This window comes from Mobula hypostoma, chromosome 16 (assembly GCF_963921235.1).
Source record: "Mobula hypostoma chromosome 16, sMobHyp1.1, whole genome shotgun sequence".
In the NCBI taxonomy this organism is placed as follows: domain Eukaryota; kingdom Metazoa; phylum Chordata; class Chondrichthyes; order Myliobatiformes; family Myliobatidae; genus Mobula; species Mobula hypostoma.
In genome coordinates this window covers 71,790,780-71,919,285 of record NC_086112.1, presented here as the reverse complement: position 1 = coordinate 71,919,285, position 128,506 = coordinate 71,790,780, and the positions used below count along the sequence as shown (strand labels likewise).

Sequence of the window (128,506 nt, the reverse complement as noted above, 5' to 3'; positions counted from 1 at the left end):
TAAGAAAGGCCTGGATAACAATTGTTCAGGACTCAGTACAATCGTTCAGGGAATAAAACATCACACAGCAGCATCATCGACAATAAGATTTATTATGTAGATTAGTTTCAACCTCTCCTTATAGCACATGCTGTCTAATCCAGGCAATGCTATAGTCATTTTCTGCATCCTCTTTAAAACCTACATTGGCTTCCTATAATGGGGTAAACAGAACTGAATGCCTAACCAGAGTTTTCTAAAGCTGTAGTCTGACTTCCCTACTCTTGAACTCAAGGGCAAGCTTCTCATACACCTTATTTACCAACCTGTCAACCCATGCGGACAATTCCTGGGAGCTATGGAATTTACCCCAAGGTCCTCCGTACATCAAAACTGTTGAGGGTCTTTCCATTAACAATGTACTCCCCCTTTATATTTGATCTCTGAAAGTGCAACACTTCCAATCTGGACAGATTAAACTCCATCTGCCTGTTCTCCACCCTCATCAGCAACTGTTCTATATCCCACTATATCCTTTGGTAATCTTCCACACAGTCTTCAACAGCACCAATCTTTGTATCATCTATGAGCTTGCTAAACCACCTATCCATATTTCATCAAGGTCATTTATATCTATCACAAACAGCAGAGGTCCTAGTAAGCTTCTCTGCAGAATACTAGCAGGAACTGACCACCAGTCAAAGTAATTACTATCAACTGCCTTCTATGGACATGCCAATTCTGAACCTAAACAAGTAACTTACCGTGGATCCCCTGCATCTTAATCTTCTGAAAGAGGGACCTTAACAAATGCTTGTTAAAATCCATGTGGACAACATGCACAGTTAAGTCTTCATTAAAGTTTTAAAAAAACCTACTAAGTAATATAGATACTGTTAAGCACATGACAGAATTTGCCCTTGTTCCATGTAATCTGTCGGTACTCTTCATTGTCTCAGTAAGGCAGACAGCGTAATCAAAGACCCAACAATCTCAGACATTCTCTCTTCTCCCCCCACCTCCTTCAATTAGGCAGGAAATGAAAAAACCTGAAAGCACATACCTCCAGGCTCGAAGGTCATAAGAGCATAAGACATAGGAGCAGAGTTAGGCCATATGGCCCATCGAGTCTGCTTCACCATTCAATCACGGCTGATCCTTTTTCCTATCTCCTCCTCAACCCCCATTTCCGGCATTCTCCCTGTAACCTTTGATGCCATGTCCAATCAAGAACCTAGCAGTCTCTGCCTTTAATACACACCTGGCCTCCACAGCTGCATGTGGCAACAACTTCCACAAGTTCACCACTCTTTGGCTAAGAAATTTCTCCGCATCTCTGTTTTGAAAGGGCACCCCTCTATCGTGAGGCTGTACCCTCTTGTTCTAGACTCTCCCACCATGGAAAACATCCTTTCCACATCTACTCTGTCTAGGCCTTTCAACATTTGAAGGATTTCAATGAGGTCCGCCCGTCACCTTTCTGAACTCCAGCAAGTGCAGACCCAGAGCCATCAAATGTTCCCTGTATGATAAACCTTTCATTCCTGGAATCATCCTTGTGAACCTCCTCTGGACTCTCTACAATGCCAACACATCTTTTATTAGATAAGGGACCCAAAACTGTTCACAATATTCGAGGTGAAGCCTCACCAATGCCTTATAAAGCCTCAGCATCACATCCTTGCTCTTGTATTTGAGACCTCTTGAAATGAATGCTAACATGGCATTTGCCTTCCTCACCATCCTTTTGGCCGGCCGGTGGCACAATGGAATCAGTGCCGGACTCCGGAGCGAAGGCTCCCGAGTTCGAATCCAAGTCGGGCCACCCCCTGAGCACGCTTTCCATCCGTGCTGGGTTGAGTGTCGAGCTAGCCACTCGGCCTTGTAAACAAAAAAAGGGTCAAGTCAGGAACGTTCATATCGTGACTGGTTAATCTGAAAGGAAACCAATCCTGACACCACGCGCCAGACAAGAATGGCTGACTGTCTGGTGCAACACGCAAAAAAACACTAATATAATTTTTTTAAAAACACCCTTTCAACCTGCAAGTTAACCTTTAGGGTTTTCTGTACAAGGACTCCCAAGTCCCTCTGCATTTCAGATTCCCGGATTTTCTCCCCATTTAGAAAATAGTCTGCACATTTATGTCTGCTACCAAGGTGAATGACAATGCATTTTCCACTTTGTACTTCATTTGCCACTTTCTTGCCCATTCTCCTAATCTGACCAATTCCTTCTGCAACCTCCCTGTATCTTCAGCACTATCTGCCCCTCCACCAATCTTTGTATCATCTGCAAACTTGGCAACAAAGCCATCTATTCCATCATCTAATCATTGATGTACAGCATAAAAAGAAGCGGTCCCAACACCGACCCCTGTGTAACACTACTAGTCACTGTCAGCCAACCAGAAAAGGATCATTTTATTCCCACTCACTGCCTCTTACCAATCAGCCAATGCTCTAACCATGTCAGTAACTTTCCTGTAATTCGAGGGGTGATTGACAAGTTTGTGGCCTAGGGTAGAAGGAGTCAATTTTAGAAAACCTAGCACATTTATTTTTCAACATAGTCCCCTCCCACATTTACACACTTAGTCCAGCGGTTGTGGAGCATACGGATCTTGGACCTCCAGAAAGTGTCCACAGCAGGGATGATTGATAAGTTTGTGGCCTAGGTAGAAGGAGATGAGTTATACAGTTCTCGTTACATGCACATGCAGTTCAACTCTTTGAGTGATTATGCAGAAAGTTTGAAGTTAATAACTCATCAGTTAATAACTCACCAGGGGTGATTGGTAAGTTTGTGGCCTAGGTAGAAGGAGATGAGTTATACAGTTCTCGTTACATGCACATGCAGTTCATCTCTTTGAGTGATTATGCAGAAAGTTTGAAGTTAATAACTCATCTCCTAAAGATCAATTCTAATGCCACCACACTCTTTCAGAAACCCTAAAGTGCCCTTATGGACAATAGACAATAGGTGCAGGAGTAGGCCATTCGGCCCTTCAAGCCAGCACCACCATTCACTGTGATCATGGCTGATCATCCACAATAAATATCCAGTTCCTGCCTTATCCCCATAATCTTTGATTCCGCTATCTTTAAGAACTCTATCCACCTCTTTCTTGAAAGCATCCAGAGACTTGGCCTCCACTGCCTTCTGGTGCAGAGCATTTCCCATATCCTCCACTCTCTGGGTGAAGAAGTTTTTCCTCAACTTTAGACCTTAGGTCTTTCAGCTTTTTGAGCACCTTCTGTCTTGTAATAGTAACTGCACCCACTTCTCTTCCTTCACACACTACAACATCAGGCACACTGATAGTGTCTTCCACAGTGAAGACTGACGCAAAATACTCATTTAGTTCAGCAGCCGTCTCCATGTCCCCCGTTATTATTTCTCCTGCCTCATTTTCCAGTGGTCCTATATCCACTCTCATTTCTCTTTTATTTTTAACATGCTTAAAAAAACTTCTACTATCCACTTTGATATTATTTGCTAGCTTGCTTTCATATTTCATCTTTTCCGTTCTAGTGAGTGTCTATCTCACAATAAAACATATTCTTGATTTCATGATTTACCTCATTATAATCATGCACCTTGACGTTTCCCTGAACTGCACTTCCCCTGTACTCTGTAGCTGCAATGTTTTATTCTTCATCCTTATTGTTTTACATTGTCCTGCTCATCAAGGATGGTGGTGGTGTGGATAGTGTAGAAAGCTGTTATAGTTTACATTGAGACGTTGACAGGTTGCAGAGTTGGGCCGAGAAGAGGCAGATGGAGTTCAAAAGTATGAAGTGATACTGTACATATTGAAAAGTCGAGCTTGATGGCAGATTATAAACTATTGGAGAGTCGAGCTTGACAGTGGAATATAAATGATTGTAAAGTCGAGCTTGACAGTGGAGTATAAATGATTGTAAAGCTGAGCTTCATGGTGGAGTATAAACTGTTGTAAAGTTGAGCTTGATGGCAGATTGTAAACTATTGGAGAGTCGAGCTTGACAGTGGAGTATAAATGATTGTAAAGTCGAGCTTGATGGCAGATTATAAACTATTGGAGAGTCGAGCTTGACAGTGGAGTATAAATGATTGTAAAGCTGAGCTTCATGGTGGAGTATAAACTGTTGTAAAGTTGAGCTTGATGGCAGATTGTAAACTATTGAAAAGACATTTCGCATTCATACCTAGACGATGTATAGGCAAGAGCCATTTGTTTAGAAGGGCATTTAGTTGCAGGTTTAATTAGCTCAATGCAACATCATGAGCATGCTCCTGTGCTGCCTTGTCCCATGTTCTATGGTAACTCATGAAGAAAAGGTTGGCAGCATGGCCAAATAAAATTTAGTGCAGAGACAGGATTCATTTTACTTCCTAACTGATAGACTTCAGACAGTCAGGATCACAACCGACCCTCCCTCGCAATTATCAGACAGTCAGGATCACAACCACACCACCCTCCCCATTATCAGTCAGTCAGGATCATAACCGTCCCTCCCTCCCCATTATCAGACAGTCAGGATCACAACCGCCCCTCATTCACAATTATCAGACAATCAGGATCACAACCGTTATTCCCGCCCCAGTATCAGACAGTCAGGATCACAAATGTCCCTCCCTCCCTATTATCAGACTGTCAGGATGTACGGCTGTCCCTCCCTCCCAATTATCAGTCAGTCAGCATCACAACCACTCCTCCCTCCCCATTATGAAACAGTCAGGATTTGCAACAATCCCTTCCTCCCCGTCATCAGACAGACAGTATCACAACAGTCCATCCCTCCCCATTATCAGACTGTCAGGATCACAACCGTTCTCCTTCCCCATGATCAGACAGTCAGGTTCACAACTGTCCCTCCCTCCCTATTATCAGACAGTCAGGGTCATATCCGTACCTCCCTCCCCATCATCAGTCAGTCACGATCACAACTGTCCCTTCCTCCTCACTATCAGACAGTCAGGATCACAACCACACCTCCCTCCCAATTATCAGACAGTCAGTATCACAACCATCCCTCCATTCCCATTAGCAGACAGTCAGGATCACAACCGTCACTCCCACCCCAGTATCAGACAGTCAGGATCAAAATCGTGCCTCCCTCCCCATTATCAGACAGTCAGGATCACAACCGTCCCTCACTCACAATTATCAGACAGTCAGCATCACAACCATCATTCCTGCCCCAGTATCAGACAGTCAGGATCACAACCATCCCTCCTTCCCTATTATCAGACTGTCAGGATGTACAACCGTCCCTCCATCCCCATTATCAGACCGTCAGGAATACAACCGACCCTTCCTCCCCATTATCAGACAGTCAGGATCACAACCACACCTCCCTCCGCATTATCAGACAGTCAGTATCACACCAGTCCTCCTTCCCCATTATCAGACAGTCAGAATGTACAACCGTCCTTCCCTCCCCATTATCAGAGAGTCAGGATGTGCAACCGTCCCTCCTTCCCAATTATCAGCCAGCCAGGATCACAACTGTCCCTCCCTCCCAATTATCGGACAGTCAGGATCACAACCGTCCCTCCCTCCACATTATCAGACTATCTAGATCACAACAGTCACTCCCTCCCCATTATCAAACTGTCAGGATCACAACCACACCTCCCTCCCCATTATCAGACAGTCAGTATCACAATCATCCCTCCATCCCCAACATCAGACAGTCACGATCACAACTGTCACTCCTAACCCAGTATCAGACAGTCAGGAACAAAATTGTCCCTCCCTCCCCATTATCAGACAGTCAGGGTCACATCTGTCCCTCCCTCCCCATCATCAGTCAGTCACAATCACAACTGTCCCTTCTTCCCCATTATCAGGCAGTCAGGATCACAACCACACCACCCTCCCCATTATCAGACAGTCAGGCACAAAATCGTGCCTCCCTCCCCATTATCAGACAGTCAGGATCACAACCATCATTCCCGCCCCAGTATCAGATAATCGGATCACAACCGTCCCTCCATCCCCATTATCAGACCGTCAGGATTATAACCGACCCTTCCTCCCCATTATCAGACAGTCAGGATCGCAACCACACCTCCCTCCACATTATCAGACTGTCAATATCACACCAGCCCTCCTTCCCCATTATCAGACAGTCAAAATGTACAACCGTCCTTCCCTCCCCATTATCAGAGCAGCAGGATGTGCAACCGTCCCTCCCTCCCAATTATCGGCCAGTCAGGATCATAACGGTCCATCCTTCCACATTATCAGACTGTCAGGATCACAGCCGTGCCTCCATCCCCATTATCGGAGAGTCACGATCACAACCGTTCATCCCTCCCTATTATAAGTCAGTCAGAATCACAACCGTCCCTCTCTCCCCATTATCAGTCTGTGACGATCACAACTGTCCCTTCTTCCCCGTTATCATACAGTCAGGATCACAACCGTCCCTCCCACCCCAGTATTAGACAGTCAGGATCAAAAACATGCCTCCCTCCCCATTATCAGACAGACAGAATGTATAACTATCCCTCCCTCCCCATTATCAGACAGTCACGATCACAACGGCCCCCACTCCCCATTATCGGACAGTTAGGATCACAACCCTTCCTCCCTCCCGATTATCAGACTGTCAGGGTCACAAACGTCCATCCCTCCCCATTACCAATCAGTCACAATCACAACTGTCCCTTCCTCCCCATTATCAGACAGTCAGGATCACAACCATATCTCCCTTCCGTTATTAGACTGTCAGGATGTACAACCGTCCCAGTCTCCCAATTAACAGACAGTCAGAAAGTACAACCATGGCTCACTCCTTTTAATCAGTCAGGATCACAACCATCCCTCTCTCCCCATTATCAGACATTCAGGATCACAACTGTCACACCTTCCCCATTATCGGACAGTCACGATCACAACTATCCCTTCCTCCCCGTTATCGGACAGTCAGGATCACAGCCGTTCCTCCTTCCCCATTATCAGACTGTCAGGATCACAACCGTCCCTCCATCCCCATTATCGGAGAGTCACGATCACAACTGTTCATCCCTCCCTATTATAAGTCAGTCAGAATCACAACCGTCCCTGTCTCCCCATTATCAGTCTGTGACTATCACAACTGTCCCTTCTTCCCCATTATCATACAGTCAGGGTCACAACGACACCTCCCTCCCCACTATCAGACAGTCAGTATTACAACAGTCCCTCCCTCCCCATTTTCAGACAGTCAGGATCACAACCGTCACTCCCACCCCAGTATCAGACAGTCATGATCACAACCGTCCCTTCCTCCCTATTAGCAGACAGTCAGGACGTGCAACCGTGACTCCCTCCCAATTGTCAGCCAGTCAGGATCACGACCATCCCTCCCTCCCCATTATCAGACAGTCAGGATCACAACCGACCCTCCTTCCCCATTATCAGTCAGTCAGGCTGTGCAGTCGTGCCTCCCTCCACATTATCAGACAGTCATGATCACAACCGTCCCTAGCTCCCCATTATGCGACAGTCCGGATGTACAACGGTACCTCCAACCCCATTATCACACAGTCACGATCACAACCGTCTCTCCCTCCCCAGTATCAGATTGTCAGGCTCACAACCGTCCCTCCCTCCACATTATCAGACAATCATGATCGCAACCGTCCCTAGCTCCCCATCATCAGACTGTCAGGAAGTACAACCATCCCTCCTTCCCCATTATCAGCCAGTCAAGCTGTGCAATCGTGCCTCCCTCCACATTATCAGTCAGCCAGGGTCACAACAGTCACTCCTTCCACATTATCAGACAGTCAGGATCACAACCATCCCTCCCTCACCATTGTCAGACAGTCACGATCACAACAGTCATTCCCTCCCTATTATCAGACTCTGAGGAACACAACCGTCCCTCCCTCCCCATTATTGGACAGTCAAGATCACAACCGGCCCTCCCTCCCCATTATCGGACAGCCAGGATCACATCCGTCCCTCCCTCCCCATTATCAGACAGGCTGGATCACAACCGTCCCTCCCTCCCTATTATCTGACTGTCAGGATGTACAACCGTCCCTCCTTCCCCAATATCAGACAGTCAGGATCACAACCGTCCCTCCCTCTGCATTATCAGACAGCCATGATCACAACCATCCCTCCCTCTTCAATATCAGACAGTCAGGATCACAACCAGCTCTCATTCCCCATTATCAGACACTCAGGATGTGCAACCGTACCTCCCTCCCAATTGTTAGCCAGTCAGGATCACGACCGTCCCTCCCTAGGCTGGATCACAACCGTCCCTCCCTCCCTATTATCTGACTGTCAGGATGTACAACCGTCCCTCCTTCCCCAATATCAGACAGTCAGGATCACAACCGTCCCTCCCTCTGCATTATCAGACAGCCATGATCACAACCATCCCTCCCTCTTCAATATCAGACAGTCAGGATCACAACCAGCTCTCATTCCCCATTATCAGACACTCAGGATGTGCAACCGTACCTCCCTCCCAATTGTTAGCCAGTCAGGATCACGACCGTCCCTCCCTCCCCATTATCAGACTGTCAGGATCACAACTGTCCCTCCTTCCCCATTATCAGTCAGTCAGGCTGTGCAATCGTGCCTCCCTCCACATTATCAGACAGTCATGATCACAAACATCCCTAGCTCCCCATTATGGGACAGTCAGGATGTACAACGGTACCTCCAACCCCATTATCACACAGTCACGATCACAACCGTCTCTCCCTCCCCATTATCAGACTGTCAGGATCACAACTGTCCCTCCTTCCCCATTATCAGTCAGTCAAGCTGTGCAATTGTGCCTTCCTCCACATTATCAGCCAGTCAGGATCACAACAGTCACTCCCTCCACATTATCAGACAGTCAAGATCACATCCATTACTCCCTTACCATTGTCAGACAGTCAGGATCACAACAGGCCCTCCCTCTCCATTATCAGACAGTCAGGATTACAATCATCCCTCCCTCCACATTATCAGACAGTCAGGATCACAGCCATCCCTCCCTCCCCATTATAAGACAGTCACGATCACAACCATCCCTACCTCCCCATTATCAGACAGTTAGGAAGTACAACCGTCCCTCCCTTCCCATTATCAGACAGTCAGAATCACAACTCCGTCCCTCCCTATTATCAGACAGTCAGGATCACAATCGTCCCTCCCACCGCATTATCAGACAGTCATGATCATAACCATCCCTCCTTCCACATTAGCAGACAGTCAGGGTCACAGTCGGGATCACAAATGTCCCTCCTTCCCCATTATCTTACTGTCAAGATGTATAACCGTCCCTCCCTCTCCATTATCAGTCAGTCAGGATGTATAGCCCTCTCTCACCATTATCAGATAATCAGGGTCACAGTCAGGATCACAAATGTTCTTCCCTCCGGATTATCATTCAGTCAGGTTGTACAACCATAACTCACGCCCCATTATCAGACAGTCAGGACTTACAGCTGTTCCTTCCTCCCCATTATCAGGCAGTCAGCATCACAACCATCCCTCTGTCTGATAAAGTTTAAGGGAAAGGGGGATTCTCAAGATTCCTGTAAACAATGTATTCAGTACTATGTGACTGCAGTGTGTTTGAATAATGTCCCACAGCTACCTTCTTTGGAGCAAGATAATTAAAGTTTGCCCAGATCCACATCAGATGTCTCTGGGCTTTCACACCTTTTGATTTTGACAAAAAGCAGTACCTGATGGAAATTAGACAGACTATTCCTTTCTTAATTAAAGCATAAATTTGATGGATGTTCTTATCTTTGCAATTAAGTTGTGGCTCCAGCAAACCAGTTGGATAGTCTTTTCTTTAATTAAGGTGGCTGGAGTATCTAACAAATTGATTGTACTTTTGTATCAATAGTCCATTGACTTGGCCGGAATAGTTATCAAACTGATTGTTCTCTGTATCAATAGTCCATTGACTTGACCGGAATAGTTATCAAACTGATTGCTCTCTGTATCAATAGTCCATTGACATGACCGGAATGCTTATCAAACTGATTGTTCTCTGTATCAATAGTCCATTGAATTGATCGGAATGGTTATCAAACTGATTGTTCTTTTGTATTGGTGGCCTTATAACTTCTGACAATTCTGACATCGGGCAGTGAACTTTTAGAACCGCCGGGGAGATGAGAAAGGTTCTTTCCCTGTTGTCGGGTCCAAGCTCACTCGCCGGCTGAGCTCGAAGAAATAAAGGGGTGGAAAGATAAGTAACGATCTTTTTGTGCTGTTGTTACTTGATCTAGCAAAGTTACGTTTACATTTGGTGCCATGACTCAGATCCCAAAATAGGGAATGTCTCTCTGGGCTGAATGACAGGGAGCTTGAATCGAACACAATTTGAGTGGCAGGCGCCCTGAGGTACTCTGGCTACTCCTTGTGTCCGATCGAGCATTTTTGCCCCTCGCCCATTGGGACTGGTACCTTGACGGGATAGGGCAACCCATTTGGACACAGAATTTAAGGTAAGCAGTTGTCTCTTTTACATTGTTGCAAGTGACAGATATGGCCGGTTGAAATTTGATGATTCGGAAAAGGGGTTGCGTATGTCTCATGACATGGCCGGTTGAAATTTGTAATTAATACGAGACTGGCAGCCCAGTTAAATTCTCACCTTAGCAGCAGAAATATGGCCAGTCGAAATTTAATGAGACAAGTTCAGGATAAAGGAGGAAAGGCCTCCAGAGTACGTGAGAGTTGTTTTTTTTTTCGCGAGTATTGACGGAAAATAGGCTAGTAGTTTTTGTGAGAATTAAAGGCTGCGGGTGACATTGGATATTCTGTATTGTTCCTAAGGAAAGAATCGGGACTGGGGACCCCGGTCAGGAGAGGCAGACACCGCTACCTGACGGATTTGACCTTATCAGCTGCTTCCTGATAATATGGCCGGTTGAAATTGATTAAGGGGGAGGCAGGCTGGCTAAATTTCTCATCCAGTGGCTTGTGCCTAGGCCCTTGTGTTGTGTATTTTGTGTCTATAAGCTGTTTGTCTCGTTGGTTTGTCTGTGTTTCGTGTATTTGTGATTTTGTCTATTTGCTTTACTCTGTACAGCACTTTGGTCAACGAGGTTGTTTTCAAATGTGCTATATACTTGACTTGATAATTAAGAACAACTGATAAGGGCAATAATGGGACAAGGCCCTTAAGACAGCTATGTGTGAACGAATACCAGATAAAAAAAGGACATCCGGATGATAAGTACAGCGCAAACAAAGAAACAGTGTGGCCACCGGGGAAACAAGCAGTAAATTTAATTTGGGAAAAGAATTGCGGTAAAAAGTGGAAATTATTGATTACAGAATGGAAAGGTAGTCTATGCTAAATGCATGTGATAAAGGGATAGAGGTATGTACGGCAGAAGGGACTCCCAAGCGTTGGGAGACACTGCAGGCGGAGTGGAGTGCTAATGGGTAGAAGGGAGAAAAAAGAGAGAACGAGAAACAAAGAAAACAGGCAAAAGCAGATGTGGACAGACAGGAAGGTTTAAAATCAGCAGTGCCGCGTGCGAAGATCTAAGGCCAATACGGGATCCCAAACCCATATCTGGCATACCGACCCAGTTTAAAGACAGTGACCGCGATGAGGATTGGGCACCCACCTTATCCCCCACCTTACCAGAGGCCGAGTGCACCCAGTGCTTCCGAAACCCAATCCTCCCAGTATTCAGAGACGGTGGCCGCTCGGGTATAACAGCAGCGGCAGGGAAGGGAAGGCTCCCTATACCCTGAGATCCAGAAAGGGAATACCAGGGATTATTCCGAGACAAGGGAGGGAAGAATCCAATAAAACCCCAGAGCTAAGGGCTCCACAGAGACAATTACCTACCCGAATGCTGCCCAGTCCACAAGCAGCCGAGGAGGGGCAGCCTCAGTAATTCTTGTATGCACCCTGGAAGCCTCAAGAGATGGTAACAATCATGAATCAGGCCCCCGATAGAAAAGAAAAACCAGCACAGTTTGCCTGGTATGTCCGCATTACTATACAAATCAAATGCGACCCTGCAAGATTTATTTGGTCTCTGCTGCATGACTCTCTCATCTGATGAGGGGCGGGAATGGAAGGCAGAATTAAGATAGTAAACCTATCAGGAGTTACCGGCGGGAATCCATAATGAGAATGAACAGACAGACGGATTATTCAAACCTTGGCGAGGACTCTCCAACAACCTGTAAATATCACTAAAGTACTTGAATGCAAACCTAAGCCTGGGAAATCGGGACCAGGTTATTGGGAGCGATTTATGGCCTGCTACGGCACTTTTGCAGGAGACCAAGCCTTTAATAATGGGTATCCGTTCCCCCAGTTTAATGCCCTACTGCTCAAGTGTTTACCAATTAAATTAGCCAACGGGATTAAAACTAATAACATGGATTGGCCTGACAATGACCGAAATCGAATGCGACGAGCTTTGACATACCAGGTGTCCCCCGCTTTTCAAACGTTCGCCTTACAAAACCTCACTGTTACGAAATACCTACCCTGTTTTCGCAAACAGAAGGTGTTTTCACTGTTACAAAAAAATCAGCGCGTGCCCCGAGCAGCCGCTCTCCCCGGGATTCAGAACGGCATTCTCACCGGCATTTGGGATGCACTCAGTGGGTCCTTTGAGCATCCGATTGAAGAGAACTTTTCTAGTACTGGTAACCTATTGGAATAGTTGGTGGAGTGATAGTCTTTCCTAGCAGAGTCTTGAGCTCAAAGCTAACATCTATAGGAAGAACAACAGGAATTCTGCAGATGCTGGAAATTCAAGCAACACACATCAAAGTTGCTGGTGAATGCAGCAGGCCATCTCTAGGAAGAGGTGCAGTCGACGTTTCAGGCCGAGACCCTTCGTCAGGACTAACTGAAAGAAGAGTTAGTAACAGATTTGAAAGTTGGAGGGGGAGGGGGAGATCCAAAATGATAGGAGAAGACAGGAGGGGGAGGGATGAAGCCAAGAGCTGGACAGATGATTGGCAAAAGGGATACGAGAGGATCATGGGACAGGAGGTCCGGGAAGAAAGACAAGGGGGGGGGGGAACCCAGAGGATGGGCAAGAGGTATATTCAGAGGGACAGAGGGAGAAAAAGGAGAGAGAGAGAAAGAATGTGTGTTAAAAATAAGTAACAGATGGGGTACGAGGGGGAGGTGGGGCCTTAGCGGAAGTTAGAGAAGTCGATGTTCATGCCATCAGGTTGGAGGCTACCCAGACGGAATATAAGGTGTTGTTCCTCCAACCTGAGTGTGGCTTCATCTTTACAGTAGAGGAGGCCGTGGATAGACATGTCAGAATGGGAATGGGAATGGGATGTGGAATTAAAATGTGTGGCCACTGGGAGACCCTGCTTTCTCTGGCGGACAGAGCGTAGATGTTCAGCAAAGCGGTGTCCCAGTCTGCGTCGGGTCTCGCCAATATATAAAAGGCCACATCGGGAGCACTGGATGCAGTATATCACCCCAGTCGACTCACAGGTGAAGTGTTGCCTCACCTGGAAGGACTGTTTGGAGCCCTGAATGGTGGTAAGGGAGGAAGTGTAAGGGCATGTGTAGCACTTGTTCTGCTTACACGGATAACTGCCAGGAGGGAGATCAGTGGGGAGGGATGGGGGGGACGAATGGACAGGGGAGTTGCGTAGGGAGCGATCCCTGCGGAATGCAGAGAGAGGCGGGGAGGGAAAGATGTGCTTAGTGGTGGGATCCCGCCACTGAGCACATCTTTCCCTCCCCGCCTCTCTCTGCATTCCGCAGGGATCGCTCCCTACGCGACTCCCTTGTCCATTCGTCCCCACTCCCCACTGATCTCCCTCCTGGCAGTTATCCGTGTAAGCAGAACAAGTGCTACACATGCCCTTACACTTCCTCCCTTACCACCATTCAGGGCTCCAAACAGTCCTTCCAGGTGAGGCATCACTTCACCTGTGAGTCGACTGGGCTGATATACTGCGTCCGGTGCTCCCGATGTGGCCTTTTATATATTGGCGAGACCCGACGCAGACTGGGACACCGCTTTGCTGAACATCTACGCTCTGTCCGCCAGAGAAAGCAGGATCTCCCAGTGGCCACACATTTTAATTCCACATCCCATTCCCATTCTGACATGTCTATCCACGGCCTCCTCTACTGCAAAGATGAAGCCACACTCAGGTTGGAGGAACAACACCTTGTATTTCGTCTGGGTAGCCTCCAACCTGATGGCATGAACATCGACTTCTCTAATTTCTGCTAAGGCCCCCCCTCCCCCTCGTACCCCATCTGTTACTTATTTTTATGCACACATTCTTTCCCTCACTCTCCTTTTTCTCCCTCTGTCCCTCTGAATATACTCCTTGCCCATCCTCTGGGTTCCCCCCCCCACTTGTCTTTCTTCCCGGACCTCCTGTCCCATGATCCTCTCGTATCCCTTTTGCCTATCACCTGTCCAGCTCTTGGCTCCATCCCTCCCCCTCCTGTCTTCTCCTGTCATTTTGGATCTCCCCCTCCCCCTCCCCCTCCCACTTTCAAATCTGTTACTAGCTCTTCCTTCAGTTAGTCCTGACGAAAGGTCTCGGCCTGAAACGTCGACTGCACCTCTTCCTAGAGATGCTGCCTGGCCTGCTGCGTTCACCAGCAACTTTTATCTATAGGAAGAAGCTAGGTTACAAATCTTTGCTTAGCAAGAGGTGGGTGTGATGGATATTCACATCCTAGGCCTGGAGGCCTCATTTATTTGTCAAGCTCGGCTTTCTATCCACAGCAGCTGTTACTTGTAAAATCGAAAGTGTAAGTTAAGCTTCCAACTATATGTTTTGTTTAGCTTCTGATTGTAAACCGGAGCCAATCTTCAGTTATTAAATTGTAAATGACAAGTGGTAATTAGTTTGAAATTAAAACAAAGCACTGTCTATGGAGTAGCTTTACTAACAACTTCTGTATGTAGCAGATGGATTTGTCTATGTAAGGTAGGATGTTGGTCACTGCATCTGGTTTATTGCTACTCAAGAGGTGTAGTATAAAACAATGGGTTATTTAATTTGGCTTGTTTCAAACAGACACTGCTGGCTTAGTTGTTTAATTCCAAGTAACTTGCAGGCCAGATGGAAACAAACACTTAGTGTATCAGTAAAAGGAAAGGAAAGGTACGTCGCATCTGGAGTTTCTCCGGTTAGCAAACGATTTCCCTTCACGCCTCTCTAACGTACGAATCGTGTACGAGGCAAGTTACAGCAGTGGTTTGCCATTGTCTTCTGCCAGGTGAGTTTCCAATGAGATCACCAGCTCGTAACCCAGCATGGATGGAAAATGTGCAAGGGAGCTGGCTGGATTCGAACTCGGGACCTTTTGTCCCAAAGTCTGGCACTGATGCCACTATACCACCAGCCGGGTCTAGCATATCAGTAATTGATCTATTAATACGTTGGAGTTTTCTGTACTCAGAGAAATTAGCTTTACAGCTTTCATTGCGGGCAGCTGGGAACTGTGTCTACAAAAATTATTTCGACCTTTTCTGTAAAAAGCTTACTAAGGAAATATCATATACATATGAAGTCATGCAAGAGGCAACAAAACTGTATAAATGTCGACCGCAGTTGAGACTTATCAAGAAGCATGGGGTGAACGAGAATCCATTTCTCTGGCTTTGATTTCTGTGATGGATGATTAGTTCCTCTGCATTGTTGTACCTGTGTTTTGGAAACCACAAATAGTTTGTAATTTGGATATGTTTGAGATAGAAATCCTCTGTGAATTTTAAATGTGTTTTAAGAAGGTTGTTTGAATTTATGTATCACTGTAAATAAATGAACTGTGTTTTAAACTACTTTGTTAGCTGGAAGTATTTTGTGCTTGGTAAGGATGGGGGACTCACAACTCAAATATTGGCAACTAAACTCACCATGGAAAATAAACAGTGAAGTGAACTGTCTTTGGAGATGAAGTAGTTATAGCATAAGCTCCCTTTAGTGAGGGTACTTGTGGCTATTAATATCGGATAGGGCTTCAGGTCCTTGAGTTTAAAACTTTGCGATCAGCAAACCCAATATCATTACATGGGTTAGGAAAATTGTGACAAGGATATTTTCTTAGGAATGCAGTTTCTCCTTAATGCAGACCTGTTGTATTACTCAGTACCCCACCATAAATCGCCTTGCCCTATCTGACTTCCCAAAATGCATCACCGCACACCTGTCAGGATTAAATTTTAACTGAGAAGGGTTAAACATTCCATCTGATAAACTTTCACCAACCTTTCTGACTGTCCACAACAATACTAACTTCAGTTCAATCCATAAACTTAATACGAAATACACCATAAATGAAACTTTAAAATATATAAAATGAAAACAGAAATTGCTGGAAACAAAGTAGGCAGGCTGCATCTGGGAGAAGAAAAACACACGTATTGTTTCAGGTCAAAGGTCTTTCATCAGGGCTTACTTTAAGCAGTTCCTACAACCTAGAATTTTTTAGCGATACGGCAAAGTAACAGGCCCTTCCAGCCCAGCAAGCCTGAGGTAACAGGCCCTTCCAGCCCAGCAAGCCCTCGGTAACAGGCCCTTCCAGCTCAGCAAGCCTGAGGTAACAGGCCCTTCCAGCTCGGCCAGCCCTAAGTAACAGACCCTTCCAGCCCGGCCAGCCCTCACTGCCCAATGTGACCAGTTAACCTACTCACCCACACGTCTTTGAAATGTGGGAGGAAATCTGAGCACCTGGAGAAAAGCCACGGGGACAAACTCCTTACCGACAGCGGTGGCATTGCAGCTGGGCCACTGGCGCTCTAATGGAATTACAGACATCCCACATCTCCCGGAAGTTCCGGGAGTCTCCTGCATATTGATAGCAGCCCCCTGATGCCCGCAAATTATATACAATATCCCAGAAATCGATTTTTTGAGAGCGAGTGAGAGAGAGAGAGAGCACGAGAAAGAGAGAGAGAGAGAGAGAGAAAGAGAGAGAGAGCACCATGGCAGAGTGTTCCAAAAAAAGAAAATATAAAATGTACTTCACCCCAGATTACACTAAAGTCTACCCCTGCCTAACAGGGGTCAAAAATAATGACAGTGTTGCTCGCTGCACTGTTTGCAACAGTGACTTTTCCATTGCCCATGGTGGGTTAAAACTGTAAAAGACATGCTGAGGTGAGTTTAACAGGTGTCATTCGTTCATTAGCATAGCTAACATTGTTTAAACTAGCTGGCTATCTGCTAAGGAGCTACTCTATTGCAGACATCACACCTTTCCCGGAAGTTCCAGGAGTCTCCCGCAAATTGATTATGCTACCACCCTGAAATGAGTTCTTGCAGGGTGGGATGTCTAGAATTATGCTACTAAGCAGCCCAGTACATCCAAGACTGGATGAGAGTATATTTGCATCCAAGCTGTTAAAGTAATGGAAATCCAGCTGTAAATTAAACTGTGGAACTGGACATCAGAAAACAATTAAGCAATTTTAATTATTTTATTATAACTATTAAAAAAAGGGGGACCTATATGCTTGTAGACAGGTTTGCTGGAGGTATTAGGGAGCATTTAAACTAATTTTTGCATTAAACTAATTAATCCAGTATTATGTATTGCATTGAACTGCTGCTGCTAAGTTAGCAAATTTCACAACAGATGCTGGTGATAATAAACCTGATTCTAATTCTGGATGGAAACTGAAGTGGGGATGGGGCAGTTGGTGTACAAGCAACCTGCAATCCCATGGTGTTACAGGAAAGATACTGGCATGGATAGAGAAATGGCTGACAGACAGGAGGCAGCCAGTGGGAATAAATGGGGCTTTTTAAGTTGGCTGCCAGTGACTAGTGATGTTCCTCAGGGGTCAGTATTGGGACCGCCACTTTTCACATTTTTGTCAATGACTTGGATAATGGAATTGATGGCTTTGAGACAAAGTTTGTGGATGATACAAAGATAGGTGGAGAGATTGGTAGTGCTGAGGAAGAAGAATGGGCAAAAAAGTGGGAGATGGAATACAGTGTTGGGAAATGTATGATAATGTATTTTGGTAAAAGGAACAATAGTGCAGACTATTATTGAAATGGAGAGAAGGTTCAAACATCAGAGGTGCAGAGGGACTTAGGAGTCCTCATGCAAGACTTCCAGAAGGTTAATTTACAGGTTGAGTCTGTGGTAAAGAAGGCAAATGCAGTGCGGCATTTATTTCAAGGGGAATAGAATATAAAAGCAAGAAGATAATGCTGAGGCTTTGTAAGACACTAGTCAGGCTACACTGAGAGTGTTGTCAACAGTTTTGGGCCCCCTATCTCAGAAAGCATGTGTTATCATTGGAGAGAGTCCAGAGGAGGTTCACAAGGATGATTCTGGGAAGGAAGACGAGCACTTGGCGGCTTTGGGCCTGTACTCGCTGGAATTTAGAAGAATGCTGGAACATCTCATGGAAACCTACCAAATGTTGAAAGGACTAGATAAGGTGGATGTGGAGAGGATGTTTCCTATAGTGGGGGTATCCAGAACTAGGGGACACAGCCTCAAAATTGAGGGGCGTTCTTTTAGAACAGGGGTAAGGAGGATTTTTTTTAGCCAGAGAGGAGTGAATCTGTGGAATGCTCTGCCGTAGACTGCGGTGGAGGCCAAGTCTATGGATATATTTAAGGTAGAATTTGATAGTTTCTTGATTGGTCAGGGCATCAAAGGTTATGGCAAGAGGGCAGGCGTACAGGATCAAGTGGGATCTGGGATCAGCCATGATGGAATGGAGTAAAGGGAATGAGAGGGGCATTTCAGGGGACACGAGCAGTGATGACGGCAGAACAGCAACACCTGGAGTTTTTGGCGGCAATTCGGAGGGCGCAGGGTAGATACATCCCGAAGGTGAAGTCGTATTCTGAAGAGTGGATGATGTAATTGCGGCTGACAAGGGAAGTCAAAGACAGCATAAAAGGAAAAAGAGGATTGAAAAAAAGAAACACGTAAACTTAGTCAGCTCCATCATAGCTTCCATCCATAGTGTTCAGGACATCTTCAAGGAGCGGTGCCTCAGGAAGCCATCAGGAGATAATAGATGAAATAAGAAGGTAAGCTACCCAATAATATAAAAGGGGATTTTTTTCAGAAATATAAAGAGTAAAAAAGAGGTAAAGGTGGATATTGGACAACTGGAAAATGACACTAGTGAGGTGGTAATGGGGGACAAACTTAAGAAGAATTTTGCATTGGTCTTCACAGTGAAAGGCACTAGCAGTATGTCTGAACTTCGAGAGTCTCAGGGAGCAGAAATGAGTGTAGTTGCTATTACTAAGGAGAAGATGGTTGGGAAGCTGAAAGGTCTGAAGGTAGAAGTCACCTGGACGAGATGGACTACGCTCCAGGGTTCTGAAAGGGGTAGCTGAGGGGATTGTGGAGGCATTAGTAATGATTGTTCAAGAATCACTAGATCCTGGACTGGATCCAGGGGACCGGAAAATTGTAAATATTACTCCACTCCTTAAGAAGGCAGGGAGATAGAAAAACGAAATTAAAGGCTGACTTCAGTCAGGTAGATGTTGGAGTCCATTTTGGAGTACCTGGAGACACATGATAAAGTAGGCCAAAGTCAATAGTGTTTCCTTAACGGGAAGTCTTGCCTGACAAATCTATTGGAATTCTTTAAGGAAATAACAAACAAGATACACAAAGGAGAGTCAGTGGATGTTGTATACTTGGATTTTCAGAAGGCCTTTGACAAGGTGCTTAACAAGATGCCCATGGTATTACAGGGAAGATTCTAGCATGAATAGAAGAAAGACTGACTGGTAGGAGGCAAAGAGTGGGAATGAAGGGGGCCTTTTCAGGATGGCTGCCAGGGCACTTACACAGCGGTTGGTGTTGGCACTGCTACTTACATGTTATATTTCAATTATTTCAATTATTTGGATGACAGAATTGATGGCTTTGTGGCCAAGTCTGCAGATGATATGAAGATAGCTGGAGGAGCAGGTAATGCTGAGGAAGCAGAGGGTCTGCAGAAGGACTTATAACTTAGACAGGTTGGGAGAATGGACAAAGAAGTGGCTGTTGGAATATAGTGTAGAGAAGTGTGTGGTCCTGAACTTTGGTGGAAGGAATAAAGGGGAGAAAATTCAGAAATCGAGGTGCAAAGGATTTGGGAGTCCTTATGCAGGATTCCCTAAGTGTTAACTTGTAGGTTGAGTCTGTGGTGAGGAAGGTAAATGCAATGTTACCATTCATTTTGCGAGGACTAGAATATAAAAGCAAAGATGTAATGCTAAGGCTTTATAAGGCACTGGTTGGACAACACTTGAGGTATTGTGAGCAGTTTTGGGCTCCTTATCTAAGAATAGATGTGCTGGCATTGGAGAAGGTCCAGAGAAGGTTCACAAGAATTCTGGGAATGATAGGGTTAACGTTTAAAGAAAGTTTGATGGCTCTGGGCCTGTACTTGCTGGAGTTTCGAAGAATGAGGGGGTATCTCATCAAAACCTATGAAATATTGAAAAGGCCTAGATAGAATGGATCCAGAAAGGATGTTTACTATAATGGGGAAGTCTAGGACCAGAGAGCACAGCATCAGAATAGAGCGAAGTCCCTTTAGCAGGGGTCCCCAACCTTTTTTGCACCGCGGTCCGGTTTAATATTGACAATATTCTTGTGGACTGGCCGACCGGGGGGGGGGGGGGAGTGTTCAAGTAGGATTAAACTCACCTCAACATGTCTTTTACAGTTAGGGTTGTCAACTTTCTCACTCCCAAATAAGGGACTAAAGTAGCAGTCACATCCCGGGACACTTTACCCCAGGAAAGACTACCATGACCATGAAGCCTTGCGCGGGCAGCTGTGTGCGCATGTGCATACGTGCCGATTTTTTTGCCTACAAATCCATGAAATGCCTTCATCTTCCCGACTATACTGTACATACATTATTTATGCTTTATATAGGCTGTGTATTTATCATATCATTCCTGCTTTTACTAAATGTTAGTGTTATTTATTTTTGGTTTTATGTGTTATTTAGTATGAGTTGTTAGGTTATTTTTTGGGTCTGGGAACACTCAAAATGTTTCCCACATAAATTAATGGTAATTGCTTCTTCACTTCATGCCATTTCGGCATGAAAGGTTTCATAGGAACGCTCTACCTTAGCGGGGGAAATACAGGATAAGGGCAGTCCCGTATGGGTCAAACCAATTTAGCCCAATATACAGGATGTCCCGGCAAATACGGGACAGTTGGCAACCCTATGTTCAAGTTCAACAGTGAGTGACAGGGAATGAGGAAAGGTGCAGCTGACTCATATCGTTTTCTCACGGCCCAGTAGCACATTCTTTGCGGCCCGGTGGTTGGGGACCGCTGCTTTAGAACAAAGATGAGGAGGAATTTCCTTCGCCTGATGGTAGTGAATCTGTGAAGTTCATTGCTACAGACTACAGTGGAGGCTCAGTCATTGAGTATATTTGAAGCAGAGGTCGATGGGTTCTTGATTAGTCAAGGCATCAAAGGTTGGTGAAGAAAGCAAAAGAATGGAATTGATGGGAGATAGTAAATGAGCCAAGATGGAATCATGGAGCAGCCTTGATGGGCTGAATGGCCTAGTTCTGTTCCTTTGTCTTATTGTATTAATTATATGTGCAGCTAGTATGAGTTATCTCTTGGTCAGGTTACAATGGTCCTGAGGTGTTACTACAGATTGGCTTACGAACGATTACATATTGGCACAGAATCTTTCTGGAAGAATGAATTATTATGGGCAATTTTTTTTGTTAATAAGGATCTTGTGAAATTGAAAAGTTCCAAGTCTTAGTAGTCCCTGCAATTCAATCACGATTTTTAAATACTGCTGGATAAAGGAGCAAAGTAACATCTTTAGTGGAGGATCTATCCTTTAAAACAAATTTCGTTTTTGAAACTTCGCAGTATTTTCCATCAATGCAAAAAGCTCGGTCATGTTTTCTCAATAAGCCCCTGGAGTGTACACTGCGTACAGTTCTTTCTGTATTTGGCGGTGAGTGAGCGCGGGAGAACGCGCACGCCGGACGGCGCCGTGCCCGGGCCTTTGCCGAGGGATGGCGGGAGAACGCGCACGCCGGACGGCGCCGTGCCCGGGCCTTTGCCGAGGGATGGCGGGAGAACGCGCACGCCGGACGGCGCCGTGCAAACAGGTTCCCGGATAGACCGCATCCTACCCTGCGCGCAGAGCGCATGATCAGTGGTTTTTGAAAAAGAATAGAGGATAGGCTGTGAGCACAGAACCGCGCTCCACCATCGCCGTGGGCGAAAGAGGAGACGGCGGTCACCCAGGCCTCTTGCTGATTTGTGACGCAGGTTTCTGCAGAGTTCATCCCTTTCACCTACGAGGCCATGACTCGGGAGTATAAAGCCGGGGAGTTGATTTTCGCCAAGATGAAGGGTTATCCTCATTGGCCTGCTCGGGTGAGCGATGTTGGCCTGCTTGTCTTTGCCGTTCAGAATCGGTCTGATTTACTGTGGAGATTATTATTTCGATTCGGTACAGACGCACATTATATGTTCAAAAGGGTATTGGTGCCAGTTTCAGAGAGGAGGCTAACTAGACCAGTTGGCTGCTCCTGGAAGCCCAAGTGCTCTAGATTTTAAACGTAATCCTTTTGCTTTTCGCGTTTGTTTAAACAATGCAATCTATGTTTATACCGAGAAAACTCCAGCTGAATTAAGAATTAACCTCCTACCATCCCTCTCTTTAATATTATTGTACAGTTTGGTTTTACACGTTACGGATGTAACTTAAAGAAAAACAAGCTCTCGTCTACTATCGAAACGCGCGCAACATAGTAACAAAAACGTGCTTGGTATTTCTTCTGAATTACCAGCGTGGCGCTAAGGTTTTTTACTACCACACAACTTTATCTGTTAGCTGGATCACTAAATGTAGCGGACTGTTCTTGATAACTGGAAGTCATTGTTTTTTAATTTTTTTTGTTTGCAAGTTTAATTACCGCGGTTTCCAGTTGTTCGGTTCCAGACATCACAACACTCTATGCCCTTTTCCTTTGGCAGAATGTTTAAAATGCACTTTTTCCCTTTGGAATACCATCAGATCTGTTGCTTCGTGTAAACTGTCCAGAGAGAATATTTCAGTTAAGGTTTAAATATAATGGGGTAACCTAGTTTTCAAGCAAAAGGCAGATCTGAGAATTGGGCACACTCCCTTAAGAGTAGAATATTGCTTTTCTGACATTAATCTTTAACTATGTGCTATGTCTAATATGCTTAATTGTCCCAATGCAATGTGCACCAGATCTGTTTAATCGCTGCTAGAAGGGAGGTTTGATATGACTGTTACTGCACTACACATCGACCTTTGAAATTCTGCGTTTGCTTTCAGTTGTTTCGCCAGAATGTTGCCCAGAAGATGTCGTTCCCGCAATATATTGTCGCTATATACTACTGCATCCAAATAATTTGAAAATTGTCATTGGGATGGTAGAGTTGTGATTTAGTGTTTGAAGTTCATTTCTTGAGTTAAGTTCTTAAGCCTCATGATGGGTTAATGGAATCGATTTCATTGAGTGCAGAATATAATTCCAAATAAATATTGCACCTCTCACAACACGCTGGAGGAACTCAGCAGGTCGGGCAGCATCCGTGGAAACAATCAGTCAACGTTTCGGGCCTGAACTCTTCATCCCGAAACGTTGACTGATCATTTCCACCGGTGCTGCCCAACCTGCTGAGTTCCTCCAGCGTGTTGTGAGTGTTGCTTTGACCCCAGCACCTGCAGAGTATTTTGTGTTAAATATTGCACCTATTCCCTCTTTTTCTCTGTTAATGTTCCCATCCAAGTCTTGATCCAGTTGTCAACTTTCAGTTTTAACGCTAAATTAGAAACATATTTTTGGTCATCCACGAAAATAGATCTCTATTTTCGAGGCTTATGTTAAAATGTCTTTCACAAGGGTGACCCTTGCAAGGCACCAGGCCCTGTTGGTAGGACTCTGAAAACCAGTGCCAACTAACTGCTGAGTGTGTTTAAAGACACCTTTGATCTCTCACTGACACAGTTGGAAGTTCCCACCTGCTTCAAAAGGGCAACAATCATACCAGTGCCCAAGAAGAGCAGAGTGAACTTCCTCAGCAACTGTCGCCAGTAGCACTCACATCTCCTGTGATGAAGTGCTTTGAAAGGTTGGTTATGGCTAGAATCAACTCCAGTCTAAGCAAGGACCTGGACCCACTGCAATCTGCCTGTTGCCACAATAGGCCCACAGCAGATGCAATCTCACTGGCTCTCCACTTGGCCTTGGATCACCTGGACAATAACAAAACCTGTATCAGGCTGCTGTTTATTGATTACAGTTTGGCATTCAACGCAATCATACCCTCAGTTCTAATCAATAAGCTCCAAAACCTGGGCCTCTGTACCTCCCTCTGCAACTGGATCCTTAACTTCCTCATCAGGAGAGCACAGTCTGCAGATCGGAAATTGCATCTCCTCACTGACAGGCAAAACTGGCATGCCTCAAGGATGTGTGCGTAGCTCATTGCTGTATTCTCTGTGCACTCTAGAGTGTAGCTAGGCACAGCTCAAATGCCATCTGTAAATCTACCAATGACACAACTATTGTTGGCAGAATTTCAAATGATGATGAGAAGGTATACAGGAGCAAGGTACATCAGCTGGTTGAGTGGTTTTGTGCATGAAACAATAATGAGTGCATTGAACCATCAGAAAAGTAAACTATCACTACCTCTGCCACCCAGGTGGACAGTTAGTGGCTGTCTGGCATTACATTATTCCAACTCTGAATTTGTGTGCTCGTGGTTATCAGTCTTTGTTTTACACTTGTTCTTCACAGATACACTAATGCACCCGTTCAGCGTGTTAGATTTTCATCAGCAAAGATCTTAGCAAAACTCCTCAATGAATTTCTCTACTGCTTCGTGATAACCAGAAGCTTTATCACTACAAGTCTTCAAAAATTTTAAACTTTTTAACTACTTTAATTTCTGCAACTGGCCTGCTGAATATTCACAATTACCTTCAATTTTTAGTTTGTGAAAACTTTGCTTATTTCTTAAGCAACATACTGTTAAGTGGCCTAACCTGTTGATGAATTCACTCTTTCAATACATGATTGAGATCTTCATCGTTTTGCTTTGTTTTTCTATTTTACATTAACATGTGAGGTCACTTCTCAGAACTGTCTAGTGTGCAGAGACCTGTGCATCGCCTGGCTGAGTAGTTTTGCAGTAACAATCTAGCCCTCAACATCAGTAAGACCAAGGAATTGATTGTGGACTTCAGGAAGGGGAAGTTGAGAAACACACACCAGTCCTCATTGAGGGATCAGCAGTGGAAATGGTGAATAGTTTTAAGTTCCTAGGTGTCAGCATCTTTGAAGATCTGTCCTGGGCCCAGCATATTGATGCAATTACAAAGACGACGTTACAATGGTTATATTTCATGAGGAGTTTGAGGAGATCTGGTTTGTAACCAAAGTCGCAAATTTCTAGATGTACCATGGCGAACATTCTAACTGGTTGCATCACTGTCTGGAATGGAGGGGGGGCCACTGCATGGGATCAGAAAAAGCTGCAGAAAATTGTAAATTCAGCCTCATCAACATCCAGGACATCTTCAAAGGCAATGCCTCAAAAAGATGGCATCCATCACCCAGGATGTATTGCTCAAGGAGTTAAAGGAACCTGAAAAGACGCTCAGCATTTCAGGAACACTTCTTCCCCTCTGTCATTAGATTTCTGAATGGACAATAAACCCATGAACACTACTTTAGTATTTTTTTCACTCTTTTGGCACTACTTATTTACAATAAGTACATTAAAAAATTAAGTTTTCAGTATGTATTGGCACAAAACAAGAAATTTCATGACATGCCAGTTCTGCATATGCATATTCTGATTCTGAAGTAAGTATAGACCTATCTCACTATTGTTCCATAGACAATCATGTTACATTAGTTAAAACCCTTGGATACTCTCCAAAATTATCATGTGTCCAATCTACTGTACAAGAGTGCTGATTTCATAACACCATCCTTCAAAAGTGGTCAGGCGTTGGAAGGTCTAGACTTTTTAAAGAAGGCTGATTTTTTTTCTTATTTGTTCTGAGTTGATAATTTTGCTTCCATTTAAACAACTTGGTCACCACTTTAAAAATAATTGCAAAATTACTATAATTATTGATGTTTTGCAGCTACAAATATGGTAATGAAAGGATATTTTGTTTGTTTCATCAGATCGATGATTTTGCTGATGGGGCAGTGAAATCTTCAACAAATAAATATCCCATTTTTTTCTTTGGAACTCACGAGACGTAAGTAGTAATTTTTGCTGCTCATTGTGAATGATTTTTGTGAACTTGATTAGCAGTCTAGAGTAGACGTATACATTTTATAGGGAAGGAAATAGTAGTCTGAATCTTGCATTGATTGACGATTCTGAAGTGATTTGTACCTTTCCTTCCCGGTAACGTCTGCATCTCTATCAGCCAGTATACCCAGTCTGCAGGCTAAGAGGAAAGCAAAAGTAAGATGAGTTCTTTATTTTAATTAAGATACAAATGCCTTCACTCAATTGAATAATCCAGCTGAGAGTTGAGTCCCCATCTGCCCTCTTGTTTGGCCTTTGCTGCTGAGCCACAGTTGATTCCAAAATGTCTTCTTTTATGTAATACTAACAATGAGTATGCTTACTGATATGTGGAAGTGTATAACTTTCCTTCCCGTTTATTAGTTGCATAGTTTAACTAAAAAACCTAATACTTTGGTAGTGTTTTGTTAATTATTCCCCTGATGCATGTAGCAAGTAGTGTAATTCTAACCAATAAAGTGTACAATCTAAAGCCAAATGCATTTATTATTTAAAAAAAAACTTTTCAGTGCTTATTTGGGGCCACGGGACATTTATCCATATGAAGAAAACAAGGAGAAGTATGGGAAACCTAACAAAAGAAAGGGTTTCAATGAAGGACTGTGGGAAGTTGAGAATAACCCAACCGTCAAATTTCTGGGACAACAGGTGAGTTCAACTCGGGTACAAAAGAAGCATCAAATGTATCTTGCTTTATTGAAGGAAATTAATTTTCTGTGAAGATGTTGAGGTTGTTTGCTTCTATACTTCAATTCTGAGCATGATGGGCTGTTGACATTTACAGTTGATTTAATTATATTAGCGAATTCATTTAAGTATATTGGAATTAGGTTGTCAGCTGTGGTTCAGTTTTTAGATTAGATTATGAGGACACTCAGTCCTCGTTTATTGTCATTTAGAAATGCATGCATGCATTAAGAAATGATACAACGTTCCTCCAGAGTGATATCACAAAAAAAAACAAGACAAACCAAAGACTAACACTGACAAGACCACGTAATTATAACATATAGTTACAGCAGTGCAAAGCACTTCCAAATTTTAGTCTGTAGGTTATGGGTTGCTTCTTCAGATATTCAGCGACTAAGATTTAAGTTGATGTTCCAAGAAGTGCTAAGGAAGAGCTAACTGTGGGAAATCTGTCTTGGAGAAGAGGAGAAATTGAGGTCCCATTTGCTTACTTGGGTAGCAGTTCGATGGGAGTGTTTTGCAGAATAAATGTACCAATGGCATGCAAATGATATGTAAATGAAAAAAAAATACTGTGAGTTGATATTATTTGCCCCTTGGGTAACATCTCAAAAATAAATTGCAAAACTTTTTGTGAGAGCTTGTTTGTAATTGGCAAGTATATTTTTATAAATTACAAAAGTAATTTTGTAAAGTACTTCATTGATTTGAAAGATTCACAAAGCACATAAATAGGCCTTTCAGCCACTGAATTTGCACCAACCATAAAGCACCCACCTGCAATAATCTCAATTTATTCTCCCCATACCCCTTTCTCTCCGTTTCTAACACTTGTCTGTATGTCAGGTGGAGTTAACCCTGACATGTGAGTGGAAAATCTAGAGCAGGGGTTCTTGGCCTTTTTAATGCCATGGACCCCTTTGTCAGTCCGGTAAAGCCTAAGGAGCCTTCTCAGAATAATATATTTTAATGTATAAACTAAAATACATAAGATTACAGAAGAAACCAATTCTATTGAAGTACAGTTATAATATTTTTTTAAAAAAATCAAATGTATGATTTAGTAATGTGTGTGGTTCTTTATTAACACTAAGTAACAAGACTATTACATTTAAAATGTAGATGTATCAGTGAGAAGGCTGTTGCTTAGCTTCAGTAAGAATGTTAAACTGTGGGGTGGTCTTTGACAGAGCAACATATATCATGATGGATATCCACTCGATCTCAGTTTTGTCTTGGTTTTAATGGTTGAAAATTTGAAGCATTGAAAATCCTGACACACAAAGTTAAGCTGTTGCAAATGGAATTATAGCTTACATTGCTCACTTTACAAGGCGAGGATAGGCTTTTCTGAAGGAACACTGGAATTCTTCAAGGGTTTTTGAGCTAAACTCATTGTGATAAGTTCTTTTGTCTTAAGATCAATGGCTAGATCAATATATTCGATACTTTTTATATCAGAAAGAAAAGGATTGCAGAACTGTAGTTCAACTTTAATGCCATCAAGATGAAAATAACTTTTGCAAGAGTTCTGAAGTATTTCCAGTGTTTGCAAATGTCTCTCTTCTAAGAAATTCTTTCCTTCTTTATCAGTCTTTTTATTAATTTTAAAAAAGTACATATATACAAACGAGGAGGATGATCTCAAATGTCTATATCGATAACAAAGGTAAAATAAACATCAAGATCATACATAGTATTAATCTAGTAGTGTATAATAAAAATAAGATAATCAATTCTCCTCTTATCATTTCATAAAAAAAAGATAAACTTTATAATTTTTATATGTAAATTTAAAAAACCACTATTCTCTATAAACAAAAACTTAAGAAAAAGGAGAAGAAAAAAAGGGGACTGGGCACCCATACTGAGAGTAAAAGCAAGAAAAAAGAGAAACTTTCTGATCAAATCCAAAGTTTTGAGAAAGTAACTGGAAGAGCAATAAATCAAACCCTATGAAAATATTGAATAAAAGGTCGCCAGGTTTCTTCAAATTTAAAGGATGTATCAAATGTCTAACTTATTTTCTCTAAATTTAGATAGGGCATAATGGAGGAAAGCCAGTAAAAAACAGTAGGTGGATTAGAGTCCTTCCATTTAAGCAAAATGCTCTCATAGCCAATAAAGTTGTAAAAGCTATCATCCGTTGAGTGGAAACAGGAACATATCCTGCTTCCAGTTGAATGATCTCAGAAATTGCTGTAAATAAATTCGGTTGTGGGTCCAAATTCAAGATTTTGATGAAGTTTTAAAGACATCTTTCCAAAAATTATCTATCTTGATACAAGACCAAAACATGTGAGTTAAAGTAGCTACCTCAATATTACATCTGTCACAAATAGCATTAATATTGGGAAAAATACGGGCTGATTTATCCTTTGACATATGTGCGCGATGTACTACCTTGAACTGTATCAAGGAATGACGGGCACAAATAGATGAGGTATTTACCAAATGAAAAATTTTATCCCATTGATTATCTGAAAGTGACTCTCGAAATTCTAATTCCCACACACCTTTAATTTTATCGTTAGATACCTTTCGCAAATTCAATAACCATTTATAAATTATAGCTATCAGTCCTTTTTGAAATGGTTTAATCTGAAAAAGAGTATCTATCATATTGGGTGGATAAGCAGAGGGAAAATTTGGAAGTAAACTACGTAAAAAAAGTAAATATCTAAGAAAAGTGCGCATTAGGTAAGTCATATTTGTCCACTAACTGAATGAAAGACATTAAACAATCCCCCATAAACAAATCTAAAAAAGTTATTATTCCTTTGGTTTTCCAAATTAAAAAGGTCTGATTGGAAATTGATGGTTTTAAAAAAAAATTAAGATGGATTTTACTAGAAAGAACAAAGTTATTAAACTCAAAAAATCTACGAAACTGAAACCAAATTCTTAATGTATGTTTAATAATGAGTTTGAGGTCTCGACTACCAATCTTAGAAAGCAAAAAAGGAAGAGGAGCTCCCAGTAAAGAGGCCAAAGAATACCCCTTCACCGAGTTTTTCTCCAAATCCACCGATAAAGGACAGTCATGTATGTCTGAATAATGAATCTAAAACGAAATATATCGAATGTTAATTGCCCAGTAATACATTCTAAAATTTGGCAAAGCCATGCCACCATGCTTTTTTAATTTCTGCAATAGAGATTTACTCAATCTAGGATTTTTATTATTCCAAATACAAGATAAAATTTTGGAGTCCATTCTATCAAAAAACAGTTTAGGAACAAAGGAAGGGATTGCTTGTTATACATATAAGAACTTCAGTAGCACTATCATTTTAATAGCATTAATTCAACCAATTAATGATAATGTCATAGGAGACCATTTAGAAAGTATTTGTTGTGTATAATCAATTAATGGAAAAAGTTATATTTATACAGGTCCTTAAAATTTTTGGTATTTTTAATACCAAGATAAGTAAAGTTATTTTTAGCAATGCTAAAAGGGATGTGATCATATTGATCCAAGTAGTTATTAATAGGAAATAAATCACTTTTGTGCAAATTTAATTTATATCCAGAAAAAGTACTAAATTCAGAAAATATAGATAACAGAAGGAACAGATTTCTTAGGATCTGAAATAAAAACTAACAAGTCATCTGCATACAATGAAACCTTATGCACTTCATCTCCTCTCTTAATACCTTGAACATTGTTGGAGTCCCGAAGGGCAATAGCAAGAGGTTCTAAATCCAGGTTGAATAACAGCGGACTAAGAGGATAACCCTGCTGGGGACCTCTGTGTAGCCTAAAATAAGATTTTTGATTGTTGGTTATAACTGCTGCCATAGGAGCTTGATAGGTCAGCTTAATCCAGGAAATAAAACCTGGACCAAAATTAAACCTAAAACCTTGAATAAATAAGACCACTCTACCCTATCAAAGGCTTTTAAAGGCTATTAAAATATGAATATCTATTCTTAATAAATCCAGTTTGATCCTTAGAAATAACCTTAGGTAAAATATTTTCGAGCCTGTTAGCCAAAATCTTAGAAAGAGTTTTTGAATCCAGATTTAATAAGGAAATTGGTCTGTAAGAGGCACATTCAGATAAATCCTTTTCTTTTTTGGGAATTAATGAAATTGATGCCTCGTAGAAAGTTTTCGGAAGGGTTCCAGAGGATATAGAATCAGTGAAAATTTGGCATAAATGAGGTGTAAGTATTTCGGTAAAAGTCTTAAAAAAAAATTCTACTGTAAATTCATCTGGTCCCAGAGCTTTACTTGATTGAAAAGAGGATATAGCCCTTGCTATTTCCTCTCGTTTAATAGGCGTATCTAGTGTATTCATACCTTGAATAGAAATTTTGGTTATATTCAATCTTTGCAAGAATCTATTCATAAAAGTAGTATTGTCTGGAAAATCAGATTTATAAAGTTTAGAGTAAAATTCTAGAAATACCTTATTAATTTCCTGACAATCTAAAGTTTCAGTTCTATCAGTTCTTCGTATTACCAGAATCTGCCTTCTACCCATAGTTGCTTTAAGTTGACCGGCCAACAATTTACCTGACTTATCCCCATGTATATAAAATTGACTTTTAGACTTCAAAAGTTGCTGCTCAATGGGAAAAGTCAAAAGCAGATCATGCTGTGTTTGAAGTTCCACCCTTGCCTTGTATAGATGTTCACTAGGTGTTACTGAATAAACTTTATCTATTTCTTTAATTCTGTTAGTAATCACTAACAGTTCCGCTTTAGTTTTCCTTCTTAAAACTACTGAATATGAGATTATCTGTCCCCTAAGAAAAGATTTAATCGCATCCCAAATAACCAAATTTGACATAACCTCAGTTGTACTTAATTCAAAAAATAGAGAAATTTGCTCTTTAATAAAACTTACAAATGCTGAATCATGTAGCAGTGTAGCATTAACTCTCCGCTGAGATGCATTCCGTATATTATCAGGGAACTTCAGTATTAGTTTCGTGGGCGCATGATCCAACAACGCAATAGCGTCATACGCACAGTCAGCAACAAAAGGCACCAATCGCGTATCCAACAAAAAAGAATCAATTCTTGAATATTTATGATACATGTTGGGGGGGAAAAAAAAGAAAAATCCTTATCTTTAGGATGGAGAAATCTCCAAATGTCGACCAAACTGTATTCTGGTAAAAAAGAATTATTAGGAAGGCACAGATTGGTTGATGACCTATGATCAACTTATATTCATTTAAATTTGGCAACGCAGAAAATAACCTCTTAAAAAATTGAAAGCTATCCACATGAGGTGCATACACACACACCTAAGCCATCTTTTGACTACGTAACAAACCATTAACAATTAAGTATCTTCCAATTGAATCAGTGACAGTATTAAAATATACAAAAGGAATTTTAAAATTAATAAAAATAGATACCCCTCTAATTTTAGTTACTGATGAAGAGTGAAACTGAGAGCCCTTCCAAAATTAAAAAAAAAGTTTTCATCCTCCTTATGGATATGGGTCTCTTGCACAAAAATAATATCAGCTTGGAGTGTTTTTAATTTCTTAAAGATCTTTCTACGCTTAATAGGTTGGTTCAAGCCATTCAGGTTCCACGAGATCATATTAATTTTATTAACATCCATAATAAGGCTTTAATGTATTTATAAAATAAGTTAGTGCGCCGGCGTAAATCACACCTGCAGGGAAGAACAAATTATGGATTCGATCAGAGAGGAAAAAAAACATGATTGACAGGAAAACCTCTCAGGACTGCCCAGTCAAAAAAGCCTAAACTAATAGCCCCCCCGCCCAAAAACCATCCAATAGGCGGACAGCATGCTAAACTATAATCCCTTAACCCCTGACTCCAATAGGCAGACTGTTCTCAAAAAGATATGCGCTAACACCACTGACTAAAGACACAACAACACATGAAGAAATAAACAAATTCCAAATACTTTGGTATTATGTCTAACAAAGGTTAAAACACAGTTAACAGTGGGCGTCTTAAATTCATTTAATAAAAATTGATCATATATTCAAAAAAGATAGATCCCACCAAATAATATGTTATGACTGGTGTTAAACTCTTACAAATCCTAAAGGAAAAAATAAAACAACCAAAACGATGTCTGGGCAGACATAAAACGCAGATTTAACTTTCAATGATCCAGCTACAAATGACTCCCAGCGGAGGATTATGTTTAAATTGCTTGCAAGACAGGCTTAAACTCCTTTACAAATTTCTAAGCCTCTTCTGGGGAGTCAAATGGTTTTGGGCGAGCATTAGGCAGGGAAATTCTCAAACGAACTGGATAACACAAAGAGGGACGACAGTTCTTCTTACAAAGTTCAGCCATCACTTCCCGATATTTAATTCTTTCTGCATAAACCTCTGGGGCAAAATCTTCAACTATGCGAATCTCTACTCCATTATAAATGAGCTCCCCCCGCTTCCTAACATCTCGAAGAATTGCTTCTTTAGTAGTAAAGTAATGCAAACATAAAATCACAGGGCGAGGTTTCATCTCAACAGAAGGCTTCGGGCAGAGGATTCGGTGAGCTCTATCTATCATCGGAGGAGCTTCAAGTATCTCACTAAAAAGCGAGTATAGCATATTCATAAAAAGCTGTAGTGGCTCACTGGTTTCCATGTTTTCGGGCAAACCCAGTATGCGTAAATTCATCCTATGACTTCTGCTTTCCAGATCAGTCATTTTCTTCTTAATTCTTAATAATTCTGAAGAAACCTCAACAATTTTCTTTTCCATAGTAGATATCTTTAATTCTTGTTCATTAACCACTTGATTCACTGTCTCCTGTTCTCTTCCGATTCTACTAGTGTCCTTTTTAAGCGTCTGATATTGAAATTCCAGATTCCTCAAAGATTCCTGGACAGCAGAGACAGTTTTTTCAAGCTTTTCATTAGCATTGGTCAGTTTATCAATCTTGGTGTCCACCATTCCGATCTTGGTATTAATATCTTGCATCAAAGAAAACATTCTTTCTGAAGTAGAGACTTCCTCTGACTCCTTTGTTTGTTCAGCTTTGGAAACAATTTTGCCACCTCTTAATTCGATTCCAGTTCGGGTTCCAGCAATCATAATTAAATCGCAAATCCTTCACTAAAAGTAATAAATCTTCAAAGTTTAAACAAAACTAGCAGTGGAAAGTAAGTTGTAAAAGGAAGGAGTAGCGCCACCATGCGTCTTACTTCATGGGCTGCCGAAAGGAGGTTCCCTCTTCTAAGAAATTGACAGAGAATTTTGTGTCTCACCTAAGTTCATGGACCCCCTGGAGTGCTACATAATTGCAAATGTTTCTTTACTTGGTTGGCACATCAAAACCAATTTTCTATTTGTGAAAATAATATCAGACTTCAAATCTGTATTTCTTCAATATATTTAATTCAGTAACATTTTGTGAGCCAAAAGTTGGTTTCATTTTAGATGATTGAGTCTCTCCCCCCCTCCCCCCCAGCCAAAATGCTTGGAGCCAGAAGTATTTCGGATTTTGTTTTTGGGTTTGGGATTTTTGCTTCTATATAATGAGATAGCATGGGGATGGGACTCAAGTCTAAACAAAATCTATTTAAATTACATATACATCTTGTAGATATATCCTGAAAGTATTTTATAATATTTTAATAATATTGTGCATGAAACAGTAATGAGTGCATTGAACCATCAGAAAGGTAAACTATGCCACCCAGGTGGACATTCAGTGCCTGTCTGGCATTACATTATTCTGACTCTGTATTTGTGTGCTCGCGGTTATCAGGTCTTTGTTTTACGCTTGTTCTTCACAGATACGCTAATGCATCCATTCAGTGTGTTAGATTTTCATCAGCAAAGATCTTAGCAAACTCCTCAATGAATTTCTCTACTGCTTCGTGATAACCAGAAGCTTTATCACCACGTCTTTAAAATTTTACACTTTTTAACTATTTTAATTTCTGCAACTGGCCTGCTGAATATTCACAATTGCTTTCAATTTTCAGTTTGTGGCACATTTACTTATTTCTTGAGCAAAATACTGTTAAGCAGCCTATGTTCACCCTGTTGATGAATTCACTCTTTCAATACTTGATTGAGATGTTCATTGTTTTGCTTTGTGCAGTGTTTTTCTATGTTTCATTGACATCTGTTCATTACATGTGAGATCACTTCAGAGCTGTCGTGCAGAGACCTGTATGCCTGGGAACCTTCCCGGGGCCATATGGAATTTTCCATTTGAGATAACATGTCAACAGTTTTTTAAAAAAAAAGACGGATTTTGGAATTTAGGATGAGGTCTGCTGAACCTATACTCTATAAAGGTTTACCCTGCTGTCCGAAGGTAGAGCGTTCCTGTGAAACGGTTCCTAAGCTGAAATGTCATAAAGCAAAGAAGTAATTACCATTTATTTATATGGGAAAATTTTGTGAGCGTTCACAGACCCAAAAATAACCTACCAAATCATGCCAAATAACACATAAAACCTAAAATAACAGTAACATATAGTAAAAGCAGGAATGATATGATAAATACACAGCCTATATAAAGTAGAAATACTTTTCCATAATCATTGCCGGCACTGTTCTCCGAAGCGAAAATCTCACGCAAGCGCTCTCGGCAAAAAATCTCACGCAAGCGCTGTTGGCAAAAACACTCTCTCCAGTAACCTTTCAGCTATGAAGCTGCCAAATCATACCAAATAACACCTAAAAATACACAGCCGATATAAAGTAGAAATAATAGTGTGTAGGCTGAGTTGTCGCAGTTTGGGGTGGTGCAGTGGCCCCCACCCTCCGGGCCGCCGACCGATACCGATTCGCGAAGCATGCAGGGGTACAGCGGTAGCCGGGAGGCATCTGGCACATCTTTAAGAAGGAAGCCGAAATAAACATGCCCGGCGCATAATTGTCAGCCCAGATCAGAGGCGATTGCTGAAAACACCTTCTGTTAGCAAAAACAGGGAACTAATGTAGGTCTTTCGTAACAGTAAGGTTTCGTAAAGGGAACATTCGAAAAGCGGGGGACACCTGTAATATATTTTCCCTTGTTCCCTATCCCTTCTCTCTCTTGGATAATTTGATATTGTCCCTTATAAGATGCCCAACAGCTCTTCCAGTGCTCAAAAATGCAAACACGAGGAAATCTGCAGAAGCTGAAAATTCAAGCAACACACACAAAAAATGCTGGTGAACGAAGCAGGCTAGGCAACATCTATAGGAAGAGGTACAGTCGACGTTTGAGACCGAGACCCTTCGTCCTGATGAAGAGTCTGGGCCCGAAACGTTGACTGTACCTCTTCCTATAGATGCTGCCTGGCCTGCTGAGTTCACCAGCATCTTCCACTGCTTTGTACTTTATATAATTCCTGTTCTTTAAGGAATTAGCAGGGTTGGTGTTAGCTGGCTAAATATAACCTTTCTACTACTTTATGTAATAGTGAGATTTAAAGCCTTGGCTTACTCTTTGTGGTTCAGTAGCTACTGAATTGAAAGGAGAACACATTTTCTGCAAACCATCTGACAGCAGATGGTGATTGAAGCAAGGCCTACAACAAACTAACTGTGTACAATTTTGGGATAATTCTAGAGTTCTAATAAGCGAGTTCGGAAGTTGTCAACTGATAAAGAGGGTGAAGAGGGAAAAGAAACAAGTGGTTCAAACCTGGGAAAAGAGGAGTGTGATATTGGTAGCTTGCCGGAGTTTGACAAGCAAAGTGATGAGGTATGTACTATTTTTCAGGTTATCATGTATGATGGATGCTCTTTAAGAATTTGAAATAGAAGACATGAATGTGCATTGTTACTGATAAATTTATCATTAGCAGCCCCTCGTATTCCAGCTGGGTAGTCTGTAACACGAACATGTGAACACAATTCTCCAAATTCTGATAAACTTCTCCCTCTTTGTCTCTTTTCTCACTGCTCCAGTTCTTCCTAGACTTATCCTAGTCTGCATCACTCGCCACCCCCACATCAATCCATCAGTTCTATCTGTCTTACCACACAATTCTCCCACTTAAGAATAGAGGTGAAGTGGCAGAACAAAGGATTCAGGGAAGGATTTCCAAAAGGGAAGTAAAATAATGGACTGTACGGACAAGGAGTTTGAAGGATCGTAACTGATAGAATATTCAGTCCATCATGTCAAACACTATCAATTGACCAATTGGACATTCTCTCACACACACACACACACACACACACACACACACACACACACCCACCCCTCCTTCCTCCTGCTTTTTATCATGGCCCTGCAAGTTTTGTTTTCATTCAGTTTTGAATGGTTTCTGCCACCCATTCAGATTAGTATGTTTGTTAGTTACTGGTTACAAATCTCTTTAGCAACTGGAAGCACTTTCTCCTTCTATTAAAATTACTGAATTTAGTGTTTTTCAGTCTGGAATACGATCTCCAATTACTCAAATCTTTTGCTCTTTACTTCCTGTACCAATGAAGTAAATGTTTGCATCTTCTTCAAAGTCTTGCCCTTTAAAGTCTAGTGTACAAAAATGGATGCTGCTTTAACATTTTCTGAGCATAACTTGTTTTTGTTCTCCATATATAAAATTGAACCTTTTTTTATAAATCAGCACTTTCTACATGTATTGTCAAGTTAAGATTTTTTAAATTATATTTTAAATAAACAGCTTTAAAATTTTTGTATCCTCTTGAATCAAAGTGATTCATTTTTCACTCCCTTATCTGCTTAATTTTATCTTCCTTGTGCATATTGTCTTAACCAGTTTGTCTCAGTTTATATTTGTGATTTTTCTATCCTATTAAACTTCAAATAGCTAAGTGCATACGTAAATCAAAAATAGTGTGGTTTTTATTCTGATCCATTGGGAATGAAAATTGCTATCTACTTTGATCTTTTAACTAATGCTGCCTTTGTCCCATTAGTCAAGTGTGTTACATGGTACTTTATCAAAATACTTTTTGTCCATCAACTCCATCAACTTCAATCCACAGGTAATAAGACCATAAGATATAGGAGCAGAATTAGGCCATTTGGCCCATTGAGTCTGCTCTGCCATCTCATCATGGTTGATCCATTTTTCTTCTCTGCCCCAATCTCCTGCCTTCTCCCCATCACCCATCATGCCCTGACTAACCAAGAATCTATCAACCTCTGTCTTAAATATACATACAGACTTGACCTCCACAGCTGCCTGTGGCAAAGAATTCCACAGATTCACCACTCCCTGGCTAAATAAAGTCCTCCTTATCTATTCTGAGGCTGCGTCCTCTGGACTTAGACTCTTGCACCATAGGAAGCATCTTCTCCACATCCACTCTATCACGGCCTTTCACCACCCCCCCCCCTCCACCCGTTCTTCTGCATTCTGGTAAATACAGGACAGACCCAGAGACATCAAACGCTTTTCATATGACAAGCCATTTGATCCTGGAATCATTTTTGTGAACCTCCTTTGAACCCCCTCCAGTTTCAACACATCCTTTCTAAGATAAGGGGCCCAAAACTGCTCACAATGCTCAAAGTGAAGCCTCACTAGTGCTTCATAAAGTCTTGACTTTATATCCTTGCTTTTATATTCGAGTCCTTGTGAAATGAATGCTAAAATCACATTTGCCTTCCTCACCACACTCAACCTACAAATTAACCTTTAAGGAATCCTGCACAAGGACTCCCAACCCTCTGTCCCAGTTTTTTTTTGTATTTTGTCTCCATTTAGAAAGTAGTGAACCCTTTTTTTTCTTCTCCAAAGTGCATGACCATACACTTCTGACGCTGTATTCCATCTGCCACTTCTTTGCCCATTCTTCCTATCTGTCCTTCTCTACTTCCTCAAAACTACCTGCCCATCCAGGAGGCATGGGATCCAAGGAGACCTTGCTTTGTGGATCCAGGATTGGCTTGCCCATAGAAGGCAGAGGGTGGTTGTAAATGGTTTGTATTCTGCATGGAGATAGTGACCGGTGGTGTTCCAGAGGGATCTGTTCTGGGACCCCTCCTCTTTGTGATTTTTATAAATGATCTGAATGAGGAAGTAGAAGGGTAGATTAGTAAATTTGCTGATGACACAAAAGTTGGGAGTGTTGTGGAAAGTCTGGAGGGTTGTCAGAGGGTAGGCAAATTGGACTGAATCCAATCAGTCCTCTGATGTGCTTCATGACCCGTCTCCCAAAGCTGTTCCTCACAGTGGATGAAAGTGCTATTGGATGAGGGCCATTGAGGTAGTTTATTAGCTTACCATCCAGCTTGCATTTGACCTTGCATGGATTCCATGATCTTGTTGCTATTGGATTAAAGATTTGTTTTATTTGTCACATGTACATCAAAACACACAGTGAAATTCGTTGTTTGTGTCTGAGGCTGTGCTGGGGCAGCCTGCAAATGTCATGGTGATTCTGGCACCAACTTACCCTAATCTGTATGTTTTATGGAATATGGGAGGAAATTGGAGTACCTCAGAAATCCACGCAGTCACAGGGAGAATGTAAACCTTGTAGGGGGCAGCAGAATTGAACCTGCTGTAATATTACACTAACTGCTGAGCTACCAGGCCACTCTTACTGGTTACCCTGAGAAGCCAAAACTTCTGCTGCTTAAGATTCTCATTGCCACTGGTAGCATGCCATGTCTTCGTTTTACTAGAGTTAAACATGTAATCTGCCTGTTAACATTGTCATAGCAAAAAATATTCTGTCAATTTGACTTTTAACAAGTTTAGTCCTCTAGGATATTTGATTTGTATCAGTTCTATCGTAAATGTGCTTCATTAATATAAATACATCATAACTCCTTCTGTGGGGAAAAATGCACTTTAATGCAAGTGTTCCTTTAATGGATTATCTTGTGACTTTTGATGCATTTATTGTTTAATAGGAAACTTCAAAGAAAGCTGCAGTGGTGCACGTCCCAAAGAAGAGGGGAAGGAAGAGAAAGGTATACATTATTTTGTTGAGATCATTTAGTTTAAGAATTTGTTAGTGCTTGTTTGGTCCTGCGGGTCTGCAGATACTCAAACTGAAACAAACTACAAAATGCTGGAAACAGCTCAGAAGATTTGTGGAAAAAGAAGTGGAATCGATGTGTTGAGCTGAAGACCATTCATCAGGACTGGGAAATTTAAATTGTAGAAAGCATGGGAGGAATATCTTTGACAGAGCAAGGCCACGATTGCTGTGGTGATGAGCAAGTTGGAAAGAGAAAACAAGGGGATGTGTAAAAGCTGTGAAATACAGATGAGAACTATAGAAAATTCCTAGGTCATCAGGAACTGTCAGTGGAAAGAGAAGCACTTTTAATGTTATAGAAGAGGGGCAGTTCTAATGTTAACAAAAAGGAAATGACCTGAAGTTGGTGATTTTGCTATTGAGACAAGAAGGCTACAACGCACCCATACAGAAAATGAGGTGGTGTTCCGCAAGCTGACGTTCGCACTTGTAACATTGCAAGAGGCCACAGATGAATAGATCAGCAGGGGAGTAGGCTGGTGCCCCCCCCCCACACCCTGGTGCCCCTCCTCCTTTTCCCCATCTCCCTCCTTGGTGCCCCCCCCCCTTTCCTGTCTCCCTCCCTGGCCCCACTCCTCCTCAAGCAAACTTAAAGCACACAGTATTGGAGGTATGGTATTAATGTGGATAGAGAATTGGTTGGCAGATAGGAAGCAAAGAGTGGGAATAAACGGGACTTTTTCAGAATGGCAGGCAATGACTACTGGGGTACCGCAAGGCTCAGTGCTGGGACCCCAGTTGTTTACAATATATATTAATGACTTGGATGAGGGAATTAAATGCAGCATCTCCAAGTTTGCGGATGACACGAAGCTGTGCGGCTGTGTTAGCTGTGAGGAGGATGCTAAGAGGATGCAGGGTGACTTGGATAGGTTGGGTGAGTGGGCAAATTCATGGCAGATGCAATTTAATGTGGATAAATGTGAGGTTATCCACTTTGGTGGCAAAAACAGAAAGACAGATTATTATCTGAATGGTGGCCAATTGGGAAAAGAGGAGGTGCAACGAGACCTGGGTGTCATTATACACCAGTCATTGAAAGTGGGCATGCAGGTACAGCAGGCGGTGAAAAAGGCGAATGGTATGCTGGCATTCATAGCAAGAGGATTCGAATTCAGAAGCAGGGAGGTACTACTGCAGTTGTACAAGGCCTTGGTGAGACCACACCTGGAGTATTGTGTGCAGTTTTGGTCCCCTAATCTGAGGAAAGACATCCTTGCCATAGAAGGAGTACAAAGAAGGTTCACCAGATTGACTCCTGGGATGGCAGGACTTTCATATGAAGAAAGACTGGATGAACTGGGCTTGTACTCGTTGGAATTTAGAAGATTGAGGGGGGATCTGATTGAAACGTATAAAATCCTAAAGGGATTGGACAGGCTAGATGCAGGAAGATTGTTCCCGATGTTGGGGAAGTCCAGAACAAGGGGTCACAGTTTGAGGATAAAGGGGAAGCCTTTTAGGACCGAGATGAGGAAAAGCTTCTTCACACAGAGAGTGGTGAATCTGTGGAATTCTCTGCCACAGCAAACCGTTGAGGCCAGTTCATTGGCTATATTTAAGAGGGATGGCCCTTGTGGCTAAAGGGATCAGGGGGTATGGAGAGAAGGCAGGTACAGAGTTCTGAGTTGGATGATCAGCCATGATCATACTGAATGGCAGTGCAGGCTCGAAGGGCCAAATGGCCTACTCCTGCACCTATGTTCTATGTTTCTATGTCATGATTCCAGTCTTTGTATGTTTGTTTGACTTTTTTCATCTGAAATTTATAATTCTTTTTAAATAATAGATTGAACAAGTAGAAGTTGGTTCAGAATCTGAGCCTGAAAAACATAGTGCTAAGAGAAAGAAACAAGGTATGTAATCTTCAAACCATCAGAAGAACATGTTTGAACAGATCTATAACTGACTAAATGTCTCAGAAATACAAACGTATATCAGACTTCCCATTCAAAGCAATGAAGAATCTTTGGTATTTGCAGCCAGTTTAATGCTACCCTTTGCATTTGCTCCCACATCTCCCTCTCTTGATTTCATGCTCCACCTTTCAGATACCATCATTTACAGCCCTTCGTTGCTTCCCCCCCATCACCTCCCACCTTCTGTCACCATCTCTACTCTCACTTCCTTCATATCCCTGTCACCCTGCTTCACCTGGATCCACCTATTGCTTGCTAGCTTTTGTTCCATTTCTTCCCTCCACCTTTTCAAAAGTTTCTTTCCCTCTTGCCACCTTTCAGATGAAGTCTCATCTTTTATTCATTTCCCTCCAAAGATGCCTCCATGAGTTTCTCTAGCTTCGGGGTTCCCAACCTTAATGGTATTGGTCCATGACATAAGCAAGTTTGGGAACCCCTGTTCTAACTTGTGTCCTGACGAAGGGTCTCGGCCTGAAACGTCGACTGCGCCTCTTCCTATAGATGCTGCTTGGCCTGCTGCGTTCACCAGCAACTTTGATGTATGTTTCTAACTTGTGTGTTGCTTTGTATGATCTTTATTTGGTGCAGAGAGTTCTGAGTTGTAAAATGCTTACCAGAATAAATTATTCGGCATTTAATTCTAAGATGTGTTAGCTTGGATCTGGAAATATACAAATTCTTGTTTTCATCATTACTAGTCAACTCTCTAGGGGCTAAATCACCATGCTATGGGAGTCATGGGAAATTTCAACATGCAGGTTGATGGAGAAAATCAGGTTGGAAATGGATCTCGAGAGCGAGTTTGTTAAATGCCTACTAGATGGCTTTTTCAGAGCTGTTTGTCATTGTGCCTACTAAGAAATCAGCTATACTGGATTGGGTGTTATGTAATGAACTGGAGGTGATTTAGGGAGCTTAAGGTAAAAGAACCCTTGGGAGGCAGTGACCACAATATGATTGAGTTCAACTTGAAATTTGACAGGGTGAAAGTAAAGTCTAGCGTAGCAGTATTTCAGTGGAGTAAGAGAAGTTGGTATGAGAGAGGAGTCGGCCAAAGGAGATGCTGGCAGGGATGACAGCAGAGCAGCAATGATCTGGGAAAAATGAAGGTGCAGGATATAAAATAAGATATAAAATGAAGAAATACTCAAATGGCAAAATAATATAACTGTGGCTGACAAGGGAAGTCAAAGCTAATGTAAAAACAAAAAAGGGGGCATACAACAAAGCAAAAAATTAGCGGGAAGACAGAGGATTGGGAAACTTAAAACACTACAGAGAGCACCTAAAAGAATCATTGGGAGAGAAAAGCTGAAATATGAAAGCAAGCTAGTAGACAATATCAAAGTGGATAGTAAAAGCTTTTTTCAAGTATGTAAAAAATACGAGAGATAAGAGTGGATATAGAACCGCTAGAAAATAAGGCCGGAGAAATAGTAATGGGGGACAAGGAGATGAGAGATGAACTAAATGAGTATTTTGCATCAGTCTTCACTGTGGAATACACTATCAGTGTGCCAGGTGTTGAAGGGTGTGAGGGATGAGAAGTGAGTGCAGTTATTACAAGGGAGAAGGTGCTCAAAAAGCTGAAAGACCCAAGGGTACGTAAGTCACCCGGACCAGGTGAACTGCATCCTAGGCTTCTGAAAGAGGTAGCATTAGAGATTGTGGTGGCATTAGAAATGATCTTTTAAAAATCACTGTGCCCTAGCATGGTGTCACAGCACTGGAAAATTGCAAATGTCACACTACTCTTTAAGAAAGGAGGAAGGCAGCAGAAAGGAAATCATAGACCTGAGTGGTTGGGAAGATGTAGGAGTCAATTGTTAAGGATGAGGTAACTGAGTGACCCAGGACAAGATAGTACAAAGTCAGCATGGTTTCCTTAAGGGAAAATCTTGCTTGCTCAAACCTGTTGGAATTCTTTGAGGAGATTACAAGTAGGATAGATAAAGGGGATGCAGTTGATGTTGTATATTTGGACTTTCAGAAGGCCTTTGACAAAGTGCCACACATGAGGCTACTTACTAAGTTAAGAGCCCATGGTACTACAAGAAAGCTACTAAAATGGTTGGTGCGTTGGCTGATAGGTAGGATGCAGTGAGTGGGAATAGAAGGATCCTTTACTGGTTGGCTGCCAGTGACTAATGGTGTTCTGCAGAGGTCGGTGTTGGGACCACTTCTTTTTATGCTGTATATAAATAATTTAGGTGATGGAATAGGTGGCTTTGTTGTCAAGTTTTCAGTCGATACGAAGATTGGTGGAGGGGCAGGTAGTGTTGAGGAAATAGGTAGGATGTAGAAGGACAGATTAGGAGAGTGGTCAAGAAAGTGGCAAATGAATACAATGCTAGAATATGTACGGTCATGCACTTTGGTAGTAGAAATAAATGTGCAGACTATTTTCTGAATGGGGAGAAAATCCAAATATCTGAGATGCAAAGGGACTTGGGAGTCCTTGTGCAGAACACCCTGAAGATTAACTTGCAGGTTGAGTCAGTGGTGAGGAAGGCAAATGCAATGTTAGCATTTCAGGCGGTCTAGAATACAAGAGCAGGAATGTGATGCTGAGGCCTCACCTTGAGTATTGTGAACAGTTTTGGGGTCCTCATCAAAGAAAAGATATGTTGGCATTGGAGAGGGTTCTGAGGATGATTCCAGGAATGAAAAGATTATCATACAAGGAATGTTTGATGGCTCTGGGTCTGTATTCTCTAGAATTTAGAAGGATAAGTGGGGGTCTCATTGAAACCTTTCGAATGTTGAAAGGCCTAGACAGAGTAGGTGTGGAAAGGATGTTTTCCATGATGGGAGAGTCTAGGAGAAGAAGGCACAGCTTCAGGATAGAGGGGTTCCATTTAAAACCAAGATGTGGAGAAATTTCTTTAGCCAAAGGGTGGTGAATTTGTGGAATTTATTACCACAGGCAGCTGTGGAGGCCGGGTTGTTGGGTGTATTTAGGCAGAGCTTGATAGATTCTTGATTGGACATGGCATCAAAGGTTATGGGGAGAAGGCAGGGATGTGGGACTAAGGAGGGGATAAAAGGATCAGCCGTGATTGAATGGTGGGGCAGAGTTGATGGGCCAAATGGCCTAATTCTGCTGCTATATCTTATGGTCTTCTGGTTATTACTGTAAGAAAATACTCATGATGATTTTCTTCTGCCAAGGTATAGTTATTTGTTTAGAGCAGGGGTTGCACAGACCCCTTGCTTAACGGTTGGTCCATGGCCTAAAGAAGGTTGGGAACCCCTGATTTAGAGATCATCAGGCCCAAAGAGCTGCTCTGCCCAGCAACTCACCTATTTTCCCTAGCTTAATCACAGGACAGTTTACAATGACTGATTAACCTACAACCTGGGAGGAAACCAGAGCACCTGGAGGAAACCCACTAGTTCATGGGGAGGACATACAAACTCCTTATAGACGGTGTCAGAATTGATCTCTGCCCTGAACTTTAACAGACTTTTGTTTAACTGGTTTGTCAGTGCAGTTTGCATTTGTATCAGGTGTCCAATAGCCTTCGGGACGTCAGAAATGTTGTTCGCTGTAATTCATTAATCTCTTATCATTTTGGTCTATAATACATGCAGAGGAAGTAAAGAGCTTTTGAATTTCTTGTACAAAGCATAGAGTATGTTTAATTGGTTCTTTGCTCCCAGCATCAGTTAAATCTGAAATGCAACATCATTTTCCTTCATAACGTACCCGGTGATGACATGATTAGGTGACAATATTGTTTCTCGTTAAAAATATATTTATTATCTAAGTATGTACTGTGTACTATATAAACTTTGATTAGTCTTACAGGCAACCACAAAACAAAGAAGCACAATAGATCTCTTCATAAAAAGGCTGTCAAACACCCAAAGTGGGGTTGGGGGGGCGGGGGGGGGGAAGAGAGAACAAATCGTGCAAACAAAAATAAAACTCAGAACTGAAGTTCATGAAAGTGAATCCACAGCCACCAAGCCAATTCATCGCTGCAGCCGGCCCAGGAGACCATTAATTGCAGGTCAGAGCCTCGGTTCAGTGCAGAAATGACTAAACCGCACGGAGCAGTGAGCTGAACACTGGCCTCTGGCCCCAACACCTTGACCTTTTGAATCTGGCCCAGCGCTTAAATCAGCCAAACATCAGCTTGTTTCTTGCTCCTGGACCTGGGCCCTGCTGCTTTGTTTCGGCCTCAAGTCCACTCCAGCAATGGTCAAACATGGGTCCATTCCTCACTCTTGGTTTTCAGGCCCTGTCTCCTGGATGCAGCCTAAACCTGACCTTTTCAATCTGTGCTGCTGCAACCTTACTGCACCTTTGCGACTCCAGTTCACTTCACAAAAATGTCAGGTCGTACAGGCGGTTCAAAAGCACAACTCTGAAAGGGAAGTGTCAGGCTATTGATTGTAGTGATGGTTGTCCAGAAAGATGGGGATCAATAGAGTAATTAATAGAATTGTTTGCTGCCAGTAAGGCATTGCTGTGTCTCACCAGCGTCATACTGTCTGATCACTCTACCTAAATTATTCTGCTTATTCTTTTCTGAGTCCAAGTAACAAATCTTTTCAGTATCCTGAGTGTCAGAACTTTTGAGCTGTGACTTTAAAATGTGTAGGGATATCTGAATTTTTATTAGGATATGATTATTGAATACATTGACTGTATTCATTGTCAGTGAATATTTTTTCAATAACCAAGTTTATCAGTCCCCTTGTTCCTACTTTCTACAAATCCTGCTCCGATGTCTTGTGGTCTTATCAAGTTATTTGAAGTATATTTAAAGCAGAGGTTGATAGGTTCTTCATTAGTCAGTGTGTCTAAGTTTACGGGGAGAAGGCATGAGAATGGGGTTGAGAGGGATCATGCATCAGCCATGAAATGGTGAAGCAGACTCGATGGACTGAGTGGCCGGATTCTGCGCTTATAATCATGTGGTCTTATTAAATATGTTTACTTTCATATTTGCCTCCATGTGAAGTACATGTTATTACTCGGTTGAATTCCGTCTGTTCCATTCTAATCCTCATTTTGTCAAATTATCTTGTAAATTATTTTGAGAATTTGTATGATGTAACTTGACGTTCTTTGTTTCACCTGCAGCTGTTATCAGTAGGCATGACTCTTGCTCCATTTTCAGAAAAATCCAAATTGAACAACCATAGCCCAGGCAACATTCTATCTCCTCCAATCTAATTTCCATCAGTGGTGTATCCATTGTAAAATACTTCAGTGATACCCATTCCTTACTTGCTCCATACCAGCCTTTTAAGAGCAAGTATGCTAAATCTTCTTGAAATCCAAGTAAATAACATCCTTTATTTGTTGTAACCTGTAAAGTTTCTTTGTCCTTTCAAAAGAAGTTTTGATTGGGAAAAATGTACCTTTCTGAAACTATTTCTATACACTCAGTGGCCACTTTATTAGGTACACCTCTACACCAGCTCATTAATGCAAACCATAGAAACTATAGCACAGAAACAGGCCTTTTGGCTCTTCTTGGCTATGCTGAACCATTTTCTGCCTAGTCCCACTGACCTGCACATGGACCATATCCCTCCATACACCTCCCATCCATGTATCTGTCCAATTTATTCTTAAATGTTAAAAAAGAACCCGCATTTACCACCTCGTCTGGCAGCTCATTCCATACTCCCACCACACTCTGTGTGAAGAAACCCCCCCCATGTTCCCTTTAAACTTTTCCCCCCTCACCCTAAACCCATGTCCTCTGTTTTTTTTTTCTCCCCTTGCCTCAGTGGAAAAAGCCTGCTTGCATTCACTCTATCTATACCCATCATAATTTTATATACCTCTATCAAATCTCCCCTCATTCTTCTACGCTCCACGGAATAAAGTCCCAACCTATTCAACCTTTCTCTGTAACTGAGTTTCTCAAGTCCCGGCAACATCCTTGTAAACCTTCTCTGCACTCTTTCAACCTTATTTATATCCTTCCTGTAATTTGGTGACCCAAAACTGAACACAATACTCCAGATTCGGCCTCACCAATGCCTTATACAACCTCATCATAACATTCCAGCTCTTATACTCAATACTTCGATTAATAAAGGCCAATGTACCAAAAGCTCTCTTTACAACCCTACCTACCTGTGACGCCACTTTTAGGGAATTTTGTATCTGTATTCCCAGATCCCTCTGTTCCACTGATCAGTTAATCATATGGCAGCAACTCAATGCGTAAAAGCATGCAGACATGGTTAAGAGGTTCAGATGTTCAAACGTCAAACCAAAATTCAGAATGGGAAAGAAATATGATCAAAGGACTTTGACCACGGAATGATTGTTGGTGCCAGCCTTGTGGTTTGAGTATCTTCGAAATTGCTGATGATCTGGGATTTTCATGCACACATTCTCTAGAGATTACAGAGAATGGTGAGGAAAACAAAGAAAAACATCCACTCAATGGCAGTTCTGTGGTCAAAAAATGCCTTGTTGAGAGAGGTCAGTGGGGAATGGCCAGACTGGTTCAAGCTGACAGGAAAGCAACAGAAACTCAAATAATCTCTCATTACAACATTGGTATGTAGAAGAGCATCCCTGAATGCACAACCCGTGGAACCTCGAAGAGGATGGGTTTTAGCAGCAGAGGACAGCAAATATACATTTGGTGGTCATTATTAGGTACAGGAGTTTCTTAATAAAGTGGCCACTGAGTGTATTTTAGTTTACTTTTTATTTGGTTCTCCACAACTTAATTTTTAATCAAGAGATCTATGAATTTGCCCTTTGGACATGGGATTCATTAGTCTTGTTTTCTGTGTGACGTGTTTCCCACCTTTTGAATAGGAGCAATATCTGTCTTTCATCCTTGCCAAGTCACCCCTTCATTCCTGGTCTTTGCTAATAATGCTCTGTGCTAGGGTTTCTGCGTGACAGTCACAGGGCTGATGGCTTGTTCTCAATGGATTGCTGTTCAAAAGACCAAGGAGGGACCAGAGTGAGCTCTTTAAACAGTAAAGTCAAACCACTCTTAAAGGATGAATGAGACTTGGATCCTGCACTTTAATTTGTAGACGTTGGTGTCTTAAAGTTGAAAATATTAATTACAAGATCAACATTAATCTTAATGAATCCGATATTGTGTTATTGCATCAATTGGAAAAATCTGCTGTCTGCGTGATTGTTTCAATTTGCTCTTAGACCAAAGTCATACTTAATATTTTAACTTTTAAACAATGATTGAGTGAACTCGGCCCTTTTTCCTGGGAGCGATGGAGGATGAGAGGTGACCTGATAGTGGTGTATAAGATGATGAGAGGCATTGATCGTGTGGATAGTCAGAGGCTTTTTCCCAGGGCTGAAATGGTTGCCACAAGATGACACAGGTTTAAGGTGCTGGGGAGTAAGTACAGAGGAGATGTCAGGCGTAAGTTTTTTACGCAGAGAGTGCTGAGTGTGTGGAATGGGCTGCCAGCAACGGTGGTGGAGGGGGATACGATAGGGTCTTTTAAGATTTTGGATAGGTACATGGAGCTTTGAAAAATAAAGGGCTATGGGTAAGTCTAGTAATTTCTAAGGTAGGGACATGTTCGACACAACTTCGTGGGCCGAAGGGCCTGTATTGTGATGGAGGTTTTCTATGTTTCTGATGTTAAATTATAGAACTAAAAAGCACTTTGTGCTGTTATCTCCACTCTGCAGCCCCAGAAGAGCATGGTATGTAATTTTCGGGTGTAGTTAAATATGCTGAAGTGATTTATGTGTTGGAAGAATATTTTGCTATTGTGTTTTTGAGTGTTGCATCTCTAAAGTTTGTGTGCACATTGTGCCTTGTGTTTTCAGCAGTTGAAGTGAAGACTCCGAAGCCCAGAGGAAGACGGCCCAAAGTAATGGTGATAACGCCACGTTCAGGCGATGAAAGGTTAGTGATGTTAATCTGCAAATTATTTGCCATTTAAGGCCTTCTAAGTTAATAAATGTAACCTTTTAATGTTCTAATCATCCAGTATGACCCTAATCTAAGTAATATTACTGTATTGCTGAAAATGGGAACATTCTCTACTTTTATTTTTAGGAAGTTTAACTGATTTTAAAAATGATATGTTTATATAGCCTCTCATGACCTTGGGCCATGCCAGCACAGTTTGCAAAGGTAATAAATCATAAGTACAATCACTGACATAATGCAAGAAAAAGACAACCAATTCACATGCAATCTCAGAATAACAGTGTAATCGTTTTTAAAGTGATACCGGTCGAGAGAAGGTCAAATAATGTGGAGAACATTGAACTTGACAACACAGTGCAGACTTCTTGGCTCATGATGTACCGATCTTTTAACATGTTCTAAGCACAATATGACTCTTTCCCGTACATTGCCCTCCCTTTTTCTATCATCCATGTGTTTGTCTAAGTCTCTCTTGGGTGTCCCTGATGTTACTGCCTCTACCACCATATTCTGTGCATCCATCACAATGTTTAAAGAGATGAGTCCTGGCTTGCTCAACCTATCCTCATAGGACATGCACTAATCCAGGCAGCATCCTGGTAAATTTCCGCTACACCCTTTAATACTTCCATATCCTATAATGAGGTGACAAGAACTAACTGGTGTTTTATAGAGCTATATTTCCTTGTGGCTTAATCCCCTGATAAATGAAGGTCAGCGTGAGCCTTCTTAGCATGGATTTGGACCCCAAGATCCTGTTTCTCCATACTGATAATGAAGCAGGTTTTCAAAGCTTGCAGAGAGATTCAGGCCAGTTAGAAGAGTGGGCTGAAAGATGGCAGATGGAGTTTAATGCTGATAAGTGTGAGGTGCTACATTTTGGTAGGACTAATCAAAATAGGACATACATGGTAAATGGTAGGGCATTGAAGAATGCAGTAGAACAGAGGGATCTAGGAATAATGGTGCATAGTTCCCTGAAGGTGGAATCTCATGTGGATAGGGTGGTGAAGAAAGCTTTTTGTATGCTGGCCTTTATAAATCAGAGCATTGAGTATAGGAGTTGGGATGTAATGTTAAAATTGTACAAGGCATTGGTAAGGCCAAATTTGGAGTATTGTGTACAGTTCTGGTCACCAAATTATAGGAAAGATGTCAACAAAATTGAGAGAGTACAGAGGAGATTTACTAGAATGTTACCTGGGTCTCAGCACCTGAGTTACAGAGAATGGTTGAACAAGTTGAGTCTTTATTCTTTGGAGTGTAGAAGGTTGAGGGGGGACTTGATAGAGGTATTTAAAATTATGAGGGGGATAGATAGAGTTGACGTGGATAGGCTTTTTCCATTGCAAGTAGGGAAGATTCAAACAAGACATGAGTTGAGAGTTAGGGAGCAAAAGTTTAGGGGTAACACGAGGGGTAACTTCTTTACTGAGAGTGTTGGCTGTGTGAAATGAGCTTCCAGTAGAAGTGGTAGAGGCATGTTCGATATTGTCATTTAAAGAAAAATTGGATAGGTATATGGACAGGAAAGGAATGGAGGGTTATGGGCCGAGTGCAGGTCGGTGGGACTAGGTGAAAGTAAGCGTTCAGCACAGACTAGGAGGGCCGAGATGGCCTGTTTCCGTGCTGTAATTGTTATATGGTTATATGATAAGAATCCTGCCATTAATCCTGCCTTCAAATTTGACCTTCCAAAGTGAATCACTTCACATTTTTCTGGGTTGAATGTCATCTGTTGTTTCTCAGCCCAGTTCTATATCCTGCTTATGTCCCATTGGAATCCTCAACAATCTTCTACATTGTCCACAACAGCCCCAACCTTCATATCACTTGCAAACTTAATACCCCATCCCTTTTGCTTCTTCACCCAAGTCATTTATAAAGATCACAAAGAACAGGGCTTCCAGAACAGGTCCCTGCAGAACACCACTAGTCACAGAACACCAAGCAGAATACGCACCATCAACAACCACCCTCTGCATTCTTTGGGCGAGCCAATTCTGAATCCAGACAGCTAAGATTTCCTGGATCCCATGTCTCCTGACTCTCTGAATGAGCCTACCATGGGGAGATCCACCACACGGACTGCTCTACCTTCATTAATGTGTTTTGTCAGATCAGAGAATTCGGTCAGTTTTGTAAGGCATGACCTGCCACTTTCAAAGCTACGCTGTGGTCAGATGATGCTTCTCCAAATACTTGTGAATCCTGTCTCTAAGGATTCTCTCCAATAAGTTGCCCACCACTGAAGTAAGAATTACTGGTCTATAATTCCCAGGGTTATTCATATTAGCTTTCTGGAACAAAGGAACAAAACGTGTCACCCTCCAGTCATCTGGTACTATTTCTGTGGCCAGCAATACAGAGATCATCATTTAAAGGCAATCTCTTTCTTCACTTCTCAAAGTAACCTGGGTTATATTGATTCCCACAAGGGGCGGCTTATCTATCCTAATGTTTTACAAAAGTTCCGGCACATCCTCATTCTTATCAACATGTTCTAGCTTATCGCCTGTTTTATGCTGTCCTCAGGATCGTCAAGATCCCTCTTACTGGTGAACACTGAAGGCAGGTATTCATTAAGGATCTCCCCTTTCTCCTCCGACTCCAGGTACATCTTCCTTTTCTGTCCCTGATCGGTCCTTACTTCATTCTAGTCATCCTTCTGTTCTTCACATATGTGTAAAATGCCTTGGGGTTTTCCTTAATCCTACTTGCCAAGGCCTTCTCATGTCCCCTTCTAGCTCTCTTAAGTCCCTTGTTAAGTTCCTGCCTGGCTACCTTATTACTCTCCAGAGCCCCATCGGATCCTTGCTTTCCAAACCTCAAGTAAGCTTCTTTCTTGCTGTTTGACAATCTCTTGTCATCCATAGTTCCTTCACCTTGCCTCAATAAGACAAACTATGCAGGTACTCCCTACACAACATCTAGCCTAACATAAGAAATAGGAACAGGAGTCTGCCAGCTGACCTGTCGAGCCTGCTTCACCATTAATAAGATCATAGCTGATCTGGCCATGGACTCATCTCCACCTACCTGCCTTTTCCCCATAACCCTTCATTCTCTCTGAATGCATTTAACTATTTAACTGTGCCTTAAATATATTTAACACACAAATTCACTACTCTGGGAAAAGTAGTTTCTCTCCGTTTCCATGCTAAATGTAGTCCCCCATACATGAGTTTCTGAGGGAGAATGATGGGCAGATTCTTTCTAATATTGGTGGAATAAGATAAAAAGTCACTTAGTTGTGGCTGTACCAGGTTGACCAATATCTTTGCGGGAAGGTTTGCTGCTTCTGCTCAAGATGTTAAAACTAGAGCTGCATGGGGTTGGACTAGCCTCCATGTGACAGGACAGCAAGTGGAGTGACAGTGGAGAAAGTAGATGTTAAGACTACAAAGATGAAAAGCACAAGGTTGAGCATAAGACATTGGAGCGGAATTAGGCCATTCAGCCCATTGAGTCTGCTCCACCATTCTATCATGCTGATCCTGGATCCCACTTAAATGGTAGAACTAATGTTTGAGTTGCATCTATTTCAATGCAATGTGTATTGTAGGTATGGCAGATGAACTTAGAGCATGGGATTATGATATATTTATTAGTGAGACTTGGTTACTGGAGGGGCAGGACTGACAACTCAATGTTCCAGGGTTCAGTTTTAGATGTGATAGCAGAGGATATATTAAAGGAGGAGGGATGGCATTACCCAACAGAGAAAATATCATGGCACTGCTCGGAGAGGAGACTGGAGGGTTCATCTACTCCAGTAATGTTAATGGGACTATATTGTACACCTCTCAATAGTTGGTGGGATTTAGAAGGCCAAATTTGTGGGGAGATAGCAGCAAACTTCAGGAATCGGATGTTCAGCTTTCCGTATCTTGACTGGGACACCCATACTGTTAAAGGATTGGATGGGATAGAGTTTGTCAGATGTATTCAGGGAGGTTTCCTTGATCAATAATGTAGAGGTACCAGTTAGAGTGCAATACTGGATCTTCTTTTAATGAATGAGACTGGACAGGTGACAGAAGGAGGAGGAGTGAATACTTCGGATATAGTGATCATAATGAAGTTAGATTAGATTAGATTGGGTTATGAGAACACTCAGTCCTCTTTTATTGTCATTTAGAAATGCATACATGCATTAAATGAGACAATGTTTCTCCGGCGTGATATCACAGAAAACAAGACAGACCAAAGGCTAACACTGACAAAACCACATAATTGTAACATATAGGTACAGCAGTGCAAAGCAATACCATAATTTGATGAAGAACAGTCCATAGGCACAGTAAAAAAAAAAGTCTCAATGTCCCCGAGTCGATCGACTCCTGAATCCCCAATAGTGGTGGCAAAAGGGAGAAACTCCCTGCCATAAACCTCCAGGCACCATCAACTTGCCGATACCTTGGAAGCAGCCAACCACAGCTGACCCTGAGTCCATCCGTCCAAAAACTCCGAGCTTCCGAGCAGCTTCTCCGATACAGCCTCCCAAGCGCCATCCTCTGCCGAGCGCCTTCGACCTCTCCCTGGCCGCTGAAACAGGCAAAGCCGAGGATTTCGAGGCCTTCAGCTCCAGAGATTCCGGTTACCACACAGTAGCAGCGGTAGCAAAGACATTTCAGAAGTTTTCCAGATGTTCCGCTATGCACTCGTGTCTGTCTCCACCAAATCAGAATTGTGCACAGTCCCCTACTTGACAGATAATAGATATTCATCACCGGAGAGGCTGCACGCGCTGCCGTCGTGCTGCCATCTTCCCAAAATTAATGGAATTATGCAGAAAGATATGACTGGTCCACAAGTTAAAAGTGGATCAACCATGATGAAGTGACAGAGCAGACTTGTTGGACCAAATGACCTAATTCGCTCCTATATCTTATGGTCTTGTGTGTTTACATTTTAAAAACTGAAGACAGGTATCTGTTTATGTCGAGAAGCTAAACAAAGAATATTAATTGGAAGTTTATCTTATTCAAAAACAACTCTTATTAGGAATGGTTAAAGAACATCATGAAGAATATTTTTTAGAGGGTACCTGAAGCTATCTATATTGGATAGGAGTTAAGGTCTTCATCTGAGTTTAGAACCTCGCTATCAGGAAACCAAAGCCATCACAGGGCCATGGGGCAATCGCAGCAGTGCAGGGGCAATGGTACAAATGGAGGACTTGGTTTGTGAACCCTTTGCAATTGCTTGGTATACTGATTAAATATTCATAAAATGTGACCTGATCTTCACCTAAGTCACAATAACAGACTAACACAATCTACCTTAACTATTAACACACAAACAATTGTACTTTTCATGTCTTTATTGAACACATTGTTTAATCATTCACAGTCCAGGCTGGAAAAAGTATGTGAACCTTTGTATTTAATAACTGGTAGAACCTCCTTTAGTAGCAATAACCTCCACCAAATGTTTCCTGTAGCTGCTGATCAGACTTGCACAGCAGTGAGGAGGAATTTTAGACCATTCCTTCATACAAAACCGTTTCAGTTCATCAATATTTCTGGAATCCCTTGCATGAACAGCCCTCTTCAGAATCTGCCACAGTATCTCAATTGGATTAAGGTTTAGACTCTGACTTGGCCTTTCCAAAACAAGAATTTTCTTTTTAAACCATTCTGTTGTTGATTTACTCTTGTGTTTTGGATTATTGTCTTGTTGTATCATCCAACTTCTATGAAGTTTCAGGTGACAGATCACTATCCTGACTTTCTCCTGTGAAATGCCTTGAAACAATTTTGAATTCATTGTTCCCTCAACGGGTACAAGCTGTCCAGGCCTTGAGGCAGCAAAACAGCACCAAATCATGATGATCCTCCCATAATGTTTCACAGTTGAGGTGAGATTTTGGTGCTGGTGTGCAGTGCCCTTTTCCGCAAACAGCGGTGTGCACTTTTGCCAGAAAGTTCAACTTTTGTCTTATCTGTCCACAAAACTTTGTCCCACAAGCATTGTGGAACATCCAGGTGGTCTTTTGCAAACTTGAGATGTGTAGCAATGTTGCTGCTGCTGTTTTTTTTTGAGAACAGTGGTTTCCGCCGTGGTGTCCTTCCATGAACACCATTCTTGTTCCATGTTTTTCTTATAGTGGACACATGAACAGAGACCTTAGCAAGTTCTAGAGATTTCTGCAGGTCTTTAACTGTTACCCTTGGATTCTTTCTTGCCTCTTTCAGCATTGCGCATTGTGTTCTTGGTGTGATCTTTGCAGGACGCCCATTCCTAGGGAGGGTAGCAACAGTACTGAGTTTCCTCCATTTGTAGACACTTTCTCTTACTGTGGACTGATGAATACTGAGGTCTTTTGTAGCCTTTTCCAGCTTTGTGCATCTCTACAGTTCTTCTAAGGTCCTCAAAGTTGTTTTGATTGGCGTATAGAAACATAGAAAATAGGTGCAGGAGTAGGCCATTCGGCCCTTCAAGCCTGCATCGCCATTTATTATGATCATGGCTGATCATCCAACTCAGAACCAGCCTTCTCTCCATACCCCCTGATCCCTGTAGCCACAAGGGCCATATCTAACTCCCTCTTAAATATAGCCAATGAACTGGCCTTAACTGTTTCCTGTGGCAGAGAATTCCACAGATTCACCACTCTCTATGTGAAGAAGTTTTTCCTCATCTCGGTCCTAAAAGGCTTCCCCTTTATCCTCAAACTGTGACCCCTCGTTCTGGACTTCCCCAACATCGGGAACAATCTTCCTGCATCTAGCCTGTCCAATCCCTTTAGGATTTTATACGTTTCAATCAGATCCCCCCTCAATCTTCTAAATTCCAACGAGTACAAGCCCAGTTCATCCAGTCTTTCTTCATATGAAAGTCCTGCCATCCCAGGAGTCAATCTGGTGAACCTTCTTTGTACTCCTTCTATGGCAAGGATGTCTTTCCTCAGATTAGGGGACCAAAACTGCACACAATACTCCAGGTGTGGTCTCACCAAGGCCTTGTACAACTGCAGTAGTACCTCCCTGCTCCTGTACTCGAATCCTCTCGCTATAAATGCCAGCATACCATTCGCCTTTTTCACCGCCTGCTGTACCTGCATGCCCACTTTCAATGACTGGTGTATAATGACACCCAGGTCTCATTGCACCTCACCTTTTCCTAATCGGCCACCATTCAGATAATAATCTGTTTTCCTATTTTTGCCACCAAAGTGGATAACCTCACATTTATCCACATTAAATTGCATCTGCCATGAATTTGCCCACTCACCCAACCTATCCAAGTCACCCTGCATCCTCTTAGCATCCTCCTCACAGCTAACACTGCCGCCCAGCTTCGTGTGATCCGCAAACTTGGAGATGCTGCATTTAATTCCCTCATCCAAGTCATTAATATATATTGTAAACAACTGGGGTCCCAGCACTGAGCCTTGCGGTACCCCACTAGTCACTGCCTGCCATTCTGAAAAGGTCCCGTTTATTCCCACTCTTTGCTTCCTGTCTGCTAACCAATTCTCTATCCACATCAATACCTTGCCCCCGATACCGTGTGCTTTAAGTTTGCACACTAATCTCCTGTGTTGGACCTTGTCAAAAGCCTTTTGAAAATCCAAATATACCACATCCACTGGTTCTCCCCTATCCACTCTACTAGTTACATCCTCAAAAAATTCTATGAGATTCGTCAGACATGATTTTCCTTTCACAAATCCATGCTGACTTTGTCCGATCATTTCACCACTTTCCAAATGTGCTGTTATCACATCTTTGATAACTGACTCCAGCAGTTTCCCCACCACCGATGTTAGGCTAACCGGTCTATAATTCCCCGGCTTCTCTCTCCCTCCTTTTTTTAAAGAGTGGGGTTACATTAGCCACCCTCCAATCCTCAGACACTAGTCCAGAATCTAACGAGTTTTGAAAAATTATCACTAATGCATCCACTATTTCTTGGGCTACTTCCTTAAGCACTCTAGGATGCAGACCATCTGGCCCTGGGGATTTATCTGCCTTCAATCCCTTCAATTTACCTACACCACTTCCCTACTAACATGTATTTCGCTCAGTTCCTCCATCTCACTGGACCCTCTGTCCCCTACTATTTCTGGAAGATTATTTATGTCCTCCTTAGTGAAGACAGAACCAAAGTAATTATTCAATTGGTATTTCCACTATTTCATCCTCCGTCGGATCCACGCCTGCAATCGCCGTTTCTTTGACTTTGTCATGTTAGGCAAAGATCGCAAGATCTTACATCTATGGACTGCAGAGCCTGCCGGCCCCGACGCTAGCAGGCATGAACTTTCGGTTGCGGCCCTTGCCGTTGGTCTCGGCGGCTCCAACACCTCAGGACATATTCAAAACCCGGACTCCAGCAACGACCATGGAGACATTCAAAGCGATCGCGCAACCACCAACTGCAACTCCAGCCTTGAACTCCAGGCCGGGTCTTTATGTGCTGCTGTTGTGACTCCCGTCTCCCCTTCCCCCACCACCACTTCGCAGCCCCGTCTTCCTCAGATCCCACCGTCAGCTCCTGGGCCCTCAGAGGCTCCATCTTCCTCTCACCCCAACCCTCCCCCCTCCACTGACACCCCCAGCCTCCCCCCTCCCCCCTCTGATCCCAGCTCTCATCCGTGCCGGGTCTTTACCATCCCCTCCGACCTTCAACTGTCGGAGGCAGAACGCTCTGTTCTCAGTAAGGGCCTCACGTTTGTCCCCCTTCGCCCACACCTCAGCGAGTTCCGTGTTCGCCATGATGCGGAACTTTTCTTCCGCCGTCTCCATCTCCGAGCCTACTTCTTCGGCAAGGACTCTTCCACCCCCACCGATGACCCCTTCTCCCGTCTTCATCCCTCCTCTTCTTCATGGACACCCCGCTCTGGTCTTCTGCCTGCTCTGGATCTCTTTATTGCCAACTGCCGACGGGACATCAACCGTCTCGACTTCACCGCACCTTGTCCCCATTCCAACCTCACTCCTTCGGAACGCTCTGCTCTCCGCTCCCTCCGCACTAATCCTAACATTATTATTAAACCCGCTGATAAGGGGGGTGCTGTTGTAGTCTGGCGCACTGACCTCTACCTTGCCGAGGCACAGCGACAACTCGCGGATACCTCCTCTTATTTACCCCTCGATCGTGACCCCACTAAGGAGCACCAGGCCATTGTCTCCCACACTATCAACGACTTTATCCGCTCAGGGGATCTCCCATCCACTGCTACCAACCTTATAGTTCCCACACCCCGCACTTCCCGTTTCTACCTCCTACCCAAGATCCACAAACCTGCCTGTCCTGGCCGACCTATTGTCTCAGCTTGCTCCTGCCCCACCGAACTCGTTTCTGCATACCTGGACACTGTTTTATCACCCCTTGTTCAATCCCTTCCGACCTATGTTCGTGACACTTCTCACGCTCTTAAACTTTTCGATGATTTTAAGTTCCCTGGCCCCCACCGCTTTATTTTCACCTTGGATGTCCAGTCCCTATATACTTCCATCCCCCATCAGGAAGGTCTCAAAGCTCTACGCTTCTTTTTGGATTCCAGACCTAATCAGTTCCCCTCTACCACCACTCTGCTCCGTCTAGCAGAATTCGTCCTTACTCTTAATAATTTCTCCTTTTGCTCCTCCCATTTCCTCCAAACTAAAGGTGTAGCTATGGGCACCCGTATGGGTCCTAGCTATGCCTGCCTTTTTGTTGGGTTTGTGGAACAATCTATGTTCCGTGCCTATTCTGGTATCTGTCCCCCACTTTTCCTTCGCTACATCGACGACTGCATTGGCGCTGCTTCCTGCACGCATGCAGAACTCGTTAACTTTATTAACTTTGCCTCCAACTTTCACCCTGCCCTCAAGTTTACCTGGTCCATTTCTGACACCTCCCTCCCCTTTCTAGATATTTCTGTCTCTGTCTCTGGAGACAGCTTATCCACTGATGTCTACTATAAGCCTACTGACTCTCACAACTATCTGGACTATTCCTCTTCTCACCCTGTCTCTTGCAAAAACGCCATCCCCTTCTCGCAATTCCTCCGTCTCCGCCGCATCTGCTCTCAGGATGAGGCTTTTCATTCTAGGACGAGGGAGATGTCTTCATTTTTTAAAGAAAGGGGCTTCCCTTCCTCCACTATCAACTCTGCTCTTAAACGCATCTCCCCCATTTCACGTACATCTGCTCTCACTCCATCCTCCCACCACCCCACTAGGAATAGGGTTCCCCTGGTCCTCACCTACCACCCCACCAGCCTCCGGGTCCAACATATTATTCTCCGTAACTTCCGCCACCTCCAACGGGATCCCACCACTAAGCATATCTTTCCCTCCCCGCCTCTCTCTGCATTCCGCAGGGATCGCTCCCTACACAACTCCCTTGTCCATTCGTCCCCCCCATCCCTCCCCACTGATCTCCCTCCTGGCACTTATCCGTGTAAGCGGAACAAGTGCTACACATGCCCTTACACTTCCTCCCTTACCACCATTCAGGGCCCCAAACAGTCCTTCCAGGTGAGGCATCACTTCACCTGTGAGTCGACTGGGGTGATATACTGCGTCCGGTGCTCCCGATGTGGCCTTTTATATATTGGTGAGACCCGACGCAGACTGGGAGACTGCTTTGCTGAACATCTACGCTCTGTCCGCCAGAGAAAGCAGGATCTCCCAGTGGCCACACATTTTAATTCCACATCCCATTCCCATTCTGACATGTCTATCCACGGCCTCCTCTACTGTAAAGATGAAGCCACACTCAGGTTGGAGGAACAACACCTTATATTCCGTCTGGGTAGCCTCCAACCTGATGGCATGAACATTGACTTCTCTAACTTCCGCTAGGCCCCACCTCCCCCTCGTACCCCATCTGTTACTCTTTTTAATGCACACATTCTTTCTCTCACTCTCCTTTTTCTCCCTCTGTCCCTCTGAATATACCTCTTGCCCATCCTCTGGGTCACCCCCCCCCCCCCCGTCTTTCTTCCCGGACCTCCTGTCCCATGATCCTCTCGTATCCCCTTCTGCCTATCACCTGTCCAGCTCTTGGCTCCATCCCTCCCCCTCCTGTCTTCTCCTATCATTTTGCATCTCCCCCTCCCCCTCCAGCTTTCAAATCCCTTACTCACTCTTCCTTCAGTTAGTCCTGACGAAGGGTCTCGGCCTGAAACGTCGACTGCGCCTCTTCCTATAGATGCTGCCTGGCCTGCTGCGTTCACCAGCAACTTTGATGTATGTTGATTCAATTGGTCTGCCATGTCCTTGCTCCCCATAATCAACTCACCTGTTTCTGTCTGTAGGGAACCTACATTTGTCTTTACCAGTCTTTTCCTTTTTACATATCTATAAAAGCTTTTACAGTCAGTTTTTATGTTCCCTGCCAGTTTTCTCTCATAATCTTTTTTCCCTTTCCTAATTAAGCCCTTTGCCCTCCTCTGCTGAACTCTGAATTTCTCCCAGCCCTCAGGTGAGCCACTTTTTCTGGCTAATTTGTATGCTTCTTCTTTGGAATTGATACTATCCCTAATTTCTCTTGTCAGCCACGCGTGCACTACCTTCCTTGATTTATTCTTTTGCCAAACTGGGATGAACAATTGTTGTAGTTCATCCATGCAATCCTTAAATGCTTGCCATTGCGTATCCACCGTCAATCCTTTAAGTGTCATTTGCCAGTCTATCTTAGCTAATTCACGTCTCGTACCTTCAAAGTTACCCCTCTTTAAGTTCAGAACCTTTGTTTCTGAATTAACTATGTCACTCTCCACCTTAATGAAGAATTCCACCATATTATGGTCACTCTTACCCAAGGGGCCTCTCACGACAAGATTGCTAAATAACCCTTCCTCATTGCTCAAAACCCAGTCTAGAATAGCCTGTTATGATACACATAAACAGATCTTTCTTGAGAAGAGCAGGCTCTGTCAGTAACTTTGTGTGTTTTTTTAAGGCGGGTAGTGTACCTCTACAACCCACACCACCAATCTCATCTCATTGATTGGAGCACCTGACTCCAACTATCTGTTGTAGAAGGCATTACTCTAGAGATTCACATACTTTTTGAACCTAAACTGTAATTGTTTAAGTGGTGTACTCAGTAATGATGGGTATTAATTGAATTTATTTAAATCTTACTTTCATCCCACAGTGTGTGGGAGTAAAAATCTTTGCGTTATGACTCTGTCACAATATACAGATATGCAAATTTATTAAATCCAATGGCTTGTAGAAAGAAGCTGTCCCGTAGCCTGTTGGTGCTGGCTTTAATGCTGTGGTACCGTTTGCCAGACAGAAGCAGCTGAAGCAGTTTATGATTGGGATGACTGGTGTCCCCGATGATCTTCCAGGCCTTCTTTACGTCTGTGTGTCATTGGTTTAGGCAGATTATGTTTGTCTACTATTGTGACTTGGATAAAGACCAGACCACATTTTATGAGTAATTAATGTAGAAAACTAGGTAATTGCAAAGGGTTCACAAACTGTTTCTTGCAACTGTATGAACAGAGGCAAAAGAGCTGGGAGAGATTTTAAATGAATATTTTGCATCTGTATTTACTCAGGAGATAGACGCAGTCATGGACCATATCTGGATTATCGAAGAGAACGCTTCCTGTCAGTTGTGTAAATTATCAGCCAGTGAGTCTGGCGTCAGTTGTGTAAGTTACTGGAAGGTGTTGTAAGGGCAAGGGTATCTAAGTGCAACCCTCTCACTGGGGCTGGTACATCAACATGACTCGTTAGCTGGCTCTGCTAACAGCAACACTTCTCAGCAGTGAGAAGGCCATCTTTCATAAGCAATACACGACTTAGGGTGGTTCAACCAACAGGAGCATCGGGATGTTCCGATTAAATGAACTGGATTTGAGTGAATGCTGTGTAAATGCTGGCCATACAGAGTTATTGGTAGCCCAGAAATGACAGATTGTATATCAGCGTAAAATTATAAAGTATATTTACCAACTTTCAACTTTATCAAACAGTTAACAGAGAAAGGGCCCATTACAGTTAAACTAGTCTAAATGTGCAGAAATACACTGGAGGTAATTTCTGTAGCAGCTGGGAGTAGCTTTATTCAAGGTGCTGAATTCTCCTCACCAACCAGAGGTAGAACTTCCCTCCTTGGGATCCTCCACCTCGTGAAGCACTCCTTGCAGATAGTATCCTCCAGATGTCTTCCCTGGTGCTCTTCTCTCTGCACATCCCACCAAAAGACCCCAAACTGGGCTACTGACCTTCAGAAAACTCTTCCTATCCAGCTGTCAAGAATGTTCCATGCTATCCCACTCTTGATTGGCTGACACAACATTCCTAAGTTGGACAACATGGTCAAAACACTCTTACTAGCAGGACACACAGCTTTTACAGGAAACTGCTAAAATAAAATACCTCACAGCATAGCAGTAGAAATCTTAACCAGAGCGTTACAAAAGTCACAGCCCGAGCAGAGATAATCGACTGCTTTGTGCGTAGCAAGTTATGTCCAACCAATGTGAAGAGATTTTCAAGGAGGATATGAAAGGGAAAGTAGCGTGCTTTGCATGAACTTTAGCAAAACTTTTTAACGAAGTCCGACATGGGAGGCTGGTTCAGAAGTTTCAGTTGCTTGGCATTCAGGATGAAGTAGTCAATTGGATTGAACATTGACAGCAGGAGAAGGCAGAGAGTGGTAGTAGATGCTTGTTTCTGAATGGAAGCCTATGATGAGTGGTGTGCTGCTGGGATCGGTGCTGGGTCCTTGGTGTACAGTGCCTATAAGAAGTATTCACCCTTCTTGGAGGTTTCAGTGTTTTATTATTTTACAACTGAATCACAGTGGATTTAATTTGGCTTTTTTTTTGACTGATCAACAGAAAAGACTCTTTTGTTTCAAGGTGAAAACAGATCTCTACAAAGTGATCTAAATGAATTACAAATATAAAACACAAAATATTTGATTGCATAAATATTCACCTCTTTAATATGGCACTGGTGCAGCCAATTGGTTTTAGAAGTCACATAATTAGTTAATTGGAGATCACCTGTGTGCAATCAAGGTGTTTCAATTGATTGTAGTAAAAATACTGCTGTATCTGGGAGGTCCAACTGCTGGTAAGTCAGTATCCTGGCAAAAACTACACCATGAAGACAAAAGAACACCTCCAAGCAACTCCACAAAAAGGTTATTGAAAAGCTCAAGTTAAGAAATGGATACAAGAAAATTTGCAAGTCACTGAATATAAGTCAGTCATCAAGAAATGAAAAGAATATGGCACAGCTATAAATCTGGCTAGAGCAGGCCATCCTCGAAAACTGAGTGACCGTGCAAGAAGTTGGCTAATGAGGGAGGCCACCAAGAGACCTATGACAACTTTGGAGGAGTTATAAGCTTCAGTGGCTGAGATGGGAGAGACTGCGCATACAACTATTGCCTGGGTGCTTCACCAGTTGCAGCTTTATGGGAGAGTGACAAAGAGAAAGCCACTGTTGGAAAAAACTCGCATGAAATCTTGGCTGGAGTTTGCCAGAAGGCATGTGGGAGACTCAAGTCAAATGGAAGAAGGTTTTATGGTCTGATGAAACCAAAATTGAGCTTTTTGGCCATCAGACTAAATGCTATGTTTGGCTTAAGCCAAACACGACACATCATCAAAAACACGCCATCTGGAAGGCTTGTGAAGCTAGAGGGTAAAATGAATGCAGCAAAATACAGGGAAATCCTGGAGGAAAACCTGATGCAGTCTGCAAGGGACCTGCAACTTGGGAGATCTGTTTTCCAGCAAGACAATGACCCAAGCTTAAAGCCAAAGATGCACAGGAATAGCTTAAAAAACAACAAAGTTACTGTCCGGAAGCAGCTAAAACAAGAGTCCAGACTTCAATCCAATTGAGAATTTGTGGCTGGACTTGAAAAGTGCTGTTCTCTCACGATCCCTGTGCAATCTGACAGAGTTTGAGCAGTTTTATGTAAAGAAGAAAGGGGGAAAATTGCAGTGTCCAGATGTGCAAAGCTGATAGAGATCTATCCACACAAATTCCAGGCTGAAATTGCTGCCAAAGATGCAAATACTAAATACTGAGCCTGAAGGGTGTGAACACTTATGCAATCAATTATTTTGTTTCATATTTGTAATTAATTTAGATCACATTGTTGAGATATGTTTTCAGTTTGACATCAAAGTCATTTTCTGTTGATCAGTGTCAAAAAAGCCAAAATATATCCACTGTGATTCAATATTGTAAAGCAATAAAACATAAACACTTCCAAGAGGGGTGAATCCTTTTTGTATGCATTGTATACCTTCATTAACAATTTGGGTGATAGTGTAAACTGGATCAACAAATTTGTGGATGACATCAAAATTGGGAATGTAGTGGACAGTGAGGAAAGTTAACAAAGCGTGCAGAGTTACCTATACCGGCTGAAAAAAAGGGTGGATGGAACTTAATGCAGACAAGTATGAGGTGTTGTACTTCCGAAGGACAAACCAGTGTAAGACTTAACACACTGAAGGGTAGAGCACTGAGATGTGTGGAGAACAAAGGGACATGGGAATACCAATAATTCCTTGAAAGTGGCAGCACAAATAGGTGGAGTCATAAGGAGAGTTTTTAGCATCTTGGCCATCATAAACCAGGCATTGCGTACTGGAGTTGGGCTGTTGTATTGGAAGTTGTAAAAAACATTGGTGTTGCAAAATATAAAGTATGCAATTGTGGTCTCCCATAGGAAAGATATCAAAAGTATTGAAAGAGGAGAGAGAAAATGCACACGGATGTAGCAGGGACTGGAGAACCTGAGTTACAGGGATCGGTTGAATAGGTTATGATTTTATTCCCTGGAACTAGGAGAATAAGGGGAGATCTTGTAGAATACAAAATTATGATGGTTATAGATTGGATGAATGTATGCAGGCTTTTTCCCTTAGATTGGATGGGACTAGAACTAGAGGACCTAGGTTTAGGGTAAGAGGAGAAATTGGTGCCATGGCAGTGTAGCGGTTAGCACAGTGCTATTACAGCCTGGGGTGATGGAGTTCAATTTAGGCGCTGTTCTGTAGGAAGTCTCTGTACATCCTCCCTGTGGAATGCGTTGGTTTTCCCTGGGTGCTCCGGTTTCCTCCCACGGTTCAGAGATGGATGAGGTAGGTTAGTAGGTCATTGTAAATTGCCTTGTGCTTAGGTTAGGGTTAATCAGGATTGTGGGGGTTGATGTGGCGGGGTGGCTTGAAGAGCCAGAAGGGGTTACTCCACTCTGCCTTACTAAGTAAATAGTTAAGGGGAACCTGAGGGGAAACTTTTTGACTCAGAGGTGGTGAGAGGGTGGAACATCCTACCAACAGAAGTGGTAGAGGCTTCCATTGTAATAGTTAGGAGAAGTTTGGGGTGGGTACATGGATGAGAAAGTTATGGAGGGCCATGATCCAGGTGCAGATTGATGGGACTAGGCAGAAAACCAAACTGGCGTGGACTAGATAGGCCAAAGGGCCTGTTTATGGGCTATAGTGTTTTGGCTCTTTATAAACTTTGGTCAAGCATTTGGATATGTAGAGAAATCTATTGATTTCTCTTCGAAATCCTAGTTGTATGGCATTGCCTGTCCATAATACTTAACTCAATAGAATACTAGTCATTTCTGAGTTAGAACATATGGAAGCAGGCCCTTCAGCCCAAATCCTTCAAGCCCATTTTCCTATGTTTGGCACACATCCCTCTATCGTTACTATCCAGGTGTCTGTCCAAATGTGTTAAATATTGTGATTACATAGAACAGTACAGCATAAGAACAGGCCATGTCTATGCTCACCGTGATACCAAATTAAACTAATCCCATTGACATGCACATGGTCTATACCTCTGTTCCCTGCCAGTTTAACTCCCCTGTCTGAATGCCTGTTGACTGTTGCTGTTGCATTTGCTTTCACCATCTCCGTGGTAGAGTGCAGGCAATTGTCACAGTCTGGTTTGGAAAAAAAAACTTGTTTCATGTGACATTTCTAATTAACAAGACCCTCATTCTTATCCAAACCATTAATCAGTGGTCACTTTATTAGGCACACCTGGTTAATGCAAATATCTAATCAGCTAATCATGTGCCAGCAGCTCAGTGAATAAAAGCATGCAGGCATGGTCAAGAGGTTCAGTTCTTCAGATCAAACAAAAGAAATGAGATCTAAGTGATGTTGACTTTAGAATGATTGTTGGTGCTAGATGGAGTGATTTGAGTATCTCAGAAACTGCAGATCTCTTGAGATTTTCATGCACAATAGACTCCAGAGTTTACAGAGAATGGTGTGAAAAAGAAACAAAAACTTCCAGTGGGTAGAAGTTCTGTAAGCAAATAGCTTTGTTAATGAGAGAGGTCAGAGGAGGATGGCCAGACTGGTTCAAGCTGACTGGAAGGCGACAGTAACTGAAATGACCAGGCATTACAAAAGTGGTGTGCAGAAGAGATCTCTGAATGCACAACACGTTGAACCTAGAAGTGAATGGGCTGTAGCAGCAAAAGGCCAAACAGTAGAGAACAAAGCGTTATTCCCTTCTATATGTAACTGGTCAATTTGGGGAAAAAAAGACAACCCTCCACTACAACACACTGCCTTCTACCACCAAGCTAATATCTTGGAAGAGTTCTACAATTTTCCACACACTTTACTTTGTGGGGTAATGTGCTTCCTCATTTTATGATTCAGCTCCAATGGTAACTGTGTAATTTTAGGAGAGAGAATGAAAAGATACCTTTATAAATGTCTATTTTATGGTTGCAAGTTGTTGTGCTTGCCTTTAACTGTACATGACCACTGCTTTGTATGTACTGTTAGTGAAAATGATGTTGTTAACAAAGCTGATGAGAAGAGGGTAGCTGCAGAGGAAAAGCGAAAGAAGCAACAAGAGCTTAAAAAAGTGAAGGAAGAGGAGGAGAAAAAAGAGGAGAAACCAAAAAAGGAACTGGTTAAAAAAGAAGGAAAGAAGGATCCTGCAGAACCCAAGAGAAGGAGGAATATCAAAGCCAAGTCAACTTCGGAGTCAGAAGAAGAACCACAGAATGAAGTACGTACTGGCCAGTATCTAAAGTATGGGGAGCAGAATCAGTTCTGAGCGCAACAAGCAGTCTGCTGGAGGAGCTCAATGTGGGAGGAAAGGAATTGTCAATGTTTCAGGTCGAGATCCTGATCAGGACTTGGGTGCAGAGGTAAGGTGGTACTTGCAAGGAGAAGGTCAGGAGTGGTGAGCCAAGAGTCTTGCGTTGATTGAGCTAGCAGAGAAAGATGACAGGCAAGTTGTCAGATAGGGGAGTAGGGATGGAGTTGGGAGACAGTGACATGTGAATTATAAATGGAAGCAGGTGGAGGGAGAGGAGTGTGAAGGTTGGAGAAAGCTGCTGGAGGGAGATGAAGAGGAACCTGAAGGGCTGCTACTTTTGGACTGGTAAAAGATGTAAAGGAGGCAATAATAGGCATCATTAAGGTTAAGGGGACTGGCATATGAAACCAGGGCCAGATTGGCGGGGCGGGGGCAGGTTGGAGGTTGATAAGAGTTTACAGTAAACTGTGTATGTAGAGAGTGGTGGGTCAAGGAGGGGGAAAGGTGGTTCTGGGGGTAAGAGAGTTTAAAGGAAAGGGGACAAAATGGGAAGACTGGATGAGGATCAGAAGTGGGAGAAGGAGGGGGAAATAACCCAGTGGAGGGCAGGGTTAAACCTGGCTACATCCACACTAGACTGGATAAATCCGTAACCAAAGCTTTTCCTCTTCGTTTTGACCCTCCGTCCACACTGAAACTGTGTTTTCCTCCCCCGAAAACGGAGTTTTCCTAAAACACTCTCCAGAGTGTTTAAATCTGAAAACGGCCAGTTGGCCATTGTGTGTATGAGGTAACCGGCTAATTTTAAAACCGCTGTCATGACGTGTCGGAACAAATGGTGGCAGCAGCACGGTATTTCATTGTTTTCTTAAACGCAACCTCCAACACCACAACAATATCTGACAATAGATGTGTAACAGCCTAATGTAACGTTGTATGGAAATACAAGATAACACTGATGCAGACATGTTTTATACATTTAACAAGGTGCTTTATTAATGTATTGCTTGTGCAAACATTCAATAGATGCAATTGTCACTTTTGCCCAGTAACTCGTTTTATTGCACATGTTAAAAACAGCAAAATAATAGAGAAAGACATGGCAAAAGTAAAGGCAAACAAATGAGGTAACAGCAAATTTCACTTTTGCCCAGTAACAAGCCTTATTGCACTTAGTTGTAGCTGTCGTCCCTTTCATCGGTGAAGAGACTATGGCTGCAGGAAATGTTTCTGGATAAACGCGCATCAAGTCTTTTGTCTGGCGATTTCCTTTTAAGTTTTTCTAGTCTGTAACTGGACAAATGCGCACCAAGTATACCGTTTCCTCTTCGCTTGTTTCCTGTAGATGTGTCCTGCGCATGCCCAGTAGGAGGAGATTCGCCCAAATATCTGTTCTAACGTGGACGGAGGTATTTTCAAAAACACCTGGTGTGGACACCTATCGTTTTTACGCGAAACTGGCGTTTTCAAAATTATCCGGTCTAGTGTTCTCCCCATTTAGATAAGTCTGCACTTTAGTTCCTTTTACCAAAATGTATTATCATACATTTCCCAACACTCTTTTCTATCTGCCACTTTTCTACCGATTCTTCCAATTTGTCTAAGCCCTGCTGCATTGGGGCATGGACTATTCATTGGCCTAGACAACCCAATGGGATTTGAGACTTTGACCTTCTGATTTGCACTGGGCAACACCCTGGCAGTATAGATGGCCTACCAATGGATGGGTCAGTTTGGAAGGGCAGGTGTAATTGCATGCTAATGGGAGCTCCAGGTGGCCATTTTTGTACTGCAGTAGGTGCTCTGTGAAACAGCTACCCCATCTGTACTTTGTCCCGCCAATGTAGAGGAGTATTTAGTTGTTAAGATTGGAGGAAGTCTACATCAAACTTTGCCTCATATGGAAGAACTGTTTAGGCCCCAGGATGGTTGTGAGGGAGGAGATGCAAGGACAAGTCTCCCACCTCCTGCCACTGCAGAGTAAAGTGCTAGAGGTCAAGAAGAGGTCTGTGGGAAGGTGTGACTGTATCAGCAAGTCAGAGGGAGTAGTCCCTACGGCAGAAAGGGGTAGGGTTGTGATAATGTGACTGGTATCTCATGCAGGTGGCAGAAATATTGAAGGAAAAGCTGGATGTAGAGGCTCATGGGTAAGCAAGGACAAGGGCTCTATTCTGTTTGGAGGGAGGTGGAGTCAGGAGCTGAAGGTATTAGTAAAATTCCAGTATCTGCAGTCTTGTGTCTCCAGATTATAGTTTTTCTCGATTTTTGAGACCTTTGTTCATGTTGTTCATCTTTCATTAAAGGGAGGATTGGTAACTGCATCTTGTTCATGATCTGGGAGGTAGATTGACAACTAAGTGGCCTTCACAGAAAGTCTGGAGCTTGATTTTAGAACAAGTTGATGTTCTTGTTTTACATTTCTGAAACCCTGCCAAATATTTGCTATGGAATCAATTAATATTTTTTAACCTTGAAAGGTGTTTGCAATTCAAATCGTTTGAGAATGTTGACTGAAGTTCTGAGCAGTTACTTTTTTGAAGAATCAAGACGTTCTTAATGGGCTCAGGGTCCTAATATGTTTTTTAAATTTAGAATCATACTTTTAAAAAAAAAAGCAGCTACGAATATTTTCTAAGATATAGAGCTTTAAAAGGTGGCCTATTTTGTTCCAAGATACATTGATAAAAGATTGATTTTATTGTAGGTTTTAACAAATACCTATTTAAGTTTTCATACTGTGGTTATTGTCTATTAACTTAACCTTTGCATCATTTTTAGTTCCCTGCTGTCAATTTTCAGTCACAACAACAGTTCAGGAGCATTTGGATTATTGTGCACCAGTTCATTTGTAGAATCAGAATCTGCTGTCGCTGACTTGTGAAGTTGTTGGTTTTATAATCTAGAATTTTTAGCTTCCCATGAGGCGTTGGCATATTTTTGATATACAGGTCTCGCAGTCCATGCAGAACCATGATGAACGTGAAATCTGTTAATTATAAACTTTTATAGAAAATTGTACAGCATGTTTTTAATACTTTTTCAATGGATTTTTAAATTTCTCATCTACAACACTTCAACTACATCAAAAGGAAGAGAAAAACAAAAAGATAAAATGGGAAGTTGGTAATAGACGAAACGTAATGAAAAAGCAGAATGATAAGGAGCAAGATGAAAAGCTGCGCAAAGTGGAAGACAATAAAAAAGATGATCAGTAGGTGTCATTTTTTATTACGCTTCTCTTTATTGATTAATTATTCATTATTGGAAAGGTTTTTGTTTGAAAATTATATATGGATACCGTTCAATAATACGCTTTCTGAAGCTAGAGTTCTATACCCAAGGTGGAAATGATTTGTCCATTGTTTCTTTGCCATGTGCCTACAAGAGTTTGACAGTATTATGAAGGAAGAGGTGTTGGTGGTCTTGCAGCACATAAAATTGGATAATTCCCTCGGGCCTTATGAGATCCTAGGAATTATGGGGAAACAAGGAAAGATTTTGCTGGTGTTGCTATTTAAGAAGAGGTGCAAGTAAAAGCCAGGGGACTATAGGCTGGATCCTGTTGTCAATAGTGAGACAGTTAACTGGAAAGCTTCTGAGAGACAGGACCTGTCTGCATTTAGAAAGGCAAGGATAGTTAGCACTGTTTCGTGCAAAGGAAATTGCCTCTCACATTTGAAATTTTTGAAGAAGTGACCAAGAGGATTGGGAGACAGTAAATGTCTACGTGGAATTTAGCAAGGCCTTTGACAAGGTCGTATGTGTCGGCCAATCTGGGAGGTAAAATCACATGGGATCCAGGGTAAACTGGCCAACCTAATATAGAATTGGCTTGGTGGAAGGAATCAGAAGGTAGTTGTGGAGGTGTGTTTCAGATTGAAGGCCTGTGACCAGATGGCACTGGGTTAGAGGAGACTCTTGTTGCTTTGTGAGCCAGAAGGAGATCAAAGAGCCTATTGGGCTTATGATGAAAGGAAAATTGTGACATCCAGAGGCACTAACATTTAACCAAAACATCCTGAAGAAAGTATAATGCAAGCTCAGTGGGGTGAAATGCTGAGGGCATGACAGTCAGCAAAGAAACAGTTAACATTTAGCAGTGTTTGGAAAAATGTTGATATCTCATTAGATTATGAGTCCGAGAAAGGGCTGTGAGTCCAAGCAGCATATTAAAAATCATTTTTAATAAGATTAATAAGAGCAAATGTACATTCTGGAACTGTTTGTAGAAACTGCATATGTGCAATGGGGAAGTTATTATCAAGTACTGGAGAATTTTATCAACAAAGAGGAAAAAATATAATTAAAGTGGCAAAAACATTAAACAAATAGAAAACAAAACAACCTGGCTGCAGAGCATTTTTCTCCTTAAATGCTGCATTCAATAAATTTAGATCTATTCTTGCATCTAGACAAACCAAAGAGGAGAAAGAAGGAAAGAAAGAAGAAAAACTTAACTTCAAGAAAATAGAGAAAAAAAGAGGTATGAACCAGTTTGTTTTTGTTGTGATGTAATCATAAAACCAACAAAATAATTTTATAAAATATGGCTTCATTCGTCTTTATTTACAGAAATGTCAATGGAATTGAGACTACAAAAATTGCACAGTGAAATTAAATTATCCCTGAAGATTGACAAACCGGTGAGTATTCACTGAATTAGTTGAATACAAAATTTAGGCTGTTCTGAACATTGTAATTCTTACCAATCTCTACATTTTTCAGTAACATTTCTTTGCTAAGTGGTTGTGTTTGAAGATGCTCCCAGTTTTTAAAAAATTGAGCAGGAGACAACATTGAGTCAATCAATCAGATTTATTGTCACTGAGTATAAGGTGGAATTTGTTCTGAGGCAGTACAGTGCTAAGGCGCAGGATAAATGTGTCCTACGCAAGAATGGCAGGGTAGATAACCGTGGCTGGAGAAGTGCAAAGTTAAACAGGGCTGGATGTGCACAATGAATAGCAGGGCCCTGGGGAGCGTTGTAGAACAGGTAGATAATGATGTTCAACTACATAGTTCCCTGTAAGTGGCGATATACACTCAGTGGCCACTTTATTAGGTACCTCCTGTATGTTCATGGTCTTCTGCTGCTGTAGCCCATCCAATTTAAGGTTTGATGTGTGTTACATTCAGAAATGCTTTTCTGCATGCCACTATTATAACAACTAGTTATTTGAGTTACTGTTGCTTTCCTGTCAGCTTGAACCAGTCTGGCCATTCTCCACTGACCTCTCTCATTAACAAGGAGTTTTTACCCAGAGAATTGCTGCTTGGTAGATATTTTTTGTTTTTCGTACCAATACAAACTCTAGAGACTGCAAAGATCTTCCCACAGAGGTAAATGTTCTGTAAGGCTGTTACAAAATGCATATAATCAGAGTGTATGACTGACCCTGGCAGAAAACGTTCTAGGTGGCTAACCACATAACAGCTGCCAATTCTGCTGCCTGTGCACTCATGGTTTTGGGTAACTTTAGGTGGAGGGGTAGGTAGTGCTGAGGAAGCAATGCGATTGCAGCAGGATTTAGACAAATTGGAAAAATGGGCAAAAAAGTGGCAGATGGAATACAGTTGGTAAATGTATGATTATGCATTTTGGTAAAAGGACCAATAGTGCGGACTATTATCTAGATGGGAGGAGGTTCAAACATCAGAGGTGCAGAGGGACTTTGGAGTCCTTATGCAAGACTCCCAGAAGGTTAATTTACAGGTTGAATCTGTGGTAAAGAAGGCAAATGCAATGTTTGCATTTATTTCAAGGGGATTAGAAACATAGAAACATAGAAAATAGGTGCAGGAGTAGGCCATTCGGCCCTTCGAGCCTGCACCACCATTTATTATGATCATGGCTGATCATCCAACTCAGAACCCAGCCTTCCCTCCATACCCCCTGACCCCTGTAGCCACAAGGGCCATATCTAACTCCCTCTTAAACATAGCCAATGAACTGGCCTCAACAGTTTGCTGTGGCAGAGAATTCCACAGATTCACCACTCTCTATGTGAAGAAGTTTTTCCTCATCTCGGTCCTAAAAGGCTTCCCCTCTATCCTCAAACTGTGACCCCTCGTTCTGGACCTCCCCAACATCGGGAACAATCTTCCCGCATCTAGCCTGTCCAATCCCTTTAGGATCTTGTACGTTTCAATCAGATCCCCCCTCAATCTTCTAAATTCCAACGAGTACAAGCCCAGTTCATCCAGTCTTTCTTCATATGAAAGACCTGCCATCCCAGGAATCAATCTGGTGAACCTTCTTTGTACTCCCTCTATGGCAAAGATGTCTTTCCTCAGATTAGGGGACCAAAACTGCATACAATACTCCAGGTGTGGTCTCACCAAGGCCTTGTACAACTGCAGTAGTACCTCCCTGCTCCTGTACTCGAATCCTCTCGCTATAAATGCCAGCATACCGTTCGCCTTTTTCACCGCCTGCTGTACCTGCATGCCCACTTTCAATGACTGGTGTATAATGACACCCAGGTCCCGTTGCACCTCCCCTTTTCCTAATCGGCCACCATTCAGATAATAATCTGTTTTCCTATTTTTGCCACCAAAGTGGATAACTTCACATTTATCCACATTAAATTGCATCTGCCATGAGTTTGCCCACTCACCCAACCTATCCAAGTCACCCTGCATCCTCTTAGCATCCTCCTCACTGCTAACACTGCCACCCAGCTTCGTGTCGTCCGCAAACTTGGAGATGCTGCATTTAATTCCCTCATCCAAGTCATTAATATATATTGTAAACAACTGGGGTCCCAGCACTGAGCCTTGCGGTACCCCACTAGTCACTGCCTGCCATTCTGAAAAGGTCCCGTTTATTCCCACTCTTTGCTTCCTGTCTGCTAACCAATTCTCCACCCACACCAATACCTTACCCCCAATACCGTGTGCTTTAAGTTTGCACACTAATCTCCTGTGTGGGACCTTGTCAAAAGCCTTTTGAAAATCCAAATATACCACATCCACTGGTTCTCCCCTATCCACTCTACTAGTTACATCCTCAAAAAATTCTATGAGATTCGTCAGACATGATTTTCCTTTCACAAATCCATGCTGACTTTGTCCGATCATTTCACCGCTTTCCAAATGTGCTGTTATCACATCCTTGATAACTGACTCCAGCAGTTTCCCCACCACCGACGTTAGGCTAACCGGCCTATAATTCCCCGGTTTCTCTCTCCCTTCTTTTTTAAAAAGTGGAGTTGCATTAGCCACCCTCCAATCCTCAGGAACTAGTCCAGAATCTAACGAGTTTTGAAAAATTATCACTAATGCATCCACTATTTCTTGGGCTACTTCCTTAAGCACTCTGGGATGCAGACCATCTGGCCCTGGGGATTTATCTGCCTTCAATCCCTTCAATTTACCTAACACCACTTCCCTACTAACATGTATTTCACTCAGTTCCTCCATCTCACTGGACCCTCTGTCCCTTACTATTTCTGGAAGATTATTTATGTCCTCCTTAGTGAAGACAGAACCAAAGTAATTATTCAATTGGTCTGCCATGTCCTTGCTCCCCATAATCAATTCACCTGTTTCTGTCTGCAGGGGACCTACATTTGTCTTTATCAGTCTTTTCCTTTTTACATATCTATAAAAGCTTTTACAGTCTGTTTTTATGTTCTCTGCCAGTTTTCTCTCATAATCATTTTTCCCCTTCCTAATTAAGCCCTTTGTCCTCCTCTGCTGAACTCTGAATTTCTCCCAGTCCTCAGGTGAGCCACTTTCTCTGGCTAATTTGTATGCTACTTCTTTGGAATTGATACTATCCCTAATTTCTCTTGTCAGCCACGGGTGCACTATCTTCCTTGATTTATTCTTTTGCCAAACTGGGATGAACAATTGTTGTAGTTCATCCATGCAACCTTTAAATGCTAGCCATTGCATATCCACCGTCAATCCTTTAAGTGTCATTTGCTAGTCTATCTTAGCTAATTCACGTCTCATACCTTCAAAGTTACCCCTCTTTAAGTTCAGAACCTTTGTTTCTGAATTAACTATGTCACTCTCCATGTTAATGAAGAATTCCACCATATTATGGTCACTCTTACCCAAGGGGCCTCTCACGACAAGATCGCTAATTAACCCTTCCCCATTGCTCAAAACCCAGTCCAGAATAGCCTGCTCTCTAGTTGGTTCCTCGACATGTTGGTTCAAAAAACCATCCCGCATACATTCCAAGAAATCCTCTTCCTCAGCACCTTTACCAATTTGGTTCACCCAGTCTACATGTAGATTGAAGTCACCCATTATAACTGCTGTTCCTTTATTGCACACATTTCTAATTTCCTGTTTAATACCATCTCCGACCTCACTACTACTGTTAGGTGGCCTGTACACAACTCCCACCAGCGTCTTCTGCCCCTTAGTGTTACGCAGCTCTACCCATATCGATTCCACATCTTCCCGGCTTATGTCCTTCCTTTCTATTGCGTTAATCTCTTTTTTAACCAGCAACGCCACCCCACCTCCCCTTCCTTCATGTCTATCCCTCCTGAATATTGAATATCCCTGAACGTTGAGCTCCCATCCCTGGTCACCCTGGAGCCATGTCTCTGTGATCCCAACTATATCATAATCATTAATAACAATCTGCACTTTCAATTCATCCACCTTATTATGAATGCTCCTTGCATTGACACATAAAGCCTTCAGGCGCTCTTTTACAACTCTCTTAGCCCTTTTTAATGCTTGCCCTGGATTTGTCGGCCTGCCACTTTTACTTTTCTCCTTTGTACTTTTTGCTTCTACGCTCACTTTACACCCCTCTGTCTCTCTGCACTGGTTCTCATCCCTCTGTTGTGAACTAACCTCCTCACGCCTAGCCTCTTTAATTTGATTCCCACCCCCCAACCATTCTAGTTTAAAGTCACCTCAGTAGCCCCCGCTAATCTCCCTGCCGGATATTGGTCCCCCTAGGATTCAAGTGTAACCCGTCCTTTTTGTACAGGTCACGCCTGCACCAATAGAGGTCCCAATGATCCAAAAACTTGAATCCCTGCCCCCTGCTCCAATCCCTCAGCCACGCATTTATCCTCCACCTCATCGCATTCCTACTCTCACTGTCGCGTGGCACAGGCAGTAATCCCGAGATTACTACCTTTGCGGTCCTTTTTCACAACTCCCTTCCTAGCTCCCTATATTCTTCTTTCAGGACCTCATCCCTTTTCCTACCTATGTCATTGGTACCTATATGTACCACGACCTCTGGCTCCTCACCCTCCCACTTCAGGATATCTTGGACACGATCAGAAATATCCCGGACCCTGGCACCAGGGAGGCAAACTACCATCCGGGTCTCTGGACTGCGTCCACAGAATCGCCTATCTGACCCCCTTACTATCGAGTCCCCTATCACAACTGCCCTCCTCTTCCTTGCCCTACCCTTCTGAGCTACAGGGCCAGACTCTGTGCCGGAGGCAGGGCCACTGTCGCTTCCCCCGGGTAAGCTGTCCCCTCCAACAGTACTCAAACAGGAGTACCTGTTGTTAAGGGGCACAGCCACCGGGGTACTCCCCATCACCTGCCTTTTCCCCTTCCCCCTCCTAACCGTGACCCACTTGTCTGCCTCCCGTGGCCCCGGCGTGACCACCTGCCTTCCACTCCTCTCTATCACCTCCTCGCTCTCCCTGACCAGACGAAGGTCATCGAGCTGCAGCTCCAGTTCCGTAACGCGGTCCCTTAGGAGCTGCATCTCGATGCACTTGGCGCAGATGTAGACGTCTTAGAATATAAAAGCAAGGAGATAATGCTGAGGCTTAAAAGACACTAGTCAGGCCGCACTTGGAGTATCATCAACAGTTTTGGGCCTCATATCTCAAAAAGGATGTGTTGTCATTGGAGAGAGTCCAGAGGAGGTTCACGAGAATGATTCGGGGAATGAATGGGGTTAACGTATGAGGAGCGTTTGGCAGCTTTGGGCCTGTACTCACTGGAACTTAGAAGAATGTGGGGGGGGGGGTTCTCATTGAAACCTACTCATTGAAAGGATGAGATAGGTTGGATGTGGAGAGGATGTTTCCTATGGTGGGCGGTATCCAGAACTAGAGGGCACAGCTTCAAAATTGAGGGGTGACCTTTTAGAACAGAAGTAAAGAGGAATTTTTTTTAGCCAAAGAGTGGTGAATCTGTGGAATGCTCTACCACAGACTGTGGTGGAGGCCAAGTCCATGGGTATATTTAAGGCAGAAGTTGATAGTTTCCTGATTGTTTAGTGCATCAAAAGGTATGGCAAGAAGGCAGCTGTATGGGGTGAGTGGGGTCCGGGATCAGTCATGATGGAATGGTGGGGCAGACTTGATGGGCTGAATGGCCTAATTCTGCTCCTATGTCTTGTGGTCTCATGGAACTGTGAGCACAACTCCTTATCTTCCAGGATAGCTATAGATAAGGATAGGAATGGTCCTTGTGGGAGAGTTTTACATTGGAGTTGGGTGAATTATGAGGGCATTCGGCTGGAACCAAGAAGCACCTTGGGAACACCTTTCACCTTTAATTGGGAACACCTTTCCTCTGGCAAGTCTCAATCATTCTGGAGGTCTGTAATCAGTAGAATTCCGCAGGGATTTGTGCTGGGACTTCTGCTGTTTCTGATGTTTATCAATGAGGGTGTTTAAAGATAAATTGCACAGAGTACAGGAAAGGTTTACTTCTGTTAAAAGGAAGGATGTGGATAGTGCACTGGAGGTTGAGGGGAGATCTGATCGAAGTTCACAAGATTAAGAGTGGCATAAATATGGAATGGACAGAGTAGCTGTTTCCCAGGGCTGAAATGTCTAATACTAGGCTGAATTGAAGGTTAGAGAGGGTAGGTTCAAGGGGGATGAGGGTTAAGTTTTTTTTTAACTGAGAGTTGTGTCTGCCTGGCTTGGTGGTAGGGGCTTTTAAGAGATAGGCACATGAATGTAAGGAACATGAAGGGACATGGATATGGTGTAGGTAGGAGGAATTAGTGTGAGATTTGCTTTTTAGCTAGTTTGGCATAACATTGTGGGCCGAATGGCCTGTTCTTGTGCTGCACTGTTCTATCTCGATCAATCTATTTCTTGAGAATTATAGAAGCAAAGTAAAATGCAATTGTAGTGAGGGCCATGTGTGTCCTGCTGTGTTTTTGGAGGCAAGTGCCTAATGTGGCTCAGTGATTCTCTGGATGAGACAACATTGCATGAGATCCTGGATGTTGAAGCAGAGAGAATAGATGCCAGAAGCTAAGGCATCAATGGGAATGAGGAGCATAAGTTTGCAGCTGATGGTTGTGATACTGAGCAGTTCGTAGGGAGTGCAGGGTGGAACAGAGTGGTTACTCTGGGTTCTGAGGACCTTACTGAATAAGTTGGTGTGAATAATGGCTTGTTTTTGAAATACAGTCTTCTTTTGAAAAGCCTTCAAGAATATAGAAGAGATTTTGGAAATGTTAGGAATTTGGCACATTAAGCATAATTTTTTTCTTGAGAAAATTCCGTTTTTTGTTTTGTACCTTAACTTTTATCAGTTTAAACTATATCAGCAGTCCCCAACCACCAGTCCACGGACCGCAAAGCATGTGCTACTGGGCCATGAGGAAACGATATGAGTTAGTTCCACCTTTCCTCATTCCCTGTCACGCACTGTTGAACTTGAACATAGAGTTGCCAACTGTCCCATATTTGCCGGGACATCCTGTATATTGAGCTAAATTGGTTTGTCCCATACGGGACTGCCCTTGTCCCGTATTTCCCCCGCTAAGGTAGAATGTTCCTATGAAACCGTTCGTGCTGAAATGGCGTGAAGCGAAGAAGCAATTACCATTAATTTATATGGGAAAAATTTTTGAGCGTTCCCAGACCCAAAAAATAACCTAACAAGTCATACCAAATAACACATAAAACCGAAAATAAATAACACTAACATATAGTAAAAGCAGGAATGATATGCTAAATACACAGTCTATATAAAGTAGAAATAATGTATGTACAGTGTAGTCGGGAAGATGAAGGCAAAACCGATTTGTGGGGAGAAAAAAAATCGGCACGTCACGCATGCGCGCACAGGTACGTATGCAAGGCTTCATGGTCATGGTAGTCTTTCCTGGGGTAAAGTGTTCCGGGATTTGACTGCTACTTTTGTCCCTTATTTGAGAGTGAGAAAGTTGGCAACCCTAACTGTAACAGATATATTGAGGTGAATTCAACCTTACTTGAACACCACGCCCCCCCCCCGCCCCCGCCGGTCGACCAGTCCACAAGAATATTAAGAATATTGTCAATATTAAATCGGTCCACGGTGCAAAAAAGGTTGGGGACCCCTGAACTATATTAAGAAAGTACATAATGATACAAAAGCAGTTTTGGTTTGAAACGCAGATTGAGATGGTGTGTTTCTTAAAAGGTATTTATTCTAAAGCCGTTGTGTGACCTGTAATTTCTGTTCTTTTAGGATGTTAAGAAATGTACTGAAGTGCTTGATGAACTCTCTGCTCTCCAAGTCACTCCACAGCATCTGCAGAAACATAGTGAACTAATCGCTACACTGAAAAAGGTTGGATTGGCTAGAATTTCAAACTCTTGTTTAAACAAACCTTATCTGTTGCTCGGCCTTTGTTTAATCTTACTTGAATGTGCTACAAAGCAAAACATTAAATGTTAGTGGGTTATTGGCCATGGAATCCTTCAAGCTTATAGGACATAGCAAACTACAGCACATTACAGGCCCTTCAGCCCACAGTGTTGTGCCGACTCTAGAACCTAATCTAGAAACTGCCTTGGAATTACCCTATCACATTGCCCTCTATTTTCCTAAGTTCCATTTACCTAACCAGGAGTCTCTTAATAGACCTTATTGTATCCGCCTCCACCACCATCACCGGCAGTGCATCCCATGCACCCACCACTCTCTGTGTGAAAAGCTTACCCCTGACATCCTTTCGGTACCTTTTTCCAAGCACCTTAAAATTATGGCCCCTTGTGTTAACCATTTCAGTCTTGGGAAAAAGCCTCTGGCTATCCACATGATCAATGCCTCTCATCTTCTTACACACCTTGTATCAGGTCACCTCTCATCCTCCGTCACTCCAAGGAGAAAAGGCTGAGTTCACTCAACCTATTCTCTTAGGTTATGCCCTCCAATCCAGGCAACATCCTTATAAATATTCTGTGCACTCTTTCTATGGTATCCACATCTTCCCTGTAGTGAGGTGACTGGAACTGACCACAGTACTCCAAGTGGGGTCTGACCAAGGTCTTATATAGCTGTAACATTACCTCACGGCTCTTGAACTCAGTCCCACGGTTGATGAATGGCAACACACCATATGCCTTCTTAACAACTCAACCTTCACAGCAGCTTTGTGTGCCCTATGGACACAGACCCCAAGGTCTCTCTCATCCTCCACACTGCCAAGAGTCTTATCATTAATATTATACTCTGTCTTCAAATTTGACCTACTGAAATGAACCACTTCACACTTATCTGGGTTGAACTCCATCTGCCACTTCTCAGCCCAGTTCTGCATCCTATCAGTGTCACGCTGTAACCTCTGATAACCCTCCAGACTATCCACAACACCTCCAACCTTTGTGTCATCAGCAAACTTACTAATCCTCCCTTCTACTTCCTCATCCAGGTTATTTATAAAAATCACAAAGAGGAGGGGTCCCAGAACAGATCCCTGAGGTGCACTACTGGTCACCAACCTCCACGAACCATCTATAACCACCTGTGGGCAAGCCAGTTCTGGATCTATAAAGCAGGGTCTCCTTGGATCCCATGCCTCACTACTTTCTGAATGAGCCTTGCATGGGGAACCTTATCAAATGCATTACTGAAATCCATATACACTACATCCACTGCTCTACCTTCATCAATGTGTTTTGTTATATCCTCAAGGAATTCATTCAGGCTCATAAGGCATGATCTGCCCTTGACAAAACCATACTGACCATCCCTAATCAGATTATGTCTCTCCAAATGCTCATAAGTCCTGACCTCTCAAGATCTTCTCCAACAAATTTCCCACCACTGAAGTATGACTCAATGGTCTATAATTTCCTGGGTTATCTCTACTCCCTTTCTTGAACACGGGAACAACATTTTCAACGATCCAATTCCCAGCAATTTTCCAGTCCCCATTGATGATGGCTCAGCAATCTCCCCCCTCACTTTCCACAGTCACCTGGGGTATTTCTCATCTAGTCCCACTGACTTAGAAACATAGAAGCGTCTAGTTGTCTGCTTTTAATCACTAGATAACAAAAAGAGAAGGAATTTTGAGTTCTTCCAGTATTTTGTGTGTTGCTTGGATTTTCAGCATCTGCAGATTTTCTCTTAATTGTTACAGGCAAATCATATTTGACAAAATACAATTTGCATTATAACTAATTCATTAGGTAAAGAATGCTGCTGATAGAAGCGATCAGCTGTTTCACATTTGTAATAGAAAAATTGCAGGCATGTGGGTGCAATAAAAATGCAGAGAACAGTACAGCACAGGAACAGGCCCTTCAGCTAATTTCCTTCTGCCTGCACTTGGCCTATATCCTTCCATTCGATGGGTTTTCATGTGCCTATCTAAAAGCCTCCTGCACACTATCATTTACCTCTACCACCAGCCCTGTAGAGCTTTGGAGGCACCTGCCACTCTGTGTGTGGCGGGGGGGGGGGGGTGTTAAAAGCTTGTCCTGCACTTCATCTTAGAACTTCACCCATCTCACTTTAAATAGTGTTCCCTGTAGTATTAAGTATTACAGCTGTCTATCTGTGCCATTCATATCTATATAGACTTCTATCAGATCTCCCCTCAGCAAGTTTGACCTTTTCCACCTATAAACACATATCCTCTAATCCAGGGAAACCATTTCAGCACGCCATCTTCATGGCCTCCACATCCTTTTGGTAATAAGGTGGCCAAAATTAAATGCAGATTAAATCCAGGTGCAGCTAAGCTGAGTTTTTTAAGTTGCACCGTAACCTCCTGACTCTTGAACTTAGTGCCTTAACTTATAAAGGCACACACGCTAAACGCCGCCTTTACCATCCTGTCAATTTGGGTGGCCACTTTCAGAGACCTATGGAATTGGATCTTTGTGCATTATCGCTGTTAGGGGTCCTGCCATTAACTTTATAGGTTTCCTTTATTACGTTTGATCTCCCAGAGTACAATGCCTCATTCCTGCCAGGTAGAGGTTAATGCCAGTATTTTTCTGTCCTTATTGCAACTTTCTCCTCTAACCACAATGCTACCAAAGCTTTTGTCTGCTGTGGACTTAGTAACCTATCCATCCATATTTTCATCAGTCATTTAAATATATCACACTAACAGTAAGGATCCCTGCCGAACTCTGCTAGTCACAGTCCTCTAGCCAGAATAAATCCCATCGACTATTACCCTTTGTCTTCTATGGGCAAACCACTCTTGAATCAAAAGGGTCCAAATCATCATGGAGTTCATGCATTTAGTCTTCTGAATGAAGCTGGCATGAGGGGTTTTGTGGAATACCTTGCTAAACTCCACATAGACAACATCCATTGCTCAACCTTCATTGATAATCATTGTCACCTCCTTGAAAAAACTCAGCAAGATTTGACCTACCCAGACACAACACCATGCTAACTGTCCCGAATTATGGTACGTATTTCTAAGTGTTCATAAACTTTATCCTTAACAACTCTCTCCAATAGCTTCCTCACCATTGCCAGGAAACTCATTGGTCTATAGTTTACAGTATTATTCCTGTTTTGCATTTTTACCAAAGGAACATCATCAGATCCTTATTCCTCCTCAGGACCTCACCAGCGGCCAGAGAGAGCACATGGTCATTAATAACCTGGCGTACATCCTATCAGAGCGCAGGGACTTGTCTATGAAAAAGCCCAGCACCACCTCTTTATTTCAAAATGTCTTAACCTATCATGTTCCACATCGATCTCACTATCCAACTCACAAAGTACCATGGGGCCTTACCTGTCTTCAAACACATTCCCTTCTTTATCCTTCAGTGATCCTGCCATCTCTCTCGCGTTATCCTCTTGCTCATAAAGAATGCTTTGGGATTCTCCGTACTGTAGCCTACTTGCCAAGGAGTTTTCATGCTGCATCCTTGAGTTATTTTCTGGCCTCTTTGGTTTCCTCTAAGGTCCTGTTCAAACTTGGCCTCCTAAACTGTACATATAGAAACATAGAAAACCGACAGCACGGTACAGGCCCTTCGGTCCACAAAGCTGTGCCGAACATGTCATTACCTTAGAACTACCTAGGCTTACCGATAGCCCTCTATTTTTCTAAGCTCCATGTACCTATCCAGGAGTCTCTTAAAAGACCCTATCGTTTCTGAGGTAGAGGCCACCACCACCGCTGGCAGCCCATTCCACGCACTCACCACTCTCTGTGTTTAAAAAAAAACTTATCCCTGACAATCTCCTCTGTACCTGCTTCCAAGCACCTTAAAACTATTACTTCTCGTGTTAGCCATTTCAGTCCTTTTTCTTCCCTAAACTCATTCAAGATTCCCTTACCTCGCCACCCTTGTCTTTCCTTCTTATTTGAACATACCCGTCCTGGTATTCTGTGCATTTAGATTGTACCCACCCTCCACATGTTAGATTTTGAACAATTTCTTTTCTTCGATATTCACTAAGGAGAAGGATATTGAATTGTGTAAGGTAAAGGAAGCAAGAAGGGTAGTTATGGAAAGTATGACAATTAAAGAAGAGGAAGTACCGGCGCTTTTAAGGAATATAAAAGTGGATAAGTCTCCGGGTCTGGACAAGATATTCCCTAGAAACTTGAGGGAAGTTAGTGTGGAAATAGCAGGGGCTCTGACAGAAATATTTCAAATGTCATTAGAAACGGGGATGGTGCCGGAGGATTGGCGTATTGCTCATGTGGTTCCATTGTTTAAAAAGGGTTCTAAGAGTAAACCTAACCATTATCGGCCTGTGAGTTTGACATCAGTGGTGGGTAAATTGATGGAAAGTATTCTTAGAGATGGTATATATGATTATCTGGATAGACAGGGTCTGATTAGGAACAGTCAACATGGATCATGTTTGACAAATCTTATTGAATTTTTTGATGAGGTTACTAGGAAAGTTGACAAGGGTAAAGCGGTGGATGTTGTCTATATGGACTTCAGTAAGGTCTTTGACAAGGTTCCGCATGAAAGGTTAGTTAGGAAGGTTCAGTCGTTAGGCATTAATATCGAAGTAGTAAAATGGATTCAGCAGTGGCTGAATGGGAGATGCCAGAGAGTAGTGGTGGATAACTGTGTGTCAGATTGGAGGATGGTGTGTAGCAGTGTGCCTCAGGGATCTGTACTGGGTCCAATGTTGTTTGTCATATATATTAATGATCTGGATAATGGGGTGGTAAATTGGATTAGTAAGTATGCAGATGATACGAAGATAGGTGGCGTTGTGGATAATGAAGTAGGGTTTCAAAGCTTGCAGAGAGATTTAGGCCAGTTAGAAGAGTGGGCTGAAAGACGGCAGATGGAGTTTAATGCTGAAAAATGTGAGTTGCTACATTTTGGTAGGACTGATCAAAATAGGGCATACATGGTAAATGGTAGGGCATTGAAGAATGCAGTAGAACAGAGGGATCTAGGAATAATGGTGCATAGTTCCCTGAAGGTGGATAGGGTGGTGGTGAAGAAAGCTTTTGGTATGCTGGCCTTTATTAATCAGAGCATTGAGAATAGGAGTTGGGATGTAATGTTGAAATTGTATAAGGCATTGGTAAGGCAAATTTGGAGTATTGTGTACAGTTCTGGTCACCGAATTATAGGAAGGATGTCAATAAAATTGAGAGAATACAGAGGAGATTTACTAAAATGTTGCCTGGGTTTCATCTAAGTTACAGAGAAAGGTTGAACAAGTTAGGTCTTTATTCTATGGAACGTAGAAGGTTGAGGGGGGACTTGATAGAAGTATTTACAATTATGAGGGAGATAGATAGAGTTGACTTGGATAGGCTTTTTCCATTGAGAATGGGGGAGATTCAAACAAGAGGACATGAGTTGAGAGTTAAAGGGCAAAAGTTTAGGGGTAACATGAGGGGGAACTTCTTTACTCAGAGAGTGGTAGCTGTGTGGAACGAGCTTCCAGCAGAAGTGGTTGAGGCAGGTTCGATGTTGTCGTTTAAAGTTAAATTGGACAGCTATATGGACAGGAAAGGAATGGAGGGTTATGGGCTGAGTGCAGGTTGAAGAGTTCGGCACGGACTGGAAGGGCCGAGCTGGCCTGTTTCCGTGCTGTCATTGTTATATGGTTATATGTGAACTTGCTGAGAAAATCTGTTTGCTCCCATTCGGCTCTCCCTAGCTCCTGCCCATTATGCTATTCTGGTTGAGATCAGCACAGATTGAAGACTTGGGTCTGAGGCACTGAAATTCCCTACAATTTTCTACAGGTTTAAAAATGTTCGTTTGTTTTCTTGCAGAAAGAGATTATAGAAGATACTCTGTTTTATGTAAAATATGCAGTCTTATTTGGTACCAGAGAATCTTGAAGTGCTTTGTATCGAGCTGTATTTGAAACAGATCTTTATTGCAGGTTTTTTCATTCTCCATTAACCATTGTTTTTATAGATGAGAATGTTGTTATTTTCTGCATTACATTTTGAGGATGGTAGCATGACCTACTTGATATAGTTTTCCAATTAGAAAAGGGAACAGAGTTTTGATCTGTCGGTTTTGTCATTTGTAATGGTACTGAGTGAGAAATGGAAGGAATGGGCAGTGATGCAAGGAAGTTGTGCTCAGTGAATTTGTTGGTTTTTGACACTTAGATTTGTTTTGCTTCAAGGTAGATGGAAGCATTCAACCACTGGGCACATGCTGATATCCTCCAAATAGAAGTCTACATTTTCCACAGTTATTTCAGTTTGTTTTCTTTAGCCTCCTTTCATTACAGATGCGGAACTACAAAGCCAGCCAAGACATAATGTTCAAGGCAGATATGATTTACAATAAATTTAAGTCCATGTTCTTGGTTGGTGAAGGTGATTCTGTGATTGCACAAGTACTGAATAAATCTCTCGCTGACCAACGGCAGCATGAAGAAGCTGCTAAGGCACGAGAACAAGAGAAGAAAGTTGATCAATTAGAAACTAACAAGAAATCTGAAAGCGCTGAGGAACAAGCGACGGGTAAATGAAATTTTCTTTCTCTTCCTTTACGTAGTTTACACTGAATATACTAAGTTAAGATCACTTGTGTACTTCAGAGTGGTGACCTGTATTTACGGTCATAGTCAGCAGCTGCTTTCCTTATTATCTGTTCAAAGCAGAATATCTGAACAGCATCTGCTACCTCCAGATCCAGTTGGTGCCAGTTTCCATGGGTGACATTTTATATTTGTTAATTTGTAAGAGCCTTGTTTTTCCATTACAGGAACTTGATGTTGATCGCATATCTCACCCCCTCATTAACAGTAGAACCAGTTGACTGGCCTTTAGTGAGGCTATTTCCTTTCAACCTCCCTTGCTTAGGTCACCCAATCATATGTCATACCCTCAGCCGCATTGTTCTCTCGAATATAGGACCTTGTCAATATGCAGTCCTTGCAGAAAACCTAATAATTCAGCCTGGCGTTTGAGCATCAAGGTTTCAGAAATTCAAAGTACATATGTCACCATATATGACCCTGAGATTCATTCTTGCAGGCATACACAGTAAAATCAAAGAAACATAATAGCATCAATGAAAGACCTCACTTAACAGGGTGGTCATAGAACTAGTATGCAGAAGGCAAAAACTGTACAATACTAAATAAATAAATAAGCAATAAATATCGGGAACTTGAGATGAAGAGTCCTTGAAAGTGAGTCCATAGTTTCTGGGCTCAGTTCAGTGATGGGGCGAGTGAAGTTATCCCCTTTGGTCTAAGACCCTAATAGTTGAGGGGTAATAACTGTTCCTGACCTGGTGGTCTGGGTCCTGAAGCTCCTGTACCATCTTCCAGATGGCAGCAGTGAGAAGAGTGCATAGCCTGGGTGGTGGGGGTCCTTGAAGATGGATGCTTCTTTCCTGCGGCAGCACTCCATATTCATGTGCTCAGTGGAGGGGAGGGATTTACACATGATGGACTGGGTACTTTTTGTAGGATTTTCCATTCAAAACCATTGGTGTTTCCATGCAAGGCCAGTCAATATACTCTCCACCACACATCTATAGAAATTGTCAAAGTTTAGATGGCATGCTGAATTTTCGCTAACTTTGCAAAAAGTCTTTATTATTCTACCAATTTATGGGATGGAGAGAGGAATTTTGACCTTAAAAGACCATATACCTGGTATCTCCAGGGAACTTTTGGTACATCAGGATTACGGTTTCTTCGTTCTTTCAGCAGAAGGAGACTTGGCTTCCAAAATGCAATGCTTTACCAGGGAATTGAATTGCAGAGTCTTTCAGCTTGGTTTGTATTTTAATTGGTGAGGAAAGCTCTTTAATACGACCCAATCAGAGTAGGTGACAATGGAGAATAATCAGAATTCATTTTTGTACTTGTCCAGCATCCATGATTTCTACTAGGATAGATAAATATTGAGCAATGACAGTTTCTACAAACCCCATTTCCAGAAAAGTTGGAATATTTTCCAAAATGCAATAAAAACAAAAATCTGTGATATGTTAATTCACGTGAACCTTTATTTAACTGAGAAAAGTACAAAGAAAAGATTTTCAATAGTTTTACTGACCAACTTTATTGTATTTTGTAAACATACACAAATTTAGAATTTGATGGCTGCAACACACTCAACAAAGGTTGGGACAGAGGCATGTGTTACATCACCTTTCCTTTTAATAACACTTGTTGATCGTTTTGGAACTGAGGATACTAATTGTAGTAGATTTGTAATTGGAAATTTTGTCCATTCTTGCTTGATATAAGACTTCAGCTGCTCAACAGTTGGTGGTCTCCATTGTCTGATTCTCCTCTTCATGATACGCCATACATTTTCAATAGGAGATAGATCTGGACTGGCAGCAGGCCAGTCAAGCACACGCACTCTGTGTCTACGAAGCCACGCTGTTGTCAAATAATGACCTACAAAAAAAGGGAATTCTTGTTTTGCTCTTGTGTTTTCATTAAATTACAAAAATGTACACCACAACAATGGACCCTTTTGCCCCACCTTCTCCATGTTGACTGTGATGCCTGTCTGCTAACACAATTTGCCTGCATTAGGCCTATATCCTTCTATGCCTTTCCTATTCAAGAACCTGCCTTTTAAACATCATATTTGTGTACGCCTCCAGCACCACTTCAGGCTTGTCCTAGATACCCAACACACTGCCAGTGTATTGCAATGCAGAACAATACAGCACAGAAAGAGGCTCTCGAGGCCAAGATGTCTGTGTCAAGCATAATCCCAAACTAAAGTCACATTTTCTGCCTGCACAACGATCCTCATCGCTCCATTCTCTGCACATTTATGTGCTTATCTAAAAGCTGCTTAAGCTCCTGTACCACCCTTGGCAGCACATTCCAGGCACTTGTCAATCTCTATGTATAGAAAATGAAACTTGCCCCACACATTATCCATAACAAAACAGAATTAGGCCATTTGGCCCATCGAGTCTGCTCCACCATTTTGTCATGGCTGATCCAATTTTCCCCTCACCCCAAATCTCCTGCCTTCTCCCCGTATCCCTTCATGCCCTGACTAATCAAGAATCTTATCAACCCCTGCCTTAAAGATACTCAATGTCTTGGTCTCCACAGCCACCTGTGGCAATAAGTTCCTCTGATTCACCACTCTGGCTAAAGATCTCCATTCTGAAAGGATGCCCCTCTATTCTAAGGCTGTGTGCTCTAGTGTTAGACTCTCCCACCACAGGAAACATCCTCTCCACATCCTCTTTATCGAGACCTTTCACCATTCAGTAGTTTTCAATGGGGTCACCCCTCATTCTTCTGAATTCCAGCGAGTAGAGGCCCAGAGCCATCAAATGCTCCTCGTATAAGACTTTCAATCCTGGTATCGCTTTCGTGAACCTCCTTTGAACCCCCTCCAATGTCAGCACATCCTTTCTTAGATAAGGAGCCAAAACTGCTCACAGTACTTTAAGTGAGGCCTTACCAGTGCCTTAGAAGGCCTCAAAATTACATTGTTGCATTTATATTCTAGTTCTCTTGAAATAAATACTAACATTGCCTTTGCCTTCCTTAGTACCCGCTTATTCTGTAAGTTAATCTTTAGAGAATCCTACAGGGGAATCCTTTGCATTTCAGATTTTTGAATTTTCTCACCAGTTAGAAAATAGTTTACCCTTTTATTTCCTCTACCAAAGTGCATAACCATGCACTTCCCGACACTGTATTGCATCTGCCTCTTTGTTGCCTATTCTCCTAAACTAAGTCCTTCTGCAGCCTCTCTGCTTCCTCAACACTGCCTGCTCCTGCATCTATCTTCGTATCGTCCACAAATTTGGCCAGAAAGCCATCAATTCCATCATTCAAATCAATGACATATAATGTAGAAAGAAGCAGACCCCTGTGGATCTCCACTGGTCACCAGCAGCCAATCAGAGAAGGCTCTGTTTATTCCTAGTCATTATCTCCTGCCAATCAGCCACTGCTCTATCCCTGCTAGTATATTTCCTGTAATATCATGGGCTCTTAACTCGTTAAGCAGCCTCATTTGTGGCACCCTGTCACAAGCCTTCTGAAAATCCAAATACACAACATTAACCTCTTGTCTATCCTGCTTATTATTTCTTCAAAGAATTCCACCACGGTTGTTGACAAAAATTTTCCCGTAAGGAAACCATGCTGACTTCAGCCTATTTTATCATGTGCCTCCAAGTATCCCCAACCACATCCTTAATAATCATTTCCAACATCTTCGTAACCACTGAGGTCAGACTAACTGGTCGATAATTTCCTTTTCTCTGCCTCCTTCCTTCTTGAAGACTGGAGTGACATTTGCAATTTTCGATCCTCCAGAACCATGCCAGAATCCATTGATTCTTGAAAGATCATTACTGATGCCTCCATAATCTCTTCAGCTACTTCTTTCAGAACCCTGGGGGTGTAGACCATCTGGTCCAGGGGATTTATCTCCTTTTAGACCCTTCAGTTTCCCAAATAACTTCACTCACTTCTGCTCCCTGACACCTTTCAATTTCCGGCATACTGCTAGTTATCACAGCAGTGAAGATTGATACAAAATACTTATTCACTCCGTCTGTCATTTCCTTGTCTTTCATTACTACCTCTCCAGCTACCTCTTCCACTGGTCTAATATCTACTCTTGGTTCTCTTTTACACTTTACGTATCTGAAGAAACATTTGATGTGCTATAATATTGGCTAGCTTACCTTTGTATTCCATCTTTTCTTTCTTTTTGACTCTTTCAGTTGCTTTGTTTTTTTTTAACCTTCCCAATCCTCAAACTTCCCAATAATTTTTACTCTATTATATGCTGTCTCTTTGGACTTAACTTTTCAGCCAAGGTTGTGTCATCCTGCCATATTTCTTCCTTTGGAAACAACTATCTTGTGCCTTCCAAATTGCTTCCATAAACACCAACTGTTGCTGTTCTGTCGTCATCCCTGCCAATGTTCTTTTCCAGTCAATTTTGGCCAACTCCTTTCTAAAACCTCTCATTTACTCTACTGTAATACTAGATTATCTGACTTAAAACTTCTGATTCTCAAATTTCAGGGTCAATTCAATCATGTTATGATCACTTTCCTTGAAGGGTTCTTATATTTATACTTTATTGTCACCAAACAATTGGTACTAGAACGTACAATCATCACAGCGATATTTGATTCTGCGCTTCACACTCCCTGGATTACAAATATTAAATATTAAAGATATTAAAAATAGTTAAAATTAGTAAATTGTTAAAATTTTAAATTATAAATCATAAATAGAAAAATGGGAAGTAAGGTAGTGCAAAAAAACCGAGAGGCGGGTCCGGATATTTGGAGGGTACGGCCCTGATCCGGGTCAGGATCCGTTCAGCAGTCTTATCACAGTTGGAAAGAAGCTGTTCCCAAATCTGGCCATACGAGTCTTCAAGCTCCTGAACCTTCTCCCGGAGGGAAGAGGGACGAGAAGTGTGTTGGCTGGGTGGGTCGTGTCCTTGATTATCCTGGAAGCACTGCTCCGACAGCGTGCGGTGTAAAGTGAGTCCACGGACAGAAGATTGGTTTGTGTGATGTGCTGCATCGTGTTCACGATCTTCTGCAGCTTCTTCCGGTGTTGGACAGGGCAACTTCCATACCAGGTTGTGATGTACCCCAGAAGAATGCTTTCTACGGTGCATCTATAAAAATTAGTGAGGGTTTTAGGGGACAGGCCAAATTTCTTTAGTTTTCTCAGGAAGTAAAGGCGCTAGTGGGCCTTCTTGGCAGTGAACTCTGCTTGGTTGGACCAAGTCAGGTCATTTGTGATACTGACCCTGAGGAACTTAAAGCTTTTGACCTGTTCCACCTGCACACCACCGATGTAAATTGGGTCGTGCAGTCAGCTACTCCTTCTGAAGTCAACAACCAATTCCTTCGTCTTGCTGACATTGAGGGATAGGTTATTGTCTTCGCACCATGCCACCAGGTTCTTAACTTCCTCTCTGTACTCAAACTCATCATTACCCGAGATACAGCCTACAATTGTTGTGTCATCAGCAAACTTATATATTGAGTTTGATGGAAACTTGGCTACACAATCATGGGTGTACAGTGAGTACAGCAGGAGGCTGAGTACACAGCCTTGTGGGGCACCGGTGCTCAGAGTGATTGTAGAGGAGAGCTTGACCCCTATTTTTACAGCCTGGGTCCTGTCTGTGAGGAAGTTGAAGATCCAGCTGCAGATCTGAGTGCTAAGGCCCAGGTTCCGGAGCTTAGGAATCAGTTTATTTGGAACAATGGTATTAAAGGTAGACCTGTAGTCAATGGAAAGGAGCCTTACGTATGCATCTTTATTCTGCAGGTGTTCTAAGGAGGAATGTAGGGCCAGAGAGATGGCATCTGCCGTTGACCTGTTGCACTGGTAGGCGAATTGCAAAGCGTCGAGGTTGACCGGTAGGCTGTGGTTGATGTGTGCCAAAACCAATCTCTCGAAGCACTTCATAGCAATTGATGTCAGAGCCACAGGTCGATAGTCATTCAGGCATGCCACCTTCCTCTTCTTCGGCAGTGGGATTATTGTTGCCTTCTTAAAACACGAGGGGATCTCTGAAGCAAGAAGCAGTTGAAGATGTCAGCAAACACTCCAGCTAGCTCGCTTGCACAGGCCCGGAGAACCTGTCCTGGGACGCCATCTGGGCCCGTCACCTTCCTTGGATTTATCTTCAGGAATGCTCTTCTAACGTTCTCCTCGGTGACGATGAATCTCGATGCCACCAGGTCTGGTTCATCCGGAGGGAGCGGGACACTCCTCTTCTGTTCGAATTTTGTGTAGAATATGTTAAGTTCGTCAGGAAGAGAAGCGCCACAGTTATTGATATTCCCAGCCTTTTCTTTGCACCCAGTGATCTCATTTAGACCCTGCCATAGTCTACCGGCATCCCTCTGGTTAGCCTGGGTTTCCAACTTGGCTCGATATCGCCTTTTGGCTTTCTGGAGTTCATGCCTGGATTCTGTGTAGCGACTGGTATCCCCGGACCTGAAAGCCGCAGCTCTAGCCTTTAAAAGAGACTTGACCTCATAATTCATCCAAGGTTTCCGGTTAGGGAATACCCGGATCATCTTGCGAGATACACAGTCCTCTGTGCATTTCCAAATAAAGTCTGTGACAGCTGAGGCATACTCATCGAGGTTACCTGCCGAGTCCTTGAATACTAACCAGTCCACCGATTCAAAGCAGTCACGGAGGAGCTCATCCATTTCCTCCGTCCAACGTGACACTACTTTTATCACCGTGACCTCCCGCTTCAGTTTCTGTTTGTAAGCCAGGAGGAGGAGTACAGGATGGTCCGATTTTCCAAAGTGAGGTCATGGGACAGAACGGTAGGCATCCTTGACTGCTGTGTAGCAGTGATCAAGTATATTCGGGCCTCTAGTGGGGCAGGAGACATGTTGGTATAACTTTGGCAGCGTCTTTCTGAGGTTGGCCTGGTTAAAGTCCCCGGCTGTAATGAGCAATGCCTCCAGATACCTGGTCTCTTTTAAGCTCTCTAATCAATTCCGATTCTTTACACAACATTCAATCCAGAATAGCTGATCCCCTTGTGGGCACAACCATGAGTTGCTCTAAAAAGCCATCTTGTAGGTATTGTACAAATTCTCCCTCTTGAAATCCCACACCAACCTGATTTTCCCAGTCTACCTACATATTGAAATCCCCCATGACTTTTTGCCCTTTTTGGCATGCATTTTCTATCACCTGTAGACTACAAATTACAACATCTTTGCTACTATTTGGAGCTCTGTACATAACTCCCATCAGGGTCTTTTTACCATCACAGTTTCTGAGCTCTATCCACACCTTCTAATCCTGAGTTTCCTCTTTCTAAGGGTTTGAGTTCATTTTTTACCAACAGAGCCACACCTTCCCCTCTGCCTTTTGATAAAGTGCAAAATATGCAATTTTCCGGAAGTGTCAGGAAATGTATGTAGATGGAATAAAGGCATAGACTATTTTCTAAATGGGGAGAAAATTCAGAAATAGAGGGACGTCCATTCAGAACAGATGAGGAATTTGGCCATAGAGTGGTGAATTTTTGGAAGTCATTCTCACAGATGGCTGAGAAAACCAAGTCATTGGATATATTTAAAGCAGAGATTGATGAGACAGGGTGTCTAAAGGTTACAGGGAGAGGCAGGAGAATGAGGTTGAGATGGATGACAAATCAGGCATAATGGGATGGCAGTGCAGACTCAATGGGCCAAATGGCCTCATTCTGGTCTTCTGTCTTATGATCTCTAATTCAGGCAACATCCTGGTAAATCTTGTCTGAACCCTCTCAAGTCTCTCCTGTAATGGGCTGTCCAGAGCTGCACGCAGTACTCCACGTGCAGTCTAATCAATGTTTTATACAGCTGCACTCCGCTGGAGATGAAAACCATCATGCCATACTATGCCTTTACCACTACCTACTTCCTGCCACTTTTGTGGAAGTGTGGGTCTTTGATGCCAATGTGCCTCTGAACATCAACGGTGTTAAGGATCCTGTCATTGTCTGTATTTTTCCCCTTGCACCTTTCCCTGGTTTGGGGGCAAGTCAAATTTGTTATTTTTCTCCCTATAGCTCTAACTGATCTATATTATGTTATATCTCTTGACAATTTTCATCATAATCCACAAAAGTTTTATGACGTACAAACTTACCGATCAGTCTGCACTTCTGTCCAAGTTATTTACCTCTATACGACAAAAATTCCTGATTTCTGCAGTATGAAATTTAGTAGGGCTTAATGTTTATCCGTTTTGTGGGATACTTGGTTAATGAGGCTGTTTTCTTTTCTCACAGATGCTAAAACAGTGAATGGAGAAGTTGCATCACACGATGCAGAGAAAGGCCACTCCCTGAGAAAAGTGGATAACAAGGCTGCGGATGAGAAGAATAAAACAGACCCTGTACAGCCCCTTCCAAACAGGTGCATGTTTTGAAGTAAAGTATGGAGCTCAGGTGGAAGTTCATAAAGATCCCTGGTGATTCACTTTTTTTGTAGGTGGCTTCCAGGGATGGCAAGCCCACCATGTCAGAGCTGGCAAGTGCAGAAATTCTGTTGGTGTGCAGCATGCAATGCTGCCCCTTGATTCTCTAAACTCCACCCAAACTAAAATATACACAATGATTACCTTCACCACCAAATTAAGCAGTGAATGACTTTTTTTTGCAATCAGTGAGATGTTTTCACAGGAAATGTCTCAGCGCTCGCTAGGTGCCAGCTAGACAAATGTTAAAACATCTGATGTTGGATTATACATTTTGAAGTCCTCGCAGACCTGGTGTACAAATCAATATTTGGATAGTGAATGGTAATGGGTGGGCCAGTTGGCATTGGATTTGCTCTGCTTACAGTTTTCCTTCTGTTCTTGGGTGAACCCTGGATATTCAGCAGTAACAACGATACTTTATGTGCCTCCATGAATAAATGCTTTTTGGCAATTAACATATGTTAATAAAACTGCGATATTTTAAATTATGTTTAACTGAATGTCAGATACTCCAGCAAAGAAACAAAAATGATTATATGATGAGAGAAGCAGCAGAGATTTTCCTTTTAGATGGGTTTTCAGAAAAAGAAAAAATGTATTCAGTGTAGTAAGAATTTTCCGGTGAGCAGAAACAGTAAAAGATAGAATATTGCAGATGGGGACAAAGCAGAACGGCTAACGAGATATCAGTTCATGTAAATTTCATTCAACTTATCTTGATATGAGTTCTGTTACTACATCATCAGCTAGGCTAGTCATTGTTGGTCAATTTTGTAGGGGTGATGAAATATACCTAGAACTGGTTAAATTTGTAACATTACCTGAGCACATTACAGGGATTGAAATGTATAAGAACTGTCAGGTTGACAAGTTGACCTTTCCATGACAAATGATGGTGTGCCCAGTGTGATTTGTAAAGAGGCAGGTTTTGTCAATCTGTTTGCAAAGTATGTCGGGCATCCAACGATACTGAATTGGAAATTTCAAAATTCATGAAGTATGCAGATGGTGTAACATTAGACAAACAATCTGGAAATGTTGCAGTTTTATTGGGTTGGATAATTTTGAAATGCAATTGATTGATTCACAAAGCAGCTAAATTTGGAGGCAAGAATATGTTGACTTAAGAGCTGAACTACAGCATATTGAAAGAGCTCAGTTAGTGACTGGACCAAAGAGAGAAACACAGAATCTTTGGAATACCATTCCTGAATCTTTTAACTGTCTGAAAAATCTTTCAATGGCAATATTAACAGTATTTACCACTCCTGTCTTAGATTGTGAAAGTCTCTGCTAATTAATAACTAATGCCTGTCATGATCTTGCTGAAATAATTTAATGTATGTCAGTTCTGCTACTGATATTTCAATGGTTGTTCCTCCCAGGTAGCTAAGCCCTAACTCTCTTCTTGGTGATTTTTTGACTTTCAATGACAAGCTTTCGTATTAGTTATAGGTTGTTTTATTGCTAATACTAGCTGTAATCTCATCAAAGCCTATTAACAGTAACTTGTACTGATGTAGCACCTTATAAATTTAATAAACTGATGCTAACTCAAAGGATGAGAAGATAAATGAGTAAAATCTTGCTCAAGTTGGTAGTTTTCACTAACATCTTGATAGAGGTGTGAAGGCTTGAAGTTTTAAATAGCAATTCAAATTTATCACTGTGGATTTCCTCATTTTTACACAGCATCACATTACAGAAATTATTCTACGCCCTGAGAAGTGGGAATGATGTGAATAACACTGGCCACTGGCTGGCATACCTTGTGTCTTTTCTCCCGGGGGGGGGAGGGGCTTTATTTCCCTTAGAATCATTGTCCTCAAGCTGACTTTTAAAGGAGAATGAAATGAGAATGTAATCTTCTTTTCATTTCAGTGAGCTGCATCCATCTGATGTTTTGCATTTGGCAAAACAACCATCAGCTGATACTGAGACTGGTCAAGTGGAGATGGAACCACCTACTGAAAGCTGAACAGTTTTAATCAGTCTTTTGTCACCAAAGTTAAAACACAGCTCTTCATTTGGAGTTTGGAGGTGGGTGGGAATGGAAGCTGCTTTTTGTATTTTGTAATTGTTCTAATATGTAGACAGTTTGCTATTTAACACTGGATATCCTCTTTAGAAGAAAAAAATCCCAGGAAAAGAGTATAGCAGCAAATAAGCACATAATATTAGCACCACATGAAACTGCCAAAGCCTAGGTGTAAAATTTTTTTCTCTTCTACTTCACCCACATTCTAAAATGTTTTGTATAATTTGTAAGGTGATAGATTTGGATGTGTATAGTAATTCAGTGGTGTTTCAATGCTGTTTTGTACTAAGGCCAAATCTTATCTGCTACCAAATGTTCAACTAGGTTTTGCTGCTATATGTTGAAATTGCAGTAGTGTCAGAAACATTTATTAATCATTTTTATATTTTACTTTGCTCTGGAAAAATAGCTGAATATTCACACTAGCTTAGTAATTTTTTTATAATGGCCTGTAACGTTTGTGAAGATATTCTTTGGTTTGAATTGATTTTGTTTTTATACTTTGTGATACTGAAAGCTTCTACAGATAAAGCTGCAGAAATGCTTTTAATACGTTGTATTTGGCTTTCAAATGGGGAGGGATTTGGGCTTTAGATTTTGCTGTAAACTTGCATCAAAATAAATGTTTGCTTTGTTAATGATCGATATTTTTGTTTAAGGCAAAAGCTATAGTTAGGATAGTGAGTGTGGCTATATTGTTCTTAATGCTGGAATTGCAGTCAGTGAAGAAACATTGATTTTTATTTTGTAAACTTGATTGAGTAACTGTAGCTAAGTTTTTTGCACTAAAGGTGCACAAGATCATTTGGTGTCAATAAAATAATTTGCAGTACGTTCTCAAACTTGCTCTAATGAAATGTTTTCTTGCTGGATAAGTCGCAGTGGACAATAAAGGATTGCATCATTTATGAAGCAGCATGAAGGCCAGTTATATTCTGCAAGTAGCATTCAATCCAGATAAGTATTAGGTGTTGCATTTTGAGAAGTCACATCAGGTAGGACTTGTACAGTGACTGGTAGCATCCTGGAGAGTGTTGTAGAGTAGAGGGACCTAGGAGTACTGTCGTTCACTGAAAGTGGCATCATAGGTGGACAGGGTCCGTCAAGGCATTCGATAGAAGAGCTGTTATGTTGTGCTGCTATTGTGAGGCTTCAATCACAAAGAAGAGAATATCTGCAGATGCTCAAAATCCGAGCAACACACAAAATGCTGGAGGAACTCAGCAGGCCAGGCAGCATCTATGGAAAAGAGTAATCAGTTAATGGAAAGGTCTGGGTCCAAAAGGTCAACTGTATTCTTTTGCATAGATGCTGCCAGGCCTGCTGAGTTTCTCCAGCATATTGTGTGTGTGTTACTTGGAGTATTATGTACAGTTTTGTATATAGTAACCTCTTTTACAGAAAAGGTGTTTTGTTGGGAAGAGTGAAAAGAATTGCAGCAATGCTTCCAGGATTCAAGGGACTAGGTAAATGGGAGAGATTGTGTAGGCTGGAACTTTATTCCTTGAAGTATAGGAGACTTGTTTTGTAGTTGTGTAGAAAATGAGGAGCCTTTATTGGGTTAATGTTTGCAGCCTGTTTTTCCAGGAATAGGGAACCAAAAGTGGTGGGCACAAGTTTAAGGTGAGAAGAGGAAAATTTTAAAGGGACCACTGGGCAAGTACGAAGACATCTAAAATCATTTGGATATGTATATGGATCGGAATGGTTTCGGGGAATACTGGACAAACGTGGGCAAAAAAGTAGCGAGGTGTTCATGGGTTCAGTGTCCTTTCAGAGGGGAAGAACCTGTTTCTGAATTGTTGAGTGTCTACCACCGTCCCTGATGGTAGCAATGATAAGAGGAGATGGGAGATGGGGATCTTTAATGATGGATGCTGCCTTTTTGAGGCATCGCTCCTTGAAGATGTCCTGGATGCTGGGGAGGATCCAGTTGCATAGGGAGATACAGAGGTTCAGATTTTGGATCAGACCTGGAGGATGATTGTGTTAGACACTGAGTTGTAGTCAATAAACAGCAGCCTGCTACAAGTATTAGTAATGTCCAGGTGATTCAAGATGGCATTAAGAGCCAATAAGATTGCATCTGTTCTAGGCAAATTGCAACTAGGCCCAGCTCTTTGCTGAGGCAGGAGGTGGCTCTAGCCACAACCAACTTCTCAAAGCCCTTCATCACGGTCGATGAGAGTGCAACTTGACAATGGTTGTTAAGGCAGCTCATCCTGCTCTTGGACCATAAGATATAGGAGCAGAATCAGGCCACTTGGCCCATTGAGTCTGCTCTGCCATTTTTCTTCTTGACCCCAATCTCCTGCCGCTTTATGCATTGGTATGATTGTTGCCCTTTTGAAGCAAGTGGGAACTTCTGACAGTGGCACTGAAAGACTGAAAATGTCTGAACACCCCCAACAGTTGTCACAGGTTTTCAGAGCCCTACCATGGGGGCCTGTCGCCTTGCAAGGGTTCATCCTCTTGAAGACAGCCTGACATTGACCTCTGAGCAGAGATGGCAGGGTCACCAGGTGTTGCAGGGATCCTCACAGCTGTAGTTTTACTGTTCCTTTCAAACAAGCATAAAAGCCACTGGAAGTGAAGCATGGCTGCCATTCATGATGGGTTTTGCTTTGTAAGAAGTAATGGCATGCTGGAGTTAATGTGTCCGATTCTGCCCCTAACCTCAGTTGGAATTGTTCTTTGCAGGGAATGTTCAATATTTAGAGAGGAGACAGGAGGTTCTGTGGACGCGAAAGAGACTCCCAGATGGTGTTATTTCCCAGGTCCCAGGGTTAGGGACATCATGCATCGGGTCTGCTGCATTCTGGAGGAGGAGGTTGGGTAGACAGAAGTCGTTGTATACATTAGTATCAATGACATGGGTAGGAAAAGGGATGAGGTCCTGAAAAGCAAGACCTTAAGTGTGGTAATCTCTGGAGTGCTGCCTGTGCCGCGTGGCAGTGAGTTTAAGAGTAGGATGAAAAAATGAATATTTGGCTGAAGAATTTGTATAAGGGAGCAGGGTTTCAGGTTTGTAGATCATTGAGCTCTTCTGGGGGAAGTATGATCTGTACAAAGGGACAACCTACATCTGAACTGGAGTGAATCAATAGCCTCTCTAGAGTTGTTGGGAATATTTGATTTTGGTTTGGCAGGGAGGTGTGTACCTCAGTGGACTGGACAGTTGGTATAAAGGTAGATGCAGCATTTAGAGACTCTGACGAAGGATAAGAAGTGGAAGGACATAACTACAGTCAGCTGGCGGGTTGAAGTGTGTTCTTCGTGAATGTGTGAAGTATCAGGAACAAGGGCTTAATGTTAGTATAGGTCAGTATGTAGACCTTTTGTTCCATGTATTGTGTTTTTGTTTGATGTTCTGGGACAGATGTTACCAAAGGATCAGAAGGTGGGGGGGGGGGGGCAAACACGAGCAATTCTGCAGATGCTGGAAATTCAAGCAACACACATCAAAGTTGCTGGTGAACGCAGCAGGCCCGGCAGCATCTCTAGGAAGAGGTACAGTCAACGTTTGGGGCCGAGACCCTTCGTCAGGACTAACTGAAGGGAGAGCTAGTAAGAGATTTGAGAGGGGGAGGGGGAGATCCAAAATGATAGGAAAATACAGGAGGAGGAGGGATGGAGCCAAGAGCTGGAAAGAATTGGCAAAAGGGATATGAGAGGATCATGGGAGACCCAGGGAGGAGGAAAAGGGGGAGGGGGAAAAACCCAGAGGATGGTCAAGGGGTACAGTCAGAGGGACAGAGGGAGAAAAAGGAGAGTGAGAGAAAGAATGTGTGAATATAAATAAATAACGGATGGGGTACGAGGGGGAGGTGGGGCATTAGCGGAAGTTAGAGAAGTCAATGTTCATGCCATCAGGTTGGAGGCGACCCAGACGGAATATAAGGTGTTGTTCCTCCAACCTGAGTGTGGCTTCATCTTTACAGTAGAGGAGGCCGTGGATAGACATGTCAGAATGGGAATGGGATGTGGAATTAAAATGTGCGGCCACTGGGAGATCCTGCTTTCTCTGGCGGACAGAGCGTAGATGTTCAGCAAAGCGGTCTCCCAGTCTGTGTTGGGTCTCACCAATATATAAAAGGCCACATCGGGAGCACCAGACGCAGTATATCACCCCAGCCGACTCACAGGTGAATTGTCGCCTCGCCTGGAAGGACTGTCTGGGGCCCTGAATGGTGGTAAGGGAGGAAGTGTAAGGGCATGTGTAGCACTTGTTCTGCTTACAAGGATCAGTGCGAGGAGGGAGATCGGTAGGGAGGGATGGGGGGTAGGAATGGACAAGGGAGTCGCGTAGGGAGCGATCCCTGCGGAGGGAAAGATGTGCTTAGTGGTGGGATCCCGTTGGAGGTGGCGGAAGTTACGGATAATAATATATTTGACCCGGAGGCTGGTGGAGTGGTAGGTGAGGACCGGGGAACCCTATTCCTAGTGCGGTGGCGCGACTCCCTTGTCCATTCGTCCCCCCCATCCCTCCCCACTGATCTCCCTCCTAGCACTTATCTCAGCGACGAGGACCCTGGGGAGCATTCTATATAAACGCACACAACAGCGACAGGGACGCTGGGGGGGAGCATTCTATATAAACGCCAACGACAGCAACGAGGACCCTGGGGAGGAGCATTCTATATAAACGCGCACGACAGCGACGGGAACCCTGGGGGAGCATTCTATATAAACGCGCATGACAGCGACGAGGACCCTGGGGGGGAGCATTCTATATAAATGCACACGACAGCGACGGGGACCCGGGGGGGAGCATTCTATATAAATGCACACGACAGCGACGGGGACCCTGGGGGGGAGCATTCTATATAAACGCACACGACAGCGCCGAGGTCCCTGGGGGGGATCATTCTATATAAACACAAACGACAGCGACGGGGACGCTAGGGGGAGCATTCTATATAAACGCACACGACAGCGACGGTTCCCTGGGGGGGGGCCATTCTGTATAAACGTACACGACAGTGACGGGGACCCGGGGGGGGGGTAGCATTCTATATAAACGCACACGACAGCGACGAGGACCCTGGGGGGGAGCATTCTATATAACTGCACACGACAGCGACGAGGACCCTGGGGGGGAGCATTCTATATAACCGAACACGACAACGACGAGGACCCTGGGGGGGATCATTCTATATAAACGAAAACGACAGCGACGAAGACCTTCGGGAGTATTCTATATAAACGCACACGACAGCGACGGGGACCCTGGGGGGGAGCAGTCTATATAAACACACACGACAGCGACGGGGACCCTAGGGGGAGCATTCCATATAAACGCACACGACAGCGACGAGGACCCTGGGGGGAGCATTCTATATAAACAAACTCGACAGCGATGAGGACCCTGGGGGGGAGCATTCTATATAAACGCACATGACAGCGACGGGGACACGGGGGGGGAGCATTCTATATAAACGCACATGACCGCGACGGGGACCCTGGAGGGGAGCATTCTATATACACGCACACAACAGCGACAAGGACCCTGGAGGGGAGCATTCTATATAAACGCACATGACCGCGACGGGGACCCTGGAGGGGAGCATTCTATATAAACGCACACAACAGCGACGAGGACCCTGGGGAGCATTCTATATGAACGCACACGACAGCTACGGGGACCCTTGTGGGGAGCATTCTATATAAACGCACACGACAGAGACGGGGACCCTGGGGGGGAGCATTCCATATAAACGTACACGACAGCGACGAGGACTCTGGGGAGGAGCATTCTAAATAAACGCACACGACAGCGACGCGTACACTGGCGGGGAGCATTCTATATAAACGCACACGACAGTGACGGGGACCCTGGGGGGCATTCGATATAAATGCACACGACAGCGACTGGTCCCTGGGGAGGTCATTCTATATAAACGCACAAGACAGCGACTCAGACCCTAGGGGGGAGCATTCTATATAACCGCACACGACAAGGACCCTGGGGAGCATTGTATATTAACGCACACGACAGCGAGGGGGACCGTGGGGGGGAGCATTCTATATAAAGGCACACGACATCGACGAGGACCCTGGGGGGAACATTCTATATAAACGCACAGGACAGCGACGAGGACCCTGGGGGGGCGTCATTCTATATAAACACGACAGCGACGAGGACCCTGGGGGGCATTCTATATAAACGCACACGACAGTGACGAGGACTTTGGGGGGCATTCTATATAAACACACACGATAGCAACGGGGACCCTAGGGGTGAGCATTCTATATGTACACACACGACAGCGACGAGGACCCTGGGGTGGAGCATTCTATATAAACGCAAACGACAGCAACGGGGACCCTGGGGGGGAGCATTCTATATAAACGCACACGAAGGCGACGGGGAGCCTGGGGGTGAGCATTCTATATAAACGAACTCGACAGCGACGAGGTCCCTGAGGGCGATCATTCTATATAAACGCACACGACAGCGACGATGACCTTGGGGAGCATTCGATATAAACGCACATGACAGTGACAAGGACCCTGAAGGGGAGCATTCTATATAAACGCACACGACAGCGATGAGGACCCTGGTGGGGAGCATTCTATATAAACGCACACGACAGCAATGAGGACCCTGGTGGGGAGCATTCTATATAAACGCACACGACAGCGATGAGGACCCTGGGGTGGAGCATTCTATATAAACGCACACAACAGCGACAGGGACCCTGGGGGGGAGCATTCTATATAAACGCACACAACAGCGACTAGAACCCTGGGGGGAGCATTCTATATAAACGCACACAACAGCGACGAGGACCCTGGGGGGTAGCATTCTATATAAAAGCACACGACAGGAACGAGGACCCTGGTGGGGAGCATTGTATATAAACGCACACGACAGCGAAGGGGACCCTGGGGGGGAGTAGTCTATATAAACGCACACGACAGCGACAAGGACCCTGGAGGGGAGTATTCTATATAAACGCACACGACAGCGACGAGGACCCTGGGGGCCATTCTATGTAAACGCTCACGACAGCGACAAGAACCCTGGTGGGCCATTCTATATAAACGCACACGACAGCGACGTGGACCCTTGTTGGGAGCATTCCATATAAACGCACACGACAGCCACGGGGACCCTGGGGGGGAGCATTCTATATAAACACACACGACAGCGACGGGGACCCCTAGGGGGAGCATTCTATATAAACACACACGACAGCAACGAGGACCCTGGGGGGGGAGCATTCTATATAAACGCAGACGACAGCGACTGGAACCCTGGGTGGAGCATTCTATATAAACGCACACAACAGCGACGAGGACCCTGGGGGGTAGCATTCTATATAAAATCACGCGACAGCAATGAGGCCCCTGGGGGGGAGCATTCTATATCAACGCACACGACAGTGACGAGGACCCTGGAGGGGAGCATTCTATATAAACACACACGACAGCGACGGGTACCCTAGGGGGAGCATTCTATATAAACCCACACGACAGCGACGGGGACCCTGGGTGGGAGCATTCTATATAAAAGCACAAGACAGCGACGGGGACCCTCGGGGGGAGCATTCTGTATAAACGAACACGACAGCGACGAGGACCCTCGGGGGGCAGCATTCTATATAAACGCACACGACAGAGACGGGGACCCTGGTTGGGAGCATTCCATATAAACGCACACGACAGCCACGGGGACTCTGGGGGGGAGCATTCTATATAAACGCACATGACCGCGACGGGGACCCTGGAGGGGAGCATTCTATATAAACGCACACAACAGCGACGAGGACCCTGGGGAGCATTCTATATGAACGCACAGGACAGCTACGGGGACCCTTGTGGGGAGCATTCTATATAACCGCACACGACAAGGACCCTGGGGAGCATTGTATATTAACGCACACGACAGCGAGGGGGACCGTGGGGGGGAGCATTCTATATAAAGGCACACGACAGCGACGAGGACCCTGGGGGGAACATTCTATATAAACGCACAGGACAGCGACGAGGACCCTGGGGGGGCGTCATTCTATATAAACACACACGACAGCGACGAGGACCCTGGGGGGCATTCTATATAAATGCACACGACAGTGACGAGGACTTTGGGGGGCATTCTATATAAACACACACGACAGCGACGAGGACCCTGGGGTGGAGCATTCTATATAAACGCAAACGACAGCGACGGGGACCCTGGGGGGGAGCATTCTATATAAACGCACACGAAGGCGACGGGGAGCCTGGGGGTGAGCATTCTATATAAACGAACTCGACAGCGACGAGGTCCCTGAGGGCGATCATTCTATATAAACGCACACGACAGCGACGAGGACCCTGGGGGGGAGCATTCTATATAAACGCACACGACAGCGACGATGACCTTGGGGAGCATTCGATATAAACGCACATGACAGTGACAAGGACCCTGAAGGGGAGCATTCTATATAAACGCACACGACAGCGAAGGGGAGCCTGGGGGGGAGTAGTCTATATAAACGCAAACGACAGCGACAAGGACCCTGGAGGGGAGCATTCTATATAAACGCACACGACAGAGACGAGGACCCTTGGGGGTAGCATTCTATATAAAAGCACACGACAGCAACGAGGACCCTGGTGGGGAGCATTCTATATAAACGCACACGACAGCGAAGGGGAGCCTGGGGGGGAGTAGTCTATATAAACGCACACGACAGCGACAAGGACCCTGGAGGGGAGCATTCTATATAAACGCACACGACAGCGACGAGGACCCTGGGGGTGAGCATTCTATATAAACGCACACGACAGCGATGAGGACCCTTGGGGGGAGCATTCTATATAAACGCAGACGACAGCGACGGGGACCCTGGGGGGGAGCATTCTATATAAACGCATACGACAGCGATGAGGACCCTGGAGGGGAGCATTCTATATAAACGCACACGACAGCGAAGGGGACCCTGGGGGGGAGTAGTCTATATAAACGCACACGACAGCGACAGGTACCCTGGGGGGGAGCATTCTATATAAACACACACGACAGCGACTGGGACCCTGGGGTGGAGCATTCTATATAAACGCACACAACAGCGACAGGGACCCTGGGGGGGAGCATTCTATATAAACGCACACAACAGCGACTAGAACCCTGGGGGGAGCATTCTATATAAAAGCACACGACAGCAACGAGGACCCTGGTGGGGAGCATTCTATATAAACGCACACGACAGCGAAGGGGACCCTGGGGGGGAGTAGTCTATATAAACGCACACGACAGCGACAAGGACCCTGGAGGGGAGTATTCTATATAAACGCACACGACAGCGACGAGGACCCTGGGGGCCATTCTATGTAAACGCTCACGACAGCGACAAGAACCCTGGTGGGCCATTCTATATAAACGCACACGACAGCGACGTGGACCCTGGCGGGGAGCATTTTATATAAACACACACGACAGCGACTAGGACCCTGGGGGTGAGCATTCTATATAAACACACACGACAGCGACGAGGACCCTTGGGGGGAGCATTCTATATAAACGCACACGACAGCGATGAGGACCCTGGGGGGGAGCATTCTATATAAACGCAGACGACAGCGACGGGGACCCTCGGGGGGAGCATTCTATATAAACGCACACGACAGCGATGAGGACCCTGGAGGGGAGCATTCTATATAAACGCACACGACAGCGAAGGGGACCCTGGGGGGGAGTAGTCTATATAAACGCACACGACAGCGACAAGGACCCTAGGGGAGCATTCTATATAAACACACACGACAGCAACGAGGACCCTGGGGGAGTATTGTATATAAACGCACAGGACAGCGACGAGGACCCTGGGGGGCATTCTATATAAACGCACAGGACAGCGATGGGGACCCGGGGGGGGGGCGCATTCAACATAAACGAACACGACAGCGACGAGGACCCTACGGGGGAGCATTATATATAAATGCACACGACAGCGACGAGGACCCTGCGGGGGAGCATTCTATATAAACGCACAGGACAGCGACGAGGACACTGGGGGCCATTCTATATAAACGCAAACGACAGCGACGGGGACCCTGGGGGGGATCATTATATATAAACGCACACGACAGCGACAGGGACCCTGGGGGGGAGCATTCTATATAAACACACACGACAGCGACTGGGACCCTGGGGTGGAGCATTCTATATAAACGCACACGACAGCGACTGGGACCCTGGGGTGGAGCATTCTATATAAACACACACGACAGCGACGAGGACCCTTGGGGGGAGCATTCTATATAAACGCACACGACAGCGATGAGGACCCTGGTGGGGAGCATTCTGTATAAATGCACACGACAGCGAAGGGGACCCTGGGTGGGAGCATTCTATATAAACACACACGACAGCAACGAGGACCCTGGGGGGGAGCATTCTATACAAACGCACACGACAGCGACAAGGACCCTGGGGCGGAGCTTTCTATATATACGCACACGACGGCGACGAGGAGACTGCGGGGGGATTATTCTATATAAAGGCACACGACAGCGACGGGGACACTGGTGCGGAGCATTCTATATAAACGCACACGACAGCGACGGGGACCCTGGGGGGGAGCATTCTATATAAACGCACACGACAGCGACAAGGACCCTGGGGGTCCATTCTATATAAACGCACACGACAGCGACGAGGACCCTGGGGTGGAGCATTCTATATAAACACACAGGACAGCAACGAGGACCCTGGGGGGAGAGCATTCTATATAAACGCACACGACAGCGACGAAGACCCTTGGATGGAGCATTCTATATAAACGCACACGACAGCGATGAGGACCCTGGTGGGGAGCATTCTATATAAACACACACGACAGCGACAGGGACCCTGGGTGGATCATTCTATATAAATGCACAGGACAGCGACGGGGACCCTGGGGGGAGCATTCTATATAAACGCACACGACAGCGACGAGGACCCTGTGGGTGCGTCATTCTATATAAACACACACGACAGCGACGGAGACGCTGGGGGGGAGCATTCTATATAAACGCACGCGACAGCGACTAGAACCCTGGGGGGAGCATTCTATATAAACGCACACGACAGCGAAGGGGACCTTCGGGGGGAGCATTCTATATTAACGCATACGTCAGCGACGAGGACCCTGTGGGGTAGCATTCTATATAAACGCACACGACAGCGACGGGGACCCTGGGGGGGAGCATTCGATATAAACGCACACGACAGCGACGGGGACCCTGTGGGGGAGCATTCTATATAAACGCACACGACAGCGACGAGAACCCTGGGGGGAGCATTCTATATAAACGCACACGACAGCGACGAGGACCCTGGGGGCCATTCTATGTAAACGCTCACGACAGCGACAAGAACCCTGGTGGGCCATTCTATATAAACGCACACGACAGCGACGTGGACCCTTGTTGGGAGCATTCCATATAAACGCACACGACAGCCACGGGGACCCTGGGGGGGAGCATTCTATATAAACACACACGACAGCGACGGGGACCCCTAGGGGGAGCATTCTATATAAACACACACGACAGCAACGAGGACCCTGGGGGGGGAGCATTCTATATAAACGCAGACGACAGCGACTGGAACCCTGGGTGGAGCATTCTATATAAACGCACACAACAGCGACGAGGACCCTGGGGGGTAGCATTCTATATAAAATCACGCGACAGCAACGAGGCCCCTGGGGGGGAGCATTCTATATCAACGCACACGACAGTGACGAGGACCCTGGAGGGGAGCATTCTATATAAACACACACGACAGCGACGGGTACCCTAGGGGGAGCATTCTATATAAACACACACGACAGCGACGGGGACCCTGGGTGGGAGCATTCTATATAAAAGCACAAGACAGCGACGGGGACCCTCGGGGGGAGCATTCTGTATAAACGAACACGACAGCGACGAGGACCCTCGGGGGGCAGCATTCTATATAAACGCACACGACAGAGACGGGGACCCTGGTTGGGAGCATTCCATATAAACGCACACGACCGCCACGGGGACTCTGGGGGGGAGCATTCTATATAAACGCACATGACCGCGACGGGGACCCTGGAGGGGAGCATTCTATATAAACGCACACAACAGCGACGAGGACCCTGGGGAGCATTCTATATGAACGCACAGGACAGCTACGGGGACCCTTGTGGGGAGCATTCTATATAACCGCACACGACAAGGACCCTGGGGAGCATTGTATATTAACGCACACGACAGCGAGGGGGACCGTGGGGGGGAGCATTCTATATAAAGGCACACGACAGCGACGAGGACCCTGGGGGGAACATTCTATATAAACGCACAGGACAGCGACGAGGACCCTGGGGGGGCGTCATTCTATATAAACACACACGACAGCGACGAGGACCCTGGGGGGCATTCTATATAAATGCACACGACAGTGACGAGGACTTTGGGGGGCATTCTATATAAACACACACGACAGCGACGAGGACCCTGGGGTGGAGCATTCTATATAAACGCAAACGACAGCGACGGGGACCCTGGGGGGGAGCATTCTATATAAACGCACACGAAGGCGACGGGGAGCCTGGGGGTGAGCATTCTATATAAACGAACTCGACAGCGACGAGGTCCCTGAGGGCGATCATTCTATATAAACGCACACGACAGCGACGAGGACCCTGGGGGGGAGCATTCTATATAAACGCACACGACAGCGACGATGACCTTGGGGAGCATTCGATATAAACGCACATGACAGTGACAAGGACCCTGAAGGGGAGCATTCTATATAAACGCACACGACAGCGAAGGGGAGCCTGGGGGGGAGTAGTCTATATAAACGCAAACGACAGCGACAAGGACCCTGGAGGGGAGCATTCTATATAAACGCACACGACAGAGACGAGGACCCTTGGGGGTAGCATTCTATATAAAAGCACACGACAGCAACGAGGACCCTGGTGGGGAGCATTCTATATAAACGCACACGACAGCGAAGGGGAGCCTGGGGGGGAGTAGTCTATATAAACGCACACGACAGCGACAAGGACCCTGGAGGGGAGCATTCTATATAAACGCACACGACAGCGACGAGGACCCTGGGGGTGAGCATTCTATATAAACGCACACGACAGCGATGAGGACCCTTGGGGGGAGCATTCTATATAAACGCAGACGACAGCGACGGGGACCCTGGGGGGGAGCATTCTATATAAACGCATACGACAGCGATGAGGACCCTGGAGGGGAGCATTCTATATAAACGCACACAACAGCGACAGGGACCCTGGGGGGGAGCATTCTATATAAACGCACACAACAGCGACTAGAACCCTGGGGGGAGCATTCTATATAAAAGCACACGACAGCAACGAGGACCCTGGTGGGGAGCATTCTATATAAACGCACACGACAGCGAAGGGGACCCTGGGGGGGAGTAGTCTATATAAACGCACACGACAGCGACAAGGACCCTGGGGGGGAGTAGTCTATATAAACGCACACGACAGCGACAGGTACCCTGGGGGGGAGCATTCTATATAAACACACACGACAGCGACTGGGACCCTGGGGTGGAGCATTCTATATAAACGCACACAACAGCGACAGGGACCCTGGGGGGGAGCATTCTATATAAACGCACACAACAGCGACTAGAACCCTGGGGGGAGCATTCTATATAAAAGCACACGACAGCAACGAGGACCCTGGTGGGGAGCATTCTATATAAACGCACACGACAGCGAAGGGGACCCTGGGGGGGAGTAGTCTATATAAACGCACACGACAGCGACAAGGACCCTGGAGGGGAGTATTCTATATAAACGCACACGACAGCGACGAGGACCCTGGGGGCCATTCTATGTAAACGCTCACGACAGCGACAAGAACCCTGGTGGGCCATTCTATATAAACGCACACGACAGCGACGTGGACCCTGGCGGGGAGCATTTTATATAAACACACACGACAGCGACTAGGACCCTGGGGGTGAGCATTCTATATAAACACACACGACAGCGACGAGGACCCTTGGGGGGAGCATTCTATATAAACGCACACGACAGCGATGAGGACCCTGGGGGGGAGCATTCTATATAAACGCAGACGACAGCGACGGGGACCCTGGGGGGGAGCATTCTATATAAACGCACACGACAGCGATGAGGACCCTGGAGGGGAGCATTCTATATAAACGCACACGACAGCGAAGGGGACCCTGGGGGGGAGTAGTCTATATAAACGCACACGACAGCGACAAGGACCCTAGGGGAGCATTCTATATAAACACACACGACAGCAACGAGGACCCTGGGGGAGTATTGTATATAAACGCACAGGACAGCGACGAGGACCCTGGGGGGCATTCTATATAAACGCACAGGACAGCGATGGGGACCCGGAGGGGGGGGCGCATTCAACATAAACGAACACGACAGCGACGAGGACCCTACGGGGGAGCATTATATATAAATGCACACGACAGCGACGAGGACCCTGCGGGGGAGCATTCTATATAAACGCACAGGACAGCGACGAGGACACTGGGGGCCATTCTATATAAACGCAAACGACAGCGACGGGGACCCTGGGGGGGATCATTATATATAAACGCACACGACAGCGACAGGGACCCTGGGGGGGAGCATTCTATATAAACACACACGACAGCGACTGGGACCCTGGGGTGGAGCATTCTATATAAACGCACACGACAGCGACTGGGACCCTGGGGTGGAGCATTCTATATAAACACACACGACAGCGACGAGGACCCTTGGGGGGAGCATTCTATATAAACGCACACGACAGCGATGAGGACCCTGGTGGGGAGCATTCTGTATAAATGCACACGACAGCGAAGGGGACCCTGGGTGGGAGCATTCTATATAAACACACACGACAGCAACGAGGACCCTGGGGGGGAGCATTCTATACAAACGCACACGACAGCGACAAGGACCCTGGGGCGGAGCTTTCTATATATACGCACACGACGGCGACGAGGAGACTGCGGGGGGATCATTCTATATAAAGGCACACGACAGCGACGGGGACACTGGTGCGGAGCATTCTATATAAACGCACACGACAGCGACGGGGACCCTGGGGGGGAGCATTCTATATAAACGCACACGACAGCGACAAGGACCCTGGGGGTCCATTCTATATAAACGCACACGACAGCGACGAGGACCCTGGGGTGGAGCATTCTATATAAACACACAGGACAGCAACGAGGACCCTGGGGGGAGAGCATTCTATATAAACGCACACGACAGCGACGAAGACCCTTGGATGGAGCATTCTATATAAACGCACACGACAGCGATGAGGACCCTGGTGGGGAGCATTCTATATAAACACACACGACAGCGACAGGGACCCTGGGTGGATCATTCTATATAAATGCACAGGACAGCGACGGGGACCCTGGGGGGAGCATTCTATATAAACGCACACGACAGCGACGAGGACCCTGTGGGTGCGTCATTCTATATAAACACACACGACAGCGACGGAGACGCTGGGGGGGAGCATTCTATATAAACGCACGCGACAGCGACTAGAACCCTGGGGGGAGCATTCTATATAAACGCACACAACAGCGAAGGGGACCCTCGGGGGGAGCATTCTATATTAACGCATACGTCAGCGACGAGGACCCTGTGGGGTAGCATTCTATATAAACGCACACGACAGCGACGGGGACCCTGGGGGGGAGCATTCGATATAAACGCACACGACAGCGACGGGGACCCTGTGGGGGAGCATTCTATATAAACGCACACGACAGCGACGAGAACCCTGGGGGGAGCATTCTATATAAACGCACACGACAGCGACGAGGACCCTGGGGGAGTATTGTATATAAACGCACAGGACAGCGACGAGGACCCTGGGGGGCATTCTATATAAACGCACACGACAGCGACGAGGACCCTGGGGGAGTATTGTATATAAACGCACAGGACAGCGACGAGGACCCTGGGGGGCATTCTATATAAACGCAGAGGACAGCGACGGGGACCCGGGGGGGGGCGCATTCAACATAAACGAACACGACAGCGACGAGGACCCTACGGGGGAGCATTATATATAAATGCACACGACAGCGAAGGACCCTGGGGGAGTATTGTATATAAACGCACAGGACAGCGACGAGGACCCTAGGGAGCATTCTATATAAACGCACACGACAGCGAAGGGGACCCTGGAGGGCATTCTATATAAACGCACACGACAGCGAAGGGGACCCTGGGGGGGAGCTTACTATATAAACGCACACGACAGCAACGGGGTCCCTGGGGGGGAGCATTCTATATAAACGGACACGACAGCGACGAGGACGCTTGGGGGGAGCATTCTATATAAAGGCACACGACAGCGACGCGGACCCTTGGGGGGAGCATTCTATATAAACACACACGACAGCGACGGGGACCCTGGGGGGGAGCATTCGATATAAACACACACGACAGCGAAGGGGAGCCTGGGGTGTAGCATTCTATATAAAAGCACACGACAGCAACTAGGACCCTGGTGGGGAGCATTCTATATAAACGCACACGACAGCGAAGGGGACCCTGGGGGGGAGTAGTCTATATAAACGCACACGACAGCGACAAGGACCCTGGAGGGGAGCATTCTATATAAACGCACACGACAGCGACGAGGACCCTGGGGGCCATTCTATGTAAACGCTCACGACAGCGACAAGAACCCTGGGGGGCCATTCTATATAAACGCACACGACAGCGACGTGGACCCTGGCGGGGAGCATTCTATATAAAAACACACGACAGCGACTAGGACCCTGGGGGTGAGCATTCTATATAAACACACACAACAGCGACGGGGACCCTGGCGGGGAGCATTCTATATAAACGCACACGACAGCGACAGGTACCCTGGGGGGGAGCATTCTATATAAACACACACGACAGCGACTGGGACCCTGGGGTGGAGCATTCTATATAAACGCACACAACAGCGACAGGGACCCTGGGGGGGAGCATTCCATATAAACGCACACGACAGCCACGGGGACCCTGGGGGGGAGCATTCTATATAAAAGCACACGACAGCAACGAGGACCCTGGTGGGGAGCGAAGGGGACCCTGGGGGGGAGTAGTCTATATAAACGCACACGACAGCGACAAGGACCCTGGAGGGGAGTATTCTATATAAACGCACACGACAGCGACGAGGACCCTGGGGGCCATTCTATGTAAACGCTCACGACAGCGAAAAGAACCCTGGTGGGCCATTCTATATAAACGCACACGACAGCGACGTGGACCCTTGTTGGGAGCATTCCATATAAACGCACACGACAGCCACGGGGACCCTGGGGGGGAGCATTCTATATAAACACACACGACAGCGACGGGGACCCTAGGGGGAGCATTCTATATAAACACACACGACAGCAACGAGGACCCTGGGGGGGGAGCATTCTATATAAACGCAGACGACAGCGACTAGAACCCTGGGTGGAGCATTCTATATAAACGCACACAACAGCGACGAGGACCCTGGGGGGTAGCATTCTATATAAAATCACGCGACAGCAATGAGGCCCCTGGGGGGGAGCATTCTATATCAACGCACACGACAGTGACGAGGACCCTGGAGGGGAGCATTCTATATAAACACACACGACAGCGACGGGTACCCTAGGGGGAGCATTCTATATAAACACACACGACAGCGACGGGGACCCTGGGTGGGAGCATTCTATATAAACGCACAAGACAGCGACGGGGACCCACGGGGGGAGCATTCTGTATAAACGAACACGACAGCGACGAGGACCCTCGGGGGGCAGCATTCTATATAAACGCACACGACAGCGACGAAGACCTTGGGGAGCATTCGATATAAACGCACACGACAGAGACGGGGACCCTGGTTGGGAGCATTCCATATAAACGCACACGACAGCCACGGGGACCCTGGGGGGGAGCATTCTATATAAACACACACGACAGCGACGGGGACCCTAGGGGGAGCATTCTATATAAACACACACGACAGCAACGAGGACCCTGGGGGGGGAGCATTCTATATAAACGCAGACGACAGCGACTAGAACCCTGGGTGGAGCATTCTATATAAACGCACACAACAGCGACGGGTACCCTAGGGGGAGCATTCTATATAAACGCACACGACGGCGATGAGGACCCTGGAGGGGAGCATTCTATATAAACGCACACAACAGTGACGAGGACCCTGGAGGGGAGCATTCTATATAAACGCACACGACAGCGATGAGGACCCTGGTGGGGAGCATTCTATATAAACGCACACGACAGCGATGAGGACCCTGGAGGGGAGCATTCTATATGAACGCACACGACAGCGACTACAACCCTGGGGGGAGCATTCTATATAAACGCACACAACAGCGACGAGGACCCTGGGGGGTAGCATTCTATATAAAAGCACACGACAGCAACGAGGACCCTGGTGGGGAGCATTCTATATAAACGCACACGACAGCGAAGGGGACCCTGCGGGGGGGTAGTCTATATAAACGCACACGACAGCGACAAGGACCCTGGAGGGGAGCATTCTATATAAACGCACACGACAGCGACGAGGACCCTGGGGGCCATTCTATGTAAACGCTCACGACAGCGACAAGAACCCAGGGGTGCCATTCTATATAAACGCACACGACAGCGACGTGGACCCTGGCGGGGAGCATTCTACATAAACACACACGACAGCGACTAGGACCCTGGGGGTGAGCATTCTATATAAACACACACGACAGCGATGAGGACCCTTGGAGGGAGCATTCTATATAAACGCACACGACAGCGATGAGGACCCTGGGGGGGAGCATTCTATATAAACGCAGACGACAGCGACGGGGACCCTGGGGGGGATCATTCTATATAAACGCACACGACAGCGATGAGGACCCTGGAGGGGAGCATTCTATATAAACGCACACGACAGCGAAGGGGACCCTGGGGGGGAGTAGTCTATATAAACGCACACGACAGTGACAAGGACCCTAGGGGGAGCATTCTATATAAACACACACGACAGCAACGAGGACCCTGGGGGGGGAGCATTCTATATAAACGCGGACGACAGCGACTAGAACCCTGGGTGGAGCATTCTATATAAACACACACGACAGCGACGGGGACCCTAGGGGGAGCATTCTATATAAACACACACGACAGCGACGGGGACCCTGGGTGGGAGCATTCTATATAAACGCACAAGACAGCGACGGGGACCCTCGGGGGGAGCATTCTGTATAAACGAACACGACAGCGACGAGGACCCTCGGGGGGCAGCATTCTATATAAACGCACACGACAGCGACGAAGACCTTGGGGAGCATTCGATATAAACGCACACGACAGAGACGGGGACCCTGGTTGGGAGCATTCCATATAAACGCACACGACAGCCACGGGGACTCTGGGGGGGAGCATTCTATATAAACGCACACGACAGCGACGAGGACCCTCGGGGGGCAGCATTCTATATAAACGCACACAACAGCGACGAGGACCCTGGGGGGTAGCATTCTATATAAAAGCACACGACAGCAACGAGGACCCTGGTGGGGAGCATTCTATATAAACGCACACGACAGCGAAGGGGACCCTGGGGGGGAGTAGTCTATATAAACGCACACGACAGCGACAAGGACCCTGGAGGGGAGCATTCTATATAAACGCACACGACAGCGACGAGGACCCTGGGGGCCATTCTATGTAAACGCTCACGACAGCGACAAGAACCCAGGGGTGCCATTCTATATAAACGCACACGACAGCGACGTGGACCCTGGCGGGGAGCATTCTACATAAACACACACGACAGCGACTAGGACCCTGGGGGTGAGCATTCTATATAAACACACACGACAGCGACGAGGACCCTTGGGGGGAGCATTCTATATAAACGCACACGACAGCGATGAGGACCCTGGGGGGGAGCATTCTATATAAACGCAGACGACAGCGACGGGGACCCTGGGGGGGAGCATTATATATAAACGCACACGACAGCGATGAGGACCCTGGAGGGGAGCATTCTATATAAACGCACACGACAGCGAAGGGGACCCTGGGGGGGAGTAGTCTATATAAACGCACACGACAGTGACAAGGACCCTAGGGGGAGCATTCTATATAAACACACACGACAGCAACGAGGACCCTGGGGGGGGAGCATTCTATATAAACGGACACGACAGCGACGAGGAAGCTTGGGGGGAGCATTCAATATAAAGGCACACGACAGCGACGAGGACCCTGGGGGGGAGCATTCTATATAAAGGCACACGACAGCGACGAGGACCCTTGGGGGGAGCATTCTATATAAACGCACACGACAGCGAGGGGGACCCTGGCGGGGAGCATTCTATATAAACACACACGACAGCGACAGGGACCCTGGGGGGGAGCATTCTATATAAACGCACACGACAGCGATGAGGACCCTGGAGGGGAGCATTCTATATAAACGCACACGACAGCGACGAGGACCCTGGTGGGGAGCATTCTATATAAACACACACGACAGCGACTAGGACCCTGGGGGAGAGCATTCTATATAAACACACACGACAGCGACGAGGACCCTTGGGGGGAGCATTCTATATAAACGCACACGACAGCGATGAGGACCCTGGGGGGGAGCATTCTATATAAACGCAGACGACAGCGACGGGGACCCTGGCGGGGAGCATTCTATATAAACGCACACGAAAGCGATGAGGACCCTGGAGGGGAGCATTCTATATAAACGCACACGACAGCGAAGGGGACCCTGGGGGGGGAGTAGTCTATATAAACGCACACGACAGCGACAAGGACCCTGGAGGGGAGCATTCTATATAAACGCACACGACAGCGATGAGGACCCTGGAGGGGAGCATTCTATATAAACGCACACGACAGCGAAGGGGACCCTGGGGGGGGAGTAGTCTATATAAACGCACACGACAGCGACAAGGACCCTGGAGGGGAGCATTCTATATAAACGCACACAACAGTGACGAGGACCCTGGAGGGGAGCAATCTATATAAACGCACACGACAGCGATGAGGACCCTGGTGGGGAGCATTCTATATAAACGCACACGACAGCGATGAGGACCCTGGTGGGGAGCATTCTATATAAACGCACACGACAGCGATGAGGACCCTGGAGGGGAGCATTCTATATGAACGCACACGACAGCGACTAGAACCCTGGGGGGAGCATTCTATATAAACGCACACAACAGCGACGAGGACCCTGGGGGGTAGCATTCTATATAAAAGCACACGACAGCAACGAGGACCCTGGTGGGGAGCATTCTATATAAACGCACACGACAGCAAAGGGGACCCTGGGGGGGAGTAGTCTATATAAACGCACACGACAGCGACAAGGACCCTGGAGGGGAGTATTCTATATAAACGCACACGACAGCGACGGGGACCCTAGGGGGAGCATTCTATATAAACACACACGACAGCGACGGGGAACCTGGGTGGGAGCATTCTATATAAACGCACAAGACAGCGACGGGGACCCTCGGGGGGAGCATTCTGTATAAACGAACACGACAGCGACGAGGACCCTCGGGGGGCAGCATTCTATATAAACGCACACGACAGCGACGAAGACCTTGGGGAGCATTCGATATAAACGCACACGACAGAGACCGGGACCCTGGTTGGGAGCATTCCATATAAACGCACACGACAGCCACGGGGACTCTGGGGGGGAGCATTCTATATAAACGCACACGACAGCGACGGGGACCCTGGTGGGGAGCATTCTATATAAATGCACAAGACAGCGACGAAGACCTTGGGGAGCATTCGATATAAACGCACACGACAGCGACAAGGACCCTGGAGGGGAGCATTCTATATAAACAGACACGACAGCGACGAGGAAGCTTGGGGGGAGCATTCTATATAAAGGCACACGACAGCGACGAGGACCCTTGGGGGGAGTATTCTATATAAACGCACACGACAGCGAGGGGGACCCTGGCGGGGAGCATTCTATATAAATGCACACGACAGCGACAGGGACCCTGGGGGGGAGCATTCTATATAAACACACACGACAGCGACTGGGACCCTGGGGTGGAGCATTCTATATAAACGCACACGACAGCGATGAGGACCCTGGAGGGGAGCATTCTATATAAACGCACACGACAGCGATGAGGACCCTGGTGGGGAGCATTCTATATAAATGCACACGACAGCGATGAGGACCCTGGAGGGGAGCTTTCTATATGAACGCACACGACAGCGACTAGAACCCGGGGGGAGCATTCTATATAAAAGCACACGACAGCAACGAGGACCCTGGTGGGGAGCATTCTATATAAACGCACACGACAGCGAGGGGACCCTGGGGGGGAGTAGTCTATATAAACGCACACGACAGCGACAAGGACCCTGGAGGGGAGCATTCTATATAAACGCACACAACAGTGACGAGGACCCTGGAGGGGAGCATTCTATATAAACGCACATGACAGCGATGAGGATCCTGGTGGGAAGCATTGTATATAAACGCACACGACAGCGATGAGGACCCTGGAGGGGAGCATTCTATATGAACGCACACGACAGCGACCAGAACCCTGGGGGGAGCATTCTATATAAACGCACACAACAGCGACGAGGACCCTGGGGGGTAGCATTCTATATAAAAGCACACGACAGCAACGAGGACCCTGGTGGGGAGCATTCTATATAAACGCACACGACAGCGAAGGGGACCCTGGGGATGAGTAGTCTATATAAACGCACACGACAGCGACAAGGACCCTGGAGGGGAGCATTCTATATAAACGCACACGACAGCGACGAGGACCCTGGGAGCCATTCTATGTAAACGCTCACGACAGCGACAAGAACCCTGGGGGGCCATTCTATATAAACGCACACGACAGCGACGTGGACCCTGGCGGGGAGCATTCTATATAAACACACACGACAGCGACTAGGACCCTGGGGGTGAGCATTCTATATAAACACACACGACAGCAACGAGGACCCTGGTGGGGAGCATTCTATATAAACGCACACGACAGCGAAGGGGACCCTGGGGGGGAGTAGTCTATATAAACGCACACGACAGCGTCAAGGACCCTGGAGGGGAGCATTCTATATAAACGCACACGACAGCGACGAGGACCCTGGGGGCCATTCTATGTAAACGCTCACGACAGCGACAAGAACCCAGGGGGGCCATTCTATATAAACGCACACGACAGCGACGTGGACCCTGGCGGGGAGCATTTTATATAAACACACACGACAGCGACTAGGACCCTGGGGGTGAGCATTCTATATAAACACACACGACAGCGACGAGGACCCTTGGGGGGAGCATTCTATATAAACGCACACGACAGCGATGAGGACCCTGGGGGGGAGCATTCTATATAAACGCAGACGACAGCGACGGGGACCCTGGGGGGGAGCATTCTATATAAACGCACACGACAGCGATGAGGACCCTGGAGGGGAGCATTCTATATAAACGCACACGACAGCGAAGGGGACCCTGGGGGGGAGTAGTCTATATAAACGCACACGACAGCGACAAGGACCCTAGGGGGAGCATTCTATATAAACACACACGACAGCAACGAGGACCCTGGGGGAGTATTGTATATAAACGCACAGGACAGCGACGAGGACCCTGGGGGGCATTCTATATAAACGCACAGGACAGCGATGGGGACCCGGGGGGGGGGGCGCATTCAACATAAACGAACACGACAGCGACGAGGACCCTACGGGGGAGCATTATATATAAATGCACACGACAGCGACGAGGACCCTGCGGGGGAGCATTCTATATAAACGCACAGGACAGCGACGAGGACACTGGGGGCCATTCTATATAAACGCAAACGACAGCGACGGGGACCCTGGGGGGGATCATTATATATAAACGCACACGACAGCGACAGGGACCCTGGGGGGGAGCATTCTATATAAACACACACGACAGCGACTGGGACCCTGGGGTGGAGCATTCTATATAAACGCACACGACAGCGACTGGGACCCTGGGGTGGAGCATTCTATATAAACACACACGACAGCAACGAGGACCCTGGGGGGAGAGCATTCTATATAAACGCACACGACAGCGACGAGTACCCTTGGATGGAGCATTCTATATAAACGCACACGACAGCGATGAGGACCCTGGTGGGGAGCATTCTATATAAACACACACGACAGCGACAGGGACCCTGGGTGGATCATTCTATATAAATGCACAGGACAGCGACGGGGACCCTGGGGGGAGCATTCTATATAAACGCACACGACAGCGACGAGGACCCTGTGGGTGCGTCATTCTATATAAACACACACGACAGCGACGGAGACGCTGTGGGGGAGCATTCTATATAAACGCACGCGACAGCGACTAGAACCCTGGGGGGAGCATTCTATATAAACGCACACGACAGCGAAGGGGACCCTGGGGGGAGCATTCTATATAAACGCACACGACAGCGAAGGGGACCCTCGGGGGGAGCATTCTATATTAACGCATACGTCAGCGACGAGGACCCTGTGGGGTAGCATTCTATATAAACGCACACGACAGCGACGGGGACCCTGGGGGGGAGCATTCGATATAAACGCACACGACAGCGACGGGGACCCTGTGGGGGAGCATTCTATATAAACGCACACGACAGCGACGAGAACCCTGGGGGGAGCATTCTATATAAACGCACACGACAGCGACGAGGACCCTGGGGGAGTATTGTATATAAACGCACAGGACAGCGACGAGGACCCTGGGGGGCATTCTATATAAACGCACACGACAGCGACGAGGACCCTGGGGGAGTATTGTATATAAACGCACAGGACAGCGACGAGGACCCTGGGGGGCATTCTATATAAACGCAGAGGACAGCGACGGGGACCCGGGGGGGGCGCATTCAACATAAACGAACACGACAGCGACGAGGACCCTACGGGGGAGCATTATATATAAATGCACACGACAGCGACGTGGAACTCGGGGGGGAGCATTTAATATAAAAGAACACGACAGCGACGAGGACCCTGCGGGGGAGCATTCTAGAAAACGCACAGGACAGCGACGAGGACACTGGGGGCCATTCTATATAAACGCAAACGACAGCGACGGGGACCCTCGGGGGGATCATTCTATATAAAAGCACATGACAGCGACGAGGACCCTGGGGGGAGCATTCTATAAAAACGCACACGACAGCGACGAGGACCTTTGGGGGGAGCATTCTATATAAACACACACGACAACGACGAGGACCCTGGGGGGCATTCTATATAAACGCACACGACAGCGACGGGAACCCTGGGGGTTATCATTCTATATAAACGCACACGACAGCGACGAGGACCCTGGGGCGGAGCATTCTATATATACGCACACGACGGCGTCCAGGAGACTGCGGGGGGATCATTCTATATAAACGCACACAACAGCGACGGGGACGCTGGGGGGAGCATTCTATATAAACGCACACGACAGAGACGGGGACCCTGGTGGGGAGCATTCTATATAAACGCACACGACAGCGACGGGGACGCTGGGGGGAGCATTCTATATAAACGAGCAGGACAGCGACGAGGACCCGAGGGGGCATTCTATATAAACGCACACGACAGCGACGGGGACGCTGGGGGGAGCATGCTATATAAACGCACACGACAGAGACGGGGACCCTGGTGGGGAGCATTCTATATAAACGCACACGACAGCGACGGGGACCCTGGGGGGGGAGCATTCTACATAAACGTACACGACAGCGACGAGGACCCTGGGGAGCATTCTATACAAACGCACACGACAGCGACGGGGACGCTGGGGGGAGCATTCTATATAAACGAACAGGACAGCGACGAGGACCCTAGGGAGCATTCTATATAAACGCACACGACAGCGAAGGGGACCCTGGGGGGCATTCTATATAAACGCACACGACAGCGAAGGGGACCCTGGGGGGGAGCTTACTATATAAACGCACACGACAGCAACGGGGTCCCTGGGGGGGAGCATTCTATATAAACGGACACGACAGCGACGAGGACCCTTGGGGGGAGCATTCTATATAAAGGCACACGACAGCGACGCGGACCCTTGGGGGGAGCATTCTATATAAACACACACGACAGCGACGGGGACCCTGGGGGGGAGCATTCGATATAAACACACACGACAGCGACGGGGACCCTGTGGGGGAGCATTCTATATAAACGCACACGACAGCGACGAGAACCCTGGGGGGAGAATTCTATATAAACGCACAGGACAGCGACGGGGACCCGGGGGGGGGGCGCATTCAACATAAACGAACACGACAGCGACGAGGACCCTACGGGGGAGCATTATATATAAATGCACACGACAGCGATGAGGACCCTGGTGGGGAGCATTCTATATAAACACACACGACAGCGACAGGGACCCTGGGTGGATCATTCTATATAAATGCACAGGACAGCGACGGGGACCCTGGGGGGAGCATTCTATATAAACGCACACGACAGCGACGAGGACCCTGTGGGTGCGTCATTCTATATAAACACACACGACAGCGACGGAGACGCTGGGGGGGAGCATTCTATATAAACGCACGCGACAGCGACTAGAACCCTGGGGGGAGCATTCTATATAAACGCACACGACAGTGAAGGGGACCCTCGGGGGGAGCATTCTATATAAACGCACACGACAGCGACGGGGACCCTGGGGGAGTATTGTATATAAACGCACAGGACAGCGACGAGGACCCTGGGGGGCATTCTATATAAACGCACACAACAGCGACGAGGACCCTGGGGGAGTATTGTATATAAACGCACAGGACAGCGACGAGGACCCTGGGGGGCATTCTATATAAACGCACAGGACAGCGACGGGGACCCGGGGGGGGGCGCATTCAACATAAACGAACACGACAGCGACGAGGACCCTACGGGGGAGCATTATATATAAATGCACACGACAGCGACGTGGAACTCGGGGGGGAGCATTTAATATAAAAGAACACGACAGCGACGAGGACCCTGCGGGGGAGCATTCTATATAAACACACAGGACAGCGACGAGGACACTGGGGGCCATTCTATATAAACGCAAACGACAGCGACGGGGACCCTCGGGGGGATCATTCTATATAAACGCACACGACAGTGACGAGGACCCTGGGGCGGAGCATTCTATATATACGCACACGACGGCGTCCAGGAGACTGCGGGGGGATCATTCTATATAAACGCACACAACAGCGACGGGGACGCTGGGGGGAGCATTCTATATAAACGAACAGGACAGCGACGAGGACCCGAGGGGGCATTCTATATAAACGCACACGACAGCGACGGGGACGCTGGGGGGAGCATTCTATATAAACGCACACGACAGAGACGGGGACCCTGGTGGGGAGCATTCTATATAAACGCACACGACAGCGACGGGGACCCTGGGTGGGGAGCATTCTATATAAACGTACACGACAGCGACGAGGACCCTGGGGAGCATTCTATATAAACGCACATGACAGCGACGGGGACGCTGGGGGGAGCATTCTATATAAACGAACAGGACAGCGACGAGGACCCTAGGGGGCATTCTATATAAACGCACACGACAGCGAAGGGGACCCTGGGGGGCATTCTATATAAACGCACACGACAGCGAAGGGGACCCGGGGGGGAGCTTTCTATATAAACGCACACGACAGCAACGGGGTCCCTGGTGGGGAGCATTCTATATAAACGGACACGACAGCGACGAGGACCCTTGGGGGGAGCATTCTATATAAAGGCACACGACAGCGACGAGGACCCTTGGGGGGAGCATTCTATATAAACGCACACGACAGCGACGGGGACCCTGGGGGGGAGCATTCTATATAAACACACACGACAGCGACGGGGACCCTGTGGGGGAGCATTCTATATAAACGCACACGACAGCGATGAGAACCCTGGGGGTAGCATTCTATATAAACGCACAGGACAGCGAAGGGGACCCGGCGGGGTGCGCATTCAACATAAACGAACACGACAGCGACGAGGACCCTACGGGGGAGCATTATATATAAATGCACACGACAGCGACGTGGAACTCGGGGGGGAGCATTTAATATAAAAGAACACGACAGCGACGAGGACCCTGCGGGGGAGCATTCTATATAAACGCACAGGACAGCGACGAGGACACTGGGGGCCATTCTATATAAACTCAAACGACAGCGACGGGGACCCTGGGGGGGATCATTCTATATAAACGCACACGACAGCGACAGGGACCCTGGGGGGGAGCATTCTATATAAACACACACGACAGCGACTGGGACCCTAGGGTGGAGCATTCTATATAAACGCACACGACAGCGACTGGGACCCTGGGGTGGAGCATTCTATATAAACACACACGACAGCGACGAGGACCCTTGGGGGGAGCATTCTATATAAACGCACACGACAGCGATGAGGACCCTGGTGGGGAGCATTCTGTATAAACGCACACGACAGCGAAGGGGACCCTGGGTGGGAGCATTCTATATAAACACACACGACAGCAACGAGGACCCTGGGGGGGAGCATTGTATACAAACGCACACGACAGCGACAAGGACCCTGGGGGGGAGAATTCTATATAAACGCACAAGACAGCGACGGGGACGCTGGGGGGAGCATTCTTTATAAACGAACAGGACAGCGACGAGGACCCTAGGGGGCATTCTATATAAACGCACACGACAGCGAAGGGGACCCTGGGGGCATTCTATATAAACGCACACGACAGCGAAGGGGACCCTGGGGGGGAGCTTTCTATATAAACGCACACGACAGCAACGGGGTCCCTGGGGGGGAGCATTCTATATAAACGTACACGACAGCGACGAGGGCCCTGGGGAGCATTCTGTATAAACGCACACGACAGCGACGGGGACGCTGGGGGGAGCATTCTATATAAACGAACAGGACAGCGACGAGGACCCTAGGGGGCATTCTATATAAACGCACACGACAGTGACGGGGACGCTGGGGGGAGCATTCTATATAAACGCACACGACAGAGACGGGGACCCTGGTGGGGAGCATTCTATATAAACGTACACGACAGCGACGAGGACCCTGGGGAGCATTCTATATAAACGCACACGACAGCGACGGGGACGCTGGGGGGAGCATTCTATATAAACGAACAGGACAGCGACGAGGACCCTAGGGGGCATTCTATATAAACGCACACGACAGCGAAGGGGACCCTGGGGGGCATTCTATATAAACGCTCACGACAGCGAAGGGGACCCTGGGGGGGAGCTTTCTATATAAACGCACACGACAGCAACGGGGTCCCTGGGGGTGAGCATTCTATATAAACGCACACGACAGCGACGAGGACCCTGCGGGCCATTCTATATAAACGCAAACGACAGTGACTGGGACCCTGGGGGGGGATCATTTTATATAAAAGTACACGACAGCGACGAGGACCCTGGGGGGAGTCATTCCATATAAACACACATGACAGCGACGAGGATCCTGGGGGGCATTCTATATAAACGCACACGACAGTGATGGGGACTCTGGGGGGGGAGCATTCTATATAAACGCACAGGACAGCGACGGGGACCCTGGGGGGAGCATTCTATATAAACGCACACGACAGCGACGAGGACCCTGGGGGGGCGACATTCTATATAAACACACACAACAGCGACGATGACCCTGGGGGGGAGCATTCTATATAAACGCACAGGACAGCGACGAGGACCCTAGGGGGCATTCTATATAAACGCACACGACAGCGATGGGGACCCTGGGGGGCATTCTATATAAACGCACACGACAGCGATGGGGACTCTGGGGGGGAGCATTCTATATAAACTCACAGGACAGCGACGGGGACCCTGGGGGGAGCATTCTATATAAACGCACACGACAGCGACGAGGACCCTGCGGGGAGCATTCTATATAAACACACACAACAGCGACGAGGACCCTGGGGGGGAGCATTCTATATAAACGCACACGACAGCGACGAAGACCTTGGGGAGCATTCTATATAAACACACACGACAGTGAGGGGGACAGTGGGGGGGAGCATTCTATATAAATGCACACGACAGCAACGGGGACCCTTGTGGGGAACATTCTATATAAACGCACACGAAAGAGACGGGGACCCTGGTTGGGAGCATTCCATATAAATGCACACGACAGCCACGGGGACCCTGGTGGGGAGCATTCTATATAAATGCAGAAGACAGCGACGGGGACGCTGGGGGGGAGCATTCTATATAAACGCACTCGACAGCGACGGGGACCCTGGGGGGGAGCATTCTATATAACCGAACACGACAGCGACGGGGACCCTGGGGGGAGCATTCTATATAAACGCACACGACAGCGACGAATACCTTGCGGAGCATTCGATATAAACGCACACAACAGAGACGGGGACCCTGGTTGGGAGCATTCCATATAAACGCAAACGACAGCCACGGGGACCCTGGGGGGGAGCATTCTATATAAATTCACAAGACAGCGACGGGGACGCTGTGGGGGAGCATTCTGTATAAACGAAGACGACAGCGACGAGGACCCTCGGGGGGAGCATTCTATATAAACGCACACGACAGCGACGAAGACCTTGGGGAGAATTCGATATAAACGCACACAACAGCGACAAGACGCTGCAGTGGAGCATTCTATATAAACGTACACGACATCGGTGAGGACCCTGGGGAGCATTCTATATAAACACACACGACAGCGAGGGGCACCGTGGGGGGGAGCATTCTATATAAACACACACGACAGCGACGAGGAACCTGGGGGGGAGCATTCTATATAAACGCACACGACAGCGACGAGGACCCTGGGGGGGAGCATTCTACATAAACGCACACAACAGCTACGAGGACCCTGGGGGCCGTTCTATGTAAACGCTCACGACAGCGACAAGAACCCTGGGGGGCCATTCTATATAAACGCACACGACAGCGACGGGGACCCTGGCGGGGAGCATTCTATATAAACGCACACGACAGCGACAGGGACCGTGGGGGGGAGCATTCTATATAAACACACATGACAGCGACTGGGACCCTGAGGTGGAGCATTCTATATAAACACACACGACAGCGACGAGGACC

The 128,506-nt window shown here is 45.1% G+C and overlaps 1 protein-coding gene across 1 annotated transcript; it reads left to right on the top strand.

The window, feature by feature from the left end:
• The first annotated feature begins 22,012 nt into the window (after positions 1 to 22,012).
• psip1a (PC4 and SFRS1 interacting protein 1a) lies at positions 22,013 to 98,209 on the top strand. The gene is made up of 15 exons (XM_063069105.1): positions 22,013 to 22,314; positions 26,118 to 26,194; positions 26,760 to 26,898; positions 36,472 to 36,606; positions 39,739 to 39,798; positions 41,659 to 41,725; positions 49,587 to 49,665; positions 67,445 to 67,673; positions 70,796 to 70,917; positions 72,119 to 72,189; positions 72,279 to 72,349; positions 80,133 to 80,234; positions 86,604 to 86,838; positions 95,116 to 95,242; positions 97,188 to 98,209. The coding sequence occupies exons 1-15, from the start codon at positions 22,243 to 22,245 to the stop codon at positions 97,282 to 97,284; spliced, it is 1,683 nt and encodes a 560-aa protein (XP_062925175.1). The 5' UTR covers positions 22,013 to 22,242; the 3' UTR covers positions 97,285 to 98,209.
• The last annotated feature ends 30,297 nt before the right edge of the window (positions 98,210 to 128,506 follow it).

Excerpts from the sequence above, each read along its gene's own strand:
- psip1a (XM_063069105.1), top strand. The coding sequence starts at position 22,243 with ATGACTCGGGAGTATAAAGCCGGGGAGTTGATTTTCGCCAAGATGAAG. Across the intron at positions 26,195-26,759 it reads TTCTTTGGAACTCACGAGAC|TGCTTATTTGGGGCCACGGG; the intron begins GTAAGTAGTAAT and ends AAAACTTTTCAG. Across the intron at positions 49,666-67,444 it reads CCACGTTCAGGCGATGAAAG|TGAAAATGATGTTGTTAACA; the intron begins GTTAGTGATGTT and ends ATGTACTGTTAG.